Source organism: Chiloscyllium punctatum, chromosome 40, assembly GCF_047496795.1.
Source record: "Chiloscyllium punctatum isolate Juve2018m chromosome 40, sChiPun1.3, whole genome shotgun sequence".
Taxonomy (NCBI): Eukaryota; Metazoa; Chordata; class Chondrichthyes; order Orectolobiformes; family Hemiscylliidae; genus Chiloscyllium; species Chiloscyllium punctatum.
In genome coordinates, this window is record NC_092778.1 from 170,371 (window position 1) to 314,549 (window position 144,179).

Sequence of the window (144,179 nt, forward strand, 5' to 3'; positions counted from 1 at the left end):
TTGCGTCAAGTATGTCTTGGATTGTTAGGGGAACATTCAAGACCAATATCTGTTCCGGAGTTAGGTCCAGAAAGGTCAGGTTTTTAAAAAAATGACTGTATCCTCCTAGTCCTGTCTTTGCAATCCTGCGATTTATATAAATCAGAATAAAATTATCTAAAGATTACGTTAATCCTTTTATGATCATGTGTCAGAATACCCGCACTTTCCTGATAGACGTGATTGTTTGAGGGGCCTTCTTTTTCTTTGCGAGAAATGCTAAGTATCTACCAGGTTTATCGTCAAATTCATATAATCTTTGTTTTGCAAATAATATTTCCCTCTTAGCCATTTGGGCAAGTGTGGTGTTTAGAACTGTCCTAAGGGCCGTAATCCTTTGTAATTTGATAATAGAAAGTCTGTCAGCGTATGCTGTTTCAGCTACTTTTAACCGAGCTTTGAGCAGATGCTGTTGTTCTCCCTTTAATTGTTTCTGGGTTGCTGAGTATGAGATGATCAAACCTCGCGCTGAGGTGTCCCACATCATTGATGGGTTGCTAGCCATACCTGAATTAATTTTTAAACAAGTTTTAAATTTTTGAGAGAAGTACTTTCCAAATTTACTATCTTTCATCAGAAAGGGGTCCATACGCCAATGCCAGGGGGATGTCTCATTGTTCCTCGCCTTGATTTCCATATATACAGCAGTGTGATCGGAAATTGCTATACTGCCTATTTTACAGGATGATATGGAATTTTAAAAAATCGAAGGGGCAAAAAACATATCGATTCTGGTGTGACATTTATGTGGATTGGAGTAAAAAGAAAAATCTCTGCCCTGTGGATGAAGGCATCTCTATACATCTACTAATCCTAATTCTTTGTTCAAATCCACCAACTGTCTAGATCTGGGAGATACTCCTACAGTACTCTTGGGAATCCTATCTATTTCTGGATCCATAATACAATTATAGGGGGAGATTTTAATTGTATGACGAGCACCGAGAGCCATCAATTTTGAGAAGGCTTCCGTTATAAATTTAAAAGGATGTGCCGGGGGTGGGGCAATACAAATTTAAGAGTCCATATTCCTCTTCATTTATAAGGCTTTAATCAGAATATATCGCCCAGATTCGTCTTTTATCTGATTTAGGATTTTAAAAGGGAAATTCTTTCGAATAAGAATGACAACGTCCCTGCTTTTTGAACTGAAAGAAGAAAAAAAAGGCCTGATCAAATCCAGCCTGTCGTAATTTCAAGTGCTCTTTATCCAATAAGTGTGTCTCCTGTAGGAGAGCTATATCAACCCTTTCTTTCTTGAGGTTTGATAATATTTTCTTTCTTGTGACTGGTGAATTACTCCCCTTGACTTTCCAGGTGCACCACTTAACTGGCCGATCAACCATAATCGGTACGGTGGTACAGTGGTTAGCACTGTTGCCTCACAGCGCCACAGACCTGGGTTCAATTCCCACCTCAGGCGACTGTGTGGAGTTTGCACATTCTCCCAGTGTCTGCGTGGGTTTCCTCTGGGTGCTCCGGTTTCCTCCCACAGTCCAAAGATGTGCAGGCCAGGTGAATTGGCCATGCTAAATTGCCCGTAGTGTTAGGTAAGGGGTAAATGTAGGGGTATGGGTGGGTTGCACTTCGGCGGGCGGTGTGGACTTGTTGGGCCGAAGAGCCTGTTTCCACACTGTAAGTAATGTAATCTAATCGTCCAGGCAAGTCTGACACCCCTCGGGAAGAGAAACCCTATCCAGAACATCCCGAGCATAGAGCATATAAAATTTACAAAAGTAAAGGCTCTTTATTACACTCAGATCAATAAAATAAAAAACTATTTTTAAATTTTAAAAAACGTATTTAAGTGGAGATTTTCTCCCTTGTTCCCAGGGGTTATCACTTCCTCTCCCAACCACTGCCCCACCCTTGACCCAGGCACTCCTCGATAGGATGAAGAAAATTCAAATATACTACAGAGCTAGAGTTAACGGTGAGCACCCTACCCCCCACCCACACCTGGATATATTTGGTAATGTTAATACCATGTATAAACATATATAACTATAAAATTACAGCCTCAACAAGTAATAATTAAATATAATAATACAAACTAACAGGGGAGAACAACCCCGCTCCTAAAGACAAGAAATAAAACAGGATAAGGTAACCACCTTCCCCCACCAACATTAACTAGACTATATAAATAAAGGGGGGGGGGTGGAGAAAATCGCTAAGTAGAGAACAAATAAATAAATCCCTCTCCTCACCCCCCCCCCCCCAAAGACAATATTAAACAGGAAGGTTAAAAAAGGGATTAATATAAAAAAAGGGGGGATGTAAACCGGAGTGGGAGGGAGAGCAAAACAAAATCAATTAACTCTTAGATAAATTCTAAGAGAGTCCAAACATTTCTTGACCTTTTCTGGCGATCCGAAATTACACACGGACCCTTCATGGTTAAAGCGTAGCATCGCTGGGTAGGGCAAGGAGTACTGAATATTTAAGTCCCTTAAAAACTTTTTTGCTTCATCAAACGCCTTCCTCTTTTGGACCAGAGTTGGGGAAAAGTCCTGGAATAACATAATCTTGGATCCTTTATAAATCATGGTTTGGGGATCTTTCCCAAGATTTCTGGAAGCTTCTAACAGCACCTGCCTCTCCTTTTAGCTCTGCAGTAGGAACACGACCGGGCGGGGGCGCTGGTTTGAGCTGGACCCGTGTATTGCAACCCGGTAGGCCCATTCCACCCTTACCTGGCCTGATCCAGCCTCCAAATTTAAAAGCTGTGGAAGCCACTGTTCGAGAAACACCATAAGCTGGCCTTCCTCTTCCCATTTCGGAAGGCCCAGCCATCGAATATTTTTTCAACCTCGATTCTCGAGGTCGTAAATGTGATTCTCTAAGGTCCGGACTCGCTGTTCGAGAGTTCGGACCGAATCCATGGCCGATTCTGCTGTAGTCTCGGAGGTCGCGGCCTTTAGCTCCACCCCTCCAACTCGGCATTCAATTTCCTTGATGTCTCCGTCGTGTTTTTGTAGCGCAGCCGAGAGCGAGTCCCATCAGCTCCGGGACTCTTCAAGGAAGGCATTGATCTTGGCATCGAGTTGAGAGATTATTTCCGGGAGGCTCACCACCGTAGGTAAGTCCCCTGGGGTGGCTGTGGATGCCTCTGCTGCAGCTGGGGAGGGTGGGGGAGGGGTTCCTGCCTGCTGAGAACTGCGGGCTCCCTCCCCTTTAGTCATTTTTACTGGAGATTAAATCATTTAAATTCAGTACTAAGCAACTAATTACATTAAGTAAAAACTATTTTGAATGATTTGGTGAGTGCGGTGGGGATGGGTGACCCACTTTGCCCAAGTCTTGGAAGGTGCACTATAGACTCAGACTTGCTGGGTCGCCGCCATCTTAGATCCCCCTGTAATGGAATTCTATTGATTGATAAGATTGATAACGCAAAGTATTTGTCTGGCCTTCCATTTCCTTACAATTGTTCAACCTGAAAGAGTTGGTTACGTTAAAAAAGATGAAAGTGTGTCCTCCCTGCACAAAAGTAGAGGCAGAAAGAAAACTATCAAAAACAAACACTTAAATAAGTGAAGTGCACTGAAGTAGACCAAGTACAGCTTGACCAGGATCTAACTGGACAGGACTCAGACACAAAGCATTTGCAATAGGTGTGTATTGGTTCTGTGTCTGTGAACTGACTGTAAGGCTATGCAAGAGGTTAGGTGATTTCGCTGCTCATTGGATGCTGCCTGAACTGCTGTGCTCTTCCAGCACCACTAATCCAGTATTTGATTTTCAGCATCTGCAGTCATTGTTTTTATTTATGCAAGAGGTGGCAAGGTATAATTATAATGCATATATAAGTCCACCCAGTCTATTATCTGTGATTGCTTATCAGTCACGGAAAGCCATTTTGACAAAAGTCCTACCTGTAAGACTATGAAGAACTGCTTGGAGGCAAGTTGGATTTGAAGGCAAGTAGGCTATCCAAAGTATTTACAACTGGCTCAACTGGCAGAAGGGTTAGTTACTAGAGGGAACAAATTTAAGAATAAGATAATTGGCCAAAGAACATGAGGGAGATGAGGTTTTTTTGTACAGTGTGATCATGATCTGGAATGCATAGCCTGAAAGGACAGTGAAAGCTGAAAGGTTGTGAACATTTAAAAGAGGAATTAATCTAATACATAAGAAAAGGAAATATTTTCAAGGCAGTGGGAAAATGCAAGGGAGTGGAAATAATTAGAGATCTAAATTTCTAAGAACTTGTGCAATAGCCCAAATCACAATTCTCTGTAGCACAATTCCACCAAACAGATGTATTATAAATCAATATAGTCTGTAAGGCCCAAGACCCCAAAAGAGAAAAGAACAATAATAAAGATTTTTTTAAAATTATGCCATTGTCCACACATATCTTTTCCTCTTTCCCCCTCGGTCAAAGTCTATCATTCAGCGAGTTCAAAAATTCTTTTACTTTTTCCGTTGAGTCGAATTTGTAGACAGCTCCCCCATAACTTAAACGTAGCATCACCGGGTACCTCAGAGAAGATTGAATGTTTAAATCTCTTAATTTTTTCTTTACATCATCAAAGGTCTTCCTTTTCTTAATTATGGCCCCAGAAGAGTCATGAAAAAACATTATCCTCGAACTTTATAAACCAAAGCCTGTGGATCTCCTCCCAGTCTTCTGGTTGTTTCTATTATTAATTGCTTTTCCTTATAGTGCTGGAGTCACACTAGGACAAGGCAGGGGTGCTGGGCTGGCCTGGACCTGCACATCGCGATCCGGTGGGCCCGCTCCACACTCATCCTGCCCGACTCAATTTCCAACCCCAGCAACTCTGGCAGCCACCTCCCGACAAATTCAGCAAGGTTTTCACCCTCTTCATGCCCCGGAAGATCCACGATCCGTAAGTCTTTTCTCTGACCTCAGTTTTCGAGGTCATCTACTTGTTCCAGCAGGGCCCGAACCTGGCCTTCCAAGATTTGGACCTGCTCCTCGAAACTCTCCGTTGCGGCCTCCGAGGCCGCGGTCCTTTGGTTCACCGCTTCCCCGCGCCAATCCAAAGTCCGGATCTCCTGCTCATGCTTTGTCAGCATGGCAGTAATCGACTCCAGCACTCCCTCGATTTTTCCACAGAGTTATGCAAACTCCGTGAGTAGATGTTGCTGCTCCACTGACCTAAAGGCACCACCACTGGGGTCAAGGCAATGGCTGCGCGTGTGCCTGACATAATAGGGGAGTGCCCTGCCTGCTGCACTCCCCTTGTCCCGCCTGCTGCACTCCCCTTGCCCCCTTTCCTTTAGATGTCTTCATTTCAGCTCCAGATCTTCCAAATCCTAATTTAAAGGGGCTCTAGGTATTCTACCTACTTTATACTACAAACTTTCCTTGGGCTGACTAATGGGGGAAAGTAGAAGCCCACCTTGCCTGGGGTATGGCACAGAGCCCAACACAGCAGACTGTCCAGACTGCCGCCATCTTGAATCTGCTGCACAATTCTATGTGGGTGAACAGAGAAATGAATAATTGGGGAATAACCTGTTTATTATTCAGTTACTGAGAGTGAGAATATTTCCTATGTTGCTCAATGAGTAACAGCTTACAGACCAGGCCTGAGTATAAACCACATATAAAGTTAACTATGGATTAACAAAGAATCAACTAGCTTCCAGGTCCTGACCTCTCTCCAACAGCATCTGTGGAATATCCATCTATACATGGATGTTGCTTGAGAATACGATCAGGCACTGCCACAGTTGCACAGACTTTTGCCTCAGACTGTCCAGAATCAGGCAACAGACCCAAGACTGGAACCCCCCCCACCCCACCCCCTCAAGGATTTATACCAGTAAAGAGACAACACTTTATGATAAGTGGGAAAGAAAATCTGGTGAAGATTAAAATAAAAAGTACAAAACAGAGAGGTACAGCTTTCATTTCTTGCAATGATTATCAAACAACAGGTCTTTCTACATTGTCCTATTGTTCTACATTCCCAGAACAGATGTAGGCCTAGAGCTGAAAAGAATGTAAGAACATCGTAAAATGATGGAGCTTTATCTCAGGTGTCATTCTCTAACAGCTGGGAGTAAAGGAAATAAAACTTGTATAAGGGAGAGGCAAAGAGTGGGAATGAACGTGAGTTAGGGAGAAAAAGCATATGTATGCAAATTTGTTGTTAATGTGAATAAATAAGGGAGACAGTGAGTGAGCAAACAAGGAGCAAGGGAGATGAAATTGAGTGAGAAAGTACATGTGAGAGTATGCGAGAAAGTGTACAGGTACAAGAGCTACGCATGCACCAAAGATTACAAGCAAATAATGACAACTGACAAACTCTATTATACTTTATGCCAGAAGTTGGAGCAACCACTGAAACCAATGGTCAATTATACCAACAACATTTTTTTCTTGGGTGATCGGAGTACAAGGGAAACCACATACAATCAATATTCTTATTTCAGAAATATTTTAATCAATTAAATACACAGGGCAGCTAGAGATTGTTCAAGAAAGATTTTATAAATCATTTTTTTAAAAACTCAGACAGTAGCACAAACATTCTGAAGTAGGAGGGGAGACAGGTACTTTACGAGAAACAAAAAAGTTTAAAATTAACAAAAGAAATGCTGAGACTTAACTGAGACAGGGTATTATCATAAATACCAGGCTTAAGAAAGAAGTGTTAGAGTTAGAGTTAGTTGATTGGAGAAAGAAGATGAACAACAAGATACAAGAATACCCAGAGGCAGTGATGATAGAATCAACAACTCAAACAGATAATGACCCACATTATGGGAGAACTGATTTGCATTTATATAGCACCTGCACTGGTTTCAGCACACTCCCAAGCATTTAAGCCAATTAATATTTTGAGTGTACTATAATGTAGGAAGTCAATGTACTATGTACTTCAATAAGCATCCACCAGCAGCAATGTGACAATGAACAGATAGCACTTTGACAAAAAAACATGTTATTATTTGATGGACAGATATTAAACAGAGTAATGTGAATTAATTGTCCTGTTCTTCAGTGTTCAAGTAGCTCAATGGGATCTTTTACATACACTAAAGTGAGCAAACATGGTTTAATTTCTTATCCTAAAGGTGGCCATTTCTGACAATGCTGTGTTCCTTCAGTGGGAGTGCCAGCCTAGACCAAAGGAATTCAATCACAGTGCCTTCTGTTCTGAGGCTGAGCTAGGAATGCTCTGATTGAGCCACAGTTAACAACTAATCCACATATTAAAGTAATTTGAAAGGCCTTTCCATCTTCAGCCCCACCTCTGTCTGAGTAAAGACAATGAATTCACATGATGAGGAACACGTCATGATCCCTGTTTGATCATGTCCAATTCTGGGTGACAATAACATCCCACAGATTGCATATGTTTCAATTCAGCAGATCTAAACCATTTGCTTCAAACACACATAAAACTCCTTTTCCAGTTCCTAACCATTCATCTCCTCGCACTGTCATCCAGTGCAGGCATTACTGGTCTCAAAGGACCTACAAAGACACACACACACACACACACACACCATGCAGGAGCACACCTGTATGGTTATGTGATGAGTTACACAGAATGTTCAAGTATTAGTCAAAATTCATGATTGATGTTTTTATGGGCTGCAAGTATTTGTGATCCTCTACTGCCTGGTTTAAACAGCTGATTAACCAGCCTAGACGGGAAGGCAGTGGACCGTGATATGAACCTCTAATTTCTTTGTTTATCTCTGCTCTGAGGCAATTCTGAATGGGTAAGGTGACTCAGACTGGGAGGAGGCAGCACTCCTGTTTAAGGCTGCGTCTTAACACGATGCTATACTCAACTATCAAAATACCCTCCTCTCCAGAACATACATTCAACATTCAGGTATTTCCTCTCTTGCTGGTTTTCCTGCATCTATTCCAGGAGGCTTTAACTCTGTATTTTTAAACAGATTATTTTTAATTAAGAGGACTTAAAAGAGAGTATCATCTGACCATCAAATTGGTCCTGATCCCATTCTCCCAGGATTGGGGAGACAGCTATGGGTGTGGGGAGGACGACTCTGGAAAAGTGCTCAGTTAATTGCTCACTCCCTATGGCTGGGTTACTGAGTCTCTTGCAGCATTCAAATCACCAACCTGTTTATCTACTGTAAGTATACTCTGGGCCTAAAACCAACAGCAGATCTTCAATTAAACCATTCTAAGAAAAGCCTAAGTTTGAAGTCATTGCTCTTAGCAGGCATTTGGAACACACTCATCAACTGGTTCAAGAGCCAGTCAGAATTAAGGCAGCCTTCAACCACCAAAAACAGAATTTGTTTTGCGAACAGGACATTTGATCAGTAATGGATATTCCTCATGGTTGCAATTGCACTGGTCAGTCTCCGGGGGAGACCCTTCGCTGCTTGCCTGAAGTCTTCGGGCTTTACTTTCAGGGCAGTCACAGTCTGTTGCAGAGTGCGGGATGGCTGTAAGCCAAGAGCATCCATGACATTGCTGAGGTAATCTGGGAACAGAAGAAATGCAACATTCCTTTATAAAAACGAACTTCATCACCAATCTTGCCAAAAAAAATTCAATGTTAATCACGCCCTTCACAAGAGAGAATCAGGGCTTAAAACAGAAGAGAAAATTACTTCCTCTTTATTTAGGTCGCATTAGCATTGAGTTTTTAAAACTTATGGAATTTAAGAAATGGAGAGAATTCGAGCACTCAACAATTCAGGTCTTGGCTAAGATGTTTTTTTAATATTCACAGGGTATGGGCATCACTGGCAAACATTAGTAGTGACTGCCCATTCCTAGGAGTACAAAGGAGTAGCTTACTAGGCTGTTTCAGAGGGCAGTTAAGAGTCAACTACATTGTTACCTGTGTGGAGTCACATATCATTTGAACACTCCTTAAAAGGTCATTAGCAAGTCAAACATGCTTTCAGTTCAGTAGTTTCATTATAACTATTACCATTCTCCTAGTAATAGAGTCTACAGCACAGAAAAGGGCCTTTGGCCCATCAAGTCCGTGCTGCTCAAAAACAACCACCTACAGTCAGAAACAACTCTTCTCATCCCAGTTTCCTGTACTTGGCCCTTGACTTATATGACTTGGTATCAAAAGTGTACATTTTAATACTCCTTAAATATTATAAATGTTAAGTATTCTACTTTTACCTCTCTTACAGCCGGACTCCCACCACGCTCTGAGTGAATCTTGTTTTCCTCAGAGTCCTCTAAACCTACGGCTGCTTACCTTAAACTCCCTCCAAGAAGGGGAAAAGTTTCTTCAACTTTACCATCATAATTTTATGCATCTCAATTATGTCACCCCTCATTCTCATCTGCTCCATGGGAAAAAAAAAGTCTATCCAATCTTAACTTTTATTCAGAATTATATCTAAAAACTAAATTGAAATTTCTTGATGTTGCAGTAGTATTTGAAATCATTTTTCAGGATTATTAGTCCAGGTCACTGGGTACTAGCCCAAAAGCAGAATGATTATGTTAGAGCATCCATCAATACTGTTAGGACACAGTGGTGAGAAGGAAGAGGGGTAGGAAGCGGAGGGGGGTGGAGGAGGAGGAGGTGATAGCGGAGAGGGAGGAAGGGAGTGTAGGAGTGAAATGAGAAATGTAAATGCAGTGCAAGTTGTCTTTGCAGGGCTTCAGCGAAGAGTGTAATTCATGACACTAATTGAATAGCAGTTCCAAAATGGCCTGTACTGGCATGATGTACCATATGGCTTCCTTCTCTACTGTATCATTCTTCTACTGACCATAGGAGTACCAGTGAAACATAAAAGTTTCTTCTTCGTATATTTTCCACTTACCAATATCTGTGGCAAGTTGTTTGGTTGCATGCGGTGTGAGCTCTGGGATCTGGAGAATGGATTCACAGTAAGTATGCATTGTTGCCCTGGCAATGGAGCCCAGCCAATAATCAGCCATGTTGTCCAACTCTGGCAGCTCATCCCCTAGTAGAAATGACAGGCAGGTGAAATTACACAGGTTTCAAATCCCATCTGTAAAGCAATGCAAACTAAATATCCACACACTTTCTGTCACTGTCCTACATTAACCTCAACTTGTCGAAAACTTGTCTAACAACATACATCCTGTCCTGCATCAAGTATCCACAATCCCACCACCGCATTGGCCTATACTGATCCTCATCCACATCACTGAACTACACTGGTTCCCTGCCTATCTCAATAACTCACACAGGCTCTCTGCCCACCTTGCCAACCCTTCAAGTTTCCCATACAGCTCCATGACCCATACAGGCTTGCCACACATCTCAGTGGTATACACTGTCTCCTTGCACCCCACAAGCAACCGCCCCATCAAATCTTTGTCTTAATCATGCTTAAGCCAGCTCCTTTCTACAATATTCATCAGCATCCATTCAGCTTCCAAGTCTGAGGGGCTGTACATTCCCTTTGCCCATCATCCTCAGCATAACTCAGACTCACAAAACATTTGACCTTGCTTGCCCTTATTTATTAAAGAAATTCCTCAACGACCTTTCACCCAGCTTTCAAAATTGTTCAGCATGACTTCTAGTTCTTATTATTTATGTGAAATGTCTTTGAAACCTTTTTATACATTATAAATGCTTAATAAAGGCAAGCCCTTGTTCATCTGTTAACTTAGAAAATAGGTACAATTACCTTAAAGTTTGTTGCAGTCAAGGACTTTTGAATGATCAGGATTAAAGTCAATCTAAGGCTTGAGTTGGAATGCTGTGGAGCGTTTTTGCGAGGGAACTTTAAGTCCAACCCTTTCCACTCTGGCCCAGTCACTTTATGATCAAGTAGCCAGGATATAAGTTGTCTTGGAGTGGAATGAGGACAGGAGGAGGACTTTCACATCATTAAGCAAGTTTTCTGTCCAATGAGACCATGACTGATTTCCATTTTTCACCCTCCTTTTCTCTATGTCCCTTATTATCCTTACGAACAACAACCTGCATTCATATAAAACCTGGAATGTGGTGAAAAGCCTAAAGCACTCGACAGGAATAATTGCCAAATAACTGACAACAAACAACATGTGAAAATATTAGGCAGATGAAGTGGGTTTAACAAAGCACCTTAAAAGAGAGCAATAGTTCAAAAGTTGCAGATGTGTACAAAGGGAATTCCAGAGCCGAGAGGCAAAACAGCTGAAAGCATAGTTGCCAACATTGGATCGATTAAAATTGGGTATGTGCAAATCCCCAGAACTGAAGGGGTGTAGGTATCTTGTAGGGCAGTAAGAGGGCACAGAGATAGGGAGGGACAAGTTCAGAAGGGAATTGAAATGAAGGATGGCAATTTTTAAGTCAAGGTACTATTTACCCGGATGACAATGTAGGTTAATGAGCATACAAATGATGGGTAAACCTGGCTTGCTGCTCATTTGGATATTGGCAAAATTGTGAATTATCCTAAATTTATGCAAGTTAGGGAGGTAGCCAAAAAAGCATTGCAAAAGTCTAGAGTTAAAAAGGCTATGGGTGGTAATTTCAGCAATAGGTAATCTGAGAAAGGGGTAGATTCAGATGTTGCTTGAGGTAGAAATATATGGTTTAGTAACAACACAATGTGTGTTGGTAGCTCATCTCAGGATCAAAAGGTGCAAACAGTCTGTTACCCAAAGAAATCTATCCAACTCCATTTTCAACATTCCAATTGTCCCACAGCATCTCACTTTTGTGAGTGAAAATTCCAGATTCCCATCTCCTTCTGTAGGAAGATGTACCTCCTTACATCACTTCTAACTTCAATTCTGAATCATCATTATAACAGGCTCGAAACAGTAATTCTACTTTCTCTCCACAGAAGCCGCCAACCTGCTGAGTTTCTCTAGCATTCTCTGTGGCTTGTTTCAGACTTCCAGCATTGCAGCATTTTGTCTTTATCAATCCTGAATGGCCTGGCTCTAATTTTAAGTATGTTTTATTTGTTCTGAACTATCCCAGTAGTTGTGATAGTTTATCTATTTTCCACCCAATAATTTCATTGATTTTGACACTACAGGAAACAAAAGCCACATTTAGGCAATTGGCTTCATAATTTAACCTTCAGAGTCCAGTTTCATTCTGATAACTTTACTCTTTTAATGATCTGTTAACCTCAAAATTATAGGAACATAAGACTTAGAAGCAGAAATAAGCTCTTTAGCCCATTGCACTTACTTTGCTATCCTAAAAGATCATGTTGATCTGATGTGGCCTTAATTTCCTATGCTGTCTGCCCCAGGTAATCCTTTCCTTCCTTATCAAAACTCTAAATCAGCCTTAAGTAAATTGAATGACCGAGCCTTCACTGCTTTCTAGGGAACAGAATTCCACAGACTAATGACTCTGTGAGAGGAAAACAAAGTTTCCTCACCTCTGGCTTAAAAGGGAGAAATGTGTAACTTAGTCCGACTCTGCCCAAAAAAAAAGAAACTGCCTCCCAGTTTCCACTTTAGTGAAGTTCCTGCAGGATTATTCATGTTTCACTGAGATCACCCATATTTTCCATTTGCAAATCAATTAATTGGCCCAATTACAGAAACAAACAGGTACCCACTCACCCACAGACTAAAAAGAAACTTCAGCTCCTCAATGTCTAATTTCAAGGCTCCATTTTCTCTCATTTAGAGTCATAGAGATGTACAGCACAGAAACAGACCCTTTGGTCCAACTTGTCCATGCTGACCAGATATCCCAACCCAGTCTAGTCCCACTTGCCAGCACCCAGCCCATATCCCTCCAAACTCTTTCTAATCACATAGCCATCTAGATGCCTTTTAAATGTTGCAATTGTACTAGCCTCCACCACTTCCTCAGGCAGCTCATTCCATACATATACCACCCTTTGCATGAAAAACTTGCCCCTTAGGTCTCTTTCTTATCTTTCCCTTCTCACCATAAACCTATGCCTCTTGTTCTGAACTCCCCCACCTCAGGGAAAAGACTTTGTCTATTTATCCTATCTATGCCCCTCATGATTTTATAAACCTCGAAGTTCACCCCTCAGCCTCCGAAGCTCCAGGGAAAAAAGCCCTAACCAATTCAATCTCTCCCAATAGCTCAAATCCTCCAACCCTGGCAACATCCTTGTAAATCTTTTCTGAACCCGTTCAAGTTTCACAACATCTTTCCGATAAGAAGGGGACCAGAACTGCATGCAATATTCCAACAGTGGCCTAACCAATGTCCTGTACAGCCGCAACACGACCTCCCAACTCCTGTACTCAATACTCTGACCAATAAAGGAAAGCATACCAAACGCCTTCTTCACTATCCTCTCTACCTGTGACTCCAAAGTCTCTTTGTTCAGCAACATTCCCTAGGACCTCACCATTAAGTGTATAAGTCCTGCTAAGATTTGGTTTCCCAAAATGCAGTACCTCACATTTATCTAATTTAAACTCCATCTGCCACTTCTCAGCTCATCTGATCAAGATCCCGTTGTAATCTGAGGTAACCTACTTTGCTGTCCACTACACCTCCAATTTTGGTGTCATCTGCAAACTTACTAACTATACCCCTTATGCCCCCTTATCCAAATCATTTATATAAGTGATGAAAAGTAGTGGACACAGCACCAATCTTTGTGGCACTCCACTAGTCACAGGCCTCCAGTCTGAAAAACAACCCTCCATCACCACCCTCTGTCTTCTACTATTGAGCCAGTTCTGTATCCCATTCACTAGTTCTCCCTGTATTCCATGAGATCGAACCTTGCTAACCAGTCTCCCAACCTTGTCGAACACCTTACTAAAGTCCATGTAGATTGCATCTACTGCCCTGCCCTCATCAATCGTTTTTGTTACTTCTTCAAAAAACTTAATTAAGTTTGTGAGACATGATTTGCCACGCACAAAGCCATGTTGACTATCCTTAATCAGTCCTTGCCTTTCCAAATACATGTACATCCTATCCCTCAGGATTCCCTCCAACAACTTGCCCACCACCGACATCAAGCTCACTGGTCTATAGTTCCCTAACTTGTCCACATCACTTTTCTTAAACAGTGGCACCACGTTAACCGACCTCCAGTCTTCCGGCACCTCACCTGTGACTATCGATGATACAAATATCTCAGCAAAAGGCCTAGCAATCACTTCTCTAGCTTCCCACAGAGTTCTAGGGTACACCTGATCAGGTCCTGGGGATTTACCCACCTTTACCTGTTTCAAGACAATCAGCACTTCCTCCTCTGTAATATGGACATTTTTCAAGATGTCACCATCTATTTCCCTACATTCTATATCTTCCATGTTCTTTTCCACAGTAAATACTGATACAAAATATTTAGTATCTCCCCCATTTCTTGCGGATCCACACAAAGGTCGCCTTGTTGATCTTTGAGGGGCCCAATTCTCTCCCTAGTTAACGTTTTGTCCTGAACGTATTTGTAAAACCCTTTGGATTCTCCTTAACTCTATTTGCCAAACCTATCTCATGGCCCGTTTTGGCCTCCTGATTTCTCTCTTAAGTATACTTCTACTGCCTTTATACTCTTCTAAGGATTAACTCGACCTATCCTGTTTATACCTGACATATGCTTCCTTCTTTTTCTTAACCAAGCCCTCAATTTCTTTGGTCATCCAGAATTCCCTACAACTACCAGCCTTTCTTTTCACCCTAATAGGAACATAATTTCTCTAGACTCTCATTTTTGAAGGCTTGATTTCTTTCTTCGTCTTCTCATACAGGTAAACAACACTGCCTCACTCACCCTGCCTCACTCCCTTCCACAACCCACAAGACCTGCTCTGACCCACTCCCCTCAGCTTACCTTGTTCTGGAGGGTATGGAAGTTTACCAGAATGCAGTGCCAACTCCAGTGCTGGATTGTCCTGTGCTACAAAGGGCTCCAGGTGCAGAGGCAAGGACATGATGTACTGGCCAATCTGTGAACAATAGTGTGCATCAGCAAGCAGTGATTTGTAAATCCAACAATGACAAGATAGTGAGTAAAGAGGCTTTTAGAATAATGAGTGTCGTAGAATCCCTACAGTGTGAAAAAAGCCATGCAGCCCATTGAGTCTGCGCCAACCACCCCAAAGAGGTATCCCACCCATTCCTAGTTCCTATGGTGGGAAAGGAGGGTGAAGCGGAGAGATGGGAAGGAAAATGGACAAGTAGGACAGTTCAAGAGGGAAGTGCTGGGTTGGAGGGTTGGATCTAAGATGAGGTGGGTGGAGAGAGGTTAGGAAACTAGTGCGCACATCCAAACACCTCATCTACTGTGTCCATTGATCACTTCAACAGCACTTTGCAACAAACAATCTCCAGAACGTTTAAGAGGGTCATGTGCATGGGATCACCATTACTTCCAGGTTTCTCAGTGTCACATATCATCCTGTCTTGGAAGTATGGAAGCTATTCTTTAAATTTAAAAATTCCAGTAATGCGTAAATAATATCATGGTAGGAGTATCTTCTCCACATGCACTACATTAGTTCATAGAACAGCTCACCACCTTCTCATGACTGTTTAGAAATCAGAAATAAATGCTGGCCTTGTCAACAAAAGCCAAGTCGTGAAGGTATTTTAATGTGATGACTCACTTGGTCAGATTAAGTTCAAAGACTAGAGAAAAACAAATCTACGCGTTATTAATAAAACTGATTCTCACAGAAACAAGGCACTTACATTGCTAATGTATTCAAGAGGAGCAAGGCTAAATGTTGGGAGATCTTCAGTTAATGTCTCTCCCATGGTTCCTGTGTTCCAAGTCTTTTCAATTGAGGGAGAAGAAAACAAAAAAAAAGTGAATATGGTAAGTAACCAAAAATTAGGGGTAAACCAGAATAATTGTGACGCCAACATAAACAGATACGCTCGAGCTACTTCACTTCACTGGCAGCCATTTCCCTACCGCAGCCATTTACAGTTGTTCCCCCATCCCAATCATAGTTGCTTACTCTCCTCCATTCACATCATCTCTAACCACCTTGCAGTGGAGAGAGGAATACGTTCCAATGAGCTGAACAACCAAGCCCTCACTCTCACTTTACCTCCATCCGAGGCACCTGGGCAAGCTGCTGCTTGATCCGGAGGAACACAGAGTCAAAAGCGAGCTGATGTGCCTGCTGGTTGAGCCGGGTCAGTGCTGCACGAGCTTCTGACAACAAGTTATTGTTCCCTGTTCCCTTTTCCTACAAGGGAGAAGGAATCAACTTTAGCCCACATCCACTCAGACATTTTTTCTGAAAGACTTGACTTTCCCCACCTCCTCCAAATTTTCTCATCTGTTGGGCAGGAAGGAATGGAATCTTACCTTCAGCATATAAAGCATTTCCATCAGACTGGCATATTCACTTGGATTTGCTTTCAGTAAATAATTATATTCTTGCCATGGATTTTTGATGGAAGTTTTCTTGTCAGAGAAGCTTGTTTCTTGTATACCTGTCAGACTGTGTGGACTGTATGACTCAGATAAATACTTCCCTGCAGTGGACAATATTCTGCAAGAGAGATTCAAAAGATTAGGGAAGTGCTAACATCATAGACTATACGGCAAGACATTTATAAAGTGGAGAATAAAATCTTTATCTGTCTGACCTTGATATAGAGAATGTTTCAGGACTAAATGTGTTAGTGTATAATTCAGATGAATCTTTTCTGGAATCACTTTCCTGTAGTGTGGCAACCAGAATGGCATACAAATACCAGCTGTGGCCCAACTAACATTATATACAGCTCTAACATAACCTACCCATCTTGATATTGTCTAGATCTTACTGCAGTTGAACATGGACTGCTTCAGTATCTGAGGAGTCGTGAAGGGTACTGAACATAATGCAATCATTGGTGAAAATCCCCGTTTCTGACTTTATGATGGAGGGAAGGTTGCTGATGAAGCAGCTAAGATGGTTGTGCCAAGGACACAATCCTGAGGAACTCCTGCAGAAATGTCCTGTAGCTAAGAAGACTAACTTTCAACAATGTGTGGTGCTGGAAAAGCATAGCAGGTCAGGCAGCATCTGAGGAGCAGGAGATTCAACATTTCAGGCATAAGCCCTTCATCAGGCCTATCATCTCCAGCATCTACAGACCTCACTTTCTCCTAACTTCCAACAACCACAATCCTTGGTCGAATTCGGCCTTGATGTCAAGAGCTGTCACAATAATTGCATCTCTGGAGTTCAGGTCTTATGTCCACATTTGAACCAAGGCTGTAATGAGATCATGAGCTGAGTGGCCCTAGTGGAACCCAAATTGGATGTCACTGCGCAGGTTATTGCTGAGCAGGTACTGTTTGATAGAACTATTGATGATACCTTTCCATCACTTTACTGATGATCAAAAGTATTCTAATGGGGTGGTAACTGGCTAGTCTGATTTGTCCTGCTTTTTGTGTACAGGGCATATGTGGGCAATTTTCCACACTGTTGGGTAGATAACAGTGTAGTAGCCATGTTAGAGAGCTTGGCTAGGGGAGTTCTACAGCAAAATTCTTCAGTACTATTGCCGAATGTTGTCAGGGTTCTAACCTTTGCAGTATCCAGTGGCTCCAACCATTCCACGTGGAGTGAACCTGTGATATTGGGGTCCATTGGAGGAGGCCGAGATGGATCATCCATTCTGCACTTCTGGCTGAAGATTGCTTCAGACTTATCTTTTGCACTGATGTGCCTGACTTTTCCATCTTTGAGGATGAGAATATTTGTGGAGCTTCCTCCAGTAAGTTGTTTAATTGTCCACCACCATTCATGACTGGATGTGGCAGGTCTACAGAATTTAGATCTGATCCTTTGATTGTGGGATCAGTTAGCTCTGTTTATCACTTCCTGCTTATGCAGGTTGCTACCCATTTATAGGTATAGCTGGTGCTGCTCCTGGCATGTTCTCATGCACTCTCCATTGAAGCAGGGTTGATGCCCTGGCTTGATGGTAATGACTGAATGGGGGATGTGTTAGGCCATGAAGTTGCACATTGTGCTGGTTTATAGTTCTACTGTTGTTGATGGCCCACAGTGCCTCATGAATGCTCAATCTTGAATTACTACTGTTCTACGCTGGAAATGATATTTGTATTTCTACTCCTCAGAATAGAAGGAATAGAAATCCCTGCCTGCTAACCAATTTTCAATCCTTGCCATCATATTACTATCAATCCCATGTGCTTTTATATGACACAATAATCTCTTAATGGGACTTTATCAAAAAGCTTTTGAAAATCCAATTGCACCACATCCACTGGTTCTCCCTTATCTATTCTATAAGCCAGCCGAACTGGATGAATATTTCACACACCCATCCAAACTCTCATTCCAAACAGCTAGACTCTTGGGCCTTTTTTTCTACCATTACCATTGCCGTATTTTGTTATCAAACCCTTTTTAGACTCCAGTGGAAGTATGTGTGTTACTTGGAGCTAACCTGTTGGCCAACTGCTGCTCATAGTCTCCACACTGCCGCAATAATTCACCACAAGTTGCAATAATTCTGAAAATAAAACAGAGGAATTAAAGAATGGAAAAATAAAGTAACAGTTGTTATAACAAACCAAGAACTTTGATTAAGAGAATAAAGGCTAGGCAGACACAAAACTTATAATCAATTTCTTGACCTATCTTATTCTCAGCAACATGGTGTGACTTCACCATGTTTATATGCTGCTGAAAACTCCATCCATATGTTTCGCTACCTTCACACTAGATTATTCAAATGCATTCCTGATCAGCGTCACACATTCTACTCTTGATAAATTTATCATCTAAAACTGTGCAGCTTGTGTAGCACCTAGTTTGAGCTGACCTACATTTGCCCAGGCAAAGCAACTCCTTGATTTTAAAACTCTCACCTGTGCTTCCAATTCTGTCAATGGCCTTTTTGCTCTCTACTCTGTAATCTTTTCCACCCATTGCCCTTACAATCTTCCCAGATATCTGAACTTAATTCTGCACTTCAGTACTCATGATTTTAATTTCTCCACCACTGGTGGCTGTGCCTTCAGCTGCCTAGATTCTAAGCTCTAGAATTACCTCCTCTCTCCAATTCTCTAATTTTCTCACCTTCTTTCAAATGCTCCTCAAAGCCTATCTCTTTGATCAAATCCTCGCAAGACTGCCCTAATCATGCCTTTTGGTGATTTGATATTAATAATGCTCTTATCAACACAAATTTCAGGACCTTTAACCGCAACAGCTTCTTCCCTCTGATACCAAATGACTCTGATGTGGGATCTGTCAACCTGTCTTCACTGAACCCTCAAGCCAGCTCTCAGACTGCTTATCATAGCAACTCCCACAAAATGAACAGAATTATTAGAATGGGCAATTACAATATTACAGATTTCAATGACAACTTCTCTAAAAGTTCTGAAGAATCATCTTGGACTTGGAAAGTCAACTATGTTTTTCCCTCTGTCAGACTGAGTTCTCCAGTATTTGCTGTTTTTATTTTAGGTTTTTGTATCTGCAATACTTTGCTTTTAATAAAACAATATGTTAGATTGTCAATCTGGGTGGAGAACAGGCTCAAATCAGTACCTATATCTGTGATGGATGTGGGCATATGACAGGAGTATTCAGTTCTGAATTCACTCACTACCTCTTTACCTGATAGAAGTTTGGAATGCAGACCAGTCTTCCTGGAACAAGGATCCATTGGAAATTTCCTCTAGCTTGCATTTCTTACGTATGGACTGCAAAGTGCTGGCAAAGTTGGATACGTATCTGGAACAAAGAATTAAAATGTACGCCAGCTTACCCCTTCACAAATATAGTCCATAACCTAATGTGAGTATCTTCCTTCCGTGAAAATTAAACTGTAATATTTTATATTGTAACTTGTGCCAGAATAAACTGTCCTACAAAGCAATGTAACAAATTTAAATGATCAGCATTGACTATGTTCTGTTTGAGTGCGTCAGGTAATGTTATTGCTTAATGTAGATGTTGCCAATCTTTTTGCATGGGGGAGGAAGGCCACATTTCAAGTGTTTACTTCCTTGGGGAGTGATGAGCAAATTTCAGAAGGATAAATGTTGTCACAATAGTAAACATGAACTTCAAGAAAACAATTAAAGAGCAATATATTCAAATTAGTAATTAACAGAAACAATGATTAAAAGTGCCAAGCAGCAAAATTGAATAGTAAAGCTAATGTTTGCTTTTTCCGTTAAGAAGCGGAGCTAGAGACAGAAAAAGAATCAGTCCCAATTCATGATCCCCAGGGAAAGGGATGGTGACTGGGGCCAAACTGAGGAGATAGCTTTACCTTGCACAGACCTTGGGTCACTTCTGGTGGGGCACACTCTAAACTGGTCTCAGCAGAATTCACATGAAAGTGAGTTGACTTTCAGCCTAGGGTTTCCTCCTCTCACAACCTGCTTTCCCTTTCCCACTTACTCTCTAACACCTTTCTCTTCTCTATATACCGCTCCCCCTCTCTCACTGTCTGCCTATCTGAAAACGAGATCCACAGGGCTGTGGGCTCCAAACATTTCCACCAGTAAACATTTTGTGTAGAAAACTGGCCAACTTTCTTTTGCTCAGAGAGACTTGAATGTAATTTGGTAAAGACAATTTATTTTTAAAAACTGAAATGAAAGGATAATTAGTGGGAGTGACCAGGCCTGACCTATCATTCTCCCACTCACAATCATGGCCCAACTTGCCTCTGCCATTTGATTCACATTGCCTTTTCATGGTGTGATTCTCATCTCCTTCCCTTCCTCCCCACACCTCTCTGAAAGCCTCCCCTTCCCATATCCGGCTGCTGACTCACTGCCACAGTTCCAGGCCTTGGGCCACCCTGAAATGCTGACTTCAATTAAACATAAGTAAAACAAAAATTATTTAAAAAGAAGAAATTTTTACTTTACAGCTTTTCTTTCTCCTGGTTTGTGCTCCTTCCCGTGTAATTAGAAATCATGGGAGGCTTATGAAAATTTGTCTACAATAAACAGGCATCAGGTTATGTGAAGTGCTCTGCGTGGGTCATGTGAGACTTCCTGGCCATAAGTTAGGAAAACCTATTACAATCTTATTTTTCTGCTAATTGTAGAGTGACGGATTGTATAATCACTAATGTATAGCCACCGGGCAGCACATAGGCACACAACTACTGGATAACAGAAAAGGGACTAACTTCGAGAAGAGAGTCTTCAGTGCTTTGAGTAGGCCACACGCTGCAAGTCCATCAGTCAATTTCACACATCTGTCCACTGCTCCACTGGCCAGGCTGAAGAGTTTATTCACCGACTGATTAAGCTCCTGAACACAATCAATCAGCTCTCCACACTCCTGAAAAGAGCCAAAAAAATTATAAACAAAGTATGACGAATATATAAAACATTTACTGAAGGGCAAATGAACACAAATCCCACAGTTAGGATATTTTAGAAAAATTCATTTGTGGGATGGAACAACATTGGCTAGGCCAGCATTTATTACTCATGTCAAATCACACTTGAGAAAGTAGTGGTGAGATACCATCTTGAACCACTGTAGTTCTTGCAGTGTAGGTTCACCTGCAGTGCTGTGAGGGAGAGGGTTCCAGGATTTTGACCTAGTGACAGTGAACAATCAGTGATATAGTTCCAAGTCAGGAGTGCGTGACTTGGAGGGGAAGTCTTGATGTGATGTTCTCACTTGTCTGCTGCCTTAGTTTTTCTAGGTCATCATTTCACAATCCAGTTCCACTGTAACCTCATTTTTAAAATTGTTAACAATATTCAAAAAAGATTGAAAATTGTCGTGACCCTTCAGTCATTACTGCCTCGGAGCTCACAACCCCATACAGGGAGCTGACTCCTATATTGAAAACCCTGCACTGGGCAGCAGAGGTTGGAGGCTTGAAATGTGTTCAACTAGGCTTGATGAACTGTTGCAGAGCATTTCAATGCAGATGTCACACATTGATGGTATTACACCCTGCTGGTAGGAGTGAATATTGAAGTATACGGATGAGGTGTCAATGAAGTGGGTCACATTGCCCACAGGCTTCTCAAATTGTGGCTGCAGTTATCCAAGGAGGTGAGGAGTATTCCATCACACTCCTGACTTGTTCACTGTACATGATTCAAAGATTTTGGGGAATCAAGAGGTGAGTTAATCATCGCACAATTCACAGCCTCTGACCTGATCTTGTAACCACAGTATTTATCTAATTCAGTTTCTGATCCTTGCTGATCACCAGATGCTGATGAGAGAGGATTAAGCAGTGATAATATCTTTGAGTGTCACAGGGAAATGAAACAGCTGGAAATAGTTGGGCCTAGGACACAGCCCTGAGGATTTCGTGCAAAGGTGTCCCGGGATGAGAATGATTGGCTTTTAATAACCATAACCAGCTTCCTTTGTTTTAGATAAGACTCCAAGCAGCATAATTTCCCTCCGATGCAAATTATCTTCAAATGTACTATGGTTCATTGACGTCCCTCTCAGTCAACTGCTGCCTTTATTCCAGGACAGTCACATTCACTTCAGCTCTTCAGCTGAACTCTTTTGTCCAGGTTGCCTCCAACCTCTATTGCCCAGAACAGAGTTTCAGTATTGGAAACAAAAAAAAACCCAAAAGAAATGCAGATGCTGGAAATCAGAAATAAAAACAGAAATTGTTGGAAAAACTCAGCAGATCTGGCAGCATCTGTGGACAGAAATCAGAATTAACATTTCAGATCCATTGACCCTTCTTCAAAACTGATAGTAGCTGGGAAAATGTTGCTATTTATGCAGAAGGTGAGGAGGAGGGAGGAATACACGAAAGGTGCCGATAGAGCCCAAAGAGAGAGAAAAACAATTGGGGAGATAAAGGAGTGGGTAAAGGTCAACCTGAGAGAATGAACAGCTGCTGTTAGTAGCTGATAACGAATTGTGTGGTAGAAGCCCATATGATGACAAGGCCTGATGTTTGGGGTAAGGACATCGCCTCAAGCCCTAAAATTGTTGAACTCAATATTAATATCCAGAAGGGTGCAGAATTCCAAAGAGAAAATGAGATGCTGGTCTTCCAGCTTGCACTGAGCTTTGCTGGAGCAAGCCTGAGACGAAGATGTTGACCAGGGAACACAAGGTTGTGTTGAAGTGGTAGGCAACTAGTAACTCGGTCTTTTTCTGCAGACAGAACATAGGTGTTCTGTGAAGAAGTCACTCAGTCTGGGTGACTGGATCTGGGATTTTCCAGCAATTCTGTCTTTGTTTTCAATATAGAAATTAGCTGTCCACATGGGATTGAGAGTTCCAAGGCAGTCATAATTGAAGGGTCATCGCAATTTTTTTAACCAGGCTGTCCCTGACATAATCAAATTGAGCATCAGTTGAGTCGGTGACTGCCAAGTGAGTGCCATGTGATAACATCATGATGCTATCTGTAATTCAATATGTAAACTACATTCAGAGGTGTTGTGTCAAACATACTGGTAAATTAACTCCTGCTTTTATCTTTCCTTTTGTGTTTCTCCTAAGGTTCAAAAAATTCATCCTGTAAGCTTTCCCTGAAGGTGTCTCAGGTGTGCTGAAATCAAAGCTCACTTCAGTTTCCTAACTTGTTGATCATAGGACTTCAAGACTGTTTTTTAAAATTTGTTGCTTCCCTTACCTTGATCTACACTTAAATTTGTTTTAAGTCTAAATTTGGTTATGATGATTTGAATTCAACTTGCCTTCTCATATGATTATAATCCTTGGCACCTGGCTGTTCAGAGGTTGTGCTTAAAGCACTTCCAATGACCACCAAATGAAATAGGGAGGTGCTACACTACCAGATTAGCATCTTTCAAGTAAGAAGTTAAAACCAGGCCACATTGATTGTCTCAGATGGATCTAAAAGATATCTTGCACTTCAAAAAAGATGAAGCAGCTATCCTGGTCAATTTTTAGTCAGGGGTCAAAGGCACAAGGAGTGTACTACCTGGTCATTATAACATTATTCTTACTGAAGCTTGCTATGTACATTTTCGATACTGCATTTTCTAATTGCACCAGCAACTGAGTTTGGCATTTAATTGGCTGTAAAGTGCTTTGAGATATTGGAGGTTAGTGAACGGCACTTTGCAAATTTAAGTCTTCCTTTCATGGTATTAAGTGAGCACAAGCTCTAATGTGGGTTTGTCCAACCTTCATGCAAAGGAAACTACATTTTAATTTTCCTCTCATTTAGAGGGGCTGGTGAGCAATTTCAGAAAGATATGGTTTGCTTTACTTTAAACATGTATTTCAGGGAAGAAAAATAATTTTGAAACAGTAAATTGATCATGTGATTATTTTTTTTTAAAATTGCCATTCAAAAAGGAGCAGAGCTAACTAATAACACCTTCCTCTTTCATTTTCAGATAAGCAGAACTAGAGAGAGAGAGAGAAAAAAAAGACTAGGCCCCAAGTCTCTTTCATCAGGGAATGAGGTGATTATGGGGGTCAAATTAATGAGTTGAGCTTCACTAAAATTGCTTTTGGTACACCTCTGATTGTCCACACTCCAAGGTGGTGGGCAGGATGGTAAGGGGTGAAGAAGAAAGGATAAGTGGCTATACCCCAGTAATAATCCAATCCACTCACTCATCCTGACCACTAGTCACTCCTCAATTCAACAAGTCCTCATGTCGATCCCTCACTCACTCAGTCCTCATCACTCATCCGTCCTTCCCTGGTAACTCTCACACCCATCCTTCCTCCCACCCCGTCAGTCTTATATCTGTCCTCCCACCCCAGCCAACTACTCTCACTCATCTTAACCCCTCCAACAATTACATAACTTCAGACACTAATAGCCTATTTCAAGTCCCACCAAACCATCACTCTCCCAGTGGGAAGGAATGCCACATAATATTGAGGATCATCGGATGTGAATGTAGATGTGAAAGCAGCACTTTTTATCATCAACTGGAACACTGTAACCAAGTCGCTAATCAGTGACGCTGCAAGATGAACCAATCAATGTTGTGAAAAGCTGCTCAATGCTAACAGTTATCTAGGGATGAGAATTGGTTTCTGGGAAAGAAAAGTTCACCAACTCCAACCCTGCCAAACCCACCTCCCTCCCCGCCCCATCAGCAGCCCACCTCCCACCCCACCACCCATACCAACAGCACAACTCCCAACCCCTACCCAAATCGCCCAACTGCCCAACTCTCACCCTGCCAACCTCCACAGCCCAAACCCTACCCCAACCCGCCAACTCCACCATGCATCAGCAGCCCAACTCTCATCCTGCCATCACAACTCCCAACCCCACCAACAGCTCAATACTCACCCTGTCATTCCCAATTCCCATCAACAACCAACTCTCTCTCCACAACCCCCCCATGAACAGTAAAGCTCTCAATCCACCACCCACTACCCCCAACCAAGAACTCAACTCCAACCCCGCCACCCCCATCCCGGTCCAACAGTCCGACTCCCACTCTGGCAAACAATTCCAACACCACAAACCAACTCCACTCACTTTTGACTCCACCCCATTGACAAACTGATTCTCACTCTCAACATCTCAGAATTGCTACCGCGCAGATAGAAGTTACACAGCCCATTGCATCAGCCCTCTCATCCTTGATTCGTATATGGGGTTTCTTCCGATGCACTCTGTATAACTCCCTCATGATTTGAACGTTTCCATCTTAGCTTTGTTCTCTCCAAGGAGGACAGTCTCAACCTAAGCAATCTAAGTTCATAACTGAAATATATCATCCGTGGAACAATTCTTGTAAATCTCTTCTGCTCTCTCTCCAATGCTTTTACATCCTTCCTATAGTGTAGGGTCCAGAACTGTACACAATACTCCAGCTGAGTTCCAACGAGTATCTTACACAAATTTAGCATCATGTCCTTGCTCATGGACTGAAAGCCCCATTAATAAAGCAGACATCATGCTGGATTTTATCAACAGATCTCTCCACCTGTTCTGTTACATTGTGCATCCCTACTCTGCCAAACTCAAAGGTCCAAGCAGAAGAAAATTAGTAGGAATGCTGCTATTGACCTAATTCTCACCTCACATCCCCCAAACTTCAATGGACTGTTGGAACTCTGCTCCCTTCATTCATAATTCAACTGTCACTCTGTACCTAACCACTTCTCCCTCCCACTGATGGGTCTCATCCTGCTATTCCCTCCAGTCCCCAAAAACTGACACCTTGACTCTCACCTCACTCTGATGGCTCAACTGTCACTCATTCCACTATCCTACAGCATTGACAGTTCAATTCTAAATCTACAATCCCCACTGACAGCTTGGCTCTCACTCTACTCTTTCACCCGTCCCCAAATCAGCTGACTTCCAGCCTGATCTACCTTCCCCTTCCATCCTAATCATCAGCCTGACCTTTAACCCTTTCCATCCCAAGGGACTAACTCTCATTCCACTCCCCGCATCAGCTTGACTCACATCGTGTACCCCTTGATGGTGTGACTCTTACCCTAATTATCCCCCACCCCCACTGACATCTTGTCCACCCCCCAACCTCGACAAAATGACTCTCAATCTGATTCTAATCCCCCACCTCTAATGGCCTGACTCTTATCCCATTCTCTTCCTATCCCCGATGGTTTGATTCTCATTTCAATTCCCTATCCCACAACAGCCTGACAATCAATACCTCCTCCTCAAGCCACATTCTCCAACATGCGATCCTATCGGTAGCAACCATGGGAAATTGACATTGTCTGTTTGAAAGAACAGTCCTTGCTAAATGTTGCAGTTATACTCATATGCAGCTGAGAGCAAATGTAAATTCAGGGCACGTTTTTCTGAACATCTCAGCCGGGGCCGCAGAGGCTGACCTGACCTCTCAGTAACAGCCCATTTTAATTCCCCCTCCCACTCCCTTTCTGACATGACCATCCTCGGGCCCTCACTATTGCCACAATGAATCAGACCGTAAATTGGAGAAACACCACCTCATCTTCTGCCTGGGCAGCCTGCAACCTGGATACTGAGTTCAACATTGAGTTCTCCAATTTCAAATAACCTTCCCACCCATCCCTGACTCCCTTTTCAGCTCCTCCTCTTCCTTTCCATTCCACCTACCAACCCTTCCTTCCAAAAGGTCGTACCATCTACCTGTGCTCACCTATTACTACCTCACTACTCAGCCCCTAACCCCCCAAAATGTCCCCCCACTCACCCCCACCCCCACCAGTAGTACCATTCCTTTACCTGCAGCTCCCCTTACACCCACCCCCAGTCCTGAAGAGGGGTTACACCCGAGACACTGACTTCTCCACTTCCTGATGCGGCCTGGCTTGCTGTGTTCTTCTAGCCTGCTTGTCTATTATAAACTATACAGATTGGTACAGAGGAACTTTGCCTATCTGAATACCAATTATCCGAAATTCGGATTATCCGAAGGAGATCTCACGGTCCTAATAGAAACATTATAGCAAAGACATGTTTCCAACAGTGAATGTGTCTTTTGTTTACAGTAATTAAATAGGCACTGTCTCCAAAGACTGACCTCTCTCTCTCTCTCTCTCTCTCTCTCTCACACTTTCCCTGGACTTCTACAGAGGGATGTACCCTAACCCCCCCACCCCACCTTCCCCAGATAATCTCTCCAACATTGTCCTGTACAGGGCAAAAGTTGCAGTAAAAGTTTATGTGTGTGACTGTATGTGTGCTACTTGGAGACTTACCCCACAAAGGCAGCAGCAGCAATTTTGTTGTACAGTCTGGCTGCCCAAAGAGGGGGCGGGGTGGGGGGGAGCAATGTTTGGGGGTGGGAGTGGTGTTGGAGGGGGTTGGGGGGGTGGAGTGTGGGCCGGTATTGGGCGGGGATAGGAGGGGAGCAGTGGTGGACGGGGTTAGGGGGGGCAGGGGGTGGAGTTGGATGGCGTTGGGGGACCAGGGGGGCAGAGTTGGGGGCGGGGGCTCGCACGCTGTGTGTTGCTGCAGTCTCCTGAATGGGGAGCAGACTTTAAAAACTCCGATCCCCAGAGGAAAGGTATTAAATCAATTAACCAAATAGTCGATTATCCAAATGAAATAATGCCTGCCCATCTCATTCGGATAATCGAGGTTCCCCCGTACATTACAGTATAGATTCTACTGTTCCTGTCCAATCCCCTCTATTTTATATACTTACCGAGATCAAAATTAGTCAAATATATTTCATGCCTCAGCTTTTTTTCCACAGGACTTCAAACAAAACTCATGAGGATTAATAGTCATTTTACAATGAGTCTAAGCATAAAGACTGCCAAAACCTCCCCTGTCACTATTATGCATAAAGCCCCAGTCCCCTGTTTACAATCTCCCCACTATTGTTGAAAATGTGTTGCTCTGATCTCCAGCATCTGCAGTCCTCACTTTCCCCACTATTGTTACATTGGCAGGAAAAACAGTCAGTGATCCAAAATATGGGTCTTACCAGTGGAATGGCACTGATCTGAATGAGCAAGTTTGACCCCTCCAGGTCACCGTACTGCAGTTGATAAGGCAGGTATGGACTGTGGATTGCTGCAACCAGTTCTGTAACTTTCACCAAATTGGTCTCGCCTGTGAATCAATGAAAATTAACAATTGTATAAAAACTTGCTGCAATTTTCCAAATTCCCAGACTTGGAATGTACAGATTCAGATAAATTTGAGGGATTAAGCACTTAAAATCTTTGTCTAGAGTTTTGGGCAAGGTAGTTCAAAAAATTAAAACTAATAAAGAAGTAAATAGATGAGATAGTCAAATGGGTGGTGTGCCTAGACTGCAGTACATGGAAGTCCGTGGACTGGGAAACTGTCTAGAGTGAACACGAGCAGTTGTTTCCATCTTGAATCTCCAGTTCACCAAACTGGAGAAGGAGTTTGAGCCATTCCAAGATTAAAGGGAGGAGATCTTTCAATAGTTTGTTCCAGAGTTTAGTCAAACCTCAGAAGGCTGCAGGTTTAGAATGGAGTTGGCACGACTGTTAGTGTGCAGAAGAAGAGGAATTAGCTCGAGAGAGAGAGAGAGACAGGAGGATCTGTAGAAACAGATCCTATTAGCAGGCACAATATATATGTTACCTGTGAAGATAGGCCTAAAGTCTGTTGAAAGCAAAACGTGGACTACAGTATCTTAAAGTGGGAGGCCATGAAAGGTGAGGAGGAGGAGGAGAAGCAGCATTCTGTGATTTGTCAGGTAATCGATAATTAGGAAGATAGACAGAATCCTATGTAAACAAGATCAAGAGATGAACGTTATATTACTTTCTTGGTTTCGTAGTAAGGAACATCTCATAATATCTTGAAAGGATATTGGAAGGGCAAGGGAGGATTGAGTCATTGTAGTTCATGTTGGGACCAAAAACAATGGGAAGAGTAAACAAGATATACTGTTTACAGAGAACCAGCAACTAGGTATGAAATTAAAGTTCAGGATTTCAAAGGTTAAAATTTTTGGAATATCATGTTAGTCTTAAGTAAATTGGCTCAATATAAGTACTTTGAATGGCAAGCTGTAACGTCAGGGGCACATTTACTGGCTTGATAGACAATGTGCAATTGATTAATCATGCCCGCAGGACAACATAGAATTTGATAGGCTAAACATTGACACTGCTTCCCTCCAAGAAACCAGGCTTTCCAAGAATGGATCACTAGAGGAAAAATACTACACGTTCATCTAATAGGAGAAAAGCTCAGAGGAAACATGTGAGCAAGGTGTAGGCTTCTCTGTAGTGAGTTCATGACTCTTGACGGTGCAAGTGTACTTCAGAGTAGGTTCTCCCCAATTCTCTCAACTCAAATAGTGCCTCACATATAAGTTCCACTTTAGAGGCAAAAGACCAGTTCTATGAGCAGAATTCTCATTTCAAGACACCTTTTACCAATTGGGGATTTCAATGCTTGGAATCATGCCTGGAATGTCATGGTCCAAGAAAGATAAACGAGAACCAAAACTATTTGAACTTTTCTGTTACCATATTGCTAGGAAAGCACATAATAAGTAGTAAACAGGCTTTGGAGATGCTGGAATTAATAAACAGAAAGTAATTTAAGACCTTTAAGATTAAAAATGTCTCAAGTAAAGGTTGGGGAGTATCTATCAGTATAATATACATGAATTCCAGAAGGCATTTAGAAGAATTCCTCAGAAACAACGGTTAGCTAATGTTGAAATTCACAGAATTGAAGGCAAGTTACTGAATTGCTAAGAAAACTAACTGAAACACAGAAAACAGAGAGAAGGGATAATGAGCAGGTTCCTGAATTAGCAAAATGTGCTATAATAGAATATGGCAGTGCATATAAGGAAACTGTCAACTGTGAGACAGTGGATCATAGCCATGACCACTGGAAGCTGATTGTTTGGAATGGCATTGGAAGAGCCAAGTACAATGATGTGTTACAACCTTAACTATTAACCACATTAATTAATAACATATGGATGAAGAGATAGAAAACCATATCTCCACATTTACTGATGTCACAACGACAACCAATTTTGTAAAGCAGTGCAGAAGAAGTCATAACATCTCAGAGGTAGTGATGGATTTTATAAAATGACAAACAGTGGCAAACAGATTTCAATGTAAACCAATACACTGTTATCCACTTTGAAACTATAAAGGAAAAAATAGGGGACCTTTTTAAATGGTGTAAAGTTAGAAACAGTGGACATACAAAGTGATTTGGTATCCAAGGTACCCGAATCATTTAGACATCCAAAACAGATGCAATTAAGAAAATAATTAATAGGCTAATGGAATGCTGGCTTAAGTATCAAAGAGAACCAGATGAAAACAGGGGATAGAAGTTATGCTTCAGGTAGAAAGAAATCCCTGATTGGATCACAGGTGGAATACCATAAATAGTTCAAAGCACCATGTCTTAGAAGAATATCATGGTCGCGGAGGTTGTGTCATGTAGATTTAGAACAATAATAGTCAGACTCCAAACATTACTTTTCAGGGAGAGATTAAACAAATTAGGGTTGCCTTTCCTGGAATGAGAAAGATAAGGGATGATTTGATCAAAGATTTTAAGGTATGAAGGAGACAGAGAAAATCTTTCTGCTGTTTAGTTCATCTTGGACCATATTTTTGTGATTGGGACCAAATCCAGGATAACAATGTCTCACCATTATGAACATATTCTAATTTGTCTTTCTCAGATCCTAAACAAATTACAATATCATTTCCCACAATAAATTCTTTCTCCCCTAGTGCTGTCCATTCATTTGTCTGTCTGCATGCCTTTGTAACTTGTTTAACCAATCCACTAATTTTCTGTGCCATTTTTCTACTAATTTCCTTGTTGTTGGCATCACTGGCAAAGTCAACATTTATTACCCATTCCTAACTAATGTTGAGATAACAGAGAAATAACTTCTTGAGTATAAATGAGTGCTTACTGGAGCTTAAGAGTCAGTCATATTGGTGTGGGTCTGGAGTCACAGATAGCTCAGACTGGCCAAGAGCATCAAATTTCCATTCCAAAAGGGCATCAATAAACCATTCAGGGCTTTTCTCTTAATTTGAAAGTTTTTTGGTCCTGATTACTGCTATCAAGTTTTAATGAATTAATTGAATTAATCCTTCTTTTGCCAAGGTGGAAAGTGAACTTGTTTCTGTATCATTAGTCTATTCCTCTGGATCACTAATCCCGTAATATAGCCAATATGCTAGCATACGCCAAAATTTAATATTGTTTACAAAGTTGGATATGCAAACCTTGTTGATCAAAGTGAGTAGAAAAGTTGAAGCCCCAATACAAACTCTTGGGGAACACGAGTCATTATATCCAGTGCACTTGAAAGTTGAAACTGCACCTCAACAATCTGAATTGGTCCAACGGTTCTGCAGAAAATCTGAAGATACTCTGCACAGACATCTTATACAAGCTGTTTGGAACAAGATCCCATTGAAGCAAGCACTCGAAGCAGTTTGCCATGTGACCAGCTTTGGGATTAAAAAATAGGAGGATGAATCCACCAGGCGAAAGTGATTAGATTAGATTAGATTAGATTAGCACTGCAAATGCTAGAGATTAGAGTCAAGATTAGAATTGTGCTGGAAAAGCACAGCAGGTGAAGCAGCATCTGAAGAGAAAGAAAATTGATGTTTCAGGCAAAAGCACTTCATCAGGAATCAGGATAAATCCACCAGTCCAGGGAGCTACTAAGGGAGCTGCGATCAAAGTGACAGCAAGTTAGAAACATGGCCATAACAACCTATAGCTTATCTTCCAAGAGCTTTGTCTTACTCTGGGAGCAGGACACTGAGGTGAATTTACTCCAAGATATCAAAGTGAGGTCAATGTACCATGAAGAAATGGCTTTTACTGTTTCTCCTGTTCCTAAGAGATTTATTCAATGCATTATTTCATGTGAATATCTTTCCTTACCGCTGCAATTCCTGTGGGATGCCAAGTTCAGAATGCCAACATACCTAGGTGTGGGAGCATAGCTGCCTCCAGGCCCTTAGCAAAGTGAATAGTACTGTCATGGAGATCCAGCAGCATGCTAAGCTTGTCCTCCTGGCTCACTCTCTCCATTGCTGTGCTGAGGCAAACAGGGATTGACGGAACAATAGCTCCCAGGGTCTGTATCTGCAGCACAGTAACAATCTCACAGGGGTTCCTGAAGACCTGTCCAACAAAAGCATTCTTTTACACATAGATTTTTAGGTCTCAAAGTAAAGTACAAGAAAAAAGGTTAGAGCACATTTCATAAAGAACCATAACATTACAAAGGTAAGGAAAGATTTAATTAACTTTTGTCTTTCCCTATTGTGAAAATGGTGAAAATATGGACCATAAATCCTCATCCTTCATCCAGTAAATTCCATACAAAAGCAAAAGCTGCACTATTTAATGTATGGGAACAATTACTGAGTATTTGTAGGGCAGAAACTGGCCATTTTGTCCAAAAATATCTATGATGGTATTTCTGCTTCACTCAAGAAACTTCCTATCCCTCTTCATTTCACCCATCAGCATAGCTTGTGCTCCTTTCAATTTTGTGCATTTTTGGATCTTTTCCTTAAACTTATCAATACTATGAACCTCAAATACTCAATGCAGTCAGGAGTGTATCCAGGGAACCAAGCTTGCTCTATTTATATGTAAAACTATAGAAGGCAGCAATAGCTCCGTGGATTGTTATGCAAGTCACTAAGTAGTGGGCTCAGGGAGCACCTACAAGACTGGTAGACTACTGTACTGTTGACAACGCCTTCCTTTTGGATGAGATGTTAAAATAAGACCCCAACTACCTTACTGAAAAACAACAAGGAGGTAACTCTGATATTCTGATCAATATCCGACTAACATCACATTATAAAAGTGGCTTTTCGAAATTTGTACAGCAATTTGAGACATTGAGGTGATAAAAATGATATAAAGTGGATACATTTTTTAAAGGGTCAGTATCTAAATCAGTGTTCCTCAAATTTCTTTTCAAGTACTGTTGTACAACAAATTTCCACTTATTGAAGAGTTAAAAACTTCAGCTTTTATTTTCTCCTTTTAATCACGTTCTAGGAACTGAAAATTTTCAATTTTGCCTCTGGGAACATTGTTTCAGCAGCTTTTGGTTGTTCATTTGTTTCGGAAAGCTTTTTAAAAAAATGCACCAACATCATTTAAAAATAAAGTTTCTTAATTGCAAAGAGCTATGTTTTTCTTCATGTTTATAATATGTTCCTGTATTTTTCCATGTGCGTGATACAGCTCCATTGACATGCACACTCCAACCCACATATAAGGATGTTGAAATTACTGCTGACATTTTGAATGGATTAATTTGATAATTTGATGAAGGAATGTCAAAAATACAATTGATGAAGCCATTTAATATTTCATGTCACTAGTTTAATCAGACAGAGTGAGATTTTATTGGCCATTGATGGCAAAACCAGTTTGAATTGAGTGGGAAGCAATAAAATTCCTCCTTATCAGAGTCCCTTCTCCAGAATATTTATCAGTCGTGGAAATGGCAGTGGCTTGACTTGTCTCTGACCAGAGGCAAATGGCAAATATAACCAAGTCAAGGCCCAATTAAGGCCTATCTACTGAACAGCTAGAATTTTGCCAGCAGTGAAGTGGGTCTCACCATGGTCAGTGGCCACTAGCTCTCAAGAGGTAGCCCTGCAGAAGTTTTCTGGGATGGGAAGTAATATTGCATGAGGCTCTATGGTCCAATGAGAGGCTCCCAGCAAGAGAAGTCACTCCACAGCCCCAATGGTACTACCAGAGAGGCTCAACATCTGATCATCAGAACATGCCTTCCCAGACCTGCCAAATGTTCCACCTTATTGTTTTCCTTCAGCCTCAGCAGTGAACGTAAGAACAAGGAGCAGGAGTAGACTATCCAGCCCTTTGAGCCTGCTCTGCCATTCAATAAGATCATGGCTAAACTTTTTGCAGACTCAAAACCACTTAACTGCGCTCTCACTGTAGCCCTTAATTCCTTTATTTTTCAAAACAAAACCTACCTTACCTTTAAAAATGTTTACTGAAGTTGCATCAACTATTTCCCTGAGCAAGGAATTCCATAGATTAACAACCCTCTGGGTGAAGACGTTCCTTCTCAATTCAGTGGCCACCTCTTGCTCTCTGTAGCTTATCAAGAATATAGAACTAACTGCTGGTTCTCTGATTAGGCAGGCAATGTGGCGAGCTCATTCTTCTGAACTGAATGGTGAGCCTGGCCAAGTAAGAGGCTCACACTGGAAAGATTACCACTATGTAGGCTCAAGAATACATACAGTCCTGATTTTGGGACTTAGTCCTTTCTGAGAAAATCTCAGTCATAATTGCTCAATTGTGAGACTGCGCACATAATACTCTGCTTTCGTGCACTAAAAAAAATCAACATGATTGGAAACGCAATGGTCTCCGACTCAATGATTCTCCACTGCAAAGAATTCCAGGTTTTAATATAACATTTCTCCTAAACTCTTCCTTCACTCTAGATAATAATATTAAACTGAAGACTTATGATTGATTAATGGAAGTAGGTCGCCCAACTGACTCTACCAACACTCTGCAGAACTTCAACACCTCATTAAATTTCCATTAGCCTCCTTCTGCTCAAATGAAAGTTATTTTTTCAAGTTGTACCTCATAAGTTAGGTTCCTGCTATCATTTTAGAATGAAAGATTACTACAATACAGAAAGAGGCCTGTTTAATGTTTTATGTCTCCTAATTTTAAAGCCCCCAAATGCTATTGATCTAATAGCTTTATCTACCCATATTTATGTTATCATCTAGTAAGATCTGGCAGAGATGCTCAAGACCAAATGCAACTACGAAACAATGAAGGGAGAATTGGATGAGAACTTGACTGGTTGTATATGGGGAACAAGTTATCACTGTGACTGAGGTATTATGATGTGCAAATTGAAATAAAACTCTTGACTAAAAAGTACATGCTTGGACACTGTCATAAAATCTTTAACCTCCAGTGTTTAACATTCTGCATTGGAATCCCTACGTCTTTCCAGTTATATTCAGCCTTCAGTGCCTTTCCATTGAACGGATGTTTTCATTTTTGATACTACTTACTTCACATTAAATTGTACCTGTTTCCTTAGTCTGCTAACTAATGTCTTCTTTTAGCCTTTCGCAACACTCTTCACTTCTGCCAACTAGCCTCTTATGAAAGGTTTTATCAAAAGCCTTCTTACACATCAATACACAGCATATCAAGGACATTCTCTTTATCTATTTAATCAATTAATTTTATAAACAAAAATTCTATTCAATTTGTCAAAAGCTTTGAGGATTGACAAAGCCTTACTATAAATCCAAAGTCCTTTTTATTTCTGTATGCGGCATGCTGATTCATCCTACCCACTTTATGGTTGTGCCTTTGTTCCTCTCCACTAACTTCTTGCAACTTCCACCTTTATTAAAATTCCTTTTCGGAACATTAGCAGCATTGACAAAGGATGACAATTATTGCCCATCTCTAGTAACCCTGGGAAGAGAGAGTGAGCCTATTTGAATTGATGGTAGTGATTTCATAGAAATTCCAGATCATTCCAGAGAGTGATTTAGTGTGGGACATGGAGTCAGCCATTGGCCATGACCATCTATCAATGGCACTTTCACTCCCTGAAAGAACTTTTGTGATCCAGATGGATCTTTCTGAAGTAATAACCAACACTGTTACTGAGCCCAGGTTTTTATTTACAGCTCTTCTAAAGTCTGAATGTATAACATAATTAATATCTGGATTCTTAGTCTAACTTCAGATTCAATACACCAACTTACACCTAATCAGGGTTCAAATCCTCATCTGCCCATTCACACTGGGGTATGTGACAATGGAAAGGTGCTTTAGATTGTACTTTTGGCTTTTTTTGTTTGATTCCAAATTTCTTTTTACTTGTAGTTTACAACATAAATCATCCCACGAGCTTTTCTCATGCTCACACATCTCTATAGACTTCTGTGTTAATAAACATTTTGAAACCTCAGGATGTTCCAAAGCTCTCTGCTGCCAACAACGCATTTCCAAAGTCTAGTCACTTTTGTAATGCAGAACACATAACAGCCAATTGAAAACAGTTAGGCCCACAAGAAGCAATATGACAATAACCAAATAATGCAGCCTTGTATAGGTGTTGGGTGAGGAATATTATACAAGACATTGAGGGAAAACTCTGCTCTGTTCAAAATTACCATTTATATCCATTTGAAGGGCCAAGGTTCAGAATTGCAACCAGAAGACTGGAATTATGTGCTCATCATTGGAGTGGGATTTGAACCTTCTGACTAGTTCTCTCTGATTTCTTATCCCAAGTCTACATTCAGGTAAAATTCTGGTGAAACACTTGAATTTCTGTTAATATGAGCCTTCATTATGGTTGAACGCCCTAGATACGTTGCCTGCAGTAATGGAACATAACATGCGAGATCCGGAGAGATTTTACATGACATTTCATATTTATTGCTTTTCAGAAGTAATGTCTTAACATTTAATCTATTTACGTAAAGCTATTCTTGGAAACTGATCATAGATAAGGCAGAAAATTTAATTCTAGTGTAACAAGTTGTACTGGACTGGAGACTGTACCCTCAGGGAAACAATTAAAAGGAAAGCCAAGAATTTTAAAACACTTGGTGGGGCAAGGGGAAATATTTCCATTAAAGAGCATGAAATAAAACACCAAGGAGTGCAAGTCGACGCTAAATTCAGAAATAAAATCTCAATTACAGGAAGCGTCATCCCCTTAGGCCCGCTCTCCAAACTGCTGAACCCAGCTGTCCAACAGACCGGTTTGTCCAGCTCTTCACTACTATGACTTCCCCTTACATATATTTTATACATACCTAACTTAAAATGTAGTCACTGTGGTATATATAAACCTCTAGAAAGAGTTACAGGTTGAAGCCTGTCCATTTTTTTTTAAAAAGGATAAATGATTGAAAGAAAGATGGATAAAGAAATATAAGGATAGTACAAGCACATGGGATTGAACTATTCCTCATATACTGGATGAAGATCACTGATGCTCATGCCTGGAACGATTGGCATTGATGGGGTGGCAACCTTATGGATTGATGGGGGTGATGACTATGCATATTTCTTATTTTGTTCAATTATTATTGCGAGAGAGCACAAGACCAAATAGAGTAGAGTGGCATTCAGGCGATGCAAACAGAGCTCACACTTGCTAACAGTGGTCACTCTACAGATAGAATGGGAACTGTGGTAAATTTTTTCTTCACCCTCCAGCCAAGTTTGAAGCAGTTTTTCAGGATACTAACCCTAACCTCGGTTGGTCAGCCAATTCAACATTGCTCCAGGATTGAAACAAAGGTCCTCTAGATTTTTTTGTGGTTCACATTATTCCAAGGCTGGGGGACTAACATAGTTGGGCGGGTACAGTTTAGCCTAGAGCTAGGATAATCGGAACACAGGGGTAGTCAGGATGGGTGCAGCCGTAGAGCTGGGCATACATGCCTACTCACCTCTGGCTGATTATCAATTCAGGGACATTTAGAGTATAGGAAGGAGAATAAAGACAAGCAGTGAAATACTAAACAGATTCAGATTAAACAAATTCCACATACACATTCCAGTGATTAATGGAACTGTTATCTGCATCTGTTCAGAAACTAAATTGACAAGGTACTGTTCTTTTTACTGTTATGGGAACATAAAAACTGGCACATTGCGATACCTGCAGCCAACTGAGAAGCAATCTGTGCTTGTACAACTTCATTAAGCCTTCCGGAATTACGATGCCCTCATCATAAGAGGCCCTGTCCTTCACAGTCACAGTCACAGAATCCTGTCTAGCTAGCACAACAGCACATGAAAACAATACTTATTCTACAGGAGCCACTGCTGACCTGGGGTTCACTTCAGATGCATAGTGAATTCCTCACCAGGTGCATTCCAACTTGAACACAGCCGAGTTTGGGAATTCTGCAGTGAAGAACCCACCTCTTAACTCCCCAAAACCTATCCAACATTTATAAGCCACAAGATAGTTTGGGAATGCAACATCCTTAGGCAAATATATAAATGATCAAAGTTAGAAGAGAGTGGATCTGTACAATTTACAAGTTGAAAAGGATTTACCACGTGACTTCTTTGAACTGGAAATCAAAAGTTAATGCAACAGTTCGCCTATTGTTCCAAAGAGTCACATGACTTTGTGGATGGCAGACAATCAAAGCTTTTAAAAGAGGTAACAGATTAAATTTTATTACTTTAATTGTTAGATAAACTAGTTTGGGAGAATGCTGAAAGTTGCCTATATACCTGTAGGGTGTGTCAGTTAAAGACTGTCAAAGGATATTCCAGCCTTACCTTATCTGGGCCAAAGGTAAAGCCAGTTGCAGACTATCTGATTTTTAAGGCCTATGAGCCTATTTTCCTAATCAACCAGTTCAGATATGTTAGTACATACCTCTGGAACAGGTGGGACTTGAACATGAGCTTCCCAGTCCATGGGTTTGGGCACCAACACTACACTGCAAGAGGGCCCCTTAAGAGCCAATGAATGGGCAACTGCCTTGATCACATCACCTGTATTCTAGAAATACTTGAAAATAACATATTCACTCCAGTGACTAAAGCTAATTGGCTCAGTTAAATAGAGGCCCCAGGCTTCCACTCATCTAAAAGATTTCCTGGCACTAATTTGAAAAAGATTAGCTATGATGTGGAGGTGCCAGTTTTGGACTGGAGTGGATGAAGTAGGAAATCACATCACACCAGGTTGTAGTCCAACAGATTTATTTAAAATCACAAGCTCTTGGAGTGCTGCTCCTTCATCACCTGACAAAAGAGGAGTGCTCTGAAAGCTTGTGATTTCAAATAAACCTGCTGGACTATAACCTGGTGTCATGTGACTTCCAACTTTGAAAATGATTTGACAGAACTCTGCTTTGCAAAACTGTTGCAGAGCAACAATGTATCCACAAATATACTCCATTATTCTAACAAAGCAGATCCAAGAAATTATTGTACAAGTAACCAATGACACCATGATTTCTTGGGAGATTTGTATTGCTTTGCTGTTGCCCTAGTCAAAACAGTAAGAACTCTTAGATATTACTGATGGATTTGATGTTTACCGCTCAATCAACAAACAGCAAAACAGTTTATCTGGGTCATTTATCACATGCCATTTGTAGGGGCTTGCCTTCATGTGTGTTCTTTTCATGTGCTCATGTGCTAGCTGGAGGGGATTAGTTGGCTGTGAATTACAATTATTTTGTGGCTCTTATTGACGAGGGCATCACAGTTCCAAAAGGCTAAGTGAAACTGTATGTAAACTGTCTGTCACATTGCCTAAAGAATTAACTCCAATTTTCTCTGTAATGCTGTGTTGTTACACATGGCTAGTTTGTTTCAATGTGCAGCAAGAGATTATCCAGAAATCCAAAATTTAACACAAACCTATGGGTACCTTGTAGGCTACACACAGAAACATTTGCGTAGCTTAGTGGTAACATTGGTTACCATATTTTAAATATTCTTCACTGGCAAAAACTTGTAGAATAACCTCTACAAGGGTTGAAGAAGGTATCATATAAATACGAGCTATTTGATGAGCAGAGAGATCTCGGTGTCCAGGTATATAGATCCTTGAAAATTGCCACCCAGGTTGATAAGGTTGTCAAGAAGACATACGGTGTGTTAGCTTATATTGGTAGAGGAATTGAATTGTGGAACCGTGAGATCGTGCTGCAGCTGTACAAAACTCTGGTGTGGCCACATTTGGAGTACTGCATACCGCATATATTAGTCACTACATAATAGGAAGGATGTGGAAGCTTTGGAAAAGGTTCAAAGGAGATTTACTAGGATGTTGCCTGGTATGGAGGGAAGGTCTTACAAGGAAAGGCTGAGGGATATGAGGCTGTTTTCATGAGAGAGAAGTTTGATAGGTGACTTAATTGAGATCTATAAGATAATCAGAGGGTTAGATAGGTTGGATAGTGAGAGCCTTTTTCCTTGGATAGCGATTGCTGGCACAAGGGGACATAGCTTTAAATTGAGGGGTAATAGATATAGGACAGAGGTCAGAGGTATTTTCTTTACTCAGAAAGCAGTAGAGACATGGAACGCACTGCCTGCAACATAGTAGACTCGCCAACTTTAAGGGCATTTAAATAGTCATTGGATAGGCATGTGGACGAGAATGAAATACTGTAAGTTAGATGGCGCTTCAGATTGGTTTCACAAGTCGGCACAACATCGAGAGCCGAAGGGCCTGCACTGCGCTGTAATGTTCTATGTTGTTTCGTTCTTTATACGATTACAGGTCTTTATTTATTTGTAGGATTGGATGTTACCTGACTAGTCCACTGTAGCTGTGAGTGCCATGTTGCCAGAAGAGTATCGTAGAATTCTGTTAGTTGGTGATTCAAACTGAGGTCACTCTGACACAGCTCCTGCCACACAGAGACCAACTGACTCTGCAAAACACAAAGCACAAATTCAACTAAGTCAATAATATAAGGTCCAATAAGAAACAGCACAAACCCAACTCAAATCCATTCTAGGCACAATTACAGCTTTTTCCCACACTTTTACTAACTTTACCTTCCTGTGTCCTACTCCAGCATATAGCTAGCATACAATCAATTCTATAACTTATGGAATGCCTTAATATAAAAGACTCTGAATAGACTGGCATAGACAGCAAGAATAATCAATACTATCTCCCACTAGGCCTTAGCTCACCTCTCCTTCAGGTATTGTTACACAGGGCTTCCCCAGGACACGGGGTCACACATCGAGACAGGGAGCACAAACTACAAGCTTGCTGGCACATAGGGCTCACTCATTGTGAGATGCTGGCACATGGGGCTCACACTGGGACAGGAGGCACACACTGTAAAATGGGCTAGTGCACAGGGCCTCACACTGGGGGACAGGCTGGCTCATGGGGTCTGTGGTTGGGCCATGGGCCTGACTCATGAGTCTAAACATTGTCCAACAGAAGGGGCTATGAGTGAAAGAGTGGAATCACATTCCAGAATATATTTGGATGGAAGGTGACCAAAGAAGGAAAGCACTTTTAACAATCATTTGTCATGTCTGAAACAAAACAGGCATGCAAAAATTTTTTAAAAACAACAGGGAACTTCCTCACCCCAAAAGACATCATGCTGCCCACTGCTCATGGCCCAGTCCTATTGATGATAAATTCCACTGTTTCACACGAAACCTGAAGATATTTCTAGATCTTGAATTTCAAACGGTTAACCCTTCTCTACACTTATTTCCTGCACTTCCCCAACCCTGTCATGATCTCTGGTTAGCCCTTCCTTTGAGTAATGGGAAGACAGTGCTTTGTCCAACCTTGTGACACTTGTAGTAGTATGTTAGGAGCTGGGGCATTCGGTCCACTGCCACAAATACTTTCACAAAAAGCCGGGCCTGATCTGAAATGGAAACAAATACAAACAGGTAAATACCAGAATTACCCTCTCCCAGGTTTGTTTTTAAATCCTTTCCTACCCACACTATCTTATTAGTTTATCTTTTCAGGTGACTGCAAAAATCCCACAGGATAGCAACAGAGTTCAACCCAATGTCCTAGTCAATATGTAACCTTCAACCAACATCAAAAAAAAAACAGATGATTCAGTCATTATTGCTGTTTGTGGAATTTGCTGTGCAAAATTTCCTCTGAGCTCCTTACATCAGAGTGACTTCACATTAATATTTTACATCTTGCAAAATATTACTCTGGGTTATCCTCAAATCATGGAAAACATTATGGAACTGCAAGTTATTTATTTTCTTTGAGTTACTACTAGGGATTCCTCTGTGCAAGCAGCTGACCTTTCCACAGGCATCTCCAGGGCCACTCATAAGGCTAAAGGAAAGGTTAAAGAGTTGGAGTAACCTAATACCCACCCAGGTTGGCACACCTTTGGTTGTCAATTTAGACATATTCCAGAAAGACCATGTGGTGCAGATTAAAGCCAATGCCTTCTCTGCTGATTCTGGAAAACAGGTCACAATATGAAATTAGAGTCAAGAGTGTGGTGCTGGAAAAGCACAACAGGTCAGGCAGCATCCGAGGAGCAGCAGAGTCAACGTTTTGGGCATAAACCTTTCATTGGGAATCCTGATGAAGGGTTTATGCCTGAAACATCGATTCTCCTGCCTGACCTGCTGTGCTTTTCCAGCACCACACTCTCGACTCTGATCTCCAGCATCTGCAGCCCTCACTTTCTCCACAATATGAAATCATTCTGCTATGTATTAAAGAATATTGTAAAGTGTTATCTACAGGCTTATCCACGATAGCTATCCAAATTTAGTAACCACATTTTGAAATCATGAAGAAAGCCTGCTGGCTTATCACTCCTGCCAGCACTTTTTTAACGGCCATGCCATTGTCATTTCTCTTTTTCCAAGTCTAAACCTAATTCTTTTTGAAAGTTACTATTTGACATGGTTCCGGAACTGTTTCAGGCAAGGAATTCTAACTTATCCTAACTTGCTGCATTAAACATTTCACTTCAACTTGCCTCCTGTTCTTTTTCCAATTGCCTTAAACCTCTGGTTGTTGATTTTCCTACCAATGGAAATGGCCGCTCCACATTTACTTTATCAAAACCACTCATGATTTTGAATGTTTCAATTATATCTCCCTGTAAGGAAAAAAATCCCAATGTCTCTCCAACATATTTATTTAAAAACATACTTTCGGAAGATGCAGGAAAATCATGTTCTATATGATTTAAGCAGATCAAGGCAGCTCCTGGTTTAATACTGAAGTCAGTTGACTTTATCTGTAAAAGTGCAGATTGTTGGCTATCTTACGTTTCTATTTCTGAGCTGTTCTGGGGTTTGCGAGGATGAAGAGATAAATCAATTCTTAATATGATCAATTAATCACGGAGTCATGGTGTTTATTGGATGAAGGCTCAACTCAACTTGATCATGATACCTCCTAGTCAGAATGGCTCACCATTTTGGTTTCTCAGGATGACATGTAAAGAATGGTCACTTGGGCAGTGCATAAGGCAGCTACTTAGCAGACATTGTGCAGAAGAGGAATGTAGCAGCTATTGGAAAGGGACCAAGGGTGAAAGCAATATGATCACCTTAGACAAGTTTTATCAAATATGCCTTTGTTCTCAATGTTGAAAAAAAACACAACACCAGGTTATAGTCCAATAGGTTTATTTGGAAGTACAAGCTTTTGGAGCGCTGCTCCTTTGTCAGGTAGCTATTGGAGCAGGATCATAGGACACAGAATTGGTGTCCTATGATCGTGCCCCATGAGCTGCCTGATGAAGGAGCAGTGGTCAAAACCTTGTACTTCCAAATAAACCCGTTGGACTATAACCTAGTGTTGTGTGATTTTTAACTTTGCCCACCCCAGTCCAAAACTCGCACCTCCACATCAATTGTTCCCAATGCTCCCAATAGTTTCAAAAGATCATGGAAATGAGTTAGCCTATTATCTTTTGGTAAAATCTTTGAAATCTTGCTCCTTCTATAATTAAACTCTCCATATCAAAAAAAAGATCGTGGCACCTTCAAAGTTCTTATCCTGATGTCATTAGCACTCCCTGCATTCTGTTCTCATTGTATTTAATCAAATTTTGCTCACTGCTAGCCCCTGCTGTTTGGTCCCTGGTTTTGCACCTAATTTTTTATGGAAGGTTAAGAACAGCAGATCAGTTGCCAGTGTTTTTTTTCTGTCTCTAAGCAAGTTGGTGTCCCAGTTCTGTTCATCCATGCTCTCTAACACACACTACCTCCTTGTCCAGTAACATCTCAATTCTAGAATTTTCATTTTTACTTCCAATTCCATCTCACTCCACCCTATCTTTGTATGTTCTTCCAAACCTAAAACTCTCCAAGATCCTGTCTTCTTTTAAGTCCAGACTCTTGCACATCCATAATTAGTAGCCATGCCTTCAGGTATCAAGGCCCTTAATTCTGGAGTTCATTATCTGAACTCCTCCGCCTTTATAATTCCGTCCCTTCCTTTAAGATTCTCCTTCAAACCTATTTCGTTCATCAAATCTTTTCTTGCTTATTCAACAAGTCTTTATGTCACTCTGTGTCAATGTCATTCTCTTATGAGTACTTTGGACATTTTATTGTGTTAAAAACACTATACAAGTGCAAGTTATTGTTCATTTTGAAGCAATGGTGGACATAACAGTGCTAAATCTTACTGTGTACAAAGTGAATACTCCACACAGCTCTCATAGGAACAAGATCACTCACCAATAGACTGAGAATTGAATGCAGCCACAATCTGTGTGCTTGCCATGGCTTCCAATCGATTCTTTAGCGCCTCGAGGTGAACGCATTTCTCTGAATAATCTGGTGTATCGACCAGCATAGCCAAACTGTTCTGCATACTTGTGAGTTTGGCTGAGATAGTCTCAATGTCCTGTGGGGAGTAAATCATTTCCATCACTCTATGCCACTATGTTAACAGTATTCACCCCACCATGGATCAAAAAAGGCAGTGGTATATAGCAAACCTGAGGTCTCGATTAAGCCACTGCAAGAGTGGCACACATTTTAACAATAGAAACCATCCTGCTTTTCTAGAGTGAAGTGGGAGGTAGTGTTGTTATTCAACAACCTCTGCCATTACATCCTACCAACAGTTCTTCATTGGTTGGCCCTTTCAGAAATGCAGGTGAGTGGAGGTCTTGACAATGATGGTCATCACAACACAACTCAAGTCTATCATCTTGGATGCATGTTTACACCCTCATAAACATACAGATATGCACATTAAAAAAAAACTTCCTGACACAGCCCCCACAACAGATAAAGCACAAGGTGATATCATTTGCTTGCCTGCACCAAGAGCATTGTGGTACTCTTGACATTTCCTGCTTGATTGAAATCCACAGCAAAGTTCAAAATACAAAGTCCCTTCCTAGTCTTTACAACACAGCACAGCATTTTTTGGCATTTGAACTCAGATTTATTTGAACTTGGGACTTGATAATGCACCATTTCCTCAGCACTGCACTGTCTGTGGTCTCCTGGATCATTTCCTGAAATCTCCAGTTTAGGTTTTGAACTCAGGTTTTTCTGAGGTCAGAGTGCTATCCATTCTACAGCATATAATCACACAGTTTTGTTTAGGTTGTTGTATTTCATCAGTGCCCATGACAGAGACCAGAAATTCACGCCTTAGCCCACCTGAACTAATATCAAAATGCAGGATAGGACAGCAAACTGCCAGTCCCACACCCTCATCCAACAGCATTTTAATATATTGCAGTCTGTCTGAACTTTCTGATAGTACAGGACTGAAACAGTTTCGCTTCTACCTGTGATTTCAGTGTTTCTTCAATGTCAGCACTGAGTGTACTCCACTTGTCAGCCTCCTGCAAAGCGTCAGACGCCACTTGCATTCTGGACTTCACTTCATCAAGCTCGACCAATACCTGCAGCACACATCAATATACAAGCAAACACAAGGTGAACGTTGGAAAAAGGAGGAGCCCAGCTGAAAATTCAGCCAGTATCTTTTACTGATAAGCTCCTACCAAGTGGTGTGTACTCACGTAATAGAGGCACTGGAAAAGGAGAAAATATGTTTCACAATGATGACACCAAAACTGACAGGCATAGTTATTAAGAACAGCAAAACAGTTTTGAGTTATTTCTCTATAAAAGACTAAGGGATGAGCTGAGAAAGGTTTACAAATATGATGGAGTTTACTAGGGTAGATGTACAGAAGTTGTCTTCACTTCCGGAGGAGATGACAACTAAGTGCCATAAATAATGCAATAGTCACCAATGAATCCATTACGGAATTCAAGAGAAACTTCTGTACCCAGAATGTGCGACCACTTGGAATATTTGATTCTATAGCTTAAATGCATCTAAGAGGAAGTTCAATTAGTATATGAAGGGGAAAGGAACCAAAAGATGTACTGACGGAGTTAGATAGAAATGGGATGGGACTTATGTGCAGCATAAATACCACAGTGAGGCCAAATGGTTCGGCTCTGCCCTGTACATTTGATACGCCTTCTGTGATTATGAATATATCACAGGAAACAAAACAACTACAACTGAGCCAAACTGACAGAGGGGAGCATTCTGTTCACACCTTTTTCCTTTTTTTCCCCTTCTCTTCCTCTCCCTCTTGTCCTGAGATTTTAAAGTGTTTTTTTGGATAAGGAAACTTACCTTGGAACAGCTGAGAGCCAGAGTGAAGTAGGCTGGAGGCATGGAACAGTGTGAAGTGGCTGAGAACTGGAGCAAAGCAGGCTGGAGGCCTGAAGCAGAGTGGCTGCGAGTTGGAGTGAAGCAGGCTGGAGATATGGAGTGGAGCATGACTGTTGTTGGATTGGGGTCTGCCATGGGCAGTCAGCGGCTTGTGAGGCTGGTCAGACCACATGTGGAAACCTCTGCATTGATCTACCACAATGTAATGCTTATCTGCAAGCTGTTTACCTGACTGTAATGTTTAGAATCACTGTAAGGTAATGCAGCTTTTTCTCTTCTTTATTCCTCTTTTGTATCTAAGATTTGTACCTAAGACAGCGCCATGAGATGTGACATTGTAGACTTTTTACTGTACTCCAGTACTTGAGTACATGTGAAAATAAAGGAGATTCTAACTCTAATTCTGTGGGAGGAGAACTCTTGTAGATGTAAAGAAGTGAAAAACAGGCAGTTTGCATTTCAAGCATGCTAAACATGCAGTAGTGAGTTGGCATGAAAACAATGCAAGCCTCAAAATGTTTAACATCCTCACCTGCATGGACTGTGCTGTGTCCCGTTCAAATTTCCGAATATCTTCTTTGACAAGGATCATTTGCTCCTTCAGAAAGGAAGCTTCCTGTTTCAGAGCTTCCACATCCCGGAGAGCCCTGGGCATATTCTGTAGTGCCTGGTGACTAGTTTCTGACCAAGAGAGATTATAAAGAAATAGGCTAATGCACATGTTACACAACTAGATATGTTGAATCTTGCATGACTTGAAGACTGACATATCAGATGGAGAAATCACAAGAAGAAGGAACAGGTGCACCAGAACAGACGTGTTGCTATTCCACAAATATTACCTAAATCCTGACACACTCTCAGGGAACCCCTGTAAACACTGACACACACCCAGCGAGTCCAAGAAAATACTGCTACTTCCCAGGAAATTCCTACAAATGCTGACACACTCCAGGAGACCCCTGCAAATACTGACACTCCACAGGATCCTCTGTAAAGATTCGTAATAAATAATGAGATGTTCACCAAGGCTCCTTAGAAAGAATCTTCTACAGTCACTACCATCAAGTATAAGGACAGCATATATATGAAACACCATCCCCTGCAAGGTCCCCTCCCAGCCACTCACCATCCTATTTGCAAATATATCGACAATCGTTCAGTGTTTTTGAGTCAAAATCCTGGAACTTACCTCCAACCCCCTAACAACATGGTGCGTCTACCTAAACCAAATGGACTGCAGAGATTCAAGACGACATGATCTATATGGACTTCAGTAAGGCATTCGACAAAGTTCCTCATGGTAGACTGGTTAGCAAGATTAGGTCTCATGGAATACAGGAAGAACTAGCCATTTGGATACAGAACTGGCATGAAGGTAGAAAACAGAGGGTGGTAGTGGAGGGTAGCTTTTCAGACTGGAGGCCTGTGACCAGTGGTGTGCCACAAGGATCGGTGATGGGTCCACTGCATTTCGTCTTTGAAATAAATGCTTCAGATGTGAACATAGGAGGTATTGTTATTATGTTTGCACATGACACCAAAATTAGAGGTGTAGTGGACAGCGACGAAGGTTACCTCAGAGTACAACAGGATCTTGATCAGATGGGCCAATGGGCCGAGGAGTGGCAGATGGAGGTTTAATTTAGAGAAATACGAGGTGCTGCATTTTGGAAAGGCAAATCAGAGCAGGGCTTGTGTGCTTAATGGTAAGGTCTTGGGGAGTGTTGCTAAACAAAGAGACCTTGGAGTGCAGGTTCATAGCTCCTTGAAAGTGGAGGCACAGGTAGATAGGATATTGAAGAAGGCGATCAGTATGCTTTCCTTTATTGGACGGAGCATAGGAGTTGGGAAGTCATGTTGCGGCTGTACAGGATGTTGGTTTCGCCACTTTTGGAACAGTGTGTGAAATTCTGGTCTCCCTCTTATGGGAAGGATATTGTGAAACTTGAAAGGGTTCAGAAAAGATTTACAAGGATATTGCCACGTTTGGAGAGTTTGAGCTCAAGGGAGGAGCTGGATCGGCTGGGGCTATTTTCCCTGGGGCATTGGAGGCTGAGAGATGACCTTATAGAGGTGTATAAAATCATGAGGGGCATGGATAGGATAAATAGACAAGGTCTTTTCCCTGGGTTGGGAGAGTCCAGAATTAGTTTGGGGTTTGAAGGGAAAGATTTAAAGGGGACCTAAGGGGCAACCTCTTCACGCAGAGGGTTGTGTGTGTAAGGAATGAGCCGCCAGATGAAGTGGTGGAGGCTGGTACAATTACAGCATTTAAAAGACATTAAATCTGGATGGGTAAATGAATAGGAAAATTTTCAAAGGATATGGGGCAAGTGTTAGCAAATGGGACTAGATTAGGTTGGGATCTCTGGTCTGCATGGATGAGTTGGACTGAAGGATCAGTTTTCGTGGTGTACATCTCTATGACTCTAAGTCAGCTCACCACACCACCTTCTCAAGGGAATCTTGGTATGGGCAATAAATGCTGGCCTAGCCAGCAATACCCACATTCCATGAACAAATAAAAAAGATTCTTAGGGACTCCCGGTGAACAGTTATATATTTTGAGGGACACTGTAAATGTCAACATATTCTGAGATGAACTCTAAATGCATGTAAAGTGTGACACACACCTTCAATGGCATTGTTCACCTCCTGAATAAACAACTGCAGCTTCATCACCAGCGTAGCAGCATGACTGTCAACCTTTCCGGGTTCTTCCTCCTGAACAGTCTTGAAAGCCCCATTCACCCAGTCCTTCACATCAAAATTGTCATCCAGAAATTTCGAGAAATCCATTCCTCATGCATTGAAAAAGATGCCGTGGAAACAAACTGTATGTCAACAATATCCCAACTGTTCAATGATCTGCCATATGTAAGAGGAAACAAATATGTCAGTGTGATGAAAGAGACTGGTATTTGAATTGATAGAGAAAACTGGAAACAGTCAGTGAAAAAACAGTAATCAACAATGCTAAGTGTTCAAGAAAGACCGGTTTGAAACACAGGCTTCAGTTCTGCTCAGAGTTCCTTCATGCTCCATTTCTAGCACCATTTTCTCAGAACCAGGAGGAAGCCTTTTTGCCCCTGCATTGTGTTTTACTGGCATACAATGAAATCACTGCAGATCTGATATTGGCCTTAACTCCCCTTTTCCAGAGTCTGATCCCCCTAAATCTTGACTTTCTCAGAGTTCAAGAATCTGACAGTCTTAGCCTTGAATATATTCAATGACTCAGTGGAATAGAGATTCCAATATTCACAACGCTCAAGAGAAATTCCTCTCATTTTCCTCCTACATAGAAGGTCCCTAGTTCTCAATTCCTCAATGAAATAAAACATCCTCTGAACATCTATCCTGTCAAGTCCTCAGTATATTTCATTTCATTAAGAAACATCTTTTTCATCCAAACTCTAATAATTACAGATGATTATATCCAACCTTTCTTAACACAACACTTCCATTTCAGGAATCCATCTAACGAATCTTCTCTGAATTGTTTCTAACATTAAGTATATCCATCTTTAAATAAGAAACTTCTTGCCAAAGACCTGTGCAGCTGAAGGAAGACTTCCTGCCTGATTGTATGTCATCCCCTTTCGCAATAAAGGAGACCATTCCATTTATCTTCCTAATTATGTGTTGAACCTGCCAACATTTTGTGTTTTACATCTGAGGTCAGCCCAGTCTCTCTGTACTGTGGAGTTCGACCATATCGCTCCATTTCAATAATCTTTTGCTTTTCTATTCAACTTACCAAAGTGGATAACATCATATTTTTCACATTATATACCTATCTACCAAATTTTTGCCCATTCATTTACGATAACTATCTGTACATCCCTTTGCAAACTCTGCGTCCTTCTCACAATATGCTTCCCTAACTTTGTATATCAGCAATTTTGGCTACAATATACTGGGGTCTTCATCTAAGCCATTAATATGAACCGTGAATATTTGAGCACCCTGCACATATCCCTGTGACATCCTCTTGTTAAATTTGCCAACCTAAAATACCTAAAAATGACTACAACTACTTAGTAAAAATGACTCCACCATTACTCATGAAGTGTCTCCCACTAATCCTCCTCCTCTAACCAAAGAAAACGTTCTGTGCGCCGATTCAGTAAGGTTACGAGTTTTTTTTCCAATAGTCTCTTTGGGAATTCAGAATAGTGGGAATGGATGTTAGGGCAGTTGCATGCTCCTGCTGTACAATGTGGGAGGTAAAGATCGGCACTACTGTCCCCAATTACTTCACTAGTGTCCCCACTGATATCATTTGCAGGAAGTGCACCCAACTCCAGCTCCTCAGAAACCATGATAGGGAACTGGAGCTGGAGCTGGAGCTGGATGATCTTCGGATCATTCGGGACATGGAGGGGGTAATTGAGAGGAGTTACAGGGAGGTAGTGACACTTCAGGTACAGGAAGAAGGTAGGTGGGTTACGGAAAGGGAAGAGGCAGACAATGCAAGGATGCCCTGTGGCCGCTCTTCTCAATAACATTTTGGATACGGTTGGTGGTGGTGAGGCCCTCCCTCAGCGCTGACCCCTCGGGCAGTGCGGCACTCCCTCAGCGCTGACCCCTCGGGCAGTGCGGCACTCCCTCAGCGCTGACCCCTCGGGCAGTGCGGCACTCCCTCAGCGCTGACCCCTCGGGCAGTGCGGCACTCCCTCAGCGCTGACCCCTCGGGCAGTGCGGCACTCCCTCAGCGCTGACCCCTCGGGCAGTGCGGCACTCCCTCAGCGCTGACCCCTCGGGCAGTGCGGCACTCCCTCAGCGCTGACCCCTCGGGCAGTGCGGCACTCCCTCAGCGCTGACCCCTCGGGCAGTGCGGCACTCCCTCAGCGCTGACCCCTCGGGCAGTGCGGCACTCCCTCAGCGCTGACCCCTCGGGCAGTGCGGCACTCCCTCAGCGCTGACCCCTCGGGCAGTGCGGCACTCCCTCAGCGCTGACCCCTCGGGCAGTGCGGCACTCCCTCAGCGCTGACCCCTCGGGCAGTGCGGCACTCCCTCAGCGCTGACCCCTCGGGCAGTGCGGCACTCCCTCAGCGCTGACCCCTCGGGCAGTGCGGCACTCCCTCAGCGCTGACCCCTCGGGCAGTGCGGCACTCCCTCAGCGCTGACCCCTCGGGCAGTGCGGCACTCCCTCAGCGCTGACCCCTCGGGCAGTGCGGCACTCCCTCAGCGCTGACCCCTCGGGCAGTGCGGCACTCCCTCAGCGCTGACCCCTCGGGCAGTGCGGCACTCCCTCAGCGCTGACCCCTCGGGCAGTGCGGCACTCCCTCAGCGCTGACCCCTCGGGCAGTGCGGCACTCCCTCAGCGCTGACCCCTCGGGCAGTGCGGCACTCCCTCAGCGCTGACCCCTCGGGCAGTGCGGCACTCCCTCAGCGCTGACCCCTCGGGCAGTGCGGCACTCCCTCAGCGCTGACCCCTCGGGCAGTGCGGCACTCCCTCAGCGCTGACCCCTCGGGCAGTGCGGCACTCCCTCAGCGCTGACCCCTCGGGCAGTGCGGCACTCCCTCAGCGCTGACCCCTCGGGCAGTGCGGCACTCCCTCAGCGCTGACCCCTCGGGCAGTGCGGCACTCCCTCAGCGCTGACCCCTCGGGCAGTGCGGCACTCCCTCAGCGCTGACCCCACTGACAGTGCGGCCCTCCCTCAGCGCTGACCCCACTGACAGTGCGGCACTCCCTCAGCGCTGACCCCACTGACAGTGCGGCCCTCCCTCAGCACTGACCCCACTGACAGTGCGGCACTCCCTCAGCGCTGACCCTCGGGCAGTGCGGCACTCCCTCAGCGCTGACCCCACTGACAGTGCGGCACTCCCTCAGCGCTGACCCCACTGACAGTGCGGCCCTCCCTCAGCGCTGACCCCACTGACAGTGCGGCACTCCCTCAGCGCTGACCCCACTGACAGTGCGGCACTCCCTCAGCGCTGACCCTCCGGCAGTGCGGCACTCCCTCAGCGCTGACCCTCCGGCAGTGCGGCACTCCCTCAGCACTGACCCTCCGACAGTGCGGCACTCCCTCAGCACTGACCCACCGACAGTGCGGCACTCCCTCAGCACTGACCCTCCGACAGTGCGGCACTCCCTCAGCACTGACCCCACTGACAGTGCGGCACTCCCTCAGCACTGACCCTCCGACAGTGCGGCCCTCCCTCAGCACTGACCCCACTGACAGTGCGGCCCTCCCTCAGCACTGACTCCACTGACAGTGCGGCACTCCCTCAGCACTGACCCCACTGACAGTGCGGCCCTCCCTCAGCGCTGACCCCACTGACAGTGCGGCCCTCCCTCAGCGCTGACCCCACTGACAGTGCGGCCCTCCCTCAGCGCTGACCCTCCGACAGTGCGGCACTCCCTCAGCACTGACCCTCTGACAGTGCGGCACTCCCTCAGCACTGACCCTCGGGCAGTGCGGCCCTCCCTCAGCACTGACCCTCGGGCAGTGCGGCCCTCCCTCAGCACTGACCCTCCGACAGTGCGGCACTCCCTCAGCGCTGACCCCACTGACAGTGCGGCCCTCCCTCAGCACTGACCCCACTGACAGTGCGGCCCTCCCTCAGCGCTGACCCCACTGACAGTGCGGCCCTCCCTCAGCGCTGACCCTCCGACAGTGCGGCACTCCCTCAGCACTGACCCCACTGACAGTGCGGCCCTCCCTCAGCGCTGACCCCACTGACAGTGCGGCCCTCCCTCAGCGCTGACCCTCCGACAGTGCGGCACTCCCTCAGCACTGACCCCACTGACAGTGCGGCACTCCCTCAGCGCTGACCCCACTGACAGTGCGGCCCTCCCTCAGCACTGACCCCACTGACAGTGCGGCCCTCCCTCAGCACTGACCCCACTGACAGTGCGGCCCTCCCTCAGCACTGACCCCACTGACAGTGCGGCCCTCCCTCAGCACTGACCCTCCGACAGTGCGGCCCTCCCTCAGCACTGACCCCACTGACAGTGCGGCACTCCCTCGGCACTGACCCTCCGACAGTGCGGCCCTCCCTCAGCACTGACCCTCCAACAGTGCGGCACTCCCTCGGCACTGACCCTCCGACAGTGCGGCCCTCCCTCAGCACCGACGAGCTGGATTGCCCGCGTTGGTTTTGTGATTTAGTTTGAAGTATGTCGCAGTGAATGGCAGCCACTAAGTCGATGTGAGGGTTTCTCACTCAGACCGGGCGACCCATGGGGCAGCCAGGGCTCACAGTGTACAATACAAACTGCTGCGATGGACCGGATTGTTCTCTGAAACCCCGAACAAAACATCCTCGTCCCGATCAAAATTGTATATGACTTGGTACCTGGCCCGGACCCGGCTCCGGCCACAAACAAACCGAAAACTCTGCTGCTTCGGGAAACGGCAGCAACCATGGGCCAACCGCCACGCAACCTGAAAGTGGATCTCACCGAGCAACTGTCGCAAACCAGCCGCCGTAAAGTAACACATGGAACCAAACAGCCGCCATCTTGGTAAGGGCAAACTGCCCTGAATACTGTTGGATGTGGAATGTGGGAGCGGTAATTAACAAAACAATAGAGTGTTTTGTCAAGCCAGTGATATGTCATCTCAGAGCACGAGTCAAGAGCAGGAACACTGGCTGCAGTTGACCTTCTCATCATCAATCTTTTGTTTCATTCGAAGTGGATACAATAGTAAACACAGAACCTGCCAATCTGTATTATCACTCAGTAAAGAGAAAGCCGTTCAGTCCACCGAGTTTGTGTGCCAGGTTTTGAGCTATTTCTCACACTGTGCAAAAATATATTTTATTTCCTCCGTTTCTGTTTGAAAGTATGGTATCTGCTTCAGCCAACCTGCTTCAGGCAGGGCATTCTGGATTTTAACACCATGAGGGAGTAACAGGGTATTGGCTGGATACAGGTATGGCAACCCTCACAATTATTTCAATAACAAGAAAACCAGTGTCTCAGCCAAATCCCACAATAGCTACCTGACGAAAGAGCAGTGGTCCGAAAGCTTGTACTTCCAAATAAATCTGCTGGATTGTAACATGGTGTTGTGATTTTTCACTTTATTCATCCCAGTACAACACTGGCACCTCCACATCAACCAAATCCAGCTTTGGTCATGATCTTGCGAGAAATTGGTGGAATTATGTGATTGTCCTGCATGTAGGACTGGCTCCAAACTGGGTTACTGTTCTGGTGAATGGTGACTTGGTGAGAGCTGGCTACCTTTTTAAACAGGTAAATAAATACTTTGTAGAAAAGGGCAGAAATGGCTAGCCAAATGGGGCTGTGGGTTCATTCAAATTGGCCAAATTTGCTAACAGTAGTGAGTCAAGGGTTGAAATGTCAGAATGACTTTTGAATAGAAGCATGCAGATCCTGATCTCACACTTCAGCACACAGTGATCAATGTTGGAACAGGGGCAGCATGGTGGTTCAGTGGTTAGCACGCTGCCTCATAGCACCATGAATCTGGATTCTATTCCCTTGGGTAACAGTGTGTGGATATTACATGTTCTCCCCATGTCTGCGTGGGTTTCCTCCAGGTGCTCCTGTTTCTTCCCACAATTCAAAAATGTGCAGGTTAGTTGGAGTAGCCATGGCAAATTGTCCATAGTGCCCAGGTTTGTGCAGGCTATGTGAGTTAGCCATGGTAAATATGGGGTTATGACGATAGGGTGGGGACTAGGTCTGAGTGGGATCCTGTTTGGAGGGTTGTTGTGGATTCAATGGAACGACTTTCCATTCTATCAGGATTCTATGATTCAATCTATGAATTGGCTGAGTTTTAAACTAGATTAGATTCCTTACAGTATGGAAACAGGCCCCTTTGGCCCAACAAGTCCACATCGACCCTCCAAAGGGTAATCCACCCAGACCCATTCCTCTACCCCTGACTAATGCAACTAACACTATGAGTAATTTAGCAGGGCCAACTCACTTGACCTGCACATCTTTGGACTGTGGGAGGAAACCGGAGCACCCAGAGGAAACCCATGCAGACGCAGGGAGAATGTGCAAACTCTATACAGAAGTTGCCCAAGGCTAGAGTTGAACCCTGGCCCCTGCCACTGTGAGGCAGCAGTGCTAACCACTGAGCCACCGTGCCACCCTTTGTGGCAAGTTTTCCCAAGGACCTTTGGGACTGGGCATGTTGTTGCATCAACTTCTGATCATTCAGCCTCCAGTAGCAGTGGACAAGACATTTTATAAGGCCTGGACGGCTGAGGGCACTGATAGGCTGAGGACTGGCCCCCTCCAACAGACTCTTCTTGAAGTATTTCTGACACTTGTTCACTTTCTTGGGGTAAGAGCTGTGGTACAAAGCACTGTCTACTTTCTGGTGGTTTGCATCAATGAGTGGCAGAATTTATAGCCATGGCCCAGCTCAATCTGATAGTGCCACTCAGTGTTTGAAATATACAAAGTACAGTTCTCTATGAACAGCAGAATCAAATGCTCTCATACTGTTCTTAAAATAAATTATCATGGCAACATGTATACTTACAAGTTAATCATTAAATGTCTTCAGACATGCAGACCAGAAGCATATGCCACTAGCTCAAATCCAAATTTTAACGATTTTTTAAAAAATCACATAACACCAGGTTATAGTCAAACAGCTTTATTTGGAAGTAATAGCTTTCTGAGCGCCACTCCATCATCAGGTAGCTAGTGGGGCAGGACCATAAGACTCAGAATTTATAGTACAAGATAATCGTGTCATGCAACTGATCTGATATATTGAACAAACCTAGATTAGTGTTAAATCTTTCATCTTTTAGAATAGGTTGCAGGTTTCAATTCATTAATATGTAAATCCCAGAATTTCTTTCAAGTCACAAGTTCTATGATTTACATATTAATGAATCGCAGCCCACAACCCATTTTAAAAGGTGAAAGACTTGACAGCAACCTAGGTTTGAAGGGCTTTTGCCTGAAACGTCGATTTCGAAGCTACTTGGATGCTGCTTGAACTGCTGTGCTCTTCCAGCACCACTAATCCAGAATCTGGTTTCCAGCATCTGCAGTCATTGTTTTTACCAAGCAATCTAGGTTTGTTCAATATATCGTGTCAGTTGCATGATACTATGATCTTCACTATAAGTTCTGTGTCTTATGATCCTACCCCACTAGCTACCTGAAGAAGAAGCAGTGCTCCAAAGGCTCGTATTTCCAAATAAGCCTGTTGGACCATAACCTAGTGTTGTGTGATCTTTAACTTTGTCCACCCCAATCCAACACCGGCACTCCTCAGTATGGTTCATAACAATAGCAGCTGATTGAATACTTCAATGCCTTTTACCCAGCCTATCTGCGTAACTCTGTATGCGAATAGTAATCAGAAATCTATCAATCTCTCCCTTAAACTTACTCAAAGACTGAGTTTCCACAGTCCTTTAGGGTAAAGAATTTCCAAAGGTTCACAACTCTTTATGTAAAAATATTCTCATATCAGACCTACATAGCATACTAAGAATACTGAGATAATTCTGTCAGTGACAATTCAATCACTTTGCTTCTAATTGAGAGTATGTTAAAATAGTAGTAATAGGCTGATTGGATTTGCCTTGCTTTGCAGACAAGATATATCTGGGAAATCGTCCACTTTGTCGAGTAGAAACATGGAAAATAGGAGCAGGTGTGTTCAACTGTTTTGAGTCTGCTCCACCATTCATTCTGATTGTGACTGATCATTGAACTCAATAGCCTATACCTGCTTTTCCTCCATATCCTTTGATTAATTTAGTTGAGTGCTATATCTAACTTTTCAAAATCATCCAATGTTTTAGCCTCAAATTTATATAGCAAATTCCATAGGCTCACCACTCTCTGGATGAACATGCCAGTACGTAACTGTTTCAGAACTGCTTTGCTAGGAATATGGTTAATTCTGGTGCACAAATGTCCTGCATAAGTACGGGATTGTTATCAAGACCCTTTGACATTGCTGTATACGATAGGCTGATGGATGGTGTGAAGGTAAGGTAAGAAAGTGCTTACAGACCAAGTGAGCAGCCCTGAGATACATTTTGCTGCAACCCATCAGCTAGGTGCCTCTGTGCCCAAGGTCCCTTCTGCAGCCTTTCAACCCTAGTTGCCAGTGTGCCTCACAATGGAAGTTTGTGCTTTTTAAGTATCCTGCCAGTGGTTTGGGGGAGATGCTATATTGGTTTGTGAGGGGTTCGCAAATGCCAGATGCCAGATGCCAATGTCTGTGCACATGTGTGAATGGCTGGAGGCCATGGAGCATGTCCTGTAATGTTGATGCTGAGCAACATTGAGGCTCTTTGCAGCCAGTGGTGAGTTGAAGTCACCAGGGATCCAGGTGGGTTTCCATGTCAAGATTTATTGATGTCTGGAGTATTTACTAAATTAAGGAGAATCCAAAGGGTTTTTACAAAAGCCTTAAGGACAAAAAGGTAACTAAGGAGTGAATAGGGCCCCTCAAAGATCAGCAAGGCAGCCTTTGTGTGGAGCCGCAAAAAATGGGGGAGACACTAAACGAGTATTTTGCATCAGTATTGACTGTGGAAAAAAATATGCAAGATATAGAAAGTAGCGAAATAGATGTCCATATTACAGAGGAGGAAGTGCTGGATTCTTGAAATGTGTAAAGGTGGATGAATCCCCAGAACCTGATCAGGTGTACCCTAGAACTCTGTGGGAAGCAAGGGAAGTGATTACTGGGCCTTTTGCTGAGATACTTGTGTCATCGATAGTCACAGGTGAAGTGCCAGAAGAGTGGAGTTTAGCTAACAGACTGCCACTGTTTAAGAAGGGTGGTAAGGACAAGCAAGGGAACTACAGAGCAGTGAGCCTGACCTCGGTGGTGGGCAAGTTGTTGGGGAGAATCCTGAGGGATAGGATGTACATGTATTTGGAAAGGCAAAAACTGATTAGGGATAGTCAACATGGCTTTGTGCGTGGGAAATCATGTCTCACAAACTTGATTGAGTTTTTGAAGAGATAACAAAGAGGATTGATGAGGGCAGAGTAGTAGATGTGATCTATATGGATTTCAGTAAGGCGTTTGACAAGGCTCCCCATGGAAGACTGGTTAGCAAGGTTAGATCTCACTGAATACATGGAGAACTAGCCATTTGGATACAGAACTGGCTCAAAGGTAGAAGACTGAGATTGGCAGTGGAGAGTTGTTTTTCAGACTGGAGGCCTGTGACCAGTGGAGTGCCACAAGGATCGGTGCTGGGCCCTCTACTTTTTGTCATTTATATAAATGATTTGAATGTGAGTATAAGAGGTATAATTAGTAAGTTTGCAGATGACACCAAAATTGGAGGTGTAGTGGACAGCGAAGAAGGTTACCTCAGATTACAACAGGATCTTGATCAGATGGGCCAATGGCCCGAGAAGTGGCAGATGAAGTTTAATTCAGATAAATGTGAAGTGCTGCATTTTGGGAAAGCAAATCTTAGCAGGACTTATACACTTAATGGTAAGGTCCGAGCGAGTGTTGCTGAACCAAGAGACCTTGGCGTGCAGGTTCATAGCTCCTTGAAAGTGGAGTCACAGGTAGATAGGATAGTGAAGGCGGCGTTTGATATGCTTTCCTTTATTGGTCAGAGTATTGAGTACAGGTGTTGGGAGGTCATGTTGCTGCTGTGCAGGACATTGGTTAGGCCACTGTTGGAATATTGCATGCAATTCTGGTCTCCTTCATATCGGAAAGATGTTGTGAAATTTGAAAGGGTTCAGAAAAGATTTACAAGGATGTTGTCAGGGTTGGAGGATTTGAGCTAAGGGGAGAGGCTGAACAGGCTGGGGCTGTTTTCCCTGGAGCTTCGGAGGCTGAGGGGTGACCTTATAGAGGTTCACAAAATTATGAGGGGCATGGATAAGATAAATAGACAAAGTCTTTTCCCTGGGATGGGGGAGTGCAGAACTATAGGGCATAGATTTAGGGTGAGACGGGAAAAATATAAAAGGACCTAAGGGGCAACGTTTTCATGCAGAGGCTGTTACATGTATGGAATGAGCTGCCAGAGGAAGTGGTGGAGGCTGGTATAATTGTAACATTTAAAAGGCATTTGGATGGGTATATGAATAGGAAGGGTTTGGAGGGATATGGGCCAGGTGCTGGCAGGTGGGACTAGAGCGGGTTGGGATATCTGGTCGGCGTGGACAGGTTGGACCGAAGAGTTTGTTTCCATGCTGCACATCTCTATGACTCTGTATGAAGCTGAATATTAATGAGGTGAGCTAGGTCATTAATAAGGCATTTTACAAGCTATAATCTCCCTTAATTGGCAACGTATCTCTGCCTAGTAAGAAACCCTCACCACTTTGTAAAAGCATAAAAGTTGGAGCAAGATGCTCCTGATGTTCAAATGGACCTTGCCAGGCTCATTCAATACTGCCACAAATCTCACAATAACCCATTTCACTCTAATCCCTGTAAGATTCTGCCAGTAGACTTTATAAATATCTATTTAATAATTAAACCATTAATGAGGTTTGAAACAACTGTATTGCTTGAGATTTAGACAATACTGTATCAGATCTCTCATTTTTTTAAAAGTTTGTCTCAATTGATGAGATAATGGATTTGACATTGAACATGGTCCACCCACAGTAATGTTACTACCTCAACCAGCATCCCTCAGTAGCCAGAATGAGCCACATTACTGGCAGTCTGGATACCTAGGTCTGCAACTACTGGGTGGCATGGTGATTAGCACTGCTGCCTCACAGCACCAGGATCCCAGGTTTGATTCCAGCCTCAGGTGACTGGCTGTGTGGAGTTTGCACATTCTCCCTGTGTCTGCGTGGGTTTCCTCCAAAGATGTGCAGGTCAGGTGAATTGGCTCTGCTAAATTGCCCATATTGTTAGGTGCATTAGTCTGAGTGGGTGACTTTTCAGAGGAACTTTGGGCCTGTTTCCGCACTCTAGGGAATCTAATCTACTGGAGATTGTACAAGAGGGCAAAAAATTACAGAGCAAATTGAGGTGTTTAAATAGAAAGAAATACTATAAGTCTTTGAAAAGAAGTAACTCCATACAACTAGAGCTTAAAACTGTCAACTCACAATGTACATAACCTAAGCGTTATAGAATTCGGAGTTCCAGAAACAGGAGGAACACGTCATTTGCATAGATTATTGCCAAGCCACTTCACAGGAGTGTAATCCAAAAATAAGCAGACACCAAACTAAAAGGGAAAAGGTGATCAGGTGAAACAATGCTTTTGTAACATCATAATGGGAAAAGAGGTGGAAAGGATTAAGAAAGAAGTTCTCGTGCTTTACAAAATCTTTTTCTTACTGTGACCATATTTTGAGGTTTGAAAATTGCCATTACCCCTCTGTAAGAGTGCAAGAGCAGAGGAAATAGTGTCCAGTTGTGAGGCCTATGGGTGGGGCAAGCAGGGAACCTAGTGTTTTACAGGTCTCAAAAAAGAACTACCCTCTCCTGCTTTTTTTTTGATGCGGAAATCAGGCCTTAAAAGAGTAGAAAGTTAGGCCATGATCTACAGTAAAGATCCACAAGGATTTGAAAAGGGCCTTGTCACTGTTAGTCTTCAGTCAAAGCTCCACAGCAGTCACTGGTTCATCAGAGCTTGCGAAACAATTCCAACTCACTACAGTTTGCAAAGCCCTTTGTAACACCCTATACAGCTGAAGGCACAGCTGTAAATAGTGTTAACAATAAAGAGGCCAAATGAAGGACAGGTTTTTTTCCTTAAGGTTTCCTTATAACACACTGAACATATAACACTTCACTTCACTCCACCCACCTGTGACAGATTATGAACCTAATTATAAAAAACAAAAGGTAAAATATTTCTTGAAAGATTTTCAATGTAAAAAAATGTAAACATTTAACTTGTGCAACAGCAGTTGGATCACCTGCTAAATTTAACAATGATTTGTAATGATCAATCATCAGAACACAAATATGATGACTGCCACCCTTTCCCACCTTATTAACACACAGGATTCAGGAAGGAGCATAGCACTCAGTTTCTGCACTTACAGATTTCAAGTAAATTCCTTACCTATCCCACTTCATTAGCACAATCCAGTGCACAAATTGCAGTTCTTTGCAGACAACTACAGAAAGGAGCTGAAAATGTGTTGCTGGAAAAGCGCAGCAAGTCAGGCAGCATCCAAGGAGCAGGAGAATCGACGTTTCGGGCATAAGCCCTTCTTCGGGCTCATGCCAGAAACATCGATTCTCCTGCTCCTTAGATGCTGCCTGACCTGCTGCGCTTTTCCAGCAACACATTTTCAGTTCCGATCTCCAGCATCTGCAGTCCTCACTTTCTTCTAACTACAGAAAAGAGCCTTTCAATGGACGTTCTTCACAAAGAAGGCACAAAAAGGGATAGAGTTTTGACACGATTCGTCAAAGACCCTGTGCTCTATCTCAGAGCTGCAAACCAAGACAAGCAACAATTTGCTGATTCTCCTTTTGTGCTGTCTGAAACCTGCCAGTCTTCAAGTGAAAAAGAGTTGCATTTTTTCCTGGTTTTTGCAAACAGTACATCCCAAGTTGTTGGTCTCCTTACTTAAGGAAGGAAGTAAATGCTTTGGAGGCAGTTCAGAGGTTTACCAGACTACTAGCTGGAAATGAGAGGGTTGCGTTATGAAGTTGGACAGGCTAGGCTTTACTTTAGAAGAGTAAGAGTCAACCTGATTGAAATACAAAATATCCTGAACAGTCTTGAAAAAGTAAACATGTTCGAGAGGTTGTTTCCTCTTAGGGGAAAATCCAGAAGTCTGAATCTAACATGGCCAAACTCAAAATAAGGGCCACCCAACTAAAATAGAGATTGACTTTTTTTCCTCAGAGCATTAAGAGTTTTTGGAACACTCTTCCTGAAAAATGATGGAAGCAGTATTCTTGAATATTTTTAAGGCAGAAATGCAGATTTGAGATTATAATCAGAAAGCCATGATTTTATTGAATAGCAGAATAGGTTCAAGGGGTTGAATGGCCCACTGCTGCTCATAACTCTTATATAGATATGTCTGTGAAAGAGCACTTCTGCTTATAAAACAGACTTGTATGGAATAAAAACAGTAAGCACTGGAGAAACTCAGCAGGTTTGGCAGCATTTGTGGAAAGAGAAATAGGGTTACAGTTTTGAATCCAATATGACTCTTCTTTGGAACGAAGAGATAGGAAAGTGATATATTTTATACTGTGGACAAAGCTGGAAGGAGTAACTGGAACAGAAGAGAAGGTTAGAGAGTGATGGGGGTGAGAGAACACAGAACAAAAGGCAAAAGAATACTAATGGCTTAGAGAGCCAGCTCCAGGATCGATGTTAATAACAAAATACATCCGTTCTGCTAAACTAAGAAAATTAGGCATGAAGACAGAGTTCATGTTTAAAATGACTTTAGTCAATGTTAAGTCCAGAATCATAGAATGCCGTACATTTTGGAAGCAGGCCATTTGGCCCATCCAATCCACACCAATCCTCTGATGAGCATCCCACCCAGACCTACCCTATCCCTGTAACCCTTAATTTTCCCTGGCTAACCCACCTCGCCTGCATATTCATAGACACTATCGGCAATTTAGCATGGCCAATCTACCTCATTTGCACATCTTTGAACTGTGACAGGGAACCACAGCATCCAAAAGAAACCCACCCAGACACAAGGAGAATGTGCAAACTCCACAATGACAGTTACCCAAGGGTAGAATTAAACCTAGGTCTCTGTTACTGTGAGGGAACAGTGCTAGCCACTGAACCATTATGTCAAAGGCTGTAATGTCAGAATGAAAGTCAATCATTTGTCCACTTAGCACGATCACAACCTTACAATTGCTTGTCACAGTAATACATCAGATTGCTCTCATGCTCATGTTTTTGTCCTGGGCCTGCTGCACTGTTCCAGTGAAACTTTAGGCACTTTACAGCTTTCTGGACTAAGTTCAACTTCAGACTATGAACTCTCTCCTCCATTTTGTTACTTACAAAAGTGTCTCATTTTCTTGGTTTTACTTGCAACACATATTTATATTTTGTATTTAAAACACTTGCTATTAATACCTACTTTGAACTTAACGTATCTCTACAACCATCACCACTCCCGTTTTTTTGTGACCACTAATCTCTCTCACCCCATACAGACCTGAGTTTCTCCAGCACTTTGTTTTGATATCCCAGACTGTACATCTGCGATGCAATGTATATTGTGAATATTACTGTATTATTCCTAAGAGTGGAATATACTATATGAAAATGTTGAATTCTGTAATAGATTATTAAATTTTAAATATTTCATCCTATGTGCCTGACATAGTATATATATGTATAGTAAATATCAGGAGTGTAGCAATTGTATTGAGATACATCAGAGCAGAACATTAAGTATGGAGAAAAGTTAAATTTTATTGCACTTCTTGAAACATTCATTTAGGAAAAAAAGTTGGCTCCAGGATGTGGGGTTGGGTGGGGAAAAAATAGTGCCATCATGTCCTCTACCATCACCATTACAGGCAGAATCAGATATAGGATCAAATCTCAGGAGTAGGACTTGAGCCCACACTTTGAGTGAGAAGTGAGAATACTCCATTTAGGTAAGGCCGAGAAGTATAATAAAAATGAGAACATTACACCTGACAGCACTTTCCAGGCTCCAACCTTCTCAATATCAAATGGAGTGTGTATCTTTATACAGTCACATGATTTTACAGAATCTGGATTGTATTGTTGCTGAAAACATCTCACAAACCTACACAGGTATAAAGCCTGAAATTTACATTATTGCATTTTCTAAAATTACAAAAATATATATGTACTTTGATTAATTTTCAAGACTAGTTTTTCTTCTCAAACATTTGTGACTTTCACAATATCCAAGAACGTGTTTTCGCTTTTTATAAACTGGTTCTTAGCTCAGACTTTCCACGTGGTATTTTCAACAGCATGACATCTCTTAAGTTTTGCTTTCTGACTACAACTGCCAATTGTCTGCAGACAGTTTGATATTTCAGTTAGGCACTAGAAGGGAGTCACTTTCTTCTGTACATTGTGTAATGCAAGCACAGAGAAAGTTAAGCCACAAGTGTCCAAAAAGACATCAATTCACGGCATTTATAAAAAAAGCAGACAGGCACACAATTGAACCTCTAGGTTAAAAATCACACAACACCAGGTTATAGTCCAACAGGTTTAATTGGAAGCACACTAGCTTTCAGAGTGACGCTCCTTCATCAGGTGGTAGTGGAGGGCTCAATCCTAACACACAGAATTTATAGCAAAAAGTTACAGTGTAATATAACTGAAATTATACATTGAAAAATTGATTGTCTATTAAGCCTTTCATCTGTTAGAATACAGCGGTAGTTTCACTTCTTTCATGTGTAAATCACAAAACCTTTTTTGAAAAAAAATTGCATTCTCGGGTTAGCTGTTAACAATGGTGATAGCTAGACAATATGTTGAAGGTATTAGCCCCCTGTGTTCTCTGTCTATGCCATGATGTTTAGATTAATTCCAATCTAAAAAGTGAGATAACAGAGTTTTACATAAAATTCATGCAGTTTTTGAGCTCAGAGTTCTACACGAACGCATGCAGTTTTTAAGCAAAGTACAATGTAACCCTGCAAATACAAATTTACCCCACAAAATATGTGTGTGCATGTGGGTCTTTGTCTGTCTGGGTTGGGGGTTGTGAGTGTGAGAAAGTGTATGTGTGTGCAGAGTGTCTTAAGACTGTGAGGGGGTGCATGTCTGGGTGCACGTCTGTGTGCATGTGTGTCCATGTGTATAGGAGTGCCTGTGTGTGCGTGTGCGTGTGCGTGTGCGAGAGAGTGAGTGAGTGTGTGTAGGAATGTGTGTGTATGTAGGAGTATGTGCACGTGTGTATAGTGCAATGGTGGTCACCTGTAATATGACATAAACCCAAGGTCCCGGTTGAGGCCATCCCTATGAATACCGAACTTAGCTATCAGCCTCTGCTCGGCCGCTCTTCTCTGCTGCCTGTCCCGAAGTCCACCTTGGAGGATAGTCACCCGAAGGTCCGAGGCTGAATGTCCTGGACCACTGAAGTGTTCCCCGGAACCCTCCTGTCTGTTGATTGTTGTGCGGTGCCCATTCATCCGTTGTCGTACCCTTTGCTCGGTTTCCCCAAAGTACCATGCCTCCGGGCATCCTTGCCTACAACGTATAAGATAGACAACGTTGGCTGAATCACATGAGTACCTGCTACGTACAAGGTGGGAGATGTCCCATGCGTGATGGTGGTATTTATGTCCACACTCTGACACGTCTTGCAGCGCCTACCGTGAGAGGGCTGTACATCGTGTCAGAGTGTGGACATAGATACCACCATTACGCATGAGGACACCTCCCACCTTGTACATGGCAGGTACTCATGTGATTCAGCCAACGTTGTCTATCTTATACGTTGCAGGCAAGAATGCCCGGAGGCATGGTACATTGGGGAAACCGAGCAAATGCTACGACGACGGATGAATGGACACCGCACAACAATCAACAGATAGGAGGGTTCCGGGGAACACTTCAGTGGTCCAGGACATTCAGCCTCGGACCTTCAGGTGACCATCCTCCAAGGTGGACTTCGGGACAAGCAGCAGAGAAAAGTGGCTGAGCAGAGGCTGATAGCTAAATTCGGTACTCATAGGGAGGGCCTCAACCGGGACCTTGGTTTCATGTCACATTACAGGTGACCACCATTGCACTATACACACACACAGATACTCCTACACACACACACACACACACACACACACACAGACGTGCACACAGACACCCACACACATCCTTACAGACACACACATTCCCACATGCACCCCCTCACAGACTTAAGACACTCTGCACTCACTACACACACACTCTTTCTCTCACACTCACAACCCCCAACCCAGACAGACAGACAGACACACACACACACAAAGACCCACATGCACACATATATTTTGTGGGGTGAATTTGTACTTGCAGAGTTACATTATACTTTGCTCAAAAACTGCATGCATTTGTGTAGAACTCTGAACTCAAAAACTGCATGAATTTTATGTAAAACTCAGTTATCTCACTTTTTAGATTAGAATCAATCTAAACATCATGGCATAGACAGAGAACACAAGGGGCCAATACCTTCAACATATTGTCTAGTTATCACCATTGTTAACAGCTAACTGGAGAATGCAACTTTTTTAAAAAAGGATTTGTGATTTACACATGAAAGAAGTGAAACTATCACTGTATTCTAACAGATGAAAGGCTTAACAATCAATTTTTCAACGTATAATTTCAGTTACATTACACTGTAAATTTTTGCTATAAATTCTGTGTGTTAGGATTGAGCCCTCCACTACCACCTGATGAAGGACCGTCACTCTGAAAGCTAGTGTGCTTCCAAATAAACCTGTTGGACTATAACCTGATGTTGTGTGATTTTTAACTTTGTACACCCCAGTCCAACACCGGCATCTCCAAATCAGAACCTCTAGGTGTCACTGCCACATCTGAATTATCCTATTCACACAATGTGTTGCAAATACTAACCACATCACTTTCGGATAATTCACTGTTGGGGACAAAAAGACAAACGACTCAAGGATGCAGAACAAATTTGAGGGTACGTGTGACCTATTTTTGTTCCTATGAAGCACCCTCCCCCAGCATTAGCTTCTTCTATCTCCATACCAAAGTTGCTCACGTGTGGTGGATTACACATATAAGATAGCAGACAAGCGTATGGTGACAATTACTGCCAAGGATCAAAGAGTTGGAGGACCTTAGAATAGGAAATTGAGACTACATTCTCTTCATTTTCTTGGCAGTGACTGTGTTTGTGCTGAGAGGTCAATTCTACATCTCAAGGGGTGCAAGCGATTACAATAAATGGGTGTGCAAGGTGTTGCATGAGCAGTTCCATGTAACAGTAGATTAAGATAGTTCATATGCTGCCAGTAATTTTTGCTGCCTTGATGTTCTACATGTACACAGGTTACAGACCCTCTTTCAATTCTTGAGAGGGCTGCTTTTGAATTTTTGGTTGCACTTCAGCCGCATACTCCTAATCTTGCCCCTAACCATGGACAGAGCGGTTGTGAGGATCAGAGGACCCCTTCACTTGACAATTTAATTTTTTACAACAGGAAGTATAAGTATAATTTTATTAGTTTAGTTTAATTGCTTTGAAAAGAGTATTGTGTGCTTTGTAGATGGGTGACATCTACTGATGGAACAGGAATTCTCTGGCACCCCAAATAATAACATCTGTGCAAATTTGTACAGCTTCAATTTTCCATACAGTGGTTGTCGGATAGTCCAGTACATAATCAAATGGAACAGCAACTCACTGGTGGTATGGAACCATAGCTAATCGCCAGGGCTGAAGTTCAGGAGACATAAGTGTTATTAGTGGGAGGTGAAAACTTATATCAGGTTATGCAATCAGCAGATATACACTTGAAACAAGGGTCAAGAACAGGGTCCCCTCCATACGTCATGGATAATTGGCACAGTGTGCCATTTAACCACACTGATCAAAAAGATATAACTGAAGTTGGGTGTAACAGAAAATTCCCAGTTGTGGATGTTGGGATTTTAAGTCTATCGCTGAGAAAGGAAAACATCTCTTTGATGTGATGCCAGGATGTATGCCATAATCGTTGGGGCCAAAAGTGTCCCCTGCTAGCTGATGCTGAATACATGATCTAACTTTAGATAGGCTAAGCAATTCGACAATATGATGTTGGGGCAGGAATCAAATTCCACCTGTATAGAATAAGTATCAATCTCTATGATTCTGCATCTGCTCCGTGCTCCAATTCTACAGAAAAGTGAACAAGAACCAACATAGCAAAAAAAAAGCCCTTCTAACCTCACCGTGTGTCTGGATATTCCTAAAGTTGCAACATTTCCTTGCAAACATAAAATCATTCCATAATTGTCAATCACTCTCAGAGTGGAATCCAATGTAATTCCAGGGAATTTTGTGGCAATTTTGATAAGAAAACAGTGATAAGCCTTCATAGTTAGTGGTGGTATCCCCAGGAACTGTGTCCTACTATAGTCATCCTTCACACTGATTTTTCACTCCTCAAAGATTGCCCCAGGTTTCCATGGCTGGGAACTCTGTGACTTCCCCGACTTCTGTGAAGATCTGTTCAGCCAAAGTATAGAGCAGCTTATAACGCAAGCGAACCCTCTCCTGAAATCAGACACAAAACAAAAAGAAAATCTATAAATAACCACAATTCATATTGCAGAGTTGCCAACACTTCAGCATTATTTTGGAGTCTCCCAAAATGAAATAATCTCAAGTAGAGAGCTTTCAGGAAGAAACAAAAGATAGAATCATACAGTACAGCGGAGGCTGCTTGGCTAATCAAGTCTGTAACACCAAAAAACACTGATCTACATTAGTCCCACTTTATAGAATCACAGAATTAGAAGCATGGAGCATTTTTCTTTGAATGCTTTTGATTAACAGTTATAAAAATACTGGAGATTGGGGAAAAAGCTGATTGATTGACACTGAATCTTTTAAATAACCAACTGGTTTCAGGAAACGAGACTTGTGAGGATGAATAATTGGGGCGTGGAGGGAGTGGATCACAAAGATGGGCTGTTCAGTAGCCAACACTGAGTATGGAATCACGTGAAAGTCATTTGACAAATGCCTTCCAATAATATGTTCTCCCTGAAATAAGAAAGTCCAATGGTATGTTGACCCTTCATCCTTACATTGATGTCACTACCAGAGTACAAACTGCTTGTAACAAAACAGACTTTGTTCCATAAAAATGTTCTGAAGAAGGTCTCTAGACTTGAAACATTAACTGTGCTTTCTCTGCACAGATGCTGCCAGACCTGCTGAGTTTCTCCAGCAACTTGTGTTTTTTGGTCCACCAAAACAAACCACCTTCAAGTCAACGAAGCACAAATTAACATAAAAAAATATGAGCAGGAATAAATGATATGGCCCCTCCAGCCTGCTCCATAATTCAATATGATTATGGCTACCTTCTACCTCAACTCCACATTCATATCTGCTCCCATATCTCTGAATTCACCAAAACACCAAAATTTTGCCTATCTCAGACTTGACTATACGCAACACTTTATGGTAGAGAATTCCAAAGATGATTTTACTTAACTCGGTGCAAAATGATCAATCCTCATAATGAGCCTATGATGTTGCTCTAGATTCCCCAGATAGGGGAGACAATCTCTCAGTGACTCCCTGTCAAACTTCTTTAGAATCTTCAGTATTTCAAAACTCAATCTTCTAGACTGCAAAGAATATTGGCCCAATTTTAGTCAGCCTCTCATCCATCTAGTGAATCTTTGCGGTGCCAATTGAAGTGCATCTTTCCTAGAATTACGAAGGCCAAACTGTGCACAGACTTCTGGATGTGGTCTCACCAGGGTCCATAATCTCATTATTGTACCTCAAAACACTTGCAATAAAAGGTAACCACGCAATTTGCCTCTCTAACTGCTCACTGTATATGTATGCTAACCTTTTTTTTGTTCCTTGTACAAGTATAAACCAAGTCCTTCCAAACACTAACATTCAAAAGCATGTCCTTTAAAAAAGTTTTTCTATTCTTGCAACCAAAGTAATAAAGCTCACATTTCCCACGATACATTTTATCTTCCCCCCCTTATTCCCCACTGACTTAACCCATTGATATCCTGTTGTACAAATTATGATTTCTCAACAGCTTGCATTCCCATCTCAGATATTCTCAAGTCTCTTTGATTTAATTGAATGGTGGAGCAGGTTTAAATGGCCAAAATGACCTACTTCTGCTCCTAACTATTGGTATGGTTGTGTTTACCCAAATCATTATCATAGATTGTAAATAACTGAGGCCTAAACACTGACCCTTGTGACACTCCACTAATTGCAGCTGCCGATTTAAATAAAAATTATATTTCTTGAACCTTGCCAGTTTGAAGAGACTTAAATTTTGAAGAGAATGAAATGGGACCAAACAAAAATGAACTGTTTCCTCAGAGGAGCAGAGTGGATCCTGTAAATCAATGTTGTCTCAGAGATTCTATGATTTGAAGATTATTTGCCTGGGCATTGTTGTAGGTGAAGGCAATCGTAGCAACAAACAATGATCAGAGATGGTTATGAAGAGACCAATGACCAATCATCCAATCAGGGAAGGAAATGTCCATTCATTTTCCAATGGTGGGGTACTCAAATGAGTGGTTAGGATCTGGAAAGCACTGGAAATGTGGTCAAGGCAGATTTGATTAAGACTTTCAAAAAATAAATGAGAAGTTATTCTAAAAGAAAATGTTTTCAGGCCTACTAATTTCCCCTTGCAGACAGCCAGCTCAGACACAGTGGGCTGTAAGGCCGACTCCTCCGCTGTAATCATTTTACTATTCTAACAAGGTCAAACATGCGGATGACAAATATTCAGGTATGCAGCACTAAGTGAGTTCAAGTGTATGGTGACCAATGATTGGGAGGGGATGGAATGAAACTTTCCAGAATACAATCAGAACTGATTTACTGAAAGCGACGTGTCCACCAAATTCCTTACCTTCTTGGGGTTGGCAAGGAGCATAACTTGCGAAATGACAGGAGGTGAGAGAACAGGATTGAATGCAGGGAGCTCTGTGCCAGAGGCAGGTTGCAGCTTCACCTTCATCACCTGCAATCACAAATACTCAAAGCAATAACTTGATAACCAAAATACCTCAATGCAACACCCTGGGAAATCACACGACAACATGTACAAAAAGTAGATTTCCAGCAGACACCAGGCACAAATGAAGCACTCACCAGTCACATTATCCAGTTACATTTATATGCATGAAGCACAAACACACACACCTGCAATAAGCAGCTACAGCCTTACCTTTGGCACTGCAGCTTGGAATGTGATATTCTTTATGGGCGTTGGTGATGAGTTCAGCAGTGTGATGACAACAAGCAAAAGATCAGGCCTCCCCACAGGAAGGGCTTTGGCAAAGTGGAACAGGACTCGGAAACCATCTTTGTCAAAGACTGTGACAGGTGGAACACTACCTGCGGGTTTAATGGAGGAAGGAAATTATGTTGGTTTTGCTGCTGACAGTTGGACAACTGGGATCCTGCTTTCCTGTTTTGTCTGATCTCACTGCAATATTGGGTCGAAAACTGATCTTAGTCTATCCTCACCTTCCAGTCAACTGATGCTATCCTCAGCTTAGTCTACACCCACCCCCACTCCCTCCCATTGATCTCTGAAGCCCAATCTTACGTAGAACTCTACCTCAAACTTCTCCACCTCTCTTCCTTTAAGATGCTAAAGTAGAACTCGGGGAACACAGTTTAAAAATAAAAGTCTTGCACGAATACGGGTTTTGTTACGATTTGATGTTAATACATTCCAAGCATGTATCTCATTACCCAATTTCTGTGTTATCCGTCGGTTGTTTTTTTTCTCTTATTTGAATAACGTAAGAGACTTAATTATACACTCTGGTTAGTTGTCTGTTAGATTAGTAGTTAGTTGAGTTTTGTTTTTTTTCCTCTCGGTATTTTTCTTCTGTTAAATTTTGGTTATTACTTATTTAAGATTTAATTGTATATCAATGTTCATACTTGGGTTTTTTTTTTATTTGTAAGCTTGTACAAATGTTAAATTTTCAATAAAAATATCTATATTAAAAAAAAGAGTCTTATTGAAAAATACATTTAAGCTTCTGTGAAGAACATTGGGGAAAATTACTATGTTACAAAGTACCATATAAATACTAGTTGTGGTTGTTTCAGTTACTGAAGATGGATTGCAAAGAAAAGCACAGATGAGGAGTCCATTTGGCCGATCTGGCTGAATCACAGACGCTCAAATGGTCTAACTTCCATTTCCGTTCCTTAGCTCTTTCCAGTTACAAATCCTTGTGGATGTTAAAAACTGCTTGCTGACCATGGGCCCAAAAGCTCACTAAGAAAACTGCCTCTCCCCAGTGAATCTGCCATGATTTCAAACTATACGATCCAGTCCCAGTTTGGTCAAACTCAGAGGAGGGTTGGAAATCCCTCTTAATTAATGACCTTTTTCTTCCTATTGTTCTGTTACACTTACTTGTTTTAATGTTCTCCAAAGGCACAAAGACATTCTTCAAGGACAGGTCATCTGTGCCAGCTTCCTGGCATCTGGCAGGTGATGGGATCTGTGGAGTGGGTGAGACGGACACAGTGCAGAGTGGCTGGGAGGCAGAGTCCTGGCCGAACTCTGCTGCTCCAGAAAAAGGCATTGTCCACTGAGGGAGAAGAGTTGTTGTTAGTTGAACTGATGTTGCAGGAGAGCTGGAATCCTTAGCTGCAGCCAGCTGGTGGGTCAGGGACTGGTTCTGAAGCTCATTCAACGTGGGTTTCACTTGAGGCTGGTCCCTGGTCAGACATCAAATAGAATTTTGAAAAGGAATTGAAATCCCTTAGATTGTGTTTGGTATTCTGCTTCCTGAAAGGATCTTCGATTTCATGAGGAGTCTCAAGACTCTCTTCACACACTTATAGCGTAGAGAACGAATGCAGCATTGTCAAAGACAGGACTGAAGGAGAACAGCATTTTTGGGGGTAGTATTAAGTGCACACAGCATTGGAAGGGTAGTACTGATGGAGTACAGCAAAGTTTGAGCAATGCAGTGTGAGAACAGCACTATCAGGGCAACACTGAGGGAGCATGGCAGTCTCAAAGGTTCAGTACTGAAGGAGGGCAGCACTGTACTGGGGTAGTACAGTACTGTAACTGGGACATTAGTGAGGAAGTGAAGTACTCTAACTTGGGCATTACTGAGGGAGTGCAGCCCACTAACTGGGGAATTACTGAGGGAATACAGTAATGTAACTGGGGAATTACGGAGGATTCCAGCCCATTGTATAGTACTGTAACTAGAGGATTACTGAGGAAGTACAGTACTATGAGGCATTACTGAGGGAGTGCAGCACTGTAACTGGGGCATTACTCAGGGATTGCAACCTTGTAATGGGCATTATTGAGGGAGTGCAGCCCACTGTAATGGTGGCATTAATGAGGCAGTACAGCCCAATATAACTGGAGGACTACTGAGGGAGCACAGTACTGTAACTGAGGGAGTGCAGCACTGTAACTGGGGCAGTACAGAAGGAATACAGTACTCTAACTGCAGCATTACTGATAGGGCGCAGCCCTGTAACTGGGGCATTCCTAAAGGAGTACTGTACTGTAACTGAGGCATTAATGAGGGAGTGCAGCACATTGTAACGGTGGCATAACTGAGGGAATGCAGCCCATTGTAACTGGCTCATTGCTGAGGGAGTGCAGTACTGTAAGTGGAGCAGTGCTGAGGGAATACAGTTCTGTAATGGGACAATACTGAGGGAGTGCAGTCCTGTAACTGGGGCATTACTGAGGGAATACAGTACTGTATCACTGAGGGAGTGCAGCCCATTGTACCTGGCCCATTACAGAGGGAGTGCAGCCCTGTGAGTGGGGCATTACTGAGGGAAGACAGCACTGTAACTGGGACATTACAGTGGGAATACAGTACTGTTAAGTGGAGCATTACTGAGACAATGCAACCCTGTAACTCGGGCATTACTGCGGGAATAAGCACTGTAACTGGGGCATAACTGACGGAATGCAACCCACTAACTGAGGCATTACTGAGGGAGTGCGACACCGTAACTGGGGCATTACTAAGGGAATACAGCAGTGTAACTGAGGCATTTCTGAGGGAGTGCAGCCCATTGTAACTGGAGGATTACTGAGAGAGTACAGTACTCTACATGGGGCATTACTGAGGCAATACATTACTGTAACTGAAGGATTATTGAGGGATTACAGTACTGTAATTGGGGCATTACTGAGAGAGTGGAGCCCATTGTAAATGGTGCATAAATAAGCGAGTGTGGCCCTGTAACTGGGGCATTAATAAATGAGTGCAGCCCATTATAACTGGAAGATTACGGAGGGAATACAGTACTGTAACTGAAGGATTACTGAGGGAGTACAGCCCATTGTAACAGGGGCATTAATGAGGGAGTGCAGCCCTGGAACTGGGACATTGAGGGAATACAGCACTGTAACTGGGGCATTACTGACGGAGTACAGTATTGTAACTGGGATATTACTGAGGGAATACAGTGCTGTAACTCGGGCATTACTGAAGGAACACAACCAATTGTAACTAGGGCATTACTGAGGGAATGCAGCCCATTGTACCTTGAGCATTACTGAGAGTGTACAGCACATTGTAACTGGGGCATTACTGCAGGAGTACAGCCCATTATAACTGGGGCATTACTGAGGGAGTGCAGTCTATTGTAACTAGAAGATTACTGAGGAAATACAGTACTATAACTGGAGGATTACTGAGGGAGTACAGTATCGTAATTGGTGCATTACTGACGGAGTACAGTACTGTAACTGAAGGATTACTGAGGGAGGACAGTATTGTAACTGGGGCATTTCTGAGGGAGTGCAGCCCACTGTAAATGGGGCATTAATAAATGGGTGCGGCCCTGTAGCTGGGACATTACTGAGGGAGTGCAGCCCATTATAACTGGAGGATAACTGAGGGAACACAGCACTGTAACTGAAGGATTATTGAGGCATACTGCCGTACAACTGGGACATTACTGAGCGAGTGCAGCCCTCTAATTGGGGCATTACTGAAGGAACAAAGCACTGTAACTGAAGGATTACTGATGGAGTACAGCCCATTATAACTGGGTCTTTACTGAGGGAGTACAGCCTATTGAAACTGGAGGACTATTGAGTACAGTACTGTAACTGGAGGATTACTGCGGGAGTACAGTACTGTAACTGAGACATTACTGAGGGAGTGCAGCACTGTAATGGAGGCATTAATGAGGGCGCACAGAGCATTGTAACGGGGGCATGACTGAGGGAGTGCAGCCGATAGGAACTGGAGCATTGCTGAAGGAGTGCAGTAAAGTAACTGGGACATTACTCAGGGAGTGCAGTACTGTAAGTGGGCAGTGCGGAGGGAATACAGTTCAGTAATGGGGCATTCCTGAGGGAGTACAGTCCATTGTAACTGGGGCATTACAGAGGGAATACAATACTGCAACTGGGGCATTACGGAGGGAATACAGTACTGCAACTGGGGCATTACAGAGGGAGTGCAGTACTGCAACTGGGGCATTGCTGAGGGAGTGCAGCCCAATGTAGCTGGGACATTACTGAGGGAGTGCAGCACATTGTACCTGGAGGATTACTGAGGGAATACAGTACTGTAACTGGGGCATTAATGAGGGAGTACAGCCAATTGTAACTGGGGCATTCCTGAGTGCAGCCCATTGTAACTGGAGCATCACTGGGGGAATGCAACCGATTATAACTGGAGGATCACTGAGGGAATACAGTACTATAACTGGGACATTTGTGAGGGAGTGCAGCCCATTGTAAATGGGGCATTAATGAGTGAGTGCGGCCCTATAATTGGGGCATTACTGAGGGAGTGCAGCCCATTATAACTGGAGGATTACTGAGGGAACACAGCACTGTAACTGAAGGATTACTGAGGAAGTACAGTATTGTAACTGGGGCATTTCTGAGGGACTACAGCCCATTGTAACTGAGGCATTACTGAGGGAGTGCAGCCCATTGTAACTGAAGGATTACTGAGGGCATTTGGTACTATAACTGGGGCATTCCTGAGGGGGCGCAGTCCTGGAACTGGGGCATTACTGAGGGAATGCAGTACTGTAACTGAAACATGACTTAGGGAATACAGCACTGTAATTAGGGCATTACTGAGAGAATACATCCCTATACCTGGGGCATTATTAAGAGAGTGTAGCCCTGTAACTGGGGCATTACTGAAAGAGTGCAGCCCTCTAACTTCGGCATTATGAGGGAGTGCAGCTCACTGTAACTGGAGGATTACAGAGGGAGTGCAGCCCTGGAACTAGGGCATTACTGAAGGAATGCAGCCCACGGCAACTGGGGCATTATTGAGGGAGTGCAGCCAGTTGTAACTGGGGCATTACAGCCCATTGTAATTGGGACATTAATAGAGAGTGCAGCCCATTATAACTGGAGGATTTATGAGGGAATACAGCAACGTACTTGGGGCATTACTGAGGGAATACATCCCTATACCTGGGGCATTACTGAGGGAGTGCAGCCCATTTTAATTGGGGCATTATTGAGGGAGTACAGCCCATTGTAACTGTGCCATCACTGAGGGAGTGCAACCCAGTGTAATTGCGGTTTACTGAGGGAATACAATACTTTAACTGGAGGATTACTGAGGGAGTATAGTACTGTAACTTTGGAGAGAAAAGCAGAGTTTACATTTCGAGTCCAATGAATCTTCTTTAGAACTATTCCTCAGTCACTTTCTGTTTTTAGTTTAGAGGGACCAGGAGGTGGATGTGGTTTCTCACCATCGGATAGTTGAAATGCGGGGTCCAAGAGATTGTTCCATTGCCGTCTTCCCCAGGAGATCCAGGCCAGCCAGGCCTCGGCTGCCATTGGTCGTGGAGTTTGGTATTGTTTCAGATGGAATCACTTCCTGCAACATTAGAGACACATCAGAACACTGAGAATAAGAGTTATTCATGGACTGGAATAGGGGAAAACATCCAAATGTTTTCTGTGCAATGAGAAACAGGTTGAGGGAGCATCTGGATGGGCTTCCTAAATCTTGTGGAGTGATCTGCAAACCTGACACACACCCCATTCACTCAACACATCAATAAACATACTCATTCATACAGTGTACCAATGCACAGTCTATTTGCAGGAAGTCCTAAAGCGCTGCTGGCCAGAAGCTCTGGGTTTTGAAAACCATGCCAGGATATTTTGGTCAGGGAAGGTACATTCATAAAGGTGGCCAAATAGGGTGTTGTCAGCCTGTAAATCCTTTCAGTGTATCTGATGACAGGCAGTAGGAGAGTTTCCTGGTCAACCATCTTGCAGAAGAGAAATGCAAACACTTGCTGTACTTTGCCCATAAACATACGCAATTCAATGAACTTCCTTGACCCAATCCAGGGAAACAAACAAACAAACAAACAACATTCAGTCATGGGTAGCCCATGCACCTGAGGACGAGGGAAGATACTCTACTCTGTTTATTGCTTACCTCAGATGTGTTCCTATTCACAGATCTCTGCACTTGCTGCATCATTGGAGGATCATTCAGGCCTGGAAAAGTAATATATCATTGTGTCACCATACAGAAATTAGTGACCCATATCAAAAGAATGATCTGTCTAAATATCAATCTATAATTTGATCCATGATTATCAGTGCAGGCATCATCAAACAATTTTAATCAACATTTAGACTAATCAGAGATCTCATGCAGTCAAAGGGAAAGTGGGGAAAGGAATCAATGATTCCAAAGCTTGGGTGACAAAGGTCGATCATCCCCAACTCTGAACATCAAGTCTTTGTTTCCCAATTACACCTCAATTTCCATCCAAGTGTGTCTTCAGTCCCAAATCTAATCTGAAAGATATTACCTCTAAAATTGCAGCACTCTCCTTGTATTGCTTTGCGAGTGTCAGTCTGAAGTATGAAATGGGGTTGAACCCACTATCTTCCAATTCAAAAGGCAAGTAAGATGCAACCGAGTCAAACAAGTTTGACCAATCAAGAACAGAGAAAGAGCATAGTAAAGGGGTGAAACTTTGCATAATGCAGCAGCAAACTGCAGACTGAGGCAGTTCTGTGACTGAATGCTATTTTAAATTTGTTAAAAAGCAGGAATATCACACACCCAAAGACATTAGCTCTTCATCAAGCCAGGAAGGCAGCTGCTTCTTGGAGTCTAGATTAGAGACGGTTCCAGAACTTGTCAAGTCGGATTCCAAATCAGTTAAATCTGCCAGCATGGTATCAGCTTCAAAAATGAAAGGATAGAGTTTAGTTCCTAATTCCAAAAAACAAAAGTCAATCTATAATTCAGCCACTGAGCACATGCACTCTCACCTTTCTATGGTCGGCCTCTCAACCATGTTAACTCTGAATTGTCTGTTATCCCACCTACCCAAAATGCTCGCATTCTGACTCCAGTTCACTTCTTGAACTCAGCTGTGGCACTCAAATCTCCCCAACTCCAACATTCCATGCTTGCATTCTGACACTAACCTCACACTCCGACCTGAGCACTTAACAACACTTCCATCAAGTTCAATAACTTTAAATCCTAACCAATACTCTACTTTGAGTCCTAGCACCACTACTATTGTGACACAAGAATTTTACAAAGAATGTGTTTTTACTTCCTTAATTTTAAGAAAATATACCAATTTTAACTTGGATGTTCTTGAACAGCAGCTATTCAAGAAGGCAGCACTTTACCACCTTCTTCAGGATAATTAGGGCTGGGCTATAAATGACAGCTTAGCGAATGGTTTTCATGAGTCACCAAATCATTTTAAAGAAAACATCTGGAACATTTTCCCTATTCTGATGAAACATCATTGACTTGAAAAGTTAATTTCATTTCCTTCTCCACAGATGTTGCCTGGCCTGCCGAGTATTACCATATTTTGTCTTCATTCTAAAAACTCTTCATCAGAAAACACACAAAATAAATGTTGTTAAAACTGCGCATTGATATTTGAGATGAGTAACAGGCAGATACCTAGAATTACCTGTGGAAGCTGATTCTTTTGAGGCCGCTTTGTCGTCTACATGTCCCTCCACTATTTTCTTGTACAAGTTGACCACAAGGGTGAGCGAATCATTGGCTTGCAGAATTTCCACTACAACATTGGAAAAGGAATCACCATTACTGAGGCTTCTCAACTGGCACTTTGCTGGAAGCAATTTCATTCAACTTTCATACTCCAGACCAATCCCCACTAAATGAAATACTCTCTGAAACCCCTCAAACAGCAAACTTACCCAGAGCTTCATCGTTATCTGTGGTATCACTTGCAAGTCGGAACAGTGTCGGCCGCAGTTTCTCACAGCGCTGATACAAGCCCTGTACACAAAACAACACTGAGATACCACTGAGATACAATAATATTGTTAAAAACAACAGAAAGTAAGATATTCAAAAGTAAATTACAGGCTAGAATCTAGTCAAGTGGTTGCTGTAGTTTGTATAAAATGTCACCTTTAGTATTTCTGTCTGGTCTTTGGGCAGATTGTCCCTCTGGTACAAGTTCAGCATCTCATTCAGCAGCTTTGTATTGTTTTGTACTTCCTCAATAGCATGTATCCGTTTGGTGATTTTCTCAGTCTTCTCTTGGTCCTGTAAACAACTTCAATTTGAGAATTTATTGGGTAACTAGAAACTGCAATTGTACTAACTACCTTTTTTCTTTCAAGAATGTTAAACTGTAGATTTGCAGGGCAGATAATGACGTGTGTGGCACAAACTTTCATGAGCAAGACTAAATGTAGAGTGTTCATTGGCTGTTTACCTGTGGCCACCTTCAAAAAACATACACTCCCCACTGAGTATTGGGATCCTTGGTCAATTCTATGCCTGAACACAACTGCCACTTTTGCAACACCCCCCAGCCAGGTTAATCTGATAAGGAGACCAGAGTCAAGGGTGGGATCCTCCAGCAAGCTTCCTGCCCCAATTAACGCAAGTCTTCCATTGAACCAAAACACATTACCTTTTATCTCAATGTGTTGCAAAGGAAATTCCAGTCAAATTGCTGAGTTATTCAGACTAATTTGTAAGACAGACCTGGAGGCACCTTACCTCATCAATCTTGGGTTAAATGATTCAATGGAAATACATTAATAGGTCAGGGAGTCAATGATCAATTGACCAAAATTCTGATTTACAAAAGTTGGAAGGATAGGTTAGCATTCGGGTTAAGAATAATTTGCCGGATATTGTAAATGAACTCACCTCTTTGATGACATTTTTGATGAGTCTGTTGGCAGCCTGCAAGTCCTCTGGGTTGTTACTTTTGAGAAGTCTTGCAAGGAGCTGTGGGGACAAAAGTTCACAGAAAAGATTCATTTTTTGCAGATTCTTTGAGTTAATTTGTCACCTGAATAGGGAAAGCGGAGACTCTCCAACCCTTGACATCACATTTTATTGACATTCCATATTTACACTAAGTTTTTTTTGGAGAACATTTAAAACAGTTTTAAGAAGCCATATTCCACTGTTTTGCCCAAGTTTTAGTAACACACCACCACTTGGTAGGAATGGAGATGAAAATAAGAAAATAATGATCACCTTTACATTTCCCTTTAATCCCAAAGGTCAATATGAAAGCTCAGCCCTTCAATTCTGCTCCACCATTTAATAAGATTATGACTGACCTAGCTGTTCCAAATTCCAGGTTTGATTGCCTACCTCCACCTTAAAATGATTCAATGACCTTGTCCAAAGCCTTTTAACGGAAAGTTACAAAGTCATACCACCAAAAATAATACTATTACTTTTATTTTCAATTCCTCTCCTAATAAAGGAGCATTCCATTAGCCTTTTAATCACTTGCTGTACTTACATTCTCACTATTTATGACTCATACAGTATAACACCTAGATTCCACTTCACATCAGAATTCTGCAGCTGTTCTCTGTTTAAATAATTGTGTTTTTATTCTTCCTGCCAAAGTGAACTTAATATTTTCCCACATTGCATTCTATCTGCCATATTTTTGAACTTAACATATCTATAATCAGTTCACATTTTTGTTCTGCCATTTTCACACATACCTATCTCTGCGTCATCAGCAAGTTTGAGCGTCAATGTCATTGATATAAATTGTAAAAGTTGCAGGCCCTGCAGAGACCCCTGTGAGACCCCACTTAAATGTATTCTGCCCATCTGAAAAAGAGCCATTTGCACATATTCTCTGTTTTCTCAGCTAGCCAATCTTATATCCATGATTGTACATTACTCACTACTCCCATGGTCTCCAACATGTAGATCACAATCAACTGATTGATCAGTTTCTCACAGTCAATCTCATGACCTGCTCACCTTCCCTTTCTGTGTGTATCTCTGACAGTTAATTTTATTGCCCACCCATGTTCCTTCACCATGTGCGATCTCATTGCTTGTCTACATTCTTTCAATGTATGTCGTTCTCTCTGCCCATTAGCATTCCCTCACCTGACAGTTGTACTCAATGCCTATCCGCATTACCTCACTACCTGAATTCATCAATCGCCATGCCACTGCGAGACCTTCACTTCCAGAAATTACGCAGCTGCAGAAGAATCCATGCTCCAAATCAGGCTTTGCCAGCTTTTGCATTATGTTTCAGATTGGTCCAGATAGACCATCATTGCAGAGTTAAATAAGTTTTGTAATGGCAATGCAAAGCAATAACAAAGTAACACATAGCAGGAACTGTTGTGTGAAGCCAGTACATGACAGTACTAGAAACACAGGAGACTATTTACCCCAGTCTCTCTGCATCTCTCTTATCGTAGCTCAGTTTGTCCCACTCCACTGCCTCTTCTCTGTAGATCTACAGCACCTTTTCCCCAACAATTGCAAATCGAAAAAGGTCCATACAAAATGACTAAGAATTATGGGAAACACAGTCACACCCCAATCCAGAATGCGAACAATGCAAACCAATCAGGGGTCCCAGAAATAAATTGTGACCACAGGAGTGACCCCGCCCCCAGCTGCCTCCCCAAGCTCCATACTTGAAAACAGCAGCAAATTCTGGATGTCCTAGAGGAGCTGATTCAGAGGCAACATACAGTGTGACCAGTGTGTCACGAACTGTAAGGTGAAGCAATAATAAGAAATAATCCAAATTCATCACTTAAGTAACCAAAATGTACAACTTGCAGGCAGAATAGGAAAACGAATATTTTACAGCCATGAATACAAATAAGTGTTTGCCTTAAATTTCACAAAGTATACAGTATAAATGAAAAAGAGAATATGGAATGACACCATACGACAATGCATTGTAAATGCTCTTAAGCAGCATGCTTTGCGCAAAGCAAGTTGACGAGCCATTTTGAAAGCTCAATTGCCATCATTCACAGGTGGTGAAGTAATTAAAGAAACAATTACTGAGGCTACTGCCTATTTATTCAAAGACCTTAAGAACAAACAAGAAATAATAACAGCAATTCAGAGCATGTCACTTGGTACTTCCACAGTAGCAGGACATTTGAAATCTTTGTCCAAAGACGTCTTTTGGCAACTACCGCAGGACTTGAAGGATTGTGAATGTTTCTCATTGCACTTCAATGAAACCCACTCCTATCATCCTGTGCATTGAAAGTGAGCTTACTTTGACTCCACATACCTCTGAGACAACGTTCTCAACAATGAAGATTATCAAGTTCTAGTTTCACTTCCACCTCACACATACTCTTTTGATTGACTGTATATGATTAACAAACTCAAATACAACAAGACTTCAAGGCACTGGTAGAGAGCGTACAATCACAGGTATTACCCTGACACGTAGTGAGTAGAGTACAAAACAAATAGTTATATACTTGGTTTTAGATTTATATAACATTGAAAATAAACTGTTAATTCTGTATTTTCTTTAGGTTAGATCCTGAGTTGCACCTAAATTCAAAACATGATCTTGTGCCTCAAAGGCTGGAAACCACTGCCCCAGACTATGAGCTTCTACTTTATTCAATAACTAATTACGTGCCACCTCAACAAATGCCTTCTGGTAATCCAAGTACAGTATATCAACAGACTCCCTTTTATCCACTGACCATGTTAATCCTCCAAAGAACTCCAGTAAATTGGTTTAACATGGATTTCCCTTCCACAAAACCAGATTGCGTCCAAATGGAGTTTTTCCCAAGTGCTCAATTATAACTTTCTTAACGATCAATTATAATACAATTCCCATGACAGATGTCAGGCTAAGTGGCTGATATTTTCTTGTTTTCTGCCTGCCTTTCTTGAATAGAGGCATTATTTCTATTTGCTACTTTCCAGTCTAATGGGATCTTTGGAAAATTAACACCAATGCATCTACTACTCATTAGCCACCTCTTTTAAGGTAGAAGGTTTGAGTGTGTGTACTGTGGGGGAGTTTTTATAAAACCTTCGATTTCTCTTCATCATCAAAAAGTGAGCTCTTCATTCTTGGAGAAGGTGGTGGAAAAGGCTTCACATTTGGTAATTTAGGATCTTTCTTTATGACATCTGAAGAATGAAAGAAAACAAATTCAAGGAAGGGAAACAAAATATTTATAATAGAATAACAGTAATTTTGACATTATTGTACAAATTCAGCTTTCCACCATGTCAGAAAACAGAGGCAGTGTAAAATGGATAATATTTAACACCCGTGACACTTTCTTCAAACTATTTTGTTCTCTCTCAGGAAAATTATATCTTACATGTGGAAGGAGAGTGAACAAGAGGCTAGACACTATGATAACAGGAGCCAAGTAAACGGGCGTGGGAAGAATTCGATGGTTGTAACAAGAAGGTACGATTGAGTAAGGAATGTGGGAAGAACCATCATTTTTTAAAAACAAATGTTCATGCAATGCCCACCCCAACTGCAGGGATCTTGAATGGCTTGTCCAGGCCATTCAAGAAGCATGTTAAGAGCCATGTGTAGGGCTAGAACACACAAGGACTGCAGTCTTCCTTCTCTCAATGATATCAGTGAACCAGATGGATTTTTATAACAACCACCATTACTGAAAGTAGTCTTATATTTCAGATTTATAAAATGAATGTAAATCCCACCACTTTCTGTGGTGGTATCCATATCCATGTCCTTGGGACATTAGCCTGAGCATTTGAATTACTAATCCAGTAACATTACAATTACACCTTGAATGAGATGTTAAAACAAGGCCATGTTTGCACTCTCAGACAAAGATTTTGTAATATTATTTGGAAGAAGGGCAGGGGAGCTCTCCCTGATGTCCTGGCTGATATTTATTTCGGTCACAGCCATTAAAAGAAGCTTACATCATTGCAATGTTGTTTGTGGGACATTACTGTGTGCAAATTAGCTGTCATGCTTCCACATTACAACAGTGACTACACTTCAAAAGTTCTTCCTTGGCAAAAAAGTCATATGGGACATCCTGAAGTTGCGAAAGATGTTGTACAAATACAGTTTTCTCTCATTCCACACTTTGTACTGAGTCAGTAACATATTACATACCTTGCTTCTTCAGCATCTGATAGGCATCTCTGATTTTTATTTCACTTGGCAGCCACAATGTCCAACTATACATCATTTCTATTATCCTGGCCTTCACTGTTTCTGAGGACCAGGTGCCCAGATACTGTGCGGAGAAAAAAAGACAGCAAAGATATAACTGTCGTGAACTGCAGTCTGGCCTCATTCTTTCTGAAAACACTGCTGTCCTAAATTTTCTTTCAATAGAAACACACTGACATGGTTGGCTCAAAAAAGCTTGTAACGTGTCAGAATACAGTTTAGAAAGTTTACTTTCATGGTTCATGTTTTAGGAATATAACTTTTAGGTCAGGGCTTGAAGTGTTAAATGTAAGGAAAGTGTGAACAAACAGGATGTGCTGGAAATACTTAGCAAGTCTGGGAACATCAAAAAGAAACAATGTTTCAATATGAATTCTTCAGAATTAAAAGGAAATTCTGTGACTCTACAAGTCAGAAATATGATGGGTTTTATGGCTGTGATGATGGTAGGAGAAAAAAGAATGAAAAATAAAGTCTGCATATTACGGAGGGTAGAAATTTAATGACAAATTAGTTATGGAACTAAAGGCAAAGGGAGTAACAATGGCTGTATAGAGTCAAAGCACCTGTCCACAGTATAAATGCCAAAATAATGAACAATAAACACATGAAAAACGAGATTCAACTGGTACAATACAAAAACACAGTGGACAGAGTTCATGGTCTGAAGTTCTGAACCCTGTATTCAGGCTGTAAAATATCTGATCGGAAGCTAAGGCGATGATGAGCTCAAATTAATCTTCCCTGGTACACTGCACCAAGTGGAGTATAGAAACGCATTGGGAGAGCAAGTGGTGCACTAAAATTGCAAAAGATTTAAAGTTTGAATTAGAATTAGCTTTAGTGTCATGTACTCAAATGAGTACAATGAAAAGTTTACAAGTCATCACTTTCGACGCCATCTTAGGTACAAAAGATACCTAGGTACAGATTCTTAAGTACAAATTTTTAAGGAAAGAAAAATTAGAAATAAATTAGAAAAATAAAGAAATTAGCAAGTTAAAAATAATAGTCCTTCCAACCAAGTCCAAGTTGGCACCTAGCCTCTGGTCTGTGTCGGGCCTTGAGTCTAGACTGCTCTGGGCTTCACCTTAATGCTCTCAAGGCTGTGAGACCGCTTCTTGAATCATCTCAAAGCCGGAGGTCCATGCTGAGGCTACACCGGACCAAAGGACCACCATGCTGGGTCACCATGAAATCGCTATGTTGGACCCACACAGAGGCCAAGAGTCTGAGTTGAGTCATACTTGCAGACTAAATGGAGGTATTCTGCAACTAGTCACCAGACTGCCTTTGGCGTCCAGTGAGACTACATTGTGAGCAATGAATCCTCTAAATTGAATGTACAACTACATCGCTACTTCACTTGGAAGGCGTGTTTGGGGCTTTGGACAGTGAGAGGGGAAGTTGGCTGGGAGTAGAGAAAAGGATAGTTGTTACATCTCCTGCAATCGAGTTGGAAAATGCCATGGAAAGGTGATAAGACGTTGGTGGCTATTGAGTAGACCCAGGTGTCACAGAGGGAATAGTCCCTTCAACATGCTAACGAGAAGAGAGAGAAACTGGTGTTTGGTGGCAAATCCTGCTCAAGGTGGTAGAAATAGTGAAGGATGATCCCTCAAACTTGAGGGCTAATGGCGTGGAAAGTGAGGAGATGGAGAACCTCATCATACTTCGGAGAGGGAAACAAGTGTGGATTTGAGAAACTGTCAAATACCTCTTAAATAATACCAATTATAGTGTCAACTGCAAACTTGCTAATCAAACCATCTACATTTTCATGTTAATCATTTATATATATTACAAACAACAGAGGTCCCAACAAGGAATGATTATAAACAATTAATTAGTTATAAGTTTTAAGTATAATTTATGACACTTATGAAACATTTGGACAGGTTCATGGATGGGGCAGGTATGGAAGGATATGGATCAAATGCAGGCAAATGGGCCTAGTTTAAATTGTGAAACTGGACGGCAAGGGCAAGTTGGGCCAAGGCTGAAAATGTGTTGCTGGAAAAGCGCAGCAGGTCAGGCAGCATCCAAGGAGCAGGAGAATCGACATTTCGGGCATGAGCCCGAAACGTCGATTCTCCTGCTCCTTGGATGCTGCCTGACCTGTTGCGCCTTTCCAGCAACACATTTTCAGCTGTGATCTCCAGCACCTGCAGTCCTCACTTTCTTCTCCAAGTTGGGCCAAGGGCCTGTTTTCATGCTGTAGACCTCTGACTCTATTAATATACTCAAGAGATCAAAGGAACAGGTTTTGAAATTGATACTGGTTGGTCTGACACATCCCAGGGTGCCACATTACCATGGGAATAGGGTGCAGGAGATACACCTGTTGTGTGTTTCTTCTCTTCAACACAGATATAGAGAAAGAGAGAGAAAGCTGGCAAGAGTCAACTTGAGAAGATAGTGGTTTATCAGACAGCAGCCAAGAAACAGAGCACAGAGGCCAAGAGGAAGGAGAGTTACTGCATTGGAGTCACTAAACAGAAATTGAGAGGGGAGGTTATGCTTGCAAAAAAAGTCTAAATTCATGAGAAATTAAAATTGTCAGATTCATCTAATAATACTACTGGAAGTGGTCCTCAAAGGAATCCTCCAGACAGAGGGAGCTAGGAAAGTCTATGTACCAAATTGGAGAAACAGAAGAAAAAGTGAATTTCTGAAATCTGTGGAACAGTATAGGTTGATCCCAGGAGAAATGAAAAACCCTCAAAATCCTGGAATGTTTAGGGGACTCGGGTGGAATTAAAAACAGAACAGAAAGTGGAGGTTTGAATTTCTTTTTAATGGTTTCCTTGTGTTCATAACACCATGAATGGACAGTGTTCCCAAGCTGTCAGAAAGTACAGTTCAACAGTCTTTAAAGGATCTCCTCCAGTTGATTCAGTCAGCTTTGGGGAGAAAAACTTCAACAAAGAATGTATTTGGCAACCTCTGCAGTGGTTAGAGATGCACCTATCAGACCCCATCTTGAGTATTTGTTCAGATTCAAGAACAGTGCCGTGGGAACAATATATTGGCCTTTAAGAAAGACATCACAAGTTCACCAGAATTTTACCATCACAAGTTCACCAGAAGGTTTCAATAGGTTAGATAGAAAGCAATTATTTCTCTGGTAGGGTGGGTGTGGAGTTTTGAATAAGAGGGGGGTACAATCTCAGAAAATTGAGGCACAATGTTCAGGAGTGATAGCAGATATTATTTCTTCACACAAAACATAATGAAAACCTAGAACTCTCACAGGGAAACTAAAAAAAAGGATCAGAATGCATCACAGCACTATTGTTCGTTATCACTATAGCTCAACGATACAATATTGATCTGGAAAGCATTGTACAATACCTTTGGTGATAAAACTTTAATTAGATCATTTAAAAATCGATATTTTCCAGCTTCATTCTGAAAACGTTTTCCACAGTTATTCATACAAGCCTCTAATACCTGTGAAAAGAAAAATCCAGGTCATTAAACACTGTACACACAAACACTATACCAAAACCAACAAATACAGTCAAACTCTGTATATACACAGACACACTCAAACATCAAACCATAATCACTAGCTACAACGTATGATCAGTGGTCAATCTATGGAACATGATCTCTAAAAAAAAAAGAGTGAAACTGCTCAGTGAGCAGAAGTTTATTGAAAGTAAAACTCTCTGGGACCATAATGGAAACAGTCAGTGTTGATTTATTCAAGGTTCCAACTGTTTGAGAAAATAATATTTTGGATGCAGTGTGAGTTATTTGAGACATTACATGTGTCAAGTGTAATACTGCTTATCAAGGAACAGGCAACTCTGAACCAATGTTTCCCAAAGCTCCCCACTACTAAGGGGTTTTTTTTCATATACCTTATGCCTGGGTTTGGTATGGACCAACTAATCAAGAACAACTGCTATAATTTTTGACCCTATCACATATGGTAAATGGTGAGAAGGACTTTGGACCTTTTCATCAACCAATTCCTATGTTCCCATGCCATAATTTTGAACTGAGAGGAGGTGATCCATGGATGTTGATGGAATGTTTCTGTTTCTATCCTGTGCTCTCCCTCCCTCGGGGGTATTTAATGAAATATCTATAGAGTTCTTTACATTATACCTAAATCTGTGGTGTATCTGCCCTGAATGCTGAGAAAGCTTTAATTTAAATCTGTGGTGTACCTGCCATATGGGACTTCAAGTTATAATGTTGCTGGTAATTTAAAAATTTTGAATAAAGTTATGTGTTCATAGCAATCGGTGAACAGCCTTACCGTTAGTGTATACAGTGCCTCCTTTTCTTGTGGTGATTGGATTTTGTGACCCAAAAGGCGAGTTGCAATCTGTGGGCTAAAGGCAGAGGAATTTACAGTTCAAATGTCATTATGTTTTGTCCATTTTCATTTAATACCTTTTTGTCAAGTGCCTTTCCAAAGAGGTCATCGTAGCATCAGGACACATCTCAAATTGTCATCTTTTATATCTACCTTGATGCTTATATCATAGAATAATAATGCACAGGAGGTTACCTCTCATGCCTATTCCAGCTCTCTGATCCAATTAGTCCCATTCTTTCTGCATAACCCTGAAGATTTTTCAGTGATCATGAAACAGGATGATACTGGTCTAAAATGACATATACGTCTCACAGAATACATAACATGTCTACTTATATTGATATCACTTTGATGATCACTCCCTCTTACCCTTCCAGTTCCAGATTGACCTGATCGCAGAATCCTTTGATGTATTCCCATTTCTCTTCAGAGTTTAGAGGGTTTGTCGCTTTATCTTTAAAAGAAACACACAGACATTAGATCTAACAGCGTGATGCTGAGCAAAGCTCCAGACCGAGGCAACAACTCCTCTCATCGTTCCATGATGGAGGTAATCTTTTGACTTTTTCCACCAAATGGCTTTTGCTTCAGATTAGGTGCATCTGTAGGATTTTGTTTTCTTGAATTACAGTTCAGGGCTGGCTCTGGTTTTGGGTTTACAGCCCTCCACGATTGTCAGAGAATCTTCAGGAATTATTCCAGATGCTGTTATAATTAAGCGGGGAAGATGGGACAGGAAAATGGTGTTTTATATTTGGAGGACACCAAGGAGAGTTATAGATTGGACGTAATCAAGGGGTTTTAGAATGTGTAAACGATAGATAACAATATATACATTGACCTGACATACCTGATGACCTCAAAGAAATCTTAACCAACTCCCTGCCTTTTCAGCTGCAAAATTCTACACTCCCATTAAAAATTAGCGTCAGTTTTTTTCATTCCAGATTGTATGTTTTACTTACCAAATACAGATAATTCTCATTTAACGCCATAGTTTGGTTCCCATGCGATCTTACTTTCTAAGAAAACCGTACAATACCAGCAACATTGAAACTAATGGGGCCAGAATCATGTTATAGCCAGCACAGGTAAGGTTGGTCAAATTACTCTACATTCAACAAAACACGATTTATTTAAACACTATTGTTAAAATACAACAAAAGAAAGAAGAACTTTGAATAACAGCTCTATTGAAAAACAGAATTACAAACACAGTGACTTACTAATTAACTGTTCCAATACAGTAACATTCTATAAATACACCCAAGCAAAAAGACAACTTCAGAAAAATGGATTTGTCTCACAGGTAACCCAGCAGAGAGAAATCCCAACTTCTAGCTGCAATCAAGAGGGAAAAAATAGCTTCTACTTCTTAAAAAACTCCAGCAATTTCTGCCCTGTTGAATCTCTAACAGCAACTGCTTATAGCGAAACCTATAAACTAAAAAAAACTACAAAGCCTGATCTATGAGCTGGCCACACCCATCCAGGCTGCTTCTATTGTTCCAACTTAAACAAGGCCTCAAAAGCTGTCTGCTTAACTGGCTTTCTTCGATCTTAAAAGCTAGGATAAAATAAAGCCACAGTATTATCATACTATGTACTCCATAGGTGTGGTTTCAACAATTCCCCTTATCACTGAAGCAAACATCATTACCAGAAATCAGATGTGTATAAATACACTTAAGTGAGCCAAATTAAATGCTGATTCCAGCAAAGATTTCAAACCAACAACTAGTTCGTGTGGATGCTTCATTCCATAAAGTTTAATGTTGCAACAGAACACAAAGATTGCTCACCAACTGACCACAATGCCAAAATTGCCAATTTCCAGTGATTTATCAATGGCAAAATACAACCATCCATTTGTCACATTAGCGACTTTGGTGAAGAGCCGATGAATATCAATATGTATATCAGTCAAACTATGGAATGGAGATGTTCGATTACAGTTCTAGTGACAATGACAGGACATGAGAAGATCCATATTAGCTGGTGTTAGCAACAGGGTTGACAATATGAAATTAAAGCTTGTTATAACTTCCAAACGCAAACCAAGCCAAACATCAAGTTCACTGAAGGAGCTTTTGCACATGGTTGTAACAACAATTGAATAAAATCAAAATACAGAAGATGCTGGTGATCTGAAATAAAGACCCAGCAGGTCTGGCAGTGTGTCAAGAGAGAAACAGAGTGAATGGTTTGAGTCCACATACACTTATCAAGTCCTGAAGAATTATATTCAACTAGAAATGGTAACGTCCTCTCTTCACAGATGCTACCAGACCAGCTCAGTTTCATAAAAACTGAAGAAATAGTAGCACTAGGCCATTTGACCCCTTAAACCTGCCTTGTCATTCACTAAAGCCATGGTTCATTTGCCTCAGGCCTCATTTTTTTTTAAACAAGGCAGCTCTCTTCTTAGCCCTCAACTCACTGATATTTCAAAAATCTATTTACGTCTTCAAAATAACTTCAATGATCTAGCCTCCACAACTATCTACTGAGGCAGAGAATGCCAAATATTCAGTACGCCCTGAGAGAAGAAATTCCTTTGCATTTCAGTTTTGAAAGAGTGTCCTCTAATTTGAGATCCTTCCCCGGTCCCTGAGTGAAAAGATCTACCCCTGTCAAGTTCCTTCAGAATCCTCTGTATTTCAATAACGTCACCCCTTTATTCTGCTAACCACAAATGAATAAAGGCCTAACTTGCTTGGTGGCTCTTGCTAAGTTAACCGTTCATTTCAGGAATCAGACTAGTGAACCTATTTTGAATTACCTCCAATACACAACAGCAGTTTAAAAGGGAGATGCAGGGGATAGAGAGAGAGAAAGAGAGAGAGAGAGAGAAAAAAAAAAGGAGTGCATCTGGGAAAATTAACAAACAGTGAAATTCACAACTAATCTTGGAGGAACAGTTGGGCGAAGTTCGCAGCATAGAATCAGATAAGTTAATTGTTGTTTTAAATCCGTACAAGAGAAAGGCTACAGTAGTGAGTATAGTGGATTCTTTCTTGATTATATGTTTTTGGAGATACGTCTCTTGATTAAATTTTAAATATAAGCCATAGCTATTAATTTAAACTGGGGCAGTGTTTGTAGAGGAATAAGATGGTGTTATTTTCTGGGTCTGTAGATTGTGAAGGAGCAAAAGTGGCCTTTGCAGTGATATGTACTTCTTGTCAGATGTGGGAGTTTAAAGAGAGTTTAAGGGTTACTGCGGATTACATCTGCCATAAATGCTGTCAGATGCAAATCTTATCAGATCGAATGGATCAGTTGGAGATACAGATAGAAGCGATAAGGAATTTGTAACAGCAACAGTATGTGATGGATGGCAGTTATAGGAAGGTGGGGGGGAGGGGGGGGGGGATGTCACAGATACAGTCACATAGATGGGTTAACTCCAGGAAGGGTGAGAGAGGTCGGCAACTAGAGCAGGAGTATTTTGTGGATATACCCATTTCAAACAAGTATGCTGTCTTTGAAAATGTAGGGGGTGATGGATTCTCAGGGGAACATAGCACGAACAGCCAAGTTTCTGGTATTGAGACTGGCTCTAATGCAACGAGGGGTATGTCAGCTTCCAAGAGATCAACTGTGTTAGGGAATTCTGTAGTCAGAGGTACAGACAGACGTTGCTGTAGCCAGCAGAGAAAAAACAGAATGGTGTGTTGTTTTCCTGGTGCCAGGATCAAGGATGTCTCAGAGAGGGTGCAGAATGTTCTCACGGGGGAGAGGGGCCAGCAGGAGGTCATTGTCCACATTGGAATCAACGACATTGGAAGGGAAAAGGTTGAGACTCTGAAGGGAGATTACAGAGAGTTAGGCAGAAATTTAAAAAGGAGGTCCTCAAGGGTAGTAATATCTAGATTACTCCCAGTGCTACAAGCTAGTGAGGGCAGGAATAGGAGGATAGAGCAGATGAATGCATGGCTGAGGAGCTGGTGTACGGCAGAAGGATTCACATTTCTGGATTATTGGAATCTCCTTTGGGGTAGAAGTGACCTGTACAAGAAGCACGGATTGCACCCAAATTGGAAGGGGACTAATATACTGGCATGGAAATTTGCTAGAACTGCTTGAGAGGATTTACACTAGTAAGGTGGGAGGGTGGGACCCAGGGAGATGGTGAGGAAAGAGATCGATCTGAGATGGGTACAGTTGAGAACAGAAGTGAGTCAAACAGTCAGGGCAGGCAGGGACAAGGTAGGTCTAATAAATTAAACTGCATTTATTTCAATGCAAGGGGCCTAACAGGGAAGGCAGATTAACTCAGGGCATGGTTAGGAACATGGGACTAGGATATCATAGCAATAACGGAAACATGGCTCAGGGATGGGTAGGACTGGCAGCTTAATGTTCCAGGATACAAATGCTACAGGAAGGATAGAAAGGGAGGCAAAAGAGGAGGGGGAATGGCATTTTTGACAAGAGATAGCATTACAGCTGTGCTGAGGGAGGATATTCCCGGAAATACATCCAGCGAAGTTATTTGGGTGAAACTGAGAAATAAGAAAGGGATGATCACCTTATTGGGATTGTATTATAGACCCCCCCAATAGTCAGAGAGAAATTGAGAAACAAACTTGTAAGGAGATCTCAGCTATCTGTAAGAATAATAAGGTAGTTATGGTCAGGGATTTTAACTTTCCAAACATCAACTGGGACTGCCATAGTGTGAAAGGTTTCGATGGAGAGGAATTTCTTAAGTGTGTACAAGGCAATTTTCTGATTCAGTATGTGGATGTACCTACTAGAGAAGATGCAAAACTGGACCTACTCTTGGGAAATAAGGCAGGGCAGGTGACTGAGGTGTCAGTGGGGGAGCACTTTGGGGCCAGTGACCATAATTCTATTCATTTTAAAATAGTGATGGAAAAGGATAGACCAGATCTAAAAATTGAAGTTCTAAATTGGAGAAAGGCCAATTTTGACGGTATTAGGCAAGAACTTTCAAAAGATGATTGGAAGTAGATGTTCACAAGTAAAGGGACGGTTGGAAAATGGGAAGCCTTCAGAAATGAGATAACGAGAGACCAGAGAAAGTATATTCCTGTCAGGGTGAAAGGGAAGGCTGGTAGGTATAGGGAATGCTGGATGACTAAAGGAATTGAGGGTTTGGTTAGGAAAAAAAGGAAGTATATGTCAGGCATAGACAGGATGGATCGAGTGAATCCTTAGAAGAGTATAAAGAAAATAGGAGTATACTTAAGAGGGAATTCAGGAGGGAAAAACAGGGACATGAGATAGCTTTGACAAATAGAATTAAGGAGAATCCAAAGGGGTTTTACAAATATATTAAGGACAAAAGGGTAACTAGGGAGAGAATAGGGCCCCTCAAAGATCAGCAAGGTGGCCTTTGTGTGGAGCCACAGAAAATGGGGGAGATACTAAATGAATATTTTGCATCGGTGTTTACTGTGGAAAAGGATATGGAAGATATAGACTGTAGGGAAATAGATGGTGACATCTTGCAAAATGTCCAGATTACAGAGGAGGAAGTGCTGGATGTCTTGAAACGGTTAAAAGTGGATAAATCCCCAGGACCTGATCAGGTGTACCCGAGAAATCTGTGGGATGCTAGAGAAGTGATTGCTGGGCCTCTTGATGAGATATTTGTATCATTGATAGTCACAGGTGAGGTGTCGGAAGACTGGAGGTTTGCAAACATGGTGCCACTGTTCAAGAAGGGCGGTAAAGACAAGCCAGGGAACTATAGACCGGTGAGCCTGACCTGGGTGGTGGGCAAGTTGTTGGAGGGAATCCTGAGGTATTTGGAAAGGCAAGGACTGATTCGGGATAGTAAACATGGCTTTGTGCGTGGGAAATCATGTCTCACAAACTTGATTGAGTTTTCTGAAGAAGTAACAAAGAGGATTGAGGGCAGAGCAGTAGATGTGATCAATATGGACTTCAGTAAGGCGTTCAACAAGGTTCCCCATGGGAGACTGATTAGCAAGGTTAGATCTCATGGAATACAGGGAGAACGAGCCATTCGGATACAGAACTGGCTCAAAGGTAGAAGACAGAGGGTGGTGGTGGAGGGTTATTTTTCAGACTGGAGGCCTGTGACCAGTGGAGAGCCGCAAGAATCGGTGCTGGGCCCTCTACTTTTTGTCATTTACATAAATGATTTGGATGTGAGCATAAGAGGTACAGTTAGTAAGTTTGCAGATGACACCAAAATTGGAGGTGTAGTAGACAGCGAAGACGGTTACCTCAGATTACAACAGGATCTGGACCAGATGGGCCAATGGCCTGAGAAGTGGCAGATGGAGTTTAATTCAGATAAATGCGAGGTGCTGCATTTTGGGAAAGCAAATCTTAGCAGGACTTATACACTTAATGGTAAGGTCCTAGGGAGTGTTGCTGAACAAAGAGACCTTGGAGTGCAGGTTCATAGCTCCTTGAAAGTGGAGTCACAGGGAGATAGGATAGTGAAGAAGGCGTTTTGGTATGCTTTCCTTTATTGGTCAGAGTATTGAGTACAGGAGTTGGGAGGTCATGTTGCGGCTGTACAAGACATTGGTTAGGCCACTGTTGGAATACTGCAAGCAATTCTGGTCTCCTTCATATCGGAAAGATGTTGTGAAACTTGAAAGGGTTCAGAAAAAATTTACAAGGATGTTGCCAGGGTTGGAGGATTTGAGCTACAGGGAGAGGCTGATCAGGCTGGGGCTGTTTTCCCTGGAGTGTCGGAGGCTGAGGGGGTGACCTTATAGAAGCTTACAAAATTATGAGGGGCATGGATAGGATAAATAGACAAAAAGTCTTTTCCCTGGGATTGGGGAGTCCAGAACTAGAGGGCATAGGTTTAGGGTGAGAGGGGAAAGAGATAAAAGAGACCTAAGGGGCAACTTTTTCACACAGAGGGTGGTACGTGTGTGGAATGAGCTGCCAGAGGATGTGGTGGAGGCTGGTACAATTGCAACATTTAAGAGGCATTTGGATGGGTATATGAATAGGAAGGGTTTGGAGGGATATGGGCCGGGTGCTGGCAGGTGGGACTAGATTGGGTTTGGATATCTGGTCGGCATGGACTGGTTGGACCGAAGATCTGTTTCCATGCTATACATCTCTATGACTTCCTTTCTTAAATACAGGACCTAAAGATTAGATTACATTACAGTATGGAAACAGGCTCTTAGGCCCAACAAGTCCACACCGACCCGCCGAAGCACTACCCACCCATACCCCTACATTTATCCCTTACCTAACACTACGGGCAATTTAGCATGGCCAATTCACCTGACCTGCACATCTTTGGATTGTGGGAGGAAACCGGAGCACCCAGAGGAAACCCACACAGACACAGGGAGAATGTGCAAACTCCACACAGTCAGTCGCCTGAGGTGGGAATTGAATCCGGGTCTCTGACACTATGAGGCAGCAGTGCTAACCACTGTGCAACCCACTAAAACTGCAAATATTACTGCAGGTACAATTGTAATAAGCCTTCCTTATTTTTAACAATTGGAGAAATTTCTGGGGAAACTCAGCAGGTCTGGCAGTGTCCGTGGAAAGAAAGTAGAGTTAACATTTTGGGTCCAGTGACCCTTCTTCAGAACATTTTTGACCAGACAGTGGACCTGAAAGGTTAAGTTTGCTTTCTCTCCATAGATGTTGCTAGATCTGCTAAGCTTTCATAGCAATTTCAGTTTTTGTTTCTGATTTCTAGCATCCGTAGTTTTGTTGGGGACATTTCCCCCTAATTTTAAACTCTAACTGCCTAGCAATAAAGGCCAAAATTCTAAGTGTCATCTTAATTACTTGACAGACTTGCATGTTAACTTTTTGTGTTTCATTCACAAGAACTGCGTTTTTGTGGAATCGCTCTCCATTTAACTAGTAACCTGCCTTGATTTTTCCCATCAAAGTGCATGACCTCACTTTCCTACATTAATTGCCATTTGTCAAGTTTTTTGCCTACTCATTCAACTTATCCATTTGGCCTTGTTGTCCTAAAAAAATTCTAATCCTCTAACCATCACTAGTTTTTGCTGCTTTTAGGTCTTTGATTTTGATTGGACTTGTTAACCACAGGTGGATAATCTTTCTCATACAGTCCTTCTTTTTGACCAGAACAAATTTTCACTGGACATTACAAGATGTCTGCCACTCCTCAGCCACTTTCCCTTTAATCTGTAATCTAGCCCTGTTTAGACAACCTTCTCTTCATATCACTGTAATTGTCATTACCCAATTGCTCTCCCTCAAACTGAATTTGGAATTCTACCAGATTGTGATCACTATCCCTGGAATATCTTGCACTAAGAGATATATTATTAGGCCTACCTCTTTACACATTATGAGATCTAAAATAACCTGTTGCTGTGCAGGTTACACAATCGACTGTTCTAAGAAGCTATCTATGAAGCACTCTCCAGTTCTGTGCTTCTTGTTACCCTTGCCCATCTTATTTGTCCAGCCAATATGCAGATTAAAATAACTCATGACAATTGTACTGCCCTTCTTACACCGCTCTATTATTTCCCAATACTCTGTCCTATTGTGAGGCAACTCTCCAGAGACCTACAGATGAATTCCACACATTTTTCTTTTTCTTGCTATTCCTTATTTCTACTCAACTGACTCTATGTCTCATCTACTGCATCCATATCATTGCTCACCATTGCACTTTATTCACTAAGCAACACCGCCTCCTTTTCCCTTCTATCTATTCTTCCAGAATATCAAATGTCCTTGAATACTGAGTTCCCAGTCTTGCTTGCCCTGCAACCTTATCGCCGTAATAGCAATCAAGTCATTTCCATTTATTTCTATTTGTGTTGTTAACTCATCCTTTTCTTACCATTATCTCAATGTGTGTAGCATTTGGAAAGTGCCTTAGGCTTTGACATTTTAACCATTTTTACCTGCCCTGGTTCTAATTTCTGCTTCATTCTCCTTCTTACCTATTCTAGCCCTTTTGTCACATTTTCATTTGCCTCTTAACTGCCTACACCTCTGCTTTCTCATTTCTTACTGATTTTTTTAAACTTCCTTTCAAATTAATCCTTCCCTCCAGTACTTTCTATTTTACCAAGATGAGGACGGAGTGAAGTTATGGATCACTCGGCTATGTAAGGAATGCGGCTTTTTAGCATGGGATATGTTCAGATCCATTTAACTGATGAGATCAAGAGGTGCATGTGAAGAAATAACACCCATGTTGCAAGTACACTAGGAGGTCACAGGTCTATTGGTCAACCTTTGTGTCTCAACAAGCCATTGAAGAATCATGTCTGTGATGAATAGAATTAGTGAATGGCTGATGGAGAAAAAAAAACCCTTACAAGGAGTATGTTTTGCATAGTTTTTAATGATCAAATCATGGGATGATATAAGTGCATAAAGTTTCATCAGATTATTCAAAAAATGTGGTGTATTCAATTCAATGAGTGGAAGATGATTTGTTGTGGAGGGATGATGCTGAAAGAAGCATGCCAAATCTGATCCAGGGTGGGATCCTTATGATGATTCTGAAAACAAGAATCTAAGAAGGAATTTCATGAACTCTTCATTTGATGCAGAAGAAAGCAAATTAAGGTTTAAAGCAATTTGATTGTTATTAAACATACAATATTAATATCATTAATTCATTCACTAAATTGTGCCAATTAGGTGAATTCAAATTATCAGTGTTGTTTTTCACATTTCAAATTAGCAACCAGCCACACCAGTGGTTCACAATTTACACTTGTGTTGTTAAAGGTCAACCTCCATTTTTGTAAGTTTCGGAACTCGACTTGTACATTGCAATATATGGTGAAATGTCAAGGAATAAGACACTAGCCAGGAATTTAATTAAAGCATCAAGACAAGTGGTGGGATCTACAATGAACTTTCCCTCTAAAATGAGCCAGTGCCCCTGCCACTGCTTTGGAACAGTCTGGGCAGAGCCACACAGGTTGCACAAGACGAAGAAATTCAAGAAAACACTGAATTACATATAGTATAGAATAGTAGATACTTAGGAGTACATTACAAGTTACAATCTAATCAAGAGGTTTGGGGAAGAGGACTGCAGTTTTTGTATGTAGAACAAGGAATACCATGAGCTGCAGGCAAAGTATAATCTAGAGGTTGGAGTGTTTTATATTTAGAACAACAGGTACCTAGAGGTGAATTACATGTTAATACAATAGCATTGAAAGATTACTGGAACAATGCTGAAATGTATAAATGTCACTTTGATTTCCAACTCAGTATATCAGAGCTACCATAACAGACAACAGGGAAGCAGAGGTGAGTTACATATGAACATAGTAACATGAAAAGATTATGGGAACAGTGCTGAAGTATAGAAAGGTCACTTTGGCTTCTGACTCAGCAGATCAGCATTACCCTTGGCAGACTTGGAAATTTAATCCCAAAATTGGATGGGTCTACAATGCCTCCATAACAGTGAAAGGACAACAAAATTTGAATCAAGAGGACCTTGAAAATGTTTCTCAGTTACCTCTCGCTCCTGGGCAGCACAGTGACTCAGTGGCTAGTACTGCTGCCACACAGTGCCAGGGAACCAGGTTCAACTCCACCCTTGGGTGACTGTCTATGTGGAGTTTGCATAATCTCCCTGTGTTTGTGGAGCTTCCTCCAGGTGCTCCAGTTTTCTCCCAAAGATGTGTAGGTTAGCTGGATTGGCCATGCTAGTTAGACCATAGAGTCTGGGATGTGCTGGCTAGGTGTAATGGCCATGGGAAATGCTGGGTTACAAGAACAGGTTTGGAGAGGGGGATGGGAGTGTGGTGCTGGAAAAGCACAGCAGGTCAGGCAGCATCCGAGGAGCAGGAGACTTGATGTTTCGGGCAAAAGCCCTTCATCAGGAATGAGGCTGAGAGCCGAGGGGGTGGTGAGATAAATGGGAGGGGGTGGGCTGTGGGGAAGATAGCTGAAAGTGCAATAGGTAGATGGAGGTGGGGGCACTGGTGATAGGTCAGAGGGGAGGATGGACCGGATAGGTAGGACAGATCATGAGGTCAGTGCTGCGTTGGAAGGTTAGACCTGGGATAAGATGGGGGGGTGGAGAAATGAGGAAACTGGTGAAATCAAAATTGATGCCATTAGGTTGGAGGGTCCCAAGGCAGAAGATGAGGCATTCTTCCTCCAGGCATCAGATGGTTAGGGAGTGGTGATGGAAGAGGCCCAGGACCTGCATGTCTTTCCAGAGTGGGAGGAGGAGTTGAAATGAGGCAGTGGGGTTGGTTGCTGCAGGTGTCCCGGAGATGTTCCCTGAAGTGCTCTTGAAGTAGGAGTCCTGCCTCCCCAATATAGAGGAGACTGCATCGGTAGCAACGGATACAGCAAATGACACATGTGGAAGTGCTGGTGAACCTTTGGCGGGTATGGAAGGCTCCTCTGGTGCCTTGGACGGAGGTGTGAGCACAGGTTTTGCAATTCCTGCAGTGGCAGGGGAAGGCGTCCAGAGGAGAGGGTGGGTTGATGGGGTGCATGCACCTGAAGAGTGAGATGTGGATAGAACAGTCTTTACAGAAAGCGGATCAGGATGGGGAGAGGTGGGGGGAGAAAGAATATATCTCTGGTGGTGGGGTCTGTTTATAGGTGGCGGAAATGGCGGAGGATGATGTGATGTATACAGAGGTTGGTGGGGTGGAAAGTGAGGCGGAGGGATGGGTTCTGTCTTTGTTGCAGTTAGAGAGATGAGACCCAAGGGCGGAGATAGATGAGATGTGCTGGAGGGCATCATCAACTACGTGGGAGGGGACTTCAATGTTACTACTGAGCCACAACTGACAACTACACAGTTATTTCAACCAATCCCCTTACTCCATGCAATAGCCCACACACAGCTCATTCAGACTGGCAGACTCCTTCAGGAATGATGAAGAGCTTATGTCCAAAACATTGACTCTCCTGCTCCTCAGATGCTGGTTGACCTGCTGTGCTATTCCAGAGCCACACTTTTCAACTCTGGCTCTCCAGAATCTGCAGTCCTCAATTTCTCCATGTTACCTACATGTTGTGGTTGATGGGCAGTGACTTTTCACAAGAGGAATGTGAAACAGAACAAAGTAACCCACGACGAAATATTCATTATATGTTGTTCAACCAACACTCTTTACATAATATGGTAGCCTAAAATGTGTGCCACATTGCTAAAAAAAGTAGAATTTTTCTCTCCTGAAATAATGCCTGTTAGCTTCTTATGTGTTAATATGGTGGAGACTGTGAATAGAATTTTTAAAAGTTCTGTAATGATTTAATGTTTAAATCTAACAGGAATTGTACCCGTGAAGAACAGCACATTTACTTGCTTTGTGTGAGAAGTGTTTTATACTGAAATTAATGCACAATGATAAAATAATGTTAATAAAATATTCAAACTCCTTGTGTATAAAAATGCACTTGCACATAGCCAGACTAAGATCTCCACAAAAAAAAATCAATGGTTATTGTCAAATACAGTGAGGTACTGTGTCTGGGAGAAGCTACTCTATCATAACCAGATGGTCCAGTGCTTGTCTTGTGACTTCACTCATGACTTCCTAAACAGCCAATTTACATAACCACACACAGTTACTGGCTCAGTTCCTTTATCAGAAAGTTTTAAAATGTTTCTACTGTGTCTCAGGTCTTCCTGCCACTGCCCCCGTCCACCTAAACCTCACCAAATCTAATACAGCACATGATCTCTTACGTATTTTAAAGTAAAATTGCAACCCCTCAGGCCAACAGTCACGTCACACATTGTAGACAGCTTTGAGAGATTCAAAAAACAAGCCAAACGGCCCGTTATGTACCCGCAACCCCCCGTACGACATACATCAAGAAGACTGCATAGAACTGTTAGATTAGTTTAAGGACGACTTGTGATGATTTACCCAACTATTAAAGTAATGCAAACATAGTCAGCTTCTTCCCAAATAATATTGCGTACTGCTGGGCACCTAATATGAAACCTTTTTGAAAAGTAAGAAGTTGAGTTTGCTGTATGTCCCTATTTGTTTGATGCCCAATTCACACCTGGATGCTATCGATCTAACATTTCTTTTGCCCAGTGGTTAGGAAGATGGTGGGTTGAAGTCCTAGTCCAGAGACTGGGGCCCATAATGCAGACTGACACTTTGGGGCAGTACTAAGGGAATACTGCACTATTGGAAGTACTCTTAGTCAGATGGAAGATGGCACAATTTGAAGAACCGAGACACCTCCTCAGTGCCCTGACCAACATTTACCATTCGGTTATCACGGAGACAGATTGTGACATGCGGTTGTTTGTGGAGGAATTTGTGCACAAATTGATTGCCATTGTGTACATTTCAACGTTGCCTGCCTGGGTATGCCAATGCCAGTCTTCCCTTTAACACTCTTGCAACCCAGGAAGCTCCAGTAGCAGGATACACCCGAGGGAGGTGGCCACTGGGTCACAGACACTCATCCGCTCCTCATTTTCCTAATTTATTAGCTCAAATCGTCCATCTACAGTAAAATTGACTGAGATTACCCAAGGCCTTATGCCTGAAACATCGATTCCCCTTCTCCTTTGATGCTGCCTGACCTGCTGCGCTTTTCCAGCAACACATTTTTAAGCTCAGATTACCCAACACCCCAGCCGTCTGTACACATCAGAGGGGCAGGACTATCTCCTCCTCAGCCCCTCGCCGGTACGACACCCCGGGGTTTGGGAGGCCCTCACCCCCCTCCCGGGACGAGAGGCACCCTCCTCTCTTAATCCCGGGACAGGGGGCATTCATTACTCACTCTTCCGCCACCCCCGAGACCGAGGACAAGAAGCCTCCTTCCTCCGTACCCAACCCCCACAGGCTCCGGGTCGCGGCCCGCACTCACTCAGCCAAGACTCCAGAGTCTCTGCCTCCTCCGCCGCCATCGCTCTGACTCCTCCCGCGTGTGGCCTCGCGAGAACAAACAGCGCGCTCCTTTAAAGAGACAAGCCTGACATCCGGGGCCTGGGGGGAACGGGGGGGGGGGAGGGAGGGAACGGGGGGGGGGGGAGGGAGGGAACGGGGGGGGGGGGGGGAGGGAGGGAACGGGGGGGGGAGGGAACGGGGGGGGGAGGGAACGGGGGGGGGGGGGGGGGGGGAGGGAGAACGGGGGGGGGGGGGGGGGGAGGGAGAACGGGGGGGGGGGGGGGGGGAGGGAGAACGGGGGGGGGGGGGAGGGAAAACGGGGGGGGGGGGGGGGGGGGGGAGGAAAACGGGGGGGGGGGGGAGGGAAAACGGGGGGGGGGGGGGGGGAGGGAAAACGGGGGGGGGGGGGGGGAAACGGGGGGGGGGGGGGGGAAACGGGGGGGGGGGGGGGGGAGGGAAAACGGGGGGGGGGGGGGAGGGAAAACGGGGGGGGGGGGGAGGGAAAACGGGGGGGGGGGGGGAGGGAAAACGGGGGGGGGGGGGGGGAGGGAAAACGGGGGGGGGGGGGGGAGGAAAACGGGGGGGGGGGGGGGAGGGAAACGGGGGGGGGGGGGGGAGGGAAAACGGGGGGGGGGGGGGGAGGGAAAACGGGGGGGGGGGGGAGGGAAAACGGGGGGGGGGGGGGGGAGGGAAAACGGGGGGGGGGGGGGGGGGGAGGGAAAACGGGGGGGGGGGGGGGGAGGGAAAACGGGGGGGGGGGGGGGGAGGGAAAACGGGGGGGGGGGGGGGGGGAGGGAAAACGGGGGGGGGGGGGGGGGGAGGGAAAACGGGGGGGGGGGGGGGAGGGAAAACGGGGGGGGGGGGGGGGAGGGAAAACGGGGGGGGGGGGGGGGAGGGAAAACGGGGGGGGGGAGAAAACGGGGGGGGGGGGGGAGGGAAAACGGGGGGGGGGGAGGGAAAACGGGGGGGGGGGGGGGGGGGGAACGGGGAACGGGGGGGGGGGGAACGGGGAACGGGGGGGGGGGGGAACGGGGAACGGGGGGGGGGGGGGAAGGGGGAAGGGGGAACGGGGAACGGGGGGGGGGGGGGGAAGGGGGAACGGGGAACGGGGGGGGGGGGAAGGGGGAACGGGGACGGGGGGAACGGGGAACGGGGGGGGGGGGGGGAAGGGGGAACGGGGAACGGGGGGAAGGGGGAACGGGGGAAGGGGGAACGGGGGGAAGGGGGAACGGGGAACGGGGGGGCGGGGAACGGGGAACGGGGGGGCGGGGAACGGGGGAACGGGGGGGCGGGGAACGGGGGGGGGGGGAACGGGGAACGGGGGGGGGGGGAACGGGGGGGGGGAACGGGGGGGAGGGGGGAACGGGGGGAGGGGGGAACGGGGGGAACGGGGAACGGGGGAGGGGGGAACGGGGGGAGGGGGGAACGGGGGGAACGGGGAACGGGGGGGGGGGGGAACGGGGAACGGGGGGGGGGGGGAACGGGGAACGGGGGGGGGGGGGAACGGGGAACGGGGGGGGGGGGGGAACGGGGGGGGGGGAACGGGGGGGGGGGGAACGGGGGGGGGGGGGGAACGGGGGGAGGGGGAACGGGGGAACGGGGAACGGGGGGGGGGGGGGAACGGGGAACGGGGGGGGGGGGGAACGGGGAACGGGGGGGGGGGGGGAACGGGGAACGGGGGGGGGGGGGAACGGGGGGGGGGGGGGGGAACGGGGGGGGGGGGGAACGGGGGGGGGGGAACGGGGGGGGGGGGAACGGGGGGGGGGGAACGGGGGGGGGGGGAACGGGGGGGGGGGGAACGGGGAACGGGGAACGGGGGGAACGGGGGGGGGGGGAACGGGGAACGGGGAACGGGGGGAACGGGGGGAACGGGGGGGGGGGGAACGGGGGGGGGGGGGGAACGGGGGGGGGGGGGAACGGGGGAACGGGGGGGGGGGGGGAACGGGGGGAACGGGGGGGGGGGGGGGAACGGGGGGGGGGGGGAACGGGGGGAACGGGGGGGGGGGGGGGAACGGGGGGGGGGGGAACGGGGGGGGGGGGAACGGAACGGGGGGAACGGGGGGGGGAACGGGGGGGGGGGAACGGGGGGGGGGGGAACGGGGGGGGAACGGGAACGGACGGACGGACGGACGGGGGGGGGGGGGGGGGGAACGGACGGACGGGGGGGGGGGGGGGAACGGACGGACGGACGGGGGGGGGGACGGACGGACGGGGGGGGGGGGGGACGGACGGACGGACGGGGGGGGGGGGGGACGGACGGACGGACGGGGGGGGGGGAACGGACGGACGGACGGGGGGGGGGGAACGGACGGACGGACGGGGGGGGGGGAACGGACGGACGGACGGACGGGGGGGGGGGGGGGGGGGACGGACGGGGGGGGGGGGGGGGAACGGACGGACGGGGGGGGGGGGGAACGGACGGACGGGGGGGGGGGGGGAACGGACGGACGGACGGGGGGGGGACGGACGGACGGGGGACGGACGGGACGGACGGGGGGGGACAGACGGGGGGGACAGGACGGGGGGGGGACGGGACGGACGGGGGGGGGACGGGACGGACGGGGGGGGGACGGGGGACGGGGGGGGGGACGGGGGACGGGGGACGGGGGGGGGGACGGGGGACGGGGGGGGGGGGACGGGGGGGGGGACGGGGGAGGGACGGGGGACGGGGGGGGGGACGGGGGACGGGGGGGGGGGACGGGGGGGGGACGGGGGAGGGACGGGGGGACGGGGGAGGGACGGGGGACGGGGAGGGACGGGGGGGGGACGGGGGGGGGGACGGGGGACGGGGGGGGGGACGGGGGACGGGGGGGGGGGACGGGGGACGGGGGGGGGGGACGGGGGACGGGGGGGGGGGACGGGGGACGGGGGGACGGGGGGGGGGACGGGGGACGGGGGGGACGGGGGGGGGACGGGACGGTGGACGGGACGGTGGACGGGGGGGGGGGGGAGACGGGGGACGGGGGGGGGGGAGGGGAAGGGGGCAGACGAGGGGGGGGGGGACGGGGGGGGGGGGAGACGGGGGACGGGGGGGGGGAGGGGAAGGGGGCAGACGAGGGGGGGGGGAGGGGAAGGGGGCAGACGAGGGGGGGGGGAGGGGAAGGGGGCAGACGAGGGGGGGGGGGAGGGGAAGGGGGCAGACGAGGGGGGGGGGGAGGGGAAGGGAGGGGGGGGGAGGGGAAGGGAGGGGGGGGAGGGGAGGGGGGGGGAGGGAGGGGAGGGGAGGGGAAGGGAGGGGGGGGGAAGGGAGGGGGGGGAGGGGAGGGGGGGGAGGGGAGGGGGGGGGAGGGGGGGGAGGGGGGGAGGGGGGGGAGGGGAGGGGGGGGGAGGGGAGGGGGGGGAGGGGGGGGAGGGGGGGAGGGGAGGGGGGGGGAGATGGAGGGGGGGGAGGGGAGGGGGGGGGGAGGGGAGGGGAGGGGAAGGGGGGGGGGGGAGGGGAGGGGAGGGGGGGGAGGGGAAGGGGGGGAGGGGAAGGGGGCAGACGAGGGGAGGGGAAGGGAGGGGGGGAGGGGAAGGGGGGGGGGAGGGGAAGGGGGCAGACGAGGGGGGGGGAGGGGAAGGGGGGGGGAGGGGAAGGGGGCAGACGAGGGGGGGGGGGGGGGGAGGGGAAGGGGGGGGGAGGGGGAAGGGGGGGGGAGGGAAGGGGGCAGACGAGGGGGGGGGGGGGGAGGGGAAGGGGGCAGACGAGGGGGGGGGAGGGGAGGGGGAGGGGAGGGGAAGGGGGCAGACGAGGGGAAGGGGGCAGGGGAGGGGGGGGAGGGGAAGGGGGCAGACGAGGGGGGGGGGAGGGGAAGGGGGCAGACGAGGGGGGGGGGAGGGGAAGGGGGCAGACGAGGGGGGGGGGAGGGGAAGGGGCAGACGAGGGGGGGGGAGGGGAAGGGGGCAGACGAGGGGGGGGGGGAGGGAAGGGGCAGACGAGGGGGGGGGAGGGAAGGGGGCAGACGAGGGGGGGGAGGGGAAGGGGGCAGACGAGGGGGGGGGGAGGGGAAGGGGCAGACGAGGGGGGGGGAGGGGGGGGGGAGGGGAAGGGGGCAGACGAGGGGGGGGAGGGGAAGGGGGCAGACGAGGGGGGGGGAGGGGGAAGGGGGCAGACGAGGGGGGGGGGGAGGGGAAGGGGGCAGACGAGGGGGGGGGGAGGGGGAGGGGGCAGACGAGGGGGGGGGGGAGGGGGAGGGGGCAGACGAGGGGGGGCGGGAGGGGGAGGGGGCAGACGAGGGGGGGGGAGGGGAAGGGGGCAGACGAGGGGGGGGAGGGGAAGGGGGCAGACGAGGGGGGGGGGAGGGGGCAGACAGGGGGGGGGGGGAGAGGGGGCAGACGGGAGGGGGAGAGGGGGCAGACGGGGGGGGGGGAGGGGGCAGACGGGGGGGAGGGGGCAGACGGGGGGGGAGGAGGGGGCAGACGGAGGAGGGGGCAGACGGAGGGGGGGGAGGGGCAGACGGAGGGGGGGGGAGGGGGCAGACGGGGGGGGGAGGAGGGGGGGGGAGGGGGCAGAGGGGGGGGCAGACAGGGGGGGAAGGGCAGACAGGGGGGGGGGGAAGTGGGGGGGGGGAAGTGGGGGGGGGGCAGAACCCAATGAGAATATGGGGGAGATCTGGGGCAATGTTAGAGGCTGGGGAAGATCTGGGGCAATATTGGGGGAGTGGGGAGATATGGGGCAATATTGGGGGAGTGGGGAGATATGGGGCAATATTGGGGGAGTGGGGAGATATGGGGCAATATTGGGGGAGTGGGGGAGATCTGGGGCAATATTGGGGGGTGGGGGAGATCTGGGGCAATATTGGGGGAGTGGGGAGATCTGGGGCAATATTGGGGGAGTGGGGAGATATGGGGCAATATTAGGGGAGTGGGGAGATATGGGGCAATATTGGGGAGATCTGGGGTAATATTGGGGATGTGGGTGAGATCTCGGGCAATATTGGGGAGATCTGGGGTAATATTGGGGATGTGGGTGAGATCTCGGGCAATATTGGGGGAGAGGTGGGGCAATATTGGGGGTGGGGGAGATATGGGGCAATATTAGGGGAGTGGGGAGATATTGGGGAAGGATCTGGGAGATCTGGGGTAATATTGGGGATGTGCGCGAGATCTGGGGCAATATTGGGGGTGGGGGGATATGGGGGGTGGGGGAGATCTGGGGAAATATGGAGTGGGGGCAATATGGGATGGGGGTGATTTGGGTCAACTTTGGGGGGAGATTTGGATCAAATTTGGGGTATTTAGTTTAAAATTGGGGGAAATTTGGGTCAATATTGGGGGTTGGGAGAAATTTTGGTCAATATTCGGGGGAGAGAGAGAATTGGATCAATATTGGAGGGGTGGGGGAGATTTGGGTCAATATTGGGGGGTGGAGCTATTAATGTGATGAGGTACAGAGGACATGGGAATTGGAAATATTGGGTGAATGGAAAATGTAGGATACGAGTATTCAGGGATAAAAGATCAACATGGATATTTACTTGGGGAATATTAAATTATTATTCGGGTGGTGGGGGTTTGGAACATTGGGTAAATTGGGAAACCAGGATATGACAGGACATGAGGATATGGGCAACCAAGCTATAAGGAGTTCGGAAAAACTGTAACATGTGGACTGCAATGGAACAGGATAGCGCGAAGGGATTAACAGACTATCAAAAGAAACAAGTTAGCTCAGTAAGAGTCAGGTAGAAACAGAAACTAAGGCTAAGGCCGACTAATAATGAGGAAGGCAAACTAACTGATCAGAGAAAATGGAACCAACAGCAACTGAAACTTTAAGTAGACTCTCACTTAAATGCTTTATATTTCTAGCATCTTTCATTTTAATTTCATTTTTCCAATATTTGCAATTTCAACAAAGTATGTTTCTTTTGTGTTCCTTCCGAATAACAAAGCAACAGTAAATTATAGCAATACTAAGTTTATACATACTTTAAATAGACCTTGTTTAGGGAAATATAAATATTTGTTTTTTTCCCTGTTACAGGTTGGCATCCTGTACCTAGAGTCAATCACAGTGTGGAATTTGAGTTGCATACAGAATAACCAATGGGCTGTTGGCAAATCATTTTAGAATATAACAATCTGATTGCCCACAAATTACCAGATTTACTGAACTAAATTTCACAATGTTTCCTGATAGAAGTTGAACTCATGGATTGCAAGTCCAACACTGAAGTTTAACAAACGACAGTACATATCGGATGCAAAAATAAATATAAATTTGATTACAAATCACAATTTAGTGTGGAGAGGAACTGCCCAACAGGAATCATTTAAAATTAAATTGAAGTTATGGTGTGTCTATTAAGAGTGCTTACTTGAAGTCTCTATTCCAATTCACATTATTTTGTGGACTAACACTTCCATACCCACGTGTCTTCTAAAAGGAAGGTTTCCATTTACATAGTACTTTTCATTATCACCAAATGTCTTCAAGTGCTTTCCAGCCAATGGAATACTTTTGAATTGTAATCTCTGTTATAATGTAAAAAATGTGGTGCCCAATTTGCACACAAGGAGGTCCCCAAATACATTAATGTAACAATGATCAAACAGATGCGTCCTCTCTCAGGTAATTCCAGAACCAGAGGGAACCGTTTAAAAAAAAAGGAATGGCCCTTTTAGACAGAGATGAGGAGAAAATGATTCTCTCAGAGATCGAATGACTATGGTACACTCTATCTCAAGACGGGTGAAGCAGGGTCATTGAAAATTTCTGAAGGTGGAGGAAGGTACATTCTTGTTAGGCAAGGGAATCAAATTTGGGATAGATGGGAATGTGGAAATCAAATCACAAACAGAACAGCCATGACCTATTTCTGTTCCTAATTTGTATGTTTTATGTATCTTCAAAGGGTGGATATTGGCCCGAACATTGAGAATAGCTCCCCTTTTCTTTGAACATGTTCCAAAGTCTCTATGTCCATGAGAGGAAAAACAGGTCATGATCAACATTTCACCCAAAAGATGGCATCTCCAACTCCAATAGCATTAAATACTAGCCTTGATTTTTGTATTCAAGTCCTAGCATGAAGTTTAATCTCAAAATCTGTGATTCAGAGGAAGGAGTGCGACCAAATTAGTCACTATCCAGAAACTCCTACCTCAAAATAAACAGGAACAATTCACTGGCCTCTTCAATATTACATTCTAAACCTGCAATTTCTACCATCATATGAGAACACCACCACCTGAAAGATCCCCTCCAGTCTACATGTCATCTGGATTTTAAACTATACTGCCATTCTTTCACTGTCACTGAGTAAAAATCTTATAACTGTTCGTAAAAGCACCACAGGTGTGCCTGCAACACATGAATGCAGTTGCTCATGAAGGTGCCTCACCAACACTTTTTCAATAGCAATTAGGATAGACAACAAATTATGGTTTTGAGAATGATGCTGACATCTCATGAATAAATAAAAAAGTGTAATTAATAAGTTCAAAGGGGAATTCAGGAGACATTTCTTCACCATATGTGATTAGAATGTGGAACTTGCTATCTCAGGGAGTAGTTGAGGCAAATAGGAACAATGGAACAGGAGTAGGCCATTCAGCCCATTCTCCTCCACTGTTTTAATACTGATGACTGATTGAGCACTTAAATGCCTTTTACCCAAACTATCTCCAAAACTCTTTTTCTAAATCAATTTCTACTTTAAATATTTTCAACGACTGAACTTCCACAGCCATATCTGGTAGAGAATTCCAAAGATTCACTATCCTGAATAAAAACAAAATTCTCATCTCATTTCCTTATTTTGATATTGTGCCCACTGGCTCCAGACTCCCTAACTAGGGGAAACCTCTTACATGCATTATCCTGTTTATCCCTTTAATATTTCATAGGTTTCAATGAGATCACTGCTTATTCTTTGAAACACCAGAGAATATAGGCCCAGAATGTTCAATATCTCTTCATAGGTCAGTCCCAACATCTCCGGACAGGTCTGGTGAACTTTTGTTGCACTCCTTCTCTGGCAGTATCTTTCCTGGGACAAGATTATTCCAGATTCAGTCTAACCAAGATTCTATCCAATTGAAGCAATATTTTACTATTAGCTTTTCAAATAACTTTATATAGATATACTTAATATGTATATGTATGTTTAAGGGAAATCTATTAAGTACAAGAGGGAGAAGACAATAGAGGGTTATACTGATAGGGTTATATGAAGTAGGATGGGAAGTTCAAGTTGCATATAAATACTGATACAGACCAGTTGAGCCAAACGGTCTGTTTCTGTGCTGTACATTTTATGATATTAACTGGTCTTAACAAGCATGTTGTGAAGAAGATGCAAAGCAGTTTCAAGAAGATTTAAAAACACTTAGTGACTGGTCAAAAAATGGCACATGAAATACAATGTGGAATATTCAGTATATCTACTTTGATAGGAAGAACAGATGTGCACAGTATATCTCAAAAACGAATAAGTAGAGAGTGTAGATGTACAAAGGGACCTGGGAGTCCTTGTCAATAAGCCTCTGTAAACTAACATGTAGATGCAGCAGGTATTAAGAAGGTTAATAGTATATTAGCTTTTATTACAAAAGGACTCAAGTTTAGGAGTAGTGAAATTTTGCTTCAATTCTATTAAACATTGGTTAGATTATATCTGGAGTACTGTACTGTATGCAATTTTGGTCACCTGTAAGAAAGATCTTACTGCCGTAAAGGGAGTACATCACAGGTTCACCAGATTTGTTCTTGGAATAGCAAGACTGTTTTATGAATAAAGGTTGGAGAAACAGCTTGTATTCTGTAGAGTTTTAATAAATGAGTGGTGATCTCATTGAAAGCACAGAATGCTCAAAGGGATAGATGAAGTTGATGCAGGTAAGACACTCCCCATAGTTTCGGAGTCTGTAACCAGTTACAGTTTCAAAATAAGGGGGCAACATAAGGGGAAAACGTCTTAGAGCAAAGATTAGAAAGTTTACTGAGAGTTGTGAATCTTTGAAATTCCCTACCACAGAGGGCTGTGGAAGTTCAGTCATAGAATATGTTTAAAGTAGCGATTGACATATTTCTCAATGCAAATTATATTAAAGGCAATAGTCTGGGGGAAAATAGCTTTGAAATGGATGATCAGATGTGATCGCACTGCATGGAGAAGGAAGCCTGACAGACTTTTCCTGCCTGGATTATATGGCAGCAGAGGAACAGTTCCATACAAGTCTGGGAGGTGCATCATATGATGTCCAAACTGCAGGTCCTAAGTAGATGGTCAATGGATGACAGCCTGTTGCAGACGTTTACACACCTCTTTAGGTCCCAAAGCCAGCATCATCTCAGCCACACTCGGTCCTTGCTGCAAGGAGATTAAAACAAAATCAGTTCCTCAAAAAAAAAATCATAGGAACCAAACACTAAAACTTGCAATATTATTCAAGATACCCCTAGTTCTCAATGCCATAGCCTTCTTCCCCTGTAAGCTTCCAGATTGTAAATCCTTTTCTCTTTCCCCTTTCCCCACAAAACATCAGGATTAGATATTGTGCAACCTAGGAGCACTGGAGGCCATTTGACCTCTGCCAGTTCTTTGATAGAACCATCCAATTAGCCCACCCTTATCACAAAGCCTTACAAATTACAGGTCATAAGAACTAGCTGACTAAGCAAAAAATATTCACATGTCTGCACACACCCCTCAGTTTTTTGCTGATTATTTAAATGTTTCCCCTAGTTTCTGATCCTCCAACCTCAGGAAACAATTTCCTCCTATCTACTTCATCAGTCATTTTACATTTTGATCACCTGTATCAACTGTTGGCCTTCTTTACTCTAAGGAGAACAATCCTGGCATCTCCAATCGGTCCATATAAATGAAGTCATTCACCCTGGTAAATGTCTTCATCTCCCTACCTGCTTTCCACTAAGAGCCAGTCGAAGAACCTTCATCATGACATTGTACTTGGTACTTGTGAACTGGGTCTGTAGTGCTCTCAGTTCATTGTTCAGCTCTGCTGGGCTCACACTTCTATTGGACCAGGTCTGGAAGAATCTGGAATTCAGTGGATGAGTTCCAATTAGCTTGGTGTACACCTGAATTTCTAAAACTGACTTGCAGCATGTCAGAACTAGAGGGAGATGTGGGGTGGAGCTTGAGGGGATGATTGGAGGTTGGTGTGCAATTATTGTAAGAGAGCGAACCAATGTAGACAACAAAAATTCTGCTGGCTGGTGGGGCTGTTGGGGGGGGGGGAGCGGTGAGGAGGAGGAGGACATAAAGACAAATCCAAAAGGTATCATTTAATGAAAATGTGCTTGCTATTCTGGACAATCCTTCGCATTTTTATATCCTGATTCAGTATTTACCAACAGGAAATGCTAATTGTCTCCCTAATGTTGTCTCCAGGCACGGTCAGTGTTGCAATGTACCCCATGCAATTTCCTGTTCCTGAGCAGTGATTCCAGAGCAGGAAATGAGTGCAAGTTGCAGCATACAAACATTTTTATTTCAATGATTGGCAGAACTCTCAGCCACCCACAATGGCAATTGGTTTCAAGGGAATATTTGGTAAATCAGGCTAAAGTTAAAACTGCCCCTACTCTCATTTCTACGCTTTCCTCAACAGCACAGGGAGATGGAATGGAAAGAGAATTGTACCTGCCAAATGAAATGGGTTTCTGTAATGAAGGGAACAGAAAAATGACAGGTGGTAAATATTATGTTCCATATCACTTCAGCCCATGTAACTTGTGCAAAACCAACAGGTCCTTACCGCATCACTACATGACAGATCTTTTCTCCTTCAGTTGACAGATTCAGCATTTGCTCATGGGACACAACAGGTCGAAACCAGAGGTATGAGTAGTTTGGTGACACCAATTCCTGCAAATGGGTGATGTGGCCCTGTCAGCAAGAAAATAAAACACAATTTAGAGACGGAATCCTGCAATTTGTGAACACGAGGATTTCGTTGCTGGAGCCCGAGCATGAACCCTAATGGGTAGGAAATTCAAACCATCACTGGACCCACAAAGGAAAATCATTTCTCCATGTATATTTTAGCAGGTCCAGGTAGGCACCTGGGCTGGTTCAGAGTTCAGAAAGGGGAAAAAGTGAAGATAAACTTCAGCATTGTTCTTACCTTCCTGTGTAGCAACACCCGCTCCACATAATCAGTGCATAACGACTCACTGTCCATCAGCTTATCACCAAACTCCTTCTCAACCATAGTTTGAAGCTCTGTCACTAACTGCTGCCGCGAGTTGGCACATTCAATACGTTGCAGCAAGTGCATCCTGATGGACAGAAAGCCAGCAGGTGGCTAAGTATTGGCAAGTAGAAACAGAAGTAGACTATGCTGCCCCCTTAAGCCTATCTGCCATTCAATGAGATCATAGCTGAAATTTATGCCTTTGCCCCATATCCCATAACACCTATAGTGAACAGGAATCTATCCCTCAGATTCAAAATCAACATAGCTGTTTATGGAAGAAACTTCTTCCAAAAGCATTGATTACCTGCTGGGAAACAGCCTCCCCTGCTATCTCACCTAACATTCCTCACCTTCTTCTACTGTGGAAACCTTTCCATTTTGTGGGAATTACTCAAGTAGGCCCCAAAACATTTTAAGTCTCATTAACCCAAGAATCGTGAAGTCATTTGTAGTCCCAATGGGTTGATTAGCTAATTTGGTGCAGACCAGGAACAAATCTGAGACTATCAGAGTCTGTATGACTCAGTAACAAGTTTGCACTTTTGCAGCATGATCAAAGGACATCTGAGAGCACTTCACAGGCAATATGGTGAGGCACTTCACAGGTGAGGGCCCATGGTGTTCGAGGTGAGCTGCTGGGATGGATTGAGGATTGGCTGTCTAACAGAAGGCAGAGAGTTGGGATAAAAGGTTCTTTTTCAGAATTGCAGCCGGTGACGAGCGGTGTCCCGCAGGGTTCGGTGCTGGGGCCACAGCTGTTCGCATTATATATTAATGATTTGGATGAGGGAACCGGGGGCATTCTAGCGAAGTTTGCCAATGATACGAAGTTAGGTGGACAGGCAGGTAGTACTGAGGAAGTGGGGAGGCTACAGAAGGATCTAGACAGGTTGGGAGAGTGGTCCAGGAAATGGCTGATGGAATTTAACGTGAGCAAGTGCGAGGTCTTGCACTTTGGCAAAAAGAATAAAAGCATGGACTACTTTCTAAATGGTGAGAAAATTAATAAAGCCAAAGCACAAAGGGATCTGGGAGTGCTAGTCGAGGATTCTCTAAAGGTAAACATGCAGGTTGAGTCTGTGATTAAGAAAGCGAATGCAATGTTGTCTCTTATCTCAAGAGGGTTGGAATATAAAAGCAGAGATGTACTACTAAGACTTTATAAAGCTCTGGTTAGGCTCCATTTGGAGTACTGTGTCCAGTTTTGGTCCCCACACCTCAGGAAGGACATACTGGCACTGGAACGTGTCCAGCGGAGATTCACATGGATGATCCCTGGAATGACAGGTCTAGCATATGAGGAACGGCTGAGGACACTGGGATTGTATTCGTTGGAGTTTAGAAGATTAAGGGGAGACTCAATAGAGACGTACAAAATAATACATGGCTTGGAAAAGGTGGATGCTAGGAAATTGTTTCCATTAGACGAGGAGACTAGGACCTGTGGACACAGCCTTAAAATTAGAGGGGGTCATTTCAGAACAGAAATGCGGAGACATTTCTTCAGCCAGAGAGTGGTGGGCCTGTGGAATTCATTGCCACGGAGTGCAGTGGAAGCCGGGACGCTAAATGTCTTCAAGGCCGAGATTGATAGATTCTTGTTGTCTAGAGGAATTAAGGGCTACGGGGAGAACGCTGGTAAGTGGAGATGAAATGAGCATCAGCCATGATTGAATGGCGGAGTGGACTCCATGGGCCGAATGGCCTTACTTCCACTCCTATGTCTTATGGTCTTATAAACTGTTTCTGAAGGCACTGCAGCAAGGTCCAACAAACAGTAGCCAGTTAAGGTGCCAGGGAAATTTCTCAGCTTCTCTTTGATTAGTACCATGGAATCTTTTGCATGCACCTGTACAGATCAATGGAACTTTCATTTAATGTCTTAAACAAAACACTCAGATAGTGTAGCACACTCTCAGTACTGTATGGAAATGTTGGTCCAGCTGAAATTGGTGGCTCCACACTCAGCTTGAACCCACACGCTTCTGTAACACACAAATATGTAGATTTGACAATAAGGCATACCCAGTTGGTGCAACAGAATAAAATGTTGGAACAGAATAAAGGAAAGCCTGGAGTATAGGTGGGACACAGGATGTTCGTTGTCAGCAACTGGGGAGAGAATGCACTACTCCAGTGAAGGGGGGAATGACCATCATGCCAATCACAGGGTGGAATGGGGGAGTACTACTCCAGCAAAGGTGAGGGATGAGGACAGCCCTGATTGCGCTTGTGTGAAGGGGTGGATGATCAGGGGGACAGAGTACCATTTCAGTGAAGGGAGGAGAAAGGCCACCATGCCAGACAGGTAGGGAGGGCACCCAAACCAACCTGGGTAGGGAGCATGCTGCCAAAGTGGGCTGGGTGCACCATGCCAATGTGAGCAGGGAACACACTATTAGCTTTTAGAGGGTCCATGTGTATGATGTGTTGCACACGTATTCACCTGTTAAACTCTGGCAGCTTGTCAAGGTCCAAAAGTGCAGAGTGGGTTGTTATTTTGGTCACATCAAACTCGCTGATGAGCTCCTCCAGCATCCGACCTAGTCGATTTCCTGGAAACACAAAATTAAGATAACAGACTTTTATGTAGTCTTCATTTCACTTCTTCTCAGACTTCCATCTCTGGGTCTTTGCATCATCCATCAGGGGATCAGACCTGCTGCTGCCCTGTGCTTATTCTGGTGCTCCCAAGCTTGCACTACCCAGTATGCATCTTCGCCCGACTGTGTACTATCCTGTAGTATGATATCTGTTCAGTGCACAACCCTGTACATAATGCAGCCCAGCTTATACATGTTCACTGTACCATACAGTCCAGCCTGTACATGTCCACTGTATAACATAGCCCAGCTTTCGCATGTTCATCTAAGATGGACCAGACAGTACAAATTCTCTCTATAACATCCTGTGCTGTGACCACTTTGCAACAAAGTCCAGACTCTTCATGTTCCCTTTCTATGACCTAGTCTGCACATAGTTCTGTGTGGAACACATCCCAGACTGCACACTATTCTGTACACAACCACACCCCAGCCTTCATTCAGTCCAAATTACAACACAGAGCAGCCTGCGCAGTGTCTTGTGTGCAACACAACCCAACAAATGAAATCCCACATAAAACGTGCTTACTTGCATACTATCTCTGCACAACCCATTCCAGACAGAGTAAATCCCTTTGCCTACACACAGCACCTGAGAAGCCAGATCCACAGTTGGTGACAATGTCAAGTAAAGCCTCTGGAAGCACTCCATTCTGGGAAAAGTTCTGGATGAACAGATCACCCTGACGTTTGGAAAGTTTGCTGCCATCTTTGTTCAGGAGAAGTGGAAGGTGAGCAAAAGCTGGAGGGTCCCATCCGAAGGCCTTGTACATCAGTAGGTGCTTGGCAGTGGAAGTGAGCCACTCAGTGCCCCGCAAAACATGGCTGATTTTCATATGGTGATCATCAACTACGTTTGCCAAATGGTAGGTTGGAAACCCATCCGCCTTAAGGATAACAGGGTCACCCTCCACACTGGCTGGATCTAGCCTGTTCAGTCCATATACCAGATCTTCAAAGGGCGCAGCACCCTCCTCCAGTCGAAACCGGATAACACGTGGGCATCCTTGTGCCAATCGCTCCTCAACTTGAGTCTGAGTCAGGTGCCGACAGCGATTATCATACCTGAAAAAGGACAGCATTTGTATTACAGAAGTCCACAGATAGTGAATTTGAAGCCCACTTCAGAAAGGAGTCCACATGTCAGACTAAGTGTGAAAGCAGGCCACTCAACCCATTAAGTCCACACTGATCCTGCGACGAGCATGCTACCCAGACCTCTACCCCTGCATTCCTCATGACTAATCCACTTCCCCTGTATATCTCTGGACACTACGAGGCAATTTAGAAGTCCAGTCCACCTAACCTGCACATCTTTGGAAACCAGAGAGCCTGAAAGAATCTCATGCAGACAGGGAGAACATGCAAACTCCACAAAGTCACTGACAGTGGAATCGAATCTGGGTCCCTGGTGCTGTGAGGCAGCAGTGCTAACCACTGCACCACCATGTTCTGATAGACTGTTGAAATGTTAGAGGTTCCCTTTCAGATGCAACATTGAACTAACACATTTGGTCTTATAGGTGTAGATAAAAGATACAACAGCACTTTTCAAAGAAGACTAGGTTAGGTACTCCCTGATCAATTTCTATATACCAACAAATATTGTTAAACAAGTTGGCTATTGTCACATTAATGTTTATGGGGATTTGCTGCGCACAAATTATCTGTCACAATCCCAATATTACAACAACTACATTGGTATATCAAAGTTATAAAAGGCATTAAAGTTTGTCACTTTCTTAATTAAAGGGCAGGGTGTACTGTACAGGTAAAGGACAAAGTGTATCTTAAAGGATAAAGCATAGGTCAGGACCTATTGAATATGATAGAACATGGTGAGTATTAAAGATGGGTGTAAATTGAAGGACAGAGTTTATCTAAAAATATAATCCAGAGATAAAAGTCAAATGCTCACATATTTTAAAATTATTTTTCTACAAATTATTTCTACAATCAGAGCTAGATAGCAAAAACTGACAGCATCACTGAAGATATGAAGACTGAAGGATTTAGAAGAAACAAGCAGAAGGCAGAGATTGAGTTAGTTTTTTTTGCTGGGGGTGGGTTAGTGCAGGGGAAGGGGGACATGACACAGGGGTAGGTAAGAGCAGTAGGATTCCAGATAATTCACATCACAGTTTCTCCACAATAATACAAATAGGCTTTGAAGCCCATTGAGGTTGTTTTGCTGCTCAATTTGATCATGATTGAGCATCCTCCTTCAAGTATAGGAATAAATCAAAGACAAACTCAGAAGGAAGGCAAATGATCTGTGTCCACAGATAGCTCCCTGTAATCATATATTTCAAACTTACTTTGGTGTTTGTCTCATTCTCAATGCTTCCTTCTTCAACATTTCCAGACGCTGGGGGCTACAGAAGCAATAATATGCTGCATTCTTCACTAGCAGGGTTTCAGTGGCCTTTAAGTACAGATCCAGTCGCTCTGACTGTTTGTATGGTCCATAGGAGCCTCCTCTCTTAGGGCTTTCATCAGGGGGGATTCCTAGTTAACAAGCAAAACAAGTGTGATAACCTAGAGAAGTATACTGCACATGGAAAACAAAGGGATTCTTATAATTGAAAGCTTTATATTAATTGTAACAGGGCTTATTGTTACAGCAAGTTTTACATTAGTTATGTATACCAGAGTGTATTATAACCAAAACGTTTTACTGAGTGTATTTAACACTCTATATTATAATTGTACTGGGTTCAGGGACAAGAAGATTGTGATAATGGAGCCTAATACTTAGCCTGAAGTTTTTAAACAGAGGGAGTGACATGAATGAATGCCTTATACTATGAATGTACAAATGACAGCCTCCCAGCATACTCTACCTGCCCACTCCAGTACATCCTCAATGCTCTCCGCCGCTCCAGGAACAAGGCGGCTCTGATCTGTGTCTTCAATCCGGAGAATGAACGTACCTCCATGTTTTTTGGCAAATATATAATTGTACAGAGCTGTGCGAAGTCCTCCTAGATGCAGGAAGCCTGGTAAAACAAGTGAAAAATTAAGGAATTTAGAGAAAGGACTTCTTCAAAAAATCAGGTCTGAGGGCACCCCAGCAGCAAATCGACTAAGGAATTTGGAATAAAAATCCAAATTGTCACTTCTTGTGATGAAATTTTATCTCCGCAGGAATATGCCCAATGAGCTACAATTGGACCATGGTATTCAGGAGCTCCTGGGACAAGCAGGCGTTAAAGCAAATGAAGACAAGCACCAAGGTGGCAGTTGCCTTAAGGACAATGGGTTTCAGGGATGCACAGTGTGTTGGGATGTATAAAAACGGACACATGAGGAGGTGAGGATGGGTGTTCAATGAGAAAGGTTTACAGAGGAAAAGTAGGTAAGAGTGGCAGAGCAATGGGAAAATATTGATGGGGAAGACTGGGAGAGTTTGAAGGAGGGACGTTTTACAGGTTCCAGGCAGAGGCAGAAAGGTGGGGAAAAAGTCTTGCCAGGAGGGGGGAGTTTGGTGAGCAATTTGTGGGGATGGGGGAAGAGTGACACAAACGGTTTTATGATCATCACGAACATGATGGGCCGAAGCGTCTCTTTTCATGCTGTTTAAAAAACTATTTACTACGACACTGGGGTCAGGTCTCAGTTTGAATGTCGCGTGCAGATCTAGAACTAGAGTTTTACTGAGCCAAGACCGTAATGCCCAAGCCTATTTTCTTTATTAACTACTCATATGTGAATATCAATATGTTATAATCTGCCACCCTGCAGCTCCTCTGCCTCACTACCTGTGGGGCTCGGCCCAAACCGCAGCCTCACCCTGCCCTCTCGCCGCTCGCCACTCCCGGCCCCTCCACACAGGCCGGATCTCCAGCCTTCAGCCAGACAGAAAGGGACATAGTGAAACCGAAGCAGCCGAGGCCTTAGGGTTAACAACACCATATTGGCGCAGGCGCCGCTTCGGGACTGACTGAAGGAACAACTTCCGGTCTGTCTTGTCATTCGGAGGGCGTGGCTTTCGACTGTCAATCAATCCGCCCCGCGCAGGTGTGTGTCTGTAATTGATGGATGGAGAGAGAGAGTGTGTCTCTGTCATGGTCAGAAAGACAGAGAAGCTGAAAGAGAAATATCCTAGCAAGCGAAGGCGGCAACGAGAAACAAGAACAGTCAGTTACTGTGGCAGCCATAACTTTAACCTACAAAGAAACTACTAGCCACAAAGTTTGTGAGAAGATTTGTAGCTCGGGTGCTCGTTGTTGTGGTTCTGTTCGCCGAGCTGGGAATTTGTGTTGCAGACGTTTCGTCCCCTGTCTGGGTGACATCCTCAGAGCTTGGGAGCCTCCTGTGAAGCGCTTCTGTGATCTTTCCTCCGGCATTTGTAGTGGTTTGAATCTGCCGCTTCCAGTTGTCAGTTCCAGCTGTCCGCTGCAATGGTCGGTATATTGGGTCTAGGTCGATGTGCTTATTGACTGAATCTGTGGATGAGTGCCATGCCTCTGGGAATTCCCTGGCTGTTCTCTGTTTGGCTGGTCCTATAAGAGTAGTGTTGTCCCAGTCGAATTCATGTTGCTTGTCATCTGCGTGTGTGGCTACTAAGGATAGCTGGTCGTGTCGCTTAGTGGCTAGTTGGTGTTCATGGATATGGATCGTTAGCTGTCTTCCTGTTTGTCCGATGTAGTGTTTTGTGCAGTCCTTGCATGGGATTTTGTACACTACATTGGTTTTGCTCATGCTACCAGCCACAGTCCTTTTGTAGTACTGTATTCCAAACTGAATGGCATTTCTGACTACCATGTCACCAGGCTACATACAAATAAAATGCAGAATTTGCTTTGTTTCCTTCTTTGTCCCCCTGTTTGACCAGGTGGATGGATGGTTGGTTTGCAATGCAGAGTGAGGCCAACAGCGTGGGTTCAATTCCTGCACTGGCTGAGGTTATAATGAAGGTTCTTCCTTCTCAATCTCCTCTTGTCTGAGGTGGTGATCCTCGGGTTAAGCTGCCACTAGTCATCTCTCTTTAATGAGTCTGGTAGCACCAGGGTGACTCTACCCTTACCCCTTTTTGAGACAAAGCATGATGTAGTTTAGGAGAAAGTGAGGACTGCAGATGCTGGAGATCAGAGCTGAAAATGTGTTGCTGGAAAAGCGCAGCAGGTCAGGCAGCATCCAAGGAGCAGGAGAATCGACATTTCGGGCATGAGCCCTTATTCAGTTTGAAAGATTGGCTGCAAGCTCTTCTATATCATTATTTCAATTTGCTGCACTACAAGGAGAACTGCAGTCTTTGAGGAGAGTCTTTGAGACATTTTATTTGTTCTCATCAGGCAGATTGGCCATTTGAGAGTTGGAGAGGGACATAGATAAGCTGCAGAGCTGGGCTGGGAGGTAGCAAATAGAGTTTAATGCAGAAAAATGCGAGGTGATTCACTTTGGAAAGAGTAACAGGAATACAGAGTACTGGGCTAATGGTAAGATTCTTGGTAGTGTGGATGAGCTGAGCGATCTCAGTGTCCATGTGCATAGATCCCTGAAAGTTGCCACCAAGGTTGATAGGGTTGTACGTACAGTGCATTTCGAAGCCATGAGGTCATGTTGTAGCTGCACAAATCTCTCGTGTGGCTGCCCTTGGAGTATTGCATACAGTTCTGGTCACTGTATTATACAAAGCTTGTGGAAGCATTGGAAAGGGTGCAGAGGAGATTTACCAGGATGTTGCCTGGTATGGAGGGAAGGTCTTATGAGGAAAGGCTGAGGGACTTGAGGCTGTTTTCTTTAGAGAGAATAAGGTTAAGAGGTGACTTAATAGAGACATACAAGATAATCAGAGGATTAGATAGGGTGGACAGGGAGAGCCTTATTCCTCAGATAGTGATGGCTAGCACAAAGGGACATAGCTTTAAATTGAAGGATGAAAGATATAGGATAGATGTCAGGAATAGGTTCTTTACTCAGAAAGTAAAAAGGGCATGGAGCGCCCTGCCTGCTACAGTAGCAGACCTGTTAACTTTAAGGGCATTTAAATGGTCATTGGATAAATATATCTATGACAATGCAATAGTGTAGATTAGATGGGCTTCAGATTGGTTTCACAGGATGAGGGCCGAAAGGCTTGTACTGCGCTGTAATGTTCTATGTTCTCCTGTCTCAATGTATTGTTTTCATAGGTATCATTGCTGAAAATACAGCTTAACAGAAGTAGGTTGTATTAAATGGGACCAATTCATTAGAGCATTCACATCCGTAACCCTCATTGTCTTTATACACACAGACTTTTATCCATTGAACTTCATTCTAATATGTGTTGATAATTCAAATTAGAGTCAGCTTGCGGCATTCAGAAAAGAGGGAAGGGATGTGGGGTTGGAGGAGGTGTGGGGAGGGGATGTAAAGAGACATTAATAATAAATTAGGCTTTGCACAGTCATCCAAAACATTTTTATTGGATCTTTGTTGGAGTGAAACATTTTTAAATTTTGCCAGCAGTTTTGTTTCAATGTTGAACATTGTCAATGACTGTCTCATAAAAGGCGAGAGATCAGATGGGGCTAATTGTGATGGCTGTCAGTAGAAGCTGAGGAAGAAGGTCAAGACTAATGGTGTTTGAAGAGGCCACAGAGCTGTGGATCCCTAAGTAGTCAACGCCCAAGGCTTTTCCCAAAGGTTCTTATTTTGGCTGAGACCATTATGAAGGCGGGACTGTTTCAAAAGCTCTCAAATCACTTAGCTCAACAGAGGAGCTGAGTTCACATCTTAATTTACATTTGAGATCATTACACGACTGACTGCCTTTGATATCATTATTGAATATAGGATTGTTTAGTTTTATGTAAGGTTGAAAGGTTTTCATGAAAGATTTCTTTCTGTATCATATTTATTAGAGCACGTTATTAGAGAAGGTAATTGAATGTGAAAATTTATTGCAAGTTGAATTGAATACAAAAGTAGGAAGGTTATAAGTAAATTGTTCAGGGCATTGGTGAGACAAAATCTGGAATCCTATGCAAAGTATTGGTGACCTTATTTAAGGAAGGGTGTAAATGTATTGGAGGCAGTTCAGAGAAGGTTTACCAAACTAAAATCTGAAATGGGGATGGTGTCTTATGAGGAAAGATTGAACAAGCTCAGTTTATATCCAGCAGTGATTAGAAGAGAAAGAGGCAACTTGACCAAAACATATAAAATCCTTAGGGGTCTTAATAGGTTGGATGTAGAAAAGATTCTCCTCTGAAGGAGAATCAGGAACAAGGAATCCATGTTTAAAAAATTAGGGGTTGTCCATTAAAACCAGAAATGAAGCTCTCTTTTCTTTTAAGAGAGTCATTAATCTTTGGAATCTCATGCTAGAATGATAGTTGAAGCAGAGTTCTTAATCACTTTTAAGGCAGAAGTAGATAGATTCTTGTTAAGCAAATGGGGTGAAAGATTATTGGGACAAGAGGGAATGTGGATGAGGTCACAATCAGATCAGCTATGATGCTGTTGATTGGATCAGGCTTGAGCTGCCAAATTGTCTATTCCTGGTCCTTGTAAATCTGTAAAGACTATATGCTTTAATATTGTTTATTTAAGGAATATGGACTGAAAAAACAAGATAATGTTTTAAACAAAGGAGACTGAGTACATAGTTGCAGTTCTAAAAATTACATTTACTGGAGCACATTGTGAGTTGTACACAGTGTTGCTTTCCCCTAGAACAGTGACAAAAAAAAAGCAGACACCTCAAAGCTGATGGGTTCTGAATTGGGGGAGACAACTGCTTGACAACAATATTTTATTGCCTAATGAACAGATGACCACAGTTTATAGGGTTCATTGCAGCAGAGAATCATGCAGCCTGAAAAGATAAAGCATCAAAAAATCTCTCTCCTGTGTGAAGTGCCAGGAGGTCTCCAGTAACAGCTAAAATAAAACAGTTAAATAAAACAGCTGGAAATCTGAAACAGAAATTGATGGAGACACTCAGCAAGTCTGGGAGCATCCAGGAACAGCTAAATGTTTTTCAATTACCTTTCACTGCAAATCTCTATTAAAGGAAGAATAAAACACCTTTAGAGACTCAAAAAAAGGTTACATTCTCAACCAATAAATGAAGGACAGCATTGGTGTGCAAAGAACTTTGTCTCATTGGCAAAGAACTGAAAAGAAGACAAAGAGAACAACTCATTGAATCCTGTTGTGTAGGCTGGTGCTATCAAACTACGTTTCCTGATTGTTTCACTTTTTACACCCAAAATAGGAGCAGGAATGGTCCATTAAGCTTCATCAGCCATTCAAAATGATCACAACTAATTGTCTATCTCAAAGTCATACTCCCTTTCTCTGCCCATACCCTTTGACACCTTCAGCTCCTGGAAATGTATCCATTTCTTACTTAACTATGTTCAACGACTTCATCTCCACAACCCTGTGGTACAAAGTTCCACAGGTTCACCACCCTTTGAGTAAGGAAATTTCTCCACCTTTCCATCCAAAATAGCCAACTGTGTATCTTGAGGCCCTTTGTTCCCCAACATCATCCTTGCATCCAGTCTGTTAAGACCTGTCAGAAGTTTATACATTTCAATGAGATCCCCTTTCATTTTTCCAAGCTCCACTGAATACAGGACCAGCTGACAACCTTCTAAGTGAAAACAAATCCTCACTGGTTCTGTGTGGTTCCACCTTATTTTGAAATTGTGTCCCCGATTCTAGACTCCCCAACCATCTTGTCTGCATCTCGACTGTCTATCTCTTTAAGTGTGAGTTCTGAGTGATGGTGATGTTGATCACAATGAAGGGTACTAAGGTCAACAATGAACACTTCTGAAACTGCAGGAAGAGATGGTAATAATTTTTTTTAGCTATATCAGGTGGTCTGTAGCAATCTTTTTTTCTGACCAACAGCTGCAGCTTTTTTTTTCATGCTAAATGCTCTGAGGATTTAAAAATCTTCAGATCAGAACAGTTAACAGACTTTAACCATCCACGAATCTGTAACTGTAGATTAAGGCCTTTGGAACAGCAAAAATGGGGCCTGTTTAAATTCAGCACTAATTTGAAATGGTCTTGCTGAATTCAGGATTCCAGTGCATGTGACTCGTTCCCTGTCACCTTTCTCCTACAGCAAAAATGGGATTTGCCGGAAATGGGGACAAGATACTCATATCTGAGTCCTGCAACCATTTTTAAAACTGCAAAGTCAAGCCAACTCCTCACAAACACAGTACATGGTCTCCGTTTCATGGGAAGGCCCAGAGGTCTGTTGTATTTAGCTCAGTTTAAAGCCACTTACACAGTTAAAATCAAGCACAAATAGAAAGAAGGTTGTGGATCTTAACCCAACATTTAAAATGTTTCTGTGAAACCCAACCAGTCTCGGGTAGGAGAAAGTGAGAACTGCAGATGCTGGAAATCAGAGTCCAGAGTGTGGTGCTGGAAAAGCCCAGCAGGTCAGGCAGCATTTGAAGATTAGGAGAATCAATGTTTCAAGCATAAGCCCTTCATCAGGAATGAGGCTTGTGGGCCGGGGCACAGAGATAAATGGGAGGGGGGGTGGACTGGGGGGGAAGATAGCTGGGAATGCAACAGGTAGATGAATGTGGGCGAGAAGGTGATAGGTTGGAGAGGAGGGTGGAGCAGATACATGGGAAACATGGTGGTTAGGTCAAGAGTGTGGTGCCAAGTTGGAGGCTTGGAACTGGGATAAGGTGGGGTGGAGGGGAAATGAGGAAACTGGTGAAATCTACATTAATCCCATATAGTTGCAGGGTCCATGTTCCCTCTTGTCCTCCAGGCATCAGGTGGTTAGGATTTGGCAATGCAGGAGGCCCAAGACATGCATGTCCTTGGTGGAGTGGGAGGGGAGTTGAGCCAGGGGGCGGTGGGGTTGTTTGATGCAGGTGTCCCAGAGATGTTCTCATCCTTGTTTGAATTTATTGTAACAAACCTGCTTTTATACAATTTCTTGCTCCAATTTATTATTTAGAGTTGGGCAGTGAAGAATTTTCTCAAAAGTAATGACATACTTATTTTTAAGCCCACACATATGTCATAACATGTCCAAACAGGTTGATTAAAAATATCTACTCTTATTTCATTCCTTTTAATCCCTGATTTGGATCCCATGAATTTTATGAACTAATGGATCTGAATGATAGCAATTCTGTCATATTCAAACTGAAAGAACTATCAAGTTTTAAGAAGATTTGTAGCTCAGTTTGAGGTTCTGGATATAGGTTTGCTCACTGAGCTAGAAGGTTCGTTTTCAGACGCTTTGTCACCATACTAGGTAACATCATCTGTGAACCTCCAGATGAAGCACTGGTGGTATGGTCCACTTTCTATTTATGTGTTTAGGTTTCCTTGGGTTGCTGATATCATTTTCTGTGGTGATGTTGTTTCCTGTTCTTTTTCTCAGAGGGTGGTAAATGGGATCCAAGTCAATGTGCTTGTTGATAGAGTTCCGATTGGAATGCCATACTTCTAGGTAGCCCACAAACCCACCAACACACTAAAATAGCAGCTAATGAACTTGAAAACCCTGTATAGACAAGCAAAACTAATGTAATTTACAAAATACCTTACAAGAATTATAACAAACACTACCTTGGACAAGCAGTCAGAAAACTAGCCACCAGGATACAAAAACATCAACTAGCCACAAAAAGACATGACCCACTCTCATTAGTATCCTTACATACAGATCAGGAAGGACACCACTTCAACTGGGACAACACATCCATCCTAGGACAAGCCAAACAGAGACACGCACGAGAATTTCTAGAAGCATGGCATTCCAACTGGAACTCTATCAACAAGCACATTGACTTTTACACATTTACCACCCTCTGAAAAAAGAACAAGAAATGGCATCACCACTGGAAGTGACATCACGGGAAATTATATCACCAACCCAAGGAAACCTAAACACATAAATAGAAAGTAGACCACACCACCAGTGCTTCATCCAGAGGTTCACTGGAGAAGTTACCTCATATGGTGATGAAACGTCTGAAAATGAACCTTCCAGCTCAGTGAACGATTCTACATCCATTGAAAGAACTATTCTGTGTTGTGAAGATATGGGGTTTTGATTTTGACATATTTGGATGCTATTTTAATGTTTTTTGTCTTTCTAGAAGTGTATAAGCTTTCATGACCTCACCATCCCAATTTTCGAGTCCTCATTCAGGCCTCTTGCACAGTTCCAATTTTATTCGCTCCACCATTGGTGACAAAACCCTTATCTGTCAAAGCCAAAGCCTGGAATTCTGTCCCTACACATTTCAGATTCTCTACCTCTCTCCTTTTGTTTTAAGATACACCTTAAAATGTGCTTCCTTGAATAAGTCTTTGGTTACCTGCCCTGATTGGTCTTGACTTTGCTCAGTTTCAAATTTTGTTCAAGAGCTCTTGCAAAATGCCTTGCCATATTTTACTATGTTAAAGGCACCGTGTAAAAGCAAGTGTCAATGCTGGTGTGATAGCAATTGAGGATGCATATGAAAACTACAGGGGCAAAGTTTCAGAAGTTTGTAGGCACCTACAGATATTTAGGAAGAGCTAAGAGGATGATTTGAAAACAAAGATGAGAAGTTTAAAACTGGCCCAGATCAAGTATCTTAAGTGTGAGGTTTGCATTCTGACTTGTCCTAGAGACAGAAGATAGATAGAATGAATGACTAGCCTTTATAATGATGTGGATTTGTGACTTACACCTGCATCAAACAATGAGTGACCATTTAACTGAAGGGATCAGCACACATGGGGCTCCTGTCATTCCTGGGAGAGACCAAATGACAGTAACGAACTTGACTATTTAATTGTGAGCTATTATCAAATACTGTGCTTAAAATCTTTTCGAATCAACCTGTTCAGAGATGTTATGGTATTTGAAACTGGGCATGCTAACTTGTTTATACTTTGATTTACAAGGAATTAGCACTTGGTTATAAGCTCTCTGCATTGACAGCAATAATAGCTATTTTATGAGCTCCGTCTTTGCAAGACACAAGTGAGATGCACGGGCATGAAAATAATCTTACAGTATAAATAATACTGTTAATCTATTTGAAATTTCCAGTGATATCAGAAGCTTTTATTTTAGTGCTTGCAGAAACTCTCAGGTTGAGTGACTGATAGCTTATTTCTCCTGTAACACTCGTTCCAGGTCAGTGCTTACCAAACTTCTCCATCCTGTACCTTGAGTCAATTTCAAGGTTTGAAAATTGTCATGACCCCTGAGTAAGAACTGACAGCATGTCAGAGAAGGAGCACATCTCCATAGTGGCCATTGTTACCTCCACTTTGGGAAGCCCTGTTGTCGGTTCAACCTGAAAGCACCAACGTTGAGGACTGAAGAGTATTAAGGACTGGAAGTGTTGCAGTACATGATCTCCACCACCAGAGGCATTTACTGATTAAAATTGAACTCCCTCCAGTAGCAAAGAATAACTACTCTAACATACTCATCCACTCCTTGGATCCAAGGGATTTTCCCAAGTCCTGCAGATTCTAAAGCAGCAGATCCTGGAATTCATTCAGATTTGTGGAAATTCCTTGCCACATCCAGAAAAAAATTACACTCAGAAATCTTGCAAGCCTGAGGCATTGTCTTCAATTTTCTCCACAATGAAAAAGGAAAGTGTGCCAATAAAACAGAATGTGGTCAGGAGAAGGAGCTGTGATGACAGCACCAGATAATTGCTGTATCCGAAAGCCACTGCAGCAGAAATAGACTGAAAGCCAAGCAAAAAGAAAACAGTCACACAGACAGAGCCAGTAACCATTTTCTCCATCAAGCTTCTGTACACAAACATATGAAAAGGATCTGCCAAATTCCTCTCTGCCCAGATGTGATGCTGCCATTTCAAATAACCTAGCTAACATGCAAGAGACAGAAAAACCAGAGGTAATAAATGTGAGAAGAAATTTAAATAAATGGAGTGGAATTCCTTCCCTAATTCGCTAATCTGGGAGTAACCTGGAAACTACTCCTGTACCCACTAAAACACGCTTACTCAGAAAGATGTGCAGCTCCTGTTCAAGGAGTGCAGGGAATCCATAATCAGCACAGTTTCACTCTGTTCCAAAACCCAATAACTCTCACTGGCACTGAATACTTATTAACATGGAATCAAACTTCTTGACCAAAACAATTCCCACTTTATCCTATTCCTGCCCAGCTGGTAGTACCTTTTCTTCATCCTTTTAAAAGTCTAGAGCTGGGTTAGTTACTGTCCATGGGCCTTTCCAAGGTCTTTGAAGTTACCTTACATGCAGAGGATTAAATGCATTATACTATAATTGTACTGGATATTGGGGGTGTATCTTTGCTGTGTAACATAATGGTAGCTTTTGCCAACACTGGCAACTGTGAGCAACTACATGTGCTTATTGGGGCATGCACAGTTTCAAGCACTGACATCATCATGTAGATTTTTCATGTGACATCATGTGGCCATGACCCCCTGAAATCTGTGCTTATGCATTTTAAAGCAGCATGTAATGCGCAAGCATCAGTGTCAGCAAATGCTGTCTTTTGTAATTCAGTGTGATGCACATTACATTGTAAATAAGTTCAAAACAGCACCGGGAGGGTACATGGGACCCACTATAAACCAACGGGAGAACAGCAGGGATTCCAGTTTGAAACAGCAGTGACGAAGGGAGATCTGGGTATAAGTCAATGGGCAGAGAGTGGGGATCCTTTTGTAAAACAGCAGGAAGAGAGCAGGGATCTCAATATTAAAAATAAGAAGGTAGTGGTATCCTGGTATAAAACAGCAGAAGGAAAGCAGCAATCCTAGTTAAAAATAATACACCTGTACACTTGGCATACTGTGTACAGTTACTGATGTGTTTGTCTTTTATAACTTTTTTGTGTTTTATATTATCAAGATATCTTTTGGAAGAAATAAATTGCAATGATTCTTTAAGTATTTTTAAATTCTACTACACATTCTGGATACAATATCCAATTGGTTCTCACTTATTTTCTAGTGAATACCACTGCATTATGGATACTGTGTGTATTGCAGGTCAGCATATGAATGTTGCAGACTGTGTTGTTCGTGGTACATTAAGAACATGGTTATAATACATAGGTGAAGGGCAATATTTAATTAAGTGCTATATGTCACTATTTCTGAGCCAGGAAGTGTAGGTTCACAGGTGTGGATTGATTAGGAAATATCCTTAGAGCACTTCCAAAAAAGCAAGATTGTGCCATATCCACTGTCTGCTCAAGCCTTCCACAAGCAGTGGTACTGTGGGGGCTGGATTGTATAATCACTCCTAAAGCACAAATTTAAATTTAAATTTTGCAAGCTTTTTGGGAGTTTTTTTCCTGTTATGGTGCTCTTTTTAATGGATGTCTTTTGTTTCATTTGAATTAATATAAAGAGAGATTGCTTGACAATTTTATTTACGGTACCATTCCCCTTTTAAGGGGCTATTACTAGTTAGTTTTATTTAATTAGTTAATTTGATTTTTTTGTTTGTTCATTTATTTGTATTATAAAGGAGACTTGACTCTTGAAGTGATCATTACTTAAATCAATTATTCATTTGTTAATTTCTTAAGTCTCACATGTGTAAAGAGAGATGACAGAATACTGTTTTAGGCAAAAGTGAGGACTGCAGATGCTAGAGATCAGAGTTGAGATTAGAATGGTGCTGGAAAAGCACAGCAGGTCAGGCAGCATCAGAGGTGCAGGAAAATTGATATTTTGGGCAAAAGCCTGGCTAGCTCAGTTGGTAGAGCATGAGACTCTTAATCTCAGGGTTGTGGATTTGAGCCTCACGTTGGGTGGAATACTGTTTTGGTCAGTTGGAAGCAGACATATGAAAAGCTGCGCCTAAATAAACAAACTGTCAAGAAAAATATTTCCATAGAGTTCCTACTTCACTATCTGGTATGGAGTCTATTTATAACTTATTGTGATGTACAATGAATCCTGTGTGTAATGGAAGTCCAAGTCATGATTTATTCAATACTGCATGTACATCCTAAGTTAATGAGATGTTATTGGATACTGTAATTATAACTTAGCTCAGTGAGAATAAATTAAACACAGCATTGTTAGATTAGTTCTTTCTAATAACTGTACCTGTACAAATTTGAAGATTGCAAAGGCTGGGCCACTTTGCTGTGGATACAGGATGCCAAGAATGCTATAGAGTTGAGTGTTGAAGCAACTGTCACCAAGGCCAAGGAGGAAGCTGCTTACCAATGCTGCAGAGGGACTGGAAACACAATAACTGTTGTTGGTACTGTCCTGCCTGTGACACCAAGAATCATCATCAGCCCTGAAACAATCTGATCCAGCACTGAGTTCATGACCCTCTTACGCTTCCATCACAATCCTGTCTGTGCTCAATATCTGTCTAAACCCCAGTACTGCTCAACACCCTGACTCTGCCCGTAACCAATCCTTCCAGACACCCCAAGTCTAGCTGATGTCCCAAAACAGCCCAAAACCTCTATTTTACCATTTCCCCCAATCTACCTGACTTCCTGATGCCAACTGGCACACAAAATACTGCTCACAACTCGATCTCCAGTTGCCCAGAAGGTGATGCTGAGGCTTCACCTTGAACTGTTGGTTAATTGGCACAGTGGTACACTTGTTACAGTAATTGTATAACAATTGACAGTCTATTAGACCAATTCAGAAGATAGTGAAGACTCAGTCACATTGTCATAGAAATGTACAGCATGGAAACAGACTCTTCGTCCAATTCGTCCATGCCGACCAAATATCCCAACCCAATCTAGTCCCACCTGCCAGCATCCAGCCATATCCATCTAAACCTTCCTAATGAAAAAACCCTTCAAAATGCTGTAATCGTACTAGCCTCCACCACTTCCTCTGGCACCCCATTTCACACACGCACCACCGTCTGTGAGAAATGGTTGCCCCTTAGGTCTCTTTTATATCTTTTCCCTCTCACTCTAAATCTATGCCCTCCAGTTCTGGACTTTCTCACCCCAGGAAAAAGACCTTTTCTATTTACCCTATCCATGCCCCTCATGATTTTACAAACCTCGATAAGATCACCCCTCAGCCTCGGATGCTCCAGGGAAAACAGCCCTAGCCTATTCAACCTCTCCCAATGGCTCAAATTCTCCAACCCTGGCAACGTCCTTGTAAATCTTTTCTGAACCCTTTCAGTTTCACAACATCATCCTTCTGATCGGAAGGAGACCAGAATTGCATGCAATATTCCAAAAATAGCCTAACCAATGTCCTGTACAGCTACTTCCTAACTCCTGTACTCAGTACTCTGACCAATAAAGGAAAGCATGCCAAATGCATTCTTCACTATCCTCTCTACCTGCAACTCTACTTTCAAGGAGCTATGAACCTGGACTCCAAGGTCTCTTTGTTCAGCAACACTCCCTAGGACCTCACCATTAAGTGTATAAGTCCTGCTAAGATTTGCTTTCCCAAAAGGCAGCACCTCGCATTTATCTGAATTAAACTCCATCTGCCACTCCTCAGCCCATTGGCTCATCTGATCAAGATCCCATTGTAATCTGAGGTAACCTTCTTCGCTGTCTACTACACCTCCAATTTTGGTGTCATCTGCAAACTTACTAACTATACCTCTTAAGCTCACATCTAAATCATTTATATAAATGACAAAAAGTAGTAGACCCAGCACCGATCCTTGTGGCACTCCACTGGTCACAGGCCTCCAATCTGAAAAACAACCCTCCACCACCACCATAGGTCTTCTACCTTTGAACCAGTTCTGTATCCAAATGGCTAGTTCTCCCTGTATTCCGTGAGATCTAACCTTCCTAACCCGTATCCCATAGGGAACCTTGTTGAATGCCTTACTGAAGTCCATATAGATCACATCTACCACTCTGCCCTCATCAATACTCTTTGTTACTTCAAAAAATTCAATCAAGTTTGTGAGACATGACTTCCCACACACAAAGCCATGTTGACTATTCCTAATCAATCCTTGCCTTTCCAAATACATGTACATCCTGTCTCTCAGGATTCCCTCCAACAACTTGCCCACCACCAATGTCAGGCTCACTGGTCTATAGTTCCATGGCTTGTCCTTACCACCTTTCTTAAAGAGTGGCACCACTTTAGCCAACCTCCAGTCATCTGGCACTTCACCTGTGACTATCGATGATACAAATATCTCATAAAGAGGCCCAGCAATCACTTCTCTAGCTTCCCACAGAGTTCTAGGAACATGTGATTAGGTCCTGGGGATTTATCCACTTTTATGCATTTCAAGACATCCAGCACTTCCTCCTCTGTAATATGGACATTTTTCAAGATGTCACCATCTATTTCCCTACATTCTATATCTTCCATGTCCTTTTCCACAAGATGCAACACTGATGCAAAATACTAGTTTAGTATCTCCCCCATCTCCTGCAGCTCCTGCTGATCTTTGTGGGGCCCTATTCTCTCCCTACAGAGCCTTTTGTCCTTAATACATTTGTAAAAACCCTTTGGATTCTCTTTAACTCTATTTGCAAAGCTATCTTATGTCCCCTTTTTGCCCTCTTGATTTCCCTCCTACCGCCTTTATACTCTTCTAAGGATTCACTTGATCTATTCTGTCTATACCTGACATATGCTTACTTCTTTTTATAACCAAACCCTCAATTTCTCTAGTCATGCAGCATTCTCTATACCTACCAGCCTCTCCTTTCACCCTTACAGGAATGTATTGTCTCAGCACTCTCATTATCTCATTGCTGTGGGTCGAGAGTTACATATAAGCCCAGACTGGTAAAGATAGCAGGCTTCCTTCCCTAAAGTGTGCCGGCTGGATTTTTGTCACATCCAGCAGTTTTGTATGGTCATTATTGCAGATATTACCTGGGAGACAGATAGGGCTCAAAACGACCGCTGGTAGCACCACCTTTTGGTGCATCACCTGGGATTATAAGGAAGATCAGATAGAAAGCCAGAAAGTGCACAATGACTCCAAGAAGGATTGCTGAGGTACGTCGGAACTGATTATTGATACACAGCAGCCCGAAGACCCCACCCCCTGTAACAGAGAGACACAGATTTAATATGTGATTACAACATTGACATCCAGCTGCTCACAAGTATTTCATTTCTAAATGGGCTAATTGAGCGGCTTAGTTAGTCACCCTATGTCCTACTAAGGTTTCATAAATACCCATTCTAGAGGGATACAGGGAAGTCTCTCTCTCTCTCTCTCTCTCTGATTTTCAGCACCACAGACAACAACTTGCTCTCAACAAAAGAAAATGTGCTGACCTTCATTTTGCATTTGTTCATGGGATGTGGATATTACTGGCTGGGCCAGCATGTATAGTCCATCACTAGCTGCCCTTGAGAAGGTGGCGGTGAATTGTTTTCTTGAGCTGTTGCAGTACTTGGGGAGTAGGTACATTAACAATGCTGTTAAAATAGCAGTTCCATGATCTTGACCCAGCAACAGCGAAGGAATGTATATAGTTCCAAATCAGGAAGGTGAGTGAATTAGAAAAGAACTTGTTAATACATGGTGTTGCCCTTGATATTCTATATAGTAGAGATCGTGTGTTTGGAAGGCTTTCTTGAAAAGCATTGGTTGATTGCTGCAGCGCAACTTGTAGATAATGCAAATAGCTACCACCGTTTGTCAGTGGTGAAGCAACTAAGTATAAATGATGGCAAATGGGGTGCAATGAAACAACCTACTTTGTCATGCATTGTATCGGTTTCTTGCATGTTGTTGGACCTGCACTATCCAGGTAAGTGGAGAGTATTCCATCATGCACCTGACTTGTGCCTTGTTGGACAGACACTGAGGAGAAAGAAAGTTATTCACCACAGAATTCCCAGCTTCCAACCTGTTCTTGTAGCTACTGCACTTGCGTGATTGATCCGGTTCAGTTCTGGTCAATGGGAATCCCCAGGATATTGATAATGAGGGATTCAGCAATGGAAATGCCATTAAATATCAAGGAGTGATTGTTGAGATGGTCATTGCCTTGCACTTGAATGGAATAAATTATACTTGCCATTTATCAGCTCAAGCCTGGGACTTGTCTTGATACATTTTGGGCATAGTCTGTTTCAACTGAGAGATCATGAATGGCAATGAATATTGTGCAATCATCAATGAACATCTGTGAGAACTTGCAGCAATGAATGAGGAACTACTGTTAATCAGGTTGTGGTCCATAACCCTGTACTTTCCCACTTTCTGACAGTTCATTCTAACCAAGGAAGTCATTTGGGCCATTGAAATGACAGGAACATGAAGAGATGAGTTAACCCATTAAGCCACTTTTCTGATATTTAGTTAGATCCAAGATGACCTTTAAGAGAGAGAATTCAGATTTTCACAACCTTTTCTGATTCCTGATTTCACAGAGAATGTGATGGTTTAGTTTTTATATTGTGCTACTTTGATCACCCTCACAGACTGTCTATACAACCTCTTACATTGCTCCCCAACACCTAACCTCCTCTGACCTCTCCCTCTCACGCTCATGCACTCTTCCTGACATTTTTCATACTTACCAAGAATCTCTCCTATGCCAATGAATATCCCCGAGAGACCAATCAGACCCTTGGCCATTGTCCCGAACTGTCTGGTGGCTCCAATGCATGTACCATACACTCCACTGTAAAAAGTCAGCACCAGGCCTGGAACATCAAAGCCCCCAAAATAAAAATTAGCGAGGGACTGAGCAAATAAGATTCCAAGAGCAGGTACTGCACAAGTAAAGCTGCCTCTACACTACCTTTTCAACATTATAATAATCTAATATTCCTCATCAGTTGTCCTTCCTGGTCCCTAATTGTTGATGTGGTTGAAGTATGGTGGATCCATGAATTTAGGGACCGGATCAAACTGATATCAAAGTTAATCCCCTACAATGTCAGAGTGAGGGATGCAGTGAGTGTCAGGGACTCGGGAGTGGGGGTGAATATGAGGGGTGGTGGAAGTGAGGGCAGTGTAGGAGTAGATAAGAGATGGGGACAGTGTCAGGAAAAAGAGATCTGGGACACTATTGGGGTGGACATCATCACCACTCCTCTGGTGGTACAGTTTAATTGTCAGATATCAATTCTCACAAAATGCAGTCTACACACTCACTCCCTGCTATAAATTCACTCATCCATTGCCATACTCTCTCTTACTTACCACTATATGCAATTGGCATGCTCAGTAGCAGCATGTTCTTTGTACAAAACAATCTCAACATTGACCCTGAAAAAGAAATTGAACACAGTGAGAAGAGAGTGAATTTCTATATTAGCCATGAAAATTGAGGCTGAGAGGATTTCTCAGTTTCAGCCTCTGTATTCTGACCAATTATTGGCTCATTATACCAAGCACCAGAATCTCCAACATCACTTGTAGGGTCACGTCCCTGGGACATGTCTCTGACAGACCACACCCTCTTCAGAGTCAAAGCAAAGGATTTCCATCCCATTGAGTGTTCAAGCCGCCCACATCTCAGAATACTCTTGTTACCCACAAACACTATTCCACCCCAGACTCTGCCCACTGAAATATTCAATCAATAATGCATAGATCCCATTTGAAAACTCATTGTATTCCCCCAATTAATAATGTATCACGTTCCCCTTTTTAATTAATGACCAATTATATCCCCAAATCACTAATCCACTATACATCACAATCACTGTTCACCGTAGCCTATAAGACATAAAACATAGAAACAAAGGTAGACCATTCAGCCCATTGAGCCTGCTCTGCCATTTAATTGGAACATGACTGATCTGATAATCCACTTTCCTGTCTCTTCTCCATAGCCCTTGATTCCATTACTGATAAAACATCTGTCTTATCTTGACCTTGAAATTCTGAACAACCTGGCTTTTATAGCTTTCTGTACTAAAGAATTCCATACATTCACTACCTTCTGAAAAGAAGAAAATTCCATCTCATCTTTTTCTTAAATGGGCAATCCCTTGCTCTGAGATTATGCCCTCTGGTCTTAGACTCTCCCATAATGGGAAACAACCTCTCAGGCATCTATTCTGTCAAGGGCCCTGTGTTTCTTTGAGGTCACTTCTCATTCTTCTAAACTCCAATAAGTACAGGCCCAACTTCCTCAACTTCTATACATGAGAAAGTCCCTCCATACCCAGGATCAACCTAGAGAACCTTCTCTAGACTGCTTCTAATACCAGTGTACCTTTCCTTAGGCCAGGCAACCAAAACTGTTCGTACTATTGTAGGTATCTTCCGACTAGTTCCTTACATAGGTTTAGCATGACTTGTTTATTTTTGAACTCCATTCCCTTTGAAATAAAGGCCATCAGTCGATTTGCTTTCTGTATTATCCACTAAACTTGTATGCCAGTTTTGTGATTTATGCATGAGGACACGCAAATCTGGCTATACTGTAGCTTTCTGCAGTCTTTCTCCATTTAAATAATATTCAGCTCCTCTATTCTGTATGCCAAAATGTATTACCTCAAATTACCTTATACTATATTCAATCCCTCCCATCACTGTCCACCATTCCCCCAATAACTGACTCACTGTACAGCTCCAATCACAAACCCACATTGCATTTCCAATTGCTAACCCACCAAAGCTCTCAAACGCATACACTTTACTCCAATTACTAACCCTCATACAGTGCAAATCACTAACTGACCATACATACCAAATCACTAACTCACCTTAACCCGCCATTAACTAACCCACTCTACCCTCCAGTCTTTATCCCACCATATCCCTCGAGCATTAGTCCACCATACCCCTAAATTACTAATCTACTATATCTCTCAATCACTCCTCAAGCACTAACCCGCTATGCCCCTCTAACACTATACCATTTTCTCCTGACTATGCCCACCACTAAAATGTGTCAGTTCAGAACCATATCTCATTTGAGAGCATTTAACAAGAACAAAAGTCCAGAATGAGTTAAGCAGCCTGAAGCATTTGTGAAGAGGAACAACTTACTGAACTCTGATGTGATCTGATCCAGGGTCGACATCTCCTTCTCCTTCAACCTAGTCAACATTAAAACAAATCAGGTGTTTGTAAAGACTAATATAACATTCAAAATAAAGGAAGAGTTGCATTATACAACACCTTCCACAACATCTGGATGTCCCAAAGTGCTTTGCAGCCAGCTACAGTCATTGTTGTAATGTAGGAAATGTGACATGATGGCCACATCCAAAAACACAAATGTGTTGTTCACAAAGATAATCTGTTTGAGGTGTTAGCTGAACAATAAACATGGATTAGGACAACAGGACAACACCCTTGTGCATGTCCGAAACAATGCCTCAGGATCCCTAACATCCCGAAATAAGATGAATGGGTGGATGGCATTTAAATTTGCCTTGCTCCTTAAAATTACACTGGACTGTGTTGGTCTGGACTTTGTGCTCAAGTCTTTAAAGTTGGACTTGAACCCAGATCTTCTGACTGTGAGACAGCAGCGCTATCCACAGAGCGATGTCTGGCATAAATGTGCTTTTAACAGATCATTTTTCCAATGTGTTTTTTTTCTTGGGGTTTTACACATTATTTATTTCAATATAGTGAGATCCTGATCTCAGCTGGGTAATTGGGAACAGGGTCAGAGACTTTTTAGTGGCCAGTTTTAGAATTGCATGGCATTTATCTTCCTGAATTCAGAACCATCCATGATATATGGAGATGAGCCATTGCACTGGTTTTCACTTGAGTACTTACAGCCTAGAGTCAAGAAGTAGAGGATCATTGATCTCCGAGTGGTGGTGCAAGTGTTTGATGTTTTTCAGCGCAAGTAGGATGACTGTCCCAGCAAGAGAGATCACGAACAATACGATAAACAAAGTACTCCTGTCATGGTCTGATAAGTCAAAAAGAAAAATAAACTTGCATTTCCAAATTTTCATTAATAATCTCAAGACATCTCAAAGTTCAAGATGTATAATAACATCTCTCTGAACAGTTTGATTATAAAATATCGACTTCACTAGTCACTGGTTGCCGCTCATAAAAAAAAGAACAGTGCAGAATTTTAGGGCTGTTGTGGTTGTAGTGATAGTAACAAAGTCAGCCAAGTGGATTTCAAAGAATATGAGTTCCCTGATTGGCGCTGTTAATCTGATCCAATCAGAAAGCCTTGGCTGACTGATAAGAATAGGAGAGTCAGGCATTCTGTTCACTCTGAGAGCTGGATTGTTATCAAGGGCTCCCCAAGTGTAAAACAAGGGTGACTTGATGCTGGGATACCAGCTTCTTGGAGTTATTTCAGTGGCGCAGTGGTAGGGTTCCTATTTCTGACTGAGGAGGCCTGGATTCAAGTTCCACCTGCTCCGGGGGTGTGTCATTACATCTCTGAACAGATTGATTAGGAAAAATGTGCAGAACTCCTTCAATACTATGTCAGCCTGAATTTGGAACCATGTTGCTCATAATGGGCTCAAACCCAGGATCTACTTATTCAGAAGCAAGTGATCTGACCCTGCATCAGTGGAACCTGTATCCCAGGAGATATGTCCTATACATATAGTACTCAGTGCCTGAGTTAGTGGAAGTTATAGTGGAATGATGCTATTGTCCCATTAGGGAGTTAGGAAGACCAAGTCAGACAGGGAGGCCCAGACGGTTAGAAGGGTCAAAATAGTCAAGAATGTCAAAGAGAAATAGCAGGGTACTGTCACTAGACTGCTAGTCCAGAACCTCAGGCTGGTGTTCTAGGAACATGGGTTCCAATCCCACCATAGTAAATGGTGAAACTTGAAATCAACAACATCTATAATTAAAAACTCACCTAATGTTGACACTGTAACCTCTGCTAACTGTCATAAAAATGATTTTTTCATGCCCTTTAGTGCTGGAAATCTGACATCCATACCTGGTCTGGCCGATAGGCCTTCTTCAGTTCTATTTAACCATATAAAATTCAAAACAAAAGGAATGAATCCAGACTACCTGACAGCAACTCAGGAACCAGAACCTATGACAGCAAACACATTCCTGTTGACTCTGTCAGGTCCTCCTTACAACAGCTGTGGGCATGTGCCATGGACTAATCAAGTGATAGCCTGATATCGTCGTACTGACAGAATTTACAGGTAATGTTCCAGACACAACTCTCACTCTACTGGGTACGTCCTGTCCCACGAGTGCAGGAGTATATAGTTAGTACATAGTTGCCCTGGGAGTCTTCAACATTAATTCCAGACCCCATGAAGTCTCGTAGCATCAGGTAAAAAACAGGCAAGGACACCATCTGCTAATTACCACCTAACGTTCCCTCTTTGGCTGGTGTATCAGTACTCAATCAAGTTAAACACTTTGGACCAAGCACTGAGTATTCTGTCATGAGAATCCCCAAGACCAGTTTGGTTGCACCTCTGCTGACCAAGCTGGCTTAGTTCTATAGGACATAGCTGCGAGACTGGATTTGCAGTAAGTGATGAGAGAACCAACAAGATGGGAAAATCTACTCAACCTCACCAATCTATCTACTGTAGATATAACTGTATATGATGGTATTTATAAGAGTGACCACTGCACAGTCCTTAAAGACAAAGCCCATCTTCACACCTTGGATATCACCTGCATCACGTAATGCTATGCTGTCATCATGCTAAATGGGACAATCTTGGAACAGATCTAGCCACTCAAACTGAGTATCCATGAAATGTTGTGGGCATTGATAGCAGCAGAACTGTATTCAGCCACAATCTGTAATTTCCTGGCTGGACATATCTCCCACTGTGCCACTAGCATCAAGCTGGGAGATTAACCCTTGTTCAATGACAATCTCAGGAAGGCGTGCAAAGCGAAGCATTCCATTCAACTCTTGACCCCATTGCAACCTTGGTTTGTTTAACAGACAAAGACACAAATGTTGAATTGTCAAATAAAAGATTTTCAGAGATTTATAAATGTTTTATTGTAAGCCAGTAGTGTAGCAGAATCACGATTTCTACTTTTTCCTTCTCATACCTTCCAACATTTCCCATCACAACACTCCACGCCCCCACAATCACTCCCATTTGAGAAGAACTCTGCTCTTTTTAAATGTAAATCAATTAACAATAAACTATTCACCAGCAGCAGTGTAACTATAACCAAAAACTCACCATCAAAAGGGAGAAATTGGTGGGGATGGGGTTAAATCAAGTTGGAATTGGAGAGGGTAATAAGACCATAAGTTATAGGAACAGAATTTGGCCATTTGGCCCATTCCGTATGCTCCACAATTCTATCAGAACTGATATATTTCTCAACTCCATTCTCCTGCCTTCTCCCTAAAACCTTTGATTCCCTAACTAGTCAAGAACCTATCTACCTTGTCTTAAATACAGACAATGACTTGACCTCCACAGCCTTCTGTGGCAATGAGTTCCACAGCTTCACCATCCTCTCTAGGCCTCAGTATTCTGTAAGCTTCAATAAGATTCCCCTCATCCTTCTAAACTCCATCGAGTACTAATCCAGGGTACTCAGCCACTTCTCATATGACAAGGTCTTCATCCCCCAATGGACCCCAGCCATCATGGCCCACACCAATGTCAGAAAGCTTCCAGGGTGTTAGTGGACACTGTGTGCTACCTCTCCAAGGACACCTGGAAATTGACATAACCATAAAAAGAGGCAGGGAGTTGTGAGCTGTAGATTGTTTGGCCAGGTCCAGGTGTAGGCCCATGAGGAGATCTTCGGACTTTCCATCCACACCAGATGAAGAATTCTTTCTTACTTTTAGGGAAACCCAATCACCAAACAATAAGAAACAACTACTACCCAACAGGGATAATGTGACAAGAACCCAATATCAACAACTGAAACAACAACAGTAGGGAAGGGCGGGAGGAAAGGGGGAGAATTAAATCAAAATAGAATTGGACAGGAAAATAATACAGCCCAACCCCCGCATTTTTATATGATCTAATTCACCAAATAAAAGACCAATTAATGAACACTGCCCTTGGTAGGCAGTGAAATAGGGACGGTGAGGATGAGAATTAAATTAAAATGGAGTTGGAAGGCAAAATAAGGTATTTCTGAATGCATCATTGAATGGTGTTTTTTTTCCACTACCAAATCACCCATGTTACTTGTTTCTTTTGTCCTCCACCACTAAATCACCTGTGTTTCTGGTCCAATTACTAATTTGCATACAAAGCTTACAGGGGTGCCAACTTTGTAAAAATATTGTGTTTTATATCGAGAGGTGCTTTAATGCACAACTGAACAATTCCTTTAATCACCAAATTACCTGTGTTACTTTTTTTCTCCTTTATCTTCCACCACTAAATCAATTGTGTTTCTAAACGATTACCAGTATCATATGCAAAACCCATCGGGACAGTGCAATAACAGTGCAAAAAAAGTGAGGAAAAGGAAAGGGGAGAGGATGGGGACTAAATCAAAATGGAACCAGTTTCGTTTTTCATTTTTATTGCAGACCCACAACTTTTATACAAATTTTACTTTTATTTCAAATATTTTAAAAGAATGAAAAGCAATTTAGTTTTATAAGCAGACACATACAGAGCTCAGTGCTACCAGAGTGAAACTGCCATTGCCACCTTTCACCAAACCACACTCATAAACAGCACAAACTTTTCCTTACACCTGATGGAATCACTTGGGACTAATATTTTCAAGATGAACTAAAGGCTTCAGGCAACATGCAATTTTTTTTTGTACATTTTCTAATCAACCTGTTAAATGGCTCTTGTGATGCAGTGATAATTTCCTTAGCTCTGGACCAGGAGACCTGGGTTTAAGTCCTACTTGAACTTTGTACTAACATCTCTGATACAGGTTGCTTAGAAAATATCTTTTGGTTGACCATTAAAAGGTCGTGTATTTCTAATATTGACAACTCAACTATTGACAAAAGAACTGTACTCCAGAGGTGAGGTGAGATTGACTGTCCTTGACATTAGGGAAGCATCTAATCAACTGGCATCAAGGAACCCAAGAAAAAGTGGAATTAATGGGATTTAGAAGAAACCTGTTGCTGGTTGAAGTTCTACCCAGCACAAAAGATGGCTGTAGTTGTTAGAGCCATCTCAGCTCCAGGACATCTCTGAAGGAGTTCCTCAAGGCAGTATCCTGGATCCAATCATCTTCAGTTGCTTCATCAATGACCTATTCTCTATAATGAGATCAGAATGTGCACTGATAACTATCCAGCACAATTCAAGACACCTCACACTATAGCAGTCTATGTTCATTGACAGCAAATCCTGGATAAGTGGCCAGTAACATTTGTGCCACACAAGTGCAAGGCAAAGACCATCTCTAATAAGACCAAATCTAACCATCATGCCTTGGCATTCAATGGCATTACCATCACTGAAACATCCTGGGCGTTACCATTGACCAGAACCTGAACTGAACCAGCCATATAAATTTTGGTGACAAGAGCAGATCAGACACTAGGAAAGCTGTGACAAGTAACTCACCCATGTCTACTCAAAACCTATTCACCGTTTCCAAGGCACATATCAGTAATATGGAACACTCACCGATTGCCTAGATGAGTGCAGTTTCAATAACATTCAAGAAGCTTGACACCATTTGATGGGGACCCCATTCAACATCTTCATCCATTCCCTTCACTACTAACGCATAGTAGCAGCAGTGTGTGAAATCTACAAGATGATGTAACACACCAGACTGCTTTGATGTACTTTCCAAACTTTCCACCACTACCATCT

At 43.4% G+C, this 144,179-nt stretch overlaps 3 protein-coding genes and 1 non-coding gene across 13 annotated transcripts in view; 1 reads left to right on the forward strand and 3 right to left on the reverse strand.

Annotated features, from left to right (window-relative positions):
• Positions 1-6,447: 6,447 nt before the first annotated feature.
• Positions 6,448-53,980, reverse strand: cog7 (component of oligomeric golgi complex 7). Of its 5 annotated transcripts, none has more exons than XM_072559097.1 (18): positions 53,960-53,980; positions 49,179-49,413; positions 47,075-47,223; positions 45,635-45,751; positions 44,565-44,733; positions 41,667-41,749; positions 40,655-40,777; positions 32,279-32,477; positions 28,282-28,409; positions 21,069-21,223; positions 19,535-19,651; positions 18,354-18,419; positions 16,249-16,435; positions 15,986-16,126; positions 15,621-15,704; positions 14,761-14,875; positions 9,817-9,960; positions 6,448-8,498 (listed from the first exon to the last, which is right to left on the reverse strand). In XM_072559097.1, exons 2-18 carry the CDS (start codon positions 49,342-49,344, stop codon positions 8,332-8,334), a joined length of 2,310 nt encoding a protein of 769 aa, XP_072415198.1. In that variant the 5' UTR covers positions 49,345-49,413; positions 53,960-53,980; the 3' UTR covers positions 6,448-8,331. The 5 variants fall into 5 exon arrangements, 4 of the variants coding, with proteins under 4 accessions (XP_072415198.1, XP_072415195.1, XP_072415197.1 ...); XM_072559094.1 differs by having other exon boundaries at positions 53,854-53,965; XM_072559096.1 differs by lacking the exon at positions 53,960-53,980 and adding an exon at positions 53,600-53,827.
• Positions 53,981-66,870: 12,890 nt separating this feature from the next.
• On the reverse strand, positions 66,871-120,492 carry ears2 (glutamyl-tRNA synthetase 2, mitochondrial). 6 transcript variants are annotated; one of them, XM_072559098.1, is made up of 17 exons: positions 102,783-102,899; positions 89,334-89,418; positions 88,902-88,977; positions 87,983-88,081; positions 84,569-84,692; positions 83,486-83,586; positions 80,335-80,415; positions 79,582-79,719; positions 79,365-79,446; positions 79,112-79,222; positions 78,232-78,354; positions 77,593-77,654; positions 76,892-77,019; positions 72,579-72,886; positions 71,367-71,536; positions 71,049-71,159; positions 66,871-68,689 (listed from the first exon to the last, which is right to left on the reverse strand). In XM_072559098.1, exons 1-17 carry the CDS (start codon positions 102,820-102,822, stop codon positions 68,579-68,581), a joined length of 1,950 nt encoding a protein of 649 aa, XP_072415199.1. In that variant the 5' UTR covers positions 102,823-102,899; the 3' UTR covers positions 66,871-68,578. The 6 variants fall into 6 exon arrangements, 5 of the variants coding, with proteins under 5 accessions (XP_072415199.1, XP_072415202.1, XP_072415201.1 ...); XM_072559101.1 differs by lacking the exons at positions 87,983-88,081; positions 88,902-88,977; positions 89,334-89,418; positions 102,783-102,899 and having other exon boundaries at positions 79,582-79,729; positions 84,569-84,691; XM_072559100.1 differs by lacking the exons at positions 87,983-88,081; positions 88,902-88,977; positions 89,334-89,418; positions 102,783-102,899 and having other exon boundaries at positions 83,431-83,586; positions 84,569-84,691.
• Positions 120,493-129,092: 8,600 nt separating this feature from the next.
• The window catches only part of LOC140464263 (UNC93-like protein MFSD11), a 31,629-nt gene continuing 16,542 nt past the window's right edge, over positions 129,093-144,179 (reverse strand). Inside the window, exons 7-13 of the mRNA XM_072559104.1 lie at positions 139,204-139,342; positions 138,460-138,509; positions 136,660-136,725; positions 136,032-136,157; positions 134,367-134,541; positions 131,619-131,754; positions 129,093-129,245 (exon numbers count right to left, since the gene is read on the reverse strand). Of these exons, the coding sequence (XP_072415205.1) occupies positions 129,093-129,245; positions 131,619-131,754; positions 134,367-134,541; positions 136,032-136,157; positions 136,660-136,725; positions 138,460-138,509; positions 139,204-139,342 (845 nt within the window). The remainder of the gene's footprint in view (positions 129,246-131,618; positions 131,755-134,366; positions 134,542-136,031; positions 136,158-136,659; positions 136,726-138,459; positions 138,510-139,203; positions 139,343-144,179) is intronic.
• Positions 131,248-131,320, forward strand: trnak-cuu (transfer RNA lysine (anticodon CUU)). Its single transcript has one exon. It is a non-coding gene; the product is annotated as a tRNA-Lys (tRNA).

What these genes read in the sequence shown, in the direction of transcription:
- cog7 (XM_072559097.1), bottom strand. Translation starts at nt 49,344, where the DNA reads ATGGATTTCTCGAAATTTCTGGATGACAATTTTGATGTGAAGGACTGG. An exon ending in CTGAAGACTCTCTTCTCGAA is followed by an intron (nt 19,652 to 21,068) that starts GTTAGTCCCTTT and finishes TCTTTGTTCCAG; the next exon opens with ATACGTATCCAACTTTGCCA. An exon ending in TCCATACCCTCCAGAACAAG is followed by an intron (nt 9,961 to 14,760) that starts GTAAGCTGAGGG and finishes CATTTCTACTAG; the next exon opens with GGGATGAGCTGCCAGAGTTG.
- ears2 (XM_072559098.1), bottom strand. Translation starts at nt 102,822, where the DNA reads ATGGCGGCGGAGGAGGCAGAGACTCTGGAGTCTTGGCTGA. An exon ending in AGATAACGATGAAGCTCTGG is followed by an intron (nt 79,223 to 79,364) that starts GTAAGTTTGCTG and finishes CCAATGTTGTAG; the next exon opens with TGGAAATTCTGCAAGCCAAT. An exon ending in TTTGGAGAACATTAAAACAA is followed by an intron (nt 71,537 to 72,578) that starts GTAAGTGTAACA and finishes TTAAACCCGCAG; the next exon opens with GTAGTGTTCCACCTGTCACA.